The 144,179-nt window shown below is 39.7% G+C and overlaps 2 long non-coding RNA genes across 2 annotated transcripts; both read left to right on the forward strand.

Moving 5' to 3' along the window:
- Positions 1-47,082: 47,082 nt before the first annotated feature.
- LOC134472731 (uncharacterized) lies at positions 47,083-51,483 on the forward strand. The gene is made up of 3 exons (XR_010042667.1): positions 47,083-47,144; positions 48,099-48,191; positions 51,428-51,483. It is a non-coding gene; the product is annotated as an uncharacterized LOC134472731 (long non-coding RNA).
- Positions 51,484-75,846: 24,363 nt separating this feature from the next.
- LOC111754258 (uncharacterized) lies at positions 75,847-111,293 on the forward strand. The gene is made up of 11 exons (XR_002788950.2): positions 75,847-76,024; positions 77,725-78,231; positions 78,317-79,546; positions 87,757-88,164; positions 88,681-88,740; positions 90,931-90,967; positions 93,980-94,032; positions 95,846-95,914; positions 106,534-106,560; positions 107,123-107,309; positions 109,909-111,293. It is a non-coding gene; the product is annotated as an uncharacterized LOC111754258 (long non-coding RNA).
- The last annotated feature ends 32,886 nt before the right edge of the window (positions 111,294-144,179 follow it).

Genomic DNA, 144,179 nt, shown 5'->3' on the forward strand with positions numbered 1-144,179 from the left:
TCCTTTGTCAGATTGATTCCCAGGTATTTCTTTTTTTTTAATTAAAAAAAAAAGGTTTTTGTGATGCTGTTGTGAAAAGTGTTGTTACCCTAATTATTCTTTCAGTGAATTTGTTTTTTGTGTACAGGAAAACTATTGTTTTTTTTTTTTTTTTTGCTACTGATTATTGAGTGTTGACTTTGTGTCCAGTTATGCTACTGAATTTGATTATTAAATCTAGAAGTCTTTTGGTGGAGTTTTTGGTGTCTTCTATGTAGAATCTTGTTTCATCCACAAAATAATGATAACTCAGCTTCTTCCTTTCTATCTTTATTTCTTTTATTTCTTTCTCTAGTCTAATTGCTCTGGCCAAAGAAATATGTTAAACAGGATTGGTGATAGTGGGCATCCTCCTCTTGTTCCTGATTTTAGAGTGAAAACTTTCAGCCTTTGACCATTTAGTATGATGATGGCTATTGTTCTGTCACAGATAGTCTCTATCAGATTTGAGATAATGATGTTCTATTTCAACTTCTCATATGAATTTATCATAAACAAATGGATGTTGGACTTTGTTAAATGCTTTTTCTGCATCTATTGAGATGATTGTGTTTTGTCCTTGGCTCTGTTGATATGGCGTATTACATTTATTAATTTGTGTACGTTGAACCATACCTGCATCCCTTGGATGAATCCTACTTGGGCATGGAGTGGTAATCTTAATTGCTACATTCTATTTGTCAGTATCTTATTGGGATTTTGCTTCTATGTTCTTTAGGAAGATTGGCCTCTAGTTCTCTTTTTTGTTAGATCTTTCTCTGATTTTGGTATCAAGGTAATGCTTGCTTACAGGAATGAATTTGGGAGTTTTGCTTCCCTTTCAATTTCATTAAAGAGTTTGAAAAGTAACAGCATCATGTTATCTCTAAATTTCTTATAGAATTCAGCAGTGAATCTGTCGGGCCCTTTGCTTTTCTTTATTGGTAGGTTTTAAAGTACATTTCAATTTCATTGACTGATATGGGTTTATTTTGAATTTTTATATCTTCTTGATTTGGCTTGGTAATTCATATGTATTTAGGAGTCTGTTTCTTCTGTGTTTTCCATCTTATTAAAATACAGGCTCTCAAAGTAGATACAGATGACAGTCAGTATTTCTGCAGGATTTGTTGTGATTTCATCCTTTTCATTCCTAATTGTGTGGATTGGAGTCTTTTCTTTCCATTATTTGATAAGATTGGCTATGCGTTTGTCAATATTATTTAATCTGTTAAAGAATCAACTCTTTGATTCCTTGATTTGTTTGTATTGTTTTTTTAGTCTCAGTAGCATTAATTTCTGCTCTGATCTTTATAATTTCCTCCTTTGGATGAGCTTTGGGCATGACTTGCACTTGTTTTCTAGAAGGTTGGGGTTCAGTGTTAGATTATTTACTTGTACTTGCTCTGTTTTTCTGATTTGGGTATCACAGCTATAAATTTCCCTACTAAGACTGCTTTCATTGTGTCCCATAAATTTCAGTATGTTATACTGGCATTATCATTTAATTGTAGAAATTAATTTCTTCTTTAAGTTTATCTGTGACCCAAAGCTACCGTGATAAAAACAGCATGTTACTAGCAAATAAATAAATAAATAAATAAACTCAAGGATCAGTGAAACATATTAGAAGATGCAGAAATAAATCCAGACATATTGAGCCACCTTTACCTGGAAGAAAGATAACCTCTTTAATAAATAGTCATGGGAAAACTGACTTTCCACATGCCAAAAACTAAAATTAAACCCATACTTCTCACTGTGCCCAAAATTAAAATCTAAATGGATCATATATCTAAATATTAAAATAGAAACACTAAATATGTTGGATAATAGAACTCTTGAAGATGTAGATATAGGCAAAGACTTTATGAACACAGGACTATCACAAAGAATCAGTTTGGATCTCATTGTATTAAAATCTTTGCACAGCACAAGAAACTACCAACAGAGTGAAGACACAGCCCACAATGTGGGAAAAAAAGTTTTGCTAACTGTTTGTCATAGTCAGGGGTTGTGTGGAGAACAACTAGAATCAGGACATGGAGTTTATGATATTATTTTATAATGGTCACCCGGAGTAACACAAGAAAATGCAGGAAATCTATCTGCAACACGAAAGACATAGAATATTAGTCAAGGACCTAAATCCCATAGCAATGTCCCATATGGGAGTCCAGATGAAAACCCAGAGCTCATGACAATGCTTCCCACAAGTCCAGCTGGAGGTCCAGAGCCCACAAGAGGCACTCACACCAGTCTCTTTTATGGATCCATTCTGGGAAGGCCCAAAGGTCAGCGGTGGAAGCCAGAAAGTCCATGCCAGTGGGGTGAAGGAGCTGTGCTGATGGGATGAGGGTTTTATGCTGGAGCCAAGAAGTCACACTCACAACAAAGACCAGGGCTGTCCTGAAAAGCAGCACAGCCATCCTCAGCGACACTGGGGCCCCGAGCTCCTCTGACAATAAGCCCAGATGTGTACATGCCAGGAAGCCAGCATGAGGAGTTCATTCTGGAGACCAAACGGCTTCCTCTCTGGAGCCAGGAAGCAATGCTTGATGTGAGGACCAAAGCTTCTCCAGGAGAACCAATGGCTTAAACAGCAACTTATAGGAGAACCTACAATGGCTCAATGCAATAACACATTAATGCCTGAATGCCTTCCTTCTCCTTCTCCACTTCTCTATTTATGCTGGCAACTTTCCTCAGGTGGAGCATCTTCGCTCAGTGCCATGCTGATGTAATCCAGCTGGTGTTAAATTGACCATCAGTTCTTAATCCATAACACTGTTCCTCAGACAAATGATTAACATCTAGATTATACAAAGAACTAAAAAAAAAAAAGTCAGATTCCCCAAATTTAAAGACTCAGTCCAAAAATGGGCATCTGAAATAGATACTTCTCAAGTAGAAATGGAAAATAACATCATTTGAAAGATGCAAATTAAAGAAACACTGAGATTTCATCTCTATCCAGAAAGAATAGCTATTATCAATAAATCAACCAATAATAAATCTTGGTAAGGTCATAGTGAAAAAGAAACCCTACTTCACTGTTGAAAGTGTAGACTGGTGCAACCAATATGGAAATCAGTGTGGAGAATCCTCAAAAAAACAAAAACTAGAAGTTCCATTTGACCAAGCTCTTCCTCTTCTTATTATCTTCCTAAAAGTATTAAAAGCGTCATATCACAGCAATTCATGCACACCCATGTGTATAGCAAAACAGTTGGTAATAGCTAAATCTTGGAAAAAGCCCAAATGTTTTTCAACTGAAGAATGGATAAAGAAAATGTGGTTTTTAAAAAACACAATAGTATATTACTCTGTCATAAAGAAGGATAAACTTGAGACATTTCTAGCCAAATGGATGTACCTTGAGACCATACTTTTGTTTTATTTAAAGAAGATAAAATCAAGGAAAATAAAACATAATAAAGCCAAGCAAAATAAACCAATGTAAGCGATACATGGTTTCAAAACAACACAAAATCAACAATAGTTACCATAATGCCTCTTGTTGTCTTCAAAATAATTGTAGATACCTTCAGACATAGTGAAAATCAAACAGAACCGAATAGAACCAATAAAAACAAAACAAAGAATGTAATGAAGTACTTCAAAGCAAAACAATAGTAAATCCAAAATGGCTACCATAATATGTCTTGCTATCTTTGAAATAGCTGCTCCTACCATTTGATTTGACATAATCAAACAAAACAAAACAGAACAAAACCCGACCCAACAAAACAGTGAAAATGATACAGGACTTTGAAATAAAATAATAGGGAAATAACACTGACTACCACATTCAGAAGTAGATTCCCCCACCTACATGCCACACTGTTACTGCTATTCTCTGAATAAACATCAGACCACTGGCCCTAGATCTGCAAGGCCAGTGAAACACCAAAACACTACAAGCATCAAATTAATTACATTTCACCTCAATAGCTATCATTGCAGCCTGTGTTTCTCCATCCAGATCAGCTGATCCCTTACAGGGGTGGGTGTGGGTGTGTGGGGGTGGGGATTGGCTCTTGTTTGCCAGCCTGAGCACTGGAAGGGGTTGGGGTCTGGTTATCCCCCTGCCCGGGGCAGCCTGTGCATGGCTCTGGTTCACAGGGAAGGCTTGCTTCCTGGTGAGTCCTTGTTCTCTCCTTCCACAGTCCACGAATGGGAGACCATACTTTTGAAGATGTAGGTATAGGCAAAGACTTCATAAATCAGATACACATGTTCAAATATCATATGATTTATCTGGTGTAAGAAACAAAAATTATAAATAAGGATCAAAATGCATAATAGATACTGGGATATATGAAGAAAATATTCAAATGAAAATATTCAATGAGGTGGAGGGAGAAAAGACCAGAAAAAAAAAAAAAACCAAGAATAGAAGGGCAAGTTAAACTACATATATTCATGGTGTACAAATGACATTTTAAGATATGTACACTCTGTGAAATGATTAAATCAAGTTACTTATCAAATGTATCACTTCACATTTTTTGTATGTGTACAGTTGGAACTCTTAAAATTTACTCTTAGCATATTAAAGTACACAATATATTGTTATTAATTATAAACAAAAAGAAATATAGGGAGAGTTGTAAATCACCTTATGAAGAATGGGCTTTTTTTTCAGTACTGGAGATTGAACGCAGGAGCTTCAGATTATGCAGCATGTTCAAACTTTTTCGTTATTATTATTATTTTTATTATTTTATTTTGAGACAGAATCTTGCTAACTCAGTAAGTTTCCTGGGCTGGGCTAGGACTTGCAATCTCCCCGTCTCAGCCTCCCACAGTGGAGGAATTATAGACAGGCACTATCAGGCCAGGTGAAGAATGGGTGTTCATAGACTAGTGAAAATGTGGAAACACTTTTAGTATTGGAAACATACACTTGGAGTGCACCAAAGCATTTCTTAGCATAACAATATATCCAAACTTATAAGGGGCCTTCAGTCAGATAATAACACTTGTAAGGGGTGTGAGCACTGCTTTGTCAGAGGTAATGGGCAGAAACAGAGTTCACGGAAAAGAGGCTTTTGCTTTAGAAGATTTTAAAACCTTTTGTGTACACCATTTGCTTATTTGCAGGCCTGATTAAGGGCTGGTTCCTTTAGCCAGCTCCAGGGGTAGCTGAGCAGAGGGGTGACCCTGGTGTTTGCAGGGGTGGTTAGATGTGAAAAAAAAAAAGGCAATAAGAAAGAAGGGACAATAGTGCCTGAACTGACAAGGCTTAGGAGAGTGTAAATTGCTCACCTGTTTCCCCACAACTCTACTCCTGTTGCTGCTTTTCTTTTCTGCTACTTTGTTGCTGATAGAAAAGAAGGAACAAGGCCGAGAAAGCACTAGTGCTGCTCATGTTTCCTGCTCTGTCTTCATGTATGCACTCATGCATCCATTCAGCAACAGCACTTGCCCTGTGTTGTGTGCTATGAGTGCGGGGGAACATGGTGGACTTATAGAGATTGTAAGATTTACTTTTCCAACTCTTGGGCTTCAATGGCTTCTTTTCTTTGGGGTCCATGAATCCCAGCATGGCAAGGAATAGGTTTTTGTTTTGTTTTTAATGAATTTGTTCACCGCCCTATACTTCCCCTAAATGCAGTGTGTGTTGGTTACTTTTCGTTTGTTGCTGAGACAAAATACTCAACATCCAAAATTAAGGAAGGAAAGGTTTGTTTAGCTCAAAGTTGTGGAGATTTCAGTCCATAATCAGCTGGCTCCAAGGAGGGGTGGCATGGCACAGGAGCAACACTTCAAGGGGCAGAAGACAGCAAAAATAGCAAGAGCTAAAAGGGGGCAATAAGCCTTGTTTCCTCCTTCCTATAGTGTGCAGGAGGCTACATGCCCGGGGGAGGGTGTAACCATCACAGCATCGCCAGCCCTCTTCTTGCACAAGCTCAGGATGTTTACAAAGTGAGGACCCCTGTGCCCTGCAGAATCACTTTGTTAAGCTTTTAAATGTCTCAATTCTCAAGTTGACACAATGTATCAACCACTACACAGGGCATTCTTTAGCAGTGTGACAATAATTTCACTTAGCAAGTGTGATGAGTGTTGGCAGATTTTCACCACTGTGTTTTATTTAAGTAACATTTCTAAGAAACAAAATTAAATAATGAAGAATTGATTCATCTTTGGAAAGAGAGTTATTTGTATTATTAGACATTGTTGTAAACATCAGTGTTTGTATTCTACTTTTCAGATTGTCTTAGGTTCTGAGGATAGAGAAGCAACTCTGAAATCTAACTATTCAACACTGTTTTCAGTTTCTATCTCTTCTTTTTAGAGCAGCAGTGTGCACTGTGCTGAGTGGAGCCACTTGAGTTATAATGTGCAAATGAAGTCTACATTTGAATAAGTCCTAGGTGGTACCTTGTTATTTCTTTTTTGGTGACATTAAGGGTTGAACTTAGAGCTTCCATATTGAGCTATATGCTCAATACTTTTTAGAATTTTATTTTGAAAGATAGGGTCTAAATTGCCTAGGATGTATTCAATTTTGCAATCCTTTGCAAACATACTGGGATTATGGATATGGGCCATCACATCTGGCTTAGATGGTATCTTTACTCAACTCAGGTTTTAAAAAGAAAGGAAACAAAATGCATCATAATTTAAGAGGAAGTATAATGAATGTCTTTAATTATCAGTGTATTGTGAGACAACTCATCACACTGTGAGCCACTGCAAATCATAGAAGTTTTCAGAAAGGAGCCAATATAGGTCTTTTGCACACTATGTGTTCAAAACTTGATGACTACTTGATGCCAGGGAACTGAGGCTAAGCCCTGTGCAACCCAAAAATTCTGCACACCACTCTTACTCAGCAACCTTCCGGGCACAAAGGTTGGCTGGCTTACATTCATTTGTCATTTGTATGGGAAAGACTCTCAAAAATTCCAATAGGTAGGCATGGTGGTGCATGTCTGCAATCCCAGCACTCTGGAAGTCCGAGGCAGGAAGAGCTCAAGTTTGAGTCTAGCCTGGGCAACTTACTGACTTGATAATATTCTTTCTGAAAAAAAGTTTAAAAGAACTGGAGAAGTAACTCAATGCAACAGTCTTAGGTTCAAGCCCCAGGACACACACACACACACACACACACACACACACACACACACACACACGAGTGCAACAGGGGAGAAACCTGCTCACCAGTACTAGATTTTCTCCTTATGAGGCCATAAGGTCTCCTGGCTAGTGGAAGAGTGGCTTTATTGTTTTTCTTTTCAAAGAAGCACATAGTTATTTTTAATTTCAGAGTTTCTGTTGTTTCTGTCTAGACACCTCAGAGAGAAAAACAGATTTAGGTCACCAGTAAATTTCTGTTCTAAAATAAGAGGAGACTGCTGATAAATTACTTGTAAAGACATCAGCTATGATTTTCCCTCACCAGCCTCTGCAGATCTTCTGCAGGACCAGAAATAGTGGTTAGCACTCACATGCTGTTCTGCTTCAGCAGGCTTCATGTGGCCACCTGCAGAAATAGTTCTTGGTTTCTCTTCCTTATCTGGTGCCTGTCAAAGCAGCTTTCAGAAAAACACAGATTTTCATATTCCCATTCTCACGTGCAAAGCAAATTAAGAGTATCAATGAATTCCTAGATTATTCAATCTAGAGAAGACTTTGCCTCAATTACTTAGATATTTTATGTCAACACTGTTTCCCAGCTGAATTTTATATTAGCACCCTAGTAATTGAACAGTTATAAGGAAATTAGAAGATAGCAAAATGATATTCTAATATAAACCAAAAGAGCCTGTGTAATAACACACAGTTTGGGAAACAGTTTTATGCATCATATTGTTTGATACACATATTAATTTTTTAGAAGCTATGCTTATCCCATGTTTTATGTTGTGATCTATGATTTAAAATCGTAGGCCTGACTTGCAAAACTTGAAGTGTGTTTTATAGTTTAAACATCTGTAGATTTGTGTGTATTGGATTCATCTCTCTGTTTATTTTCTAAGGAATTTGATATAAGCTAATGTATTAAACTTGATACCAGAGTGTATGTAAATAAGTTTCTTGGATTGTACCATTCTGTCCTTGAAGGACTCTATAGAGACAAAAGCTGCCACCAAGTTATCTATGGCCTGCCTGTGAGGAGATGACTTTAATTTCTTGGATTTGGTGTCCTTTTTATACTTACCCAACATTTACAAAAAAAAAAAAAAGAAAAAAGCCTGTTATGACTTGTATCTGGATGCTCCCCATCAAAGCCTTCATGTGGTCATAAGTGGGACTTTTTTCAGAGGTGGCTGGATTTAGAGAGTGTGATTCTAGGATTAAGGATGTGACAGGAGTTAATTCATGATTGGATTCTAGAACTGAGTACTCTACACTAAGGGCTAGTAGCCTAGATAAAATGTAAGGGACAGAAAGAGGGCTACTGATGTCACCTATCACTTGTGCTGCTGGCTGCCTTGTTGGCTCTGCCTGTCATGAGCTGTTTCTCCTCTGTAACACCACTCTGCCACACCAATCTGCCATCGAGCCAGCTGATTATAGACTGAAATCTCTGCAAACTGTGAGCCAAAATAAATCTTTTCTCCTGTAACTTCGAGTGTTGGGTATTTTGTCTCAGCAATGAGAAAAGTAACTAAGACCAAGTGTTGAATATTCTCATAAAGGACACATTAAGTGATAATCAAGATACTAGAGTATTAGAACAAGGCCACAGCAGCAAGCAAGCACAGTCTGGGAACCAGCACCACGCGTGGGCCACCACTGGACCAGGAACAGCCAGACTCTAGCCCCTTCCGGAACATGGGCTGGCAAATAAGATGTACCACCCGCACTGCCGTTAAGTGATGGCTTATCCAAAACACAGGCTGACATGATATCTATTGAGGTGAAATGCAGTTGGATGCCTATAGTGCTTTGGTGTTTCACTAACATTGCAGGTCTAGGGCCAGTGGTCTGATCACAGGTTCAGAGGATAGTGGTACACAGTGTGACATCTAGGGGCATCCCCTTATGAGGGTTACAATCATTGTTGATTCCCTACCATCTTGTTTTGAAGTCCTATATCATTTCCATTGTTTTGTTGTGTTGTGTTTTATTTTCTTTTATTTTGTTTGATTATGTCAAATCCGATGGCAAAACAGCTATTTCAAGGATAGTAAGATACATTATGGTAGCAATTTTGGATTTACTATTGGCTTGTTTTGAAATTCTTTATTGCATTCATTGTTTTGTTTTTATTGTTTCTATTCTATTCTGTTCTGTTTGATTTTTACTATGTCTGAAGTTATCTGCATCGATCTTGAAGATATCAAAAGGCATTATGGTAACTATTGTTGGTTTTGTAATGTTTTGAAGTTCTGAATCTCTCACGCTGGTTTGTTTTGATTTGATTCTGTTTTATCTTCTTTAAAATAAAATAAAAAAATTTTAAAACATACTAGAGTATATATGGATAACTAGTGTTAAAATTTTCAAAACAGTTAACTACTAATGGCTTGGTAGGATTTTGTACACCTAAGTATATATATATATATCAGACTCTCCATTATAGAACTAAAAATTTCTCAGTCTTTCATTTTTCCCTCTCAGAAATGGAATGAATTAACTTACTAGTTCTTCCTTAAAGTGGAAATTTAGAATAAATATGTTAATTCAGTATAGTGTTAAACATTGTTGGAAAACCTAAAGTATTTTTACTTAAAGAATGGACAATAATTTGTTCTTTATTTTCAGCAGTACTGGTGATGGAATCCAGGGCTACTCTAGCACTGAGTTAGATCCTTGGTGTTTATATTTCTGTATTTTGAGACAGAATCTCATTAAATTGCCCATGCTGACCTCAAACTTGCAATTTTTCTGCCTCAGTCTTCCAAGTAGCTGAAATTACAGGAATGTACCAACTTTCCCAGCTGCTTTTTTTTTGATCTTTGGATAGGTGTTTATTGACTCACAGTTCTGAAGGTTGGGGTGTCCAATATCAAAATATTAGTATCTAGAAAGGGTCTTTTGTTCTATTATAACATGATAGGAGGAGAGAGGGAGGGAAAAAGAAAGGAAGGGAGGGAAGGAATGAGAAGGGGGAGAAAGAGAGAGAAGCAGATAGTTGTCATTTTGAAAGTCAAGCATGTGTTGGCCTGTAATCTCAGCACTTTGAGAGGCTTAGGCAGGAAGATCTTGAGTTTGAGGCCAGTCTTAGTTACACAAGACCTTTTCTAAAAAGAAGGAGAAATACATAATTATGTTAATTTTTATATGACTAGTGTCTGTTACAAGAAAAAATTCTTGCTACATAGTTTTTGAGCCATACATACAATACACCCATTGGGAATTTGGAGGAATCAAATAAACATTGAAGAAAAAATCATATGAGAGATGAATTTCACTTCAAAAAAAAAATGTTGTGATCAAGTGTTATGGTTTGTTCCCTTGAAGGCAGTTTCCTGGCTGCCTTTCATCAAGTTGAGACTGAGTTCTGGCACTGTCACTGATGTTGCTTGTGGTAACAGAGTTGTCCTCCATTTGAAATTGAGTGTCTGGGTTCATAAAGTAAGTTTACATTAGGCCTTGCATTTCATTATCAATCAAGAATGCACTGGCAACTGGCAGGAAACTTCTGTTTGCAGCAAAGTAATAGGAACATTTTATTATTGTTAAAAGTACTTATGCTTCATCCTTACTTTTATTTAAATCTGTGCAGAAGAAAAAGAGGACTTTGTATTCCACACAAAAGAAAGTTTTACACATCAAGGATTACTATAGCTTCTCTGTGAAATGGCCTATTCACGTTCTTGGTGTCTCACTCCATGAATTTCTCTGTAATTTGTAGAAAATCCTTGGCATTCACTCCTATCTCAGAGGCTGTAACATCCAAGCTAAAAAAATTGGTAGCATTGTTTCTCTTTCCCCAATTCATTCATTCATTCATTCATTCATTCATTCATTCATTCATTTACTTATTGGTAAGCATAAGGGTGAGCACAAACTGAGGGTGCAGCTTTGTTTCTCATATTTCTGGGCTGGCAGGGAGTCCCTGGGATTTGTGGCTGCCTCCTAGGATGAACACCATCCACATTTCATGGATTTTACCAGGATTCATTCACAGCTCAGTGCAGAGGCTCGCTTTTCACTCCACTTGTAAGAGAGTGAAGAGGCCCTGCCAAGGTTCAGAAAAGGATAACAAAGCCTGAGCTCTTTACTGGGACAAACTTACACAAAGGTAGAAGCACAGCCAGTCCTTTCCCACAAGTAGGACCTGCTGCATGGACTGGCACTCAGGCTGTGATCCTTTATGTCCTGGGAAGTAGTAGTATGGAGACACAGAGGTAATTATACCAAAATGAGCAAAGTTATGGGCTTTGGGGAAAAAAACCCCATCTCTTTAGTTTTGCTAAGATCCAGTGCTGTGTAATTGCTGGAGTGGTGGAGCACACCTCTAAACTCAGCTACTCAGGATGCTGAGGCAGGGGCACTGCGAGTTTGAGGCCAGTTTGGGCAATTTAGCCAAATCCTGTCTCAAAATATGCCCAGATCTCTAATTCAATTTTTAAAAATGAAAATTGTGTGTAGGCTAAATGTGAGACAATAGTAATAACAAATGATCGTAGGGTTCCTATTTTGACACCATATAAATTGGAACAAATGAGCTCTAAGACTTGAGCTACTTACCCTCATTAACATCTACCAGGCCCTTCGGTTACTGGACCTAAAAGCACATTAGGGTGTGTTAGGATGAGAGGTATAAGTGCATTTAAAATCACAGCCACATGGATTCAGAAGGGGGAGAGAAAGGGAAAGGGAGAGAGGAGAGGCTGTACACTGATTTGAGGGGTGTGCTCAGGACAGAGGATCTAGGATGTGTATTCCCATTGTCTGTCATGTTCTCCTTTGGGCTAAGTCAGAACAAGAGCATTTGCATGTGTTTGAAGTTTGCAGATGTAGGGCTCAATTAATAGGGCTGCTTCCTTACAGGTGGGAGTCTGTGGAACTCAGGAATGTGCAGTGTCTAAGCAGTAGGCTTCATTTATCTGTCAAAAGCACAGGCCCAGAGTACAGGTTTATTGTACCTTTAAGACTTTTGGGAATTTTTGGACCTGAGATTCTTGGAAAGGGAAAAAAGGAAATTGTAATCTTGAATAACTGGTTGTGCCTTGAAACTACAATTTTCTTAAAAGTACAGTTTTAAAATAACAAGTTTGTCTCTTTTGTACCTATCTTTATTTCTTCTGTCCTACCTCAAACCCAGATCTTTGAGGTTGGTAGGAGGATACTCTGCTACTAAACCACAACTCGAGTCCTTTCTTGTTTTTTATTTTGAGACAGGTTATCTTCAAACTTGTGAATCCTGCTTTGGCCTCCACTGAGGCTGGGATTATAGGTGTGCACCACCAGGGCAGGTGAGGGGGACCATCTGACCTGATCATCAGAAGCTAACACATATCTGCATGCAATAAATCTAGCTCTTGAATTTCCACCATCTGGTGGTAACGAACACGCAAATGATAGTATCCACACATTTCTAAAAGGTGTGCACTTATATGTGATGGAAAAATCAGATAGGCACAGGTGGTACCTACCAGGCATATTAGGAATGCTAGTCCTCTAGTTCATCTTCCTTTATTAATATCCTTTAAAAACTGAGCAGGAAAATCACAAGTTTGAACCCAGCTTGGTGAATTTAATTATTTAGTGAGACCCTGCCTCAAAAGTAAAAGGCAAAAAAGTGTTGGGAATGTAGCCCAAGGCACAGGCTCTGGGTTCAATTTTCAGTATAGAAAAATAAAATTCTTTTAAAAACTAAAAGCTGGCAAAGTACATTAGCAGGTCTGAGTTTCCTATATTTCAACAAGCTAAACACAATACTCCTATGACGTATATGTTACTTTCTGTCTGCTGAGCATAAACGATCTGAGGCTAATGAGGTTAAATAACTTCCCCTGAGCCCCATGACCACGGTGACCATAGAAGCTGGGCTTTGCTTTTTTCATTACACAGCGAGGCCAGGAAAATTTCCTTAGGCATACTCAGGCTTACGATAGTAGGTTCATCAAGCTAGAAGGGACCTTAGAGGATTACCATAGCCAGCTGTCTCATTTTACAGATAAGTGACTTATTCCTGACTCCTAATCATTTCCCTTTTCCTTGCACTATTGCAAAATCATAGTTACATTAGTGAGAGCAATGATCAAAAGCAAACCATTTGTCTTTGGGGTTATATTTCTACTTTATGCCTCCTGCTTCATTTCTTTTAAATTCAGATAGATTTTCTATGGACTCTTGAGGTATGGGCCCTTGCAAATTTTTATTTCTGCAATAAGTGGAATGCAAGTCTTTGAATTCATAATGATTTTGCTTCTGTAGCAGTGTGAATGTTTGCTGAATTTAGAGGAAAGCAGAGATCAAAGCAGAAGGGCACGGTAGATGTTAATGTAGGCGATGGTCTTTGACCAAACCCAGAGAGGGTAAAAAGAAGAAAAACAACAACAGTCTATAATTTAGATACATGGTGGAGCCTTTTGTGGTTTGTAATGTCACTGGAAATCCAAGAAGGGACTTATTTTTATGCAATTTGGCCCATTTTTAAAAATTTTGATTACACAAAGCTCAAGGGTTCTTTTGACATTAAAAATGCTTATTTCAGCTAAAGTACTGATTAGGGTAGTGATTTCCTTTTTTAAAATTTCCCGTTTTTCTGGAATTGCATTTTGATTTCTCGCAGTTTCTATTGTAGCTCCTATTTTCCTATGATTTCTTTCTACTTCATTTCAACATAAACATAGCAATTACCACCATATCAGTGTTAATTTCGTAGTGTGATCACCGTAGGAAGAATCAGTTGTGCGCTTGTAGTCTGGTCACCATGGTAAACATCAAGATATCAAGATATTTCCTTCCTCCCTTCTCTTCATCTTCCTCTTCCTCCTTCTTTCTTCTTCTCTCTTTTTGAGACAGAATTTTTCTGTGCAGGGCACACTGGCTTTAAACTTGTTATGTAACCCAAGCTGCATGTGGTACATGCTTGCAAGTCACAGTTATTTGGGAAGCTGAGGCAGGAGTATTGCTGGGAATGTAAATCAGTGGGAAGGCCTTGGGTTCGATTCTTAGTACTGCAAAAAGAAACAACTTTTTGCAATATTATTTGGACAGTGGAAATATTATTGGAATTTTTTCTGTACAAAGATTTTTCCTACTTGAAAAGAAGTACATTGAGAGATCACAGTTACCAATTTGGCCTGTGTTTAACTCCTGTAACTAGATTCTGAATTTCAAACATCTCCTTCCAGAGGTGATCTCTGGGTTCTTCTTGTCTTGGACAAAACAAACTCAAAAAATTGCAAGATTTTACATTTCCACAGGTAGAAAAAGAAACATACTGTGCAGGGCAAGTTTGGGCCAAGCAAAAGCAGGGAAAAATATATTCCAGAGCAGGGATAGTGAACCCATGGTACGTGTGTTATCTGTTTTTCTTTTAAGACAGAAGATGTTAAGTTATGAGCTGTTTTTTTCTAAACTAAAACCTCAGTCTTCAGGTTTGATTACAGTGCTAGCACTTTGTGATAAATAAATGAGTTTGGGGTAGCAGTGTGGGCACTTGTCTCTAAAAGGTTCGCTGTTCCTGCGTCTAGAGTGTGACAGAAGACTGCTTGGCAAAGAGAGAGCACAGGAGCCCAGAGCTGGCTGAGGTCTACCGTTTTGTATCTCCCAGCCCTCAGGCTGACCCCAGGCCCTCCTATTGAAAACTTGCTGGCAAGTTCTGACAAGAAGAATTGAACATGGCATTTTGGATGGCTGTTCCATAGGCAGGGCTTTGGGAATGATTCTGCATATCTCCTGACATTTTATAATTACCAGATTGAGCCTGAGCTGCCAGCTCCGTGATGCCCTGATTTCCTGCCTCAAGAGTGGAGAAGTTATTCTATCTGAATTAATGTCTTCATCTGTAAAATAGTGGTGATAATACCAACATCAAAGGCTATTGTGAGAATTAAATAGAATCATGGCTTTCAATGTCTGATGTGAGACAGATGCTCAACTCTTCATGCGCGTATTCATTTCACACATACTTAGGCTCCACTTACTATATTCCAGAACATCCCTGAATAACACTGATGAACCTCCTTACCATAACCAGTTCCCTTTCTTCTGTCTCCCCTTTCCTCTGACTTTCCTCATAAAGCTTAACCGTAAAAGATAAATATTCTCGCTGTTTCAAAGAATTCATTCCTTTGGAAGTTCTGCCAATCCACAATGGTGTTTTGTGCTTAGACTGCTTTTTTTGAATGAAAGCAAAGAAAGAATGCATGATGGAATTTCAAAATTGTACCTACATCACAACTTGGCAGTGCAGAAAAAAAGAACCTTTGTTGGCCTAAACTCTCCTGGCTTCCCTCTCAAGCCCTTGATTTTTGGTTTGAATGGGGTATAATTTGAATTGAACAACTGGTACAAAACATAGTCCTGGCTGGTGATGTAACTCAGTAGTAGAACATATGATGAATACAAGAAGGCCCTGAGTTCAATTTCCAGCACCCTCCACCAAGTAGTCCAGCCTAGCATTTGGATACTGTTCTGTCTCCACTGAACAATAATGCTTAGTCTCAGGCTCTTCCTCTGCTGGCCTTCAAGGTGGGGGAAGTGTGTCTTGTGCAGTGCCGTGGTGTTGGGGAGGAGTGACGTCCTCAGGCAGAGCTTCTTGCCTCCTGAGCTTTTGTTCTTTTCTGGCCGGGGTGTGCTTGGCCTGTGGGTGTTTGTGGCTGATGCTCCAGTGGGTTTGCTTGGTTGTTCTCACAGGGTTTGACAAAAATTGGGTAGAGTGCTCTGATGGACGTGCCCTCATTTTGGTTTCCCCTAGTGCTGGAGATCTCTTTGAAGTCTGCTTGGCCTCTCCTCCAGTGCTGGCTTCACCTGCCTTTGACAGAAAGAGAATTACACATTCTGGGGCTCTGCTACATCCCTTTGCTGACCACCTACTGCCTGGGGAAGGGGCTCCCTGGGGCCTTAGATTTGTATGAGAACCTATGTCAGGTAGGCTCCCTTGTTTCAGGCCCACAGGGAGTATTCTCAGTAGTGACCCTGCTCTGTGTTTCAAGAAAAAAAATTCTTCTACTTGGACCGAACTTGGAAAGGGAGGAAAAAAGCAGTTACATAACCTTTATACTTTTACACCATTCTATACCTTCACCCAAGACACATAACTCTCTTCCCAATTCCCTGAACTAACAAAAGGCAGGTGTTTGTTCCTAACTCTATCTGGATGAATCTTGGTAGCAAGATAGTTACTTTTTATTTTTACACTTTTATTTATTCTTTTCACATTATTTCAGTAGTACTCTATGACATGAAGCTTCTATGGTTAGTGGTGAAAATGCTAAGGCTGTTACTGGATTTGGGGGTGTTGGAGTCTCCTTCCAGGGGTAGTTTCTAGGTTCTTTCTGTTCTAAGCAAAGAATTGGTCGAGAGAAGTGTAAACTATAGCAAAGTTTATTAAAGGTAGGAAAAGAATCGGGTTCTGCAGAGAAACTCTGGGCAAAGTAAAAGTAGGAAGATAACTACATCTTACAGCATGAGGACAGGCCACCGTGGAAGAGGGAACAGTGTTCATCTGGTTTTCAGGCTGAAGTCAGGTCTAGGCCTTTCTATCAAAAATCTATTCTAGTTCTTATGAGAAGTCCACATGCGAGGCTTTGGGCACTGTGCTAAGCCTGTATCTTGAGGTTTTGTAATTAACGGGTCACACCTTTTTCCCTAGCCAGTTTTGCTACACCCCAGTGTCTGTCTCCTTTCCTCCTGAAAGACACATATCCCCATAATTCTTTATGGGGTGCTGAGGGAGTGGAGGTCTCTGCCTTCTATAGCTTCTTCCAGCTGGAAGGGATTGTAGGCCTCACCTACTGGGGAGTATGTGCTAACTACCTTAGGGTATTGTGACTCACTGGCCGGGCTGAAGACAAAAACAAAACAAACCCACACAAAACAAAAAACAGAAAATGTATCAGAAGACAGTGAGAAAAGAGCCAATGAGAAAAGAGCTCAATAGCTGTTGTTCAATGTGAGAAAGAAAGCAATTTCAATATTATGTTGGGGATGTAGAACCTAAATATGAGGAGCAGGTTAGATTTCCATGCTCCTTCTGGGGGACAAAGTATGGCAAATAGGAAAGTTAGATAAATTATTGAGTGCCTGAGAGCCACAGCTTTAGAAAGATCACCCACTAATGGATCTAATTAAAAATGGGAGCCTTGATTCAGGTGCCCACTTAAGCTGTGCTGAATTAGTCATTAGTGACCCTACTTATCTGCACCTGGAGCAGTACCAGGGTCTCTGAAGAGAAGCTTCAGGTCTCCCAGAGCTTTTCAGGAATAGCTGTCTTCTCACTCCTCTTCAGGGTCCTGGAGGAGCAGGTCACTGATGTCCTGCCTGCTTGACTAGGTTGGGATATCGTTTGTTGACAAAAATGGCAAACTTCTGGGCTCATGACATCCAGTATTACCTGGGATTCCTCATAGTGGATAGTAATACCCCTGGACAGGACATTGTGGATTCTCTTGAGAAACGAGAGTTTGGGCTGGCCTAGCCCTCTATAGGACCAGGGGCAGTCATCCTTCCAGTGCCATGAGTCAGGTACATTTGCTGCCTCATATTGAGAGGACAGCGCAGTGGTTGGCACAGGTGCCTACCCAGTGTCCAGGCTTCTTGCATTCAGTCATCCTTGGGTTTCCCTTAGACCATTTGGGTGAGTTTAAAGCACTGTGAATTGTGACAGCTATACTTTTAGCTTTTCTCTTTTGACCCTCCTCCAGAATCTGGCTGTTCTTTTATTCTACTCAGGACATCAGACATATGTTACTCAATTACTTGTGTTTTGTTAGAAGAAATAGGGAAGGGATGTGGCCTATTTCAAGAGAAAAGAAAGAGGAAGCCCATATATGTTTCTGTGTAATCAAAGGCTTATCTCCTATCTGCAAGGGCGAGGTTTTCTGGTGACCATGAGGAAAGGAACTCAAACATAGTGCAACCCACGTGGCTGATTCATGCAACAAACCATAATGGTGAAGAGGCAAACTGACTAGGATAAAATGATGCCCTGAGAAAGAACACTCCATCTGGGGTGAGAGTGAGATGAGACTTTGAGCACAAAAAGGAGTAAACTGGGGTAAGTGCCTACTCAGGCAGGCTACCAAGTTATCAACAGCTATTTCTCCCAGAAGAGTGAAAAAAGTGCGCAAAGTATCATGGAGAACAGAAATACGAGGTCAAAAAGGGGTAATAAGTTCTAGGTCGCACACATGGTACCTTAAATGATTCGTTCTGCAACTGGATAGTAACAGACTCTCTAGCTGTTCTTTATTGACAAAGTATCCATGAGTGACCAAAATTAGAAAAGAGAAGATAAAGTGAAAGAAGACATATGGTCCTCTTATCTACCAGGCAAAAGAGGTCATGTGCTTTCCACTCCCTTCTCACTTGGTGGAAAATGCAGAGAACCATCGCCATGAGAAGTCTCCTTGGTTCTGAAGCCTAAGGGAGAGAGATAGGGAGGGATGAAAAAATTTTCATGGCATTTTAGAGTGAAAGTGAAAAAAAAAGTGCTCTAAGGACCGTGCCTGCTCTCTTGGCTGGCTCACCAAATAAGTTACTGGATTTTGGAGTCTCCTTCTAGGGGTGGTTTCTGGGGTCTTTCTGTACTGAGCAAAGAATTGTGCAAAAGAAACACAAACAGCACCAAAGTTTTATTAAAGTTAGTAGAGGCGGAAAAAGGAACAGGTTCCATGGGGCAAGCTTGGGTCAAGTAAAAGTAGGAAAAGTAGTACAACCTGTACATGAGGATGGGTGATTGCAAGGAGGCTGGCAGTGTGTGCTTCACGGTAACTGTCTGTCTGTGTCACCCACTCCTAGGCTGAGGTCAGGTCGAGGCCGTCCTAGTGAAGACCTGCTTGAGTTCTCCTGAGCTGTTCATGTGCATGGTTTTGGGAACTGTTCTGTACATGTGTCCTGGGATTTTTATAATTATCAGGCCATACTTACTTCCCCAGCCCACTTTGCCTTGCTCTAATTTCCTGTCTCCATAGAACAGTTTAAATCTGGTGCCAGGTCAAGTCAGTTTTAGACAAGGCAAATACCCCAAGGTCTTGTTTGTGTGAAGAGTTTTTAGTTACTTTTTTTCATTGTTGGGACAAAATACTCAACACCCAAAGGAGGAAAGATTTATTTGGCTTGCAGTTAATAGAGGTTCTAGCCATAGCTGGCTGGTTCCAAGACAGGGTGGCTTGGCAGAGGGCTTTCACGGAGGAGAAACAGTCCAGACAAAGCAGTATAGGCAGAAAGCAGCAAGCAGCAAGCAATAAAAGACAAGCAAGCCTCTCTTTCTATCCTTTCTATCCCTTAGGACGGGTAGCACTCACACCCAGGGTGGAGCACGTTAATTCTCCCAGAACTGAATGAATAGGGACATTGTCTCTGCTTATGCAGATTCCAAGGAATCTTCACTCTGAATGATCTATGAGTCCAAGGGAGTTGAGTTTTTCCTCCAAGGGTTTTTTTTGACAAACCATCAAAAGAGAGGTAGATTCTGATCTTGAGCTAGAAGCATCACCAGTAGTTTAATGTCTGTCAAGCAAGAAGAAATAAATTTGACTAAGAGCTTAAGTATATAAGATCCAAAAAGGTCATGAAGAATTAATAAAGTCCCTATCCGGGACAGTAACCAAAATCTCTGACTCCAGATATTTGGTAAGAATATCCATGACTCAGATAGTTTTTTGCAGATCTGAGAAAGATGGTCAGCTTGTTTTTGTGTTGTATTTTTCGTTCTTTCATTTTGATTGACACAGGATCTACATTTTTTAAAGAGACAAACAAAGCCCTTCTGTTTCAGTGGTAAGGAGATCTAGCCCCCTATGATGCTGTATGGCTATCGTAGCAGGTGATTCTATTTGATCCAGAAGGATGGTCATACTCTGAAAGTTCAACTAGGCTGCCTGTCAAGTTCTTAGGTAACTATTGGTGATAAGAGAAAGATGTGATTAGCTGTAAGATCTTACATAAGTGATCACTATTTAGTATCTCTATTAGAGGCAATTTTTTAATCATCTGGTAGGATTCCAAAGGAAACAGAAAAAAGAAAAACCCAAAAGAAATCATGGTATAACTTGGGACAGAGATCTCAAGTATACTAAGCAACAGAGTAGCAAGATAAGTCACACAATTTACTTAGAGGGAGCCAAACATTTTATTTATTGGGTTCAACAAACTGGTGGGTGGTTTCTTTTCTGAAAAGAAACTTGAGTTTGTCTACTTGTTCACATGCAAGGTTGGTGGTCACTCTTCTTTGTTTTCATGTGTCTTGGGCAGCTTGGGTTTTGTGTTGGAGAAGTGAATTCACTATCTATTTCCTGTACCATTAACTGCAGAAGCAGTGATTGAAAGGGTTTATTAAAAAGAGTTGCTCCATTTGGACAATTATTGTTAGTCCCTAGGAGTGGAAGGAATTTTTTTCCATATTCCTAGAAGGCCCATTGTAAAGTTCCCAAATGGGCGACATGTTGGATAAGCCATGCTCAAAGGGCAGATGGTTCTGCTACTAATGGGTGAATAGTTACCACTGCCTCACTAATGTTTTTGAGGTCTTGTACTAGGAAATATTCTCCTGATTTCTTGACTACTGGTAAAATGGGTAGTGCACAGGGACTGACATGGGACCAGTAACTTCACAGCCAAAACTTACCAATTATGGGCTTTAAACCAAATACTGTTTTATTTGTGAGGATTTAGATGAAAGTCCTTTAGGTTGAATGACTAGTGGAATAACCGTGTCAGACTTCCCTGGTTGTCATATCGTATGTGAAAATAAATTTCAGAGACATTGAGTCCCATAGATTAGGCTGTCTGAGTTCCAGGCTAGTAGAACATGGATTGTTTGCAGTCTGAGTATAGAGTGGCCTGAGCAGGAAGGGTGTATCTCTTCTGATTACTGGTATGGGGAACTCCACTATCACCATAAAGGCAGCTTGAAAAAGGAAATCTTCCAAAGGGCAGTTCAGAGTGGGGGTAAAAACAACAACAAGAAAGCAAAACTATCTAGTTAACTCCTTCAAGGCTCACAACAACTTTAGAATCGGAAGAAACTTTACCCCAATAAAAAAATAGAATTGAATAAATGACCCCAAAGTCGCACAGAAAATCTAACTTGTTTGCCCTCTACTTTTAGAGTCACTAAGGCTTCTGTAAATCCATCAGAATATTCTTACGTGGGCTGCCCTGGGTACTGTCACTCACTGTCCAGGCCTTCCTCCCTGGCCTCCGTGGCGACCTCATCCCTCTCTGGGATGAGGGGTCCCTTTTCCAGTGGCAAGGATCTTCTTCTGTGTTCAGACAGGCCTGCAATCCTAGCTTAGGAACCTGACCGCTTATACTTGAAACACTGTGACTTATTTCTCCAACTCTTTAGCACCTCAGTTTCTCCTAGTGCTGTGAGCTTTTTCCTGAATAGCATGGAATGTAGCAAGCCCCTTTTCCTTATTCAAGTCTCGGTTGTCCTCTACATTACAGTTGTTAAAAACCAAACAAGCTCTATCAACCAATTGGTGTATTTCAGTTTGTGGGTCCAATAGGAGTTTCTGAGCATTTTCCTAATATCTGGAACTGACTGAGTAATAAATGGGATGATACGACCTTCTCTAAACTCAGAATCTAAATTAGCACCACTGAAAAAGAGAGTTGTTGAAAAGCCATTTAAACAGGGAGTTGAGAGCAGGGGCTAGACAGGGGGTACTGCAAAGTAGGTTTTATGGACAGGGATTGTGGGAAACATAATGGGCTTATCCCTGAGTTAGTCCCTGATCCTTTAGTAGGGGGATCTGACAGGCCATTTCTTGATCATTAGCTGTGGGATTTTAAAAGGCCTACCCCTGAGTCAGTTCCTGATCAATTAGTGGGGACCTAGGCATCTTGTGATAGTTCCAGAGCCTTTCAACCCCAAGGTTGTGAATTAGTAAGGCTTAATTCCTAGGGATTAGGTCATTTAAGCATTATACAGCCTTCCCTTGAGTTAATTCCTCTAGAATCCTATGACCAATTTCAGCTTTTATCATTGAGCCCCCTGATAAAGCTGAGCTCCCTGGTGGGCATCTCCAGCTTTGTGTGGACATGTGTCAATTTCCTGTCAAGCCTTAGAGTCTTCCTTGTGTTCCCAAAGGGTCCAGACACAAGGTCCAGAACTGGGATGTCTTACTGGCTGGATGCCTCTTAGCCCATGCTAAACCACTTAATATCCTTTTAAGGAAAGGCTAGCAATAGCCTTGCTCAATAGAACCCTAGAACCAGGACAATTCCCCCACAGATGTGGCTCTCTCTGCCTCTGGCTGAGAAATGGTGACTTCCACTATCTGGCAGTTTTAGAAAAGGCATAAGACATCTCCCTATAAAAAAAACCTTATCTCATTGCATCAAGCCACAAAGTATATACATCTGGTGAAAAAACCTCAAGATAAAGTTAGGCATGACATAAATTCAGTCAGCATGTGCAGGTCACACACCCTTTTGGATAGAGGCATAGAACTGAAGCCAAAGTTATAAAGAAAGAAAAATGTAAAGTGGAGAGGGAGGGAAAGAAATAGCACTAGAGAAATAACTTAGGAGGAGACAAGCTATAGGTGAGCTGTAGGACCTAGAAGAATTGATTCACTGACTATTGAACCCACCACAGCTATAGACAGAAGTAGCAGCTATTAAAAAATGGGAAAATTTTACTATTCCAGTGCAGGAAGGCAATGTAATCTTAACTTTCCCTCTGAATTGCTCAGCACTTAAAAGCCAAATACTTTGAAAACTCCAACAGATGAGAGTCTGGTGTGGGATCAATGACAAGGGGGAACTCAGAACTTTTGAACTTTAGAGAGAGAAGGAGGAGTCTGGGAAAAGCATTCATTCAGTGTGACCTGCAAGCTGCTTTGGCACTGTGCAAGTGGCCATCAAGGTCTGTACAGTGCAGGACACATTGCCAACTGCACTCTACAAAAAGAAGCAATCATTTCAGGTGGACTCAGCTCATGTTTCCTGGTCTCCTGCTGTAGGCGGCTATGCCAAAACAGTGACACTCGCCAGCCAGCTGCCTCCCTTCTCTTAACTCAAGTCCATCCCCACAGAGATGTGTGTTCAGCTTCTGAGGTGAAATTCCCACATTGTGTAGACCAACGAAACACAACCCCAGATCATCAGCGGGGACCTGCTGAAGCCTTTCGCCTCACAATCTGGTCATCTCCAAATAGCGACCAGGTCAGCTGCTTATCTTGGGAAGTGTTCCCATTTACAAACAAAAGGAGAAGGAGAGGGAGAGGGAGAGGGGGAGGGGAAGGGAGAGAGGGAGGGAGGGAAGGGAGAGGGGGAGGGGAAGGGAGAGGGGGAGGGAGGGAAGGGAGAGGGGGAGGGGAAGGGAGAGGGGGAAGGGAGGGGGAGGGGGAGGGAGAGGGGGAGGGGGAGGGAGAGAGAGACTCTTACTGAATGAGTGGGCAATTACCTTCCTTTCCTGCCTGGCTTCTTTTGGAGGCTGGCTGGTTGTGGTGAGGTCTGCTAATGTCTACTAGTATCTCCTGATGTCCATTAGTGTATCTCAATATCCATTAATCTCTCTTGGCTGGGTCTCCAAAAAATGTCACTGTGGAATGGGCAGGATAGTCCAGGCTCTCATGTGTGATGAACAATGAATTGTGAGTATACACCAGCTAGCAAGTGGCGAGCGGCTGTATTTATTGAAGATCACAGGAAGTGGTCTCAGAGAAAGTCTGTGCAGACGAAAGATAACACACAGACAGAAAAATGGTGTTGGGGTGACAGAAAAGTAAAAGCACTGCACACAAGTCACAGCGCACAGAGATAGCAACAGTAACTCCCAGTGAATCAGGCTTTCAGAATTTAGGTGCCCCTCAGCCTGAGTATCTCTCCCTGAATCTCTAAGTGTGTTAGGTAGGCGTGACTAACAGGGTGCTGAGTCATCTTAGGCTCTAGGCACATGTGCTTGCCCCAGAATTTACTCCAATCTTAATTAGATGTATGACATGAGGTACCTAACTATGAAGCCACAGTGGGGTTCAGTAGGGTGAAAGTGAATGAGGGTCAGACTAGGAGATCCAACACGCATGTGCTCTCCCTAGAGCATCAGAGATCTGGGTTTTTGTTATTTCGCATTCTACTTGTTTTAAGACAAAGAAGGAAGAATGCCCATAGGGTGCTGCTTAGGATTGAATGTGCGAAATAACTCTCATCTCCATTGTTTCTAACTGCAATAACCTTTTAATTGCAAATTATTCTATTTTACGAGATGAAGTGCTGCTGGATTCTAGAATTGAAAGTTAAGTCAATCAAGCTGGATGTATTGGCCCATATCTGTAACCCTAATACTCTGAGATGAGGCGGGATTATAAATTTGAGTCTGATCTGGACAATTTAGCACTTCAGTGAGACCTTGACTCAAAATAAAAAGCTAAAAAGGACCAGGGACATAGTTCAGTGCAAAACCTCTGGGTTCAGTCCCTCACTAGTGAAAAAAAAGTCAATCAAGACCTTTAAACTAACCTGCAGTAGTGACAAGTGTACACGATCCAGTGTTCAGAAGGCTGAGGCAGGAGAATCAAGAGTTCAAGGCCAACCTGGACTACATAGTAGGATCCTGTTTCAGATAGGTCAAGTAAATAAATATGACCTCTTAGCTAAGTTGTTATAATTCTGCCCTTTGACAATGCTTACATGGCCATGTGCAGGCATGTGCATAAACACAGACATACATGTCAGCCTTTTCTCTTTGTCCATAGGTACACGATTACCATCCTTTGCTCCTCTAGCTCTTTCTCCAGGATCTTTTTTATTTTGTCCTTTTATGTATGTGATCAGTGATTGTTTGATATGATAATTGTTGCTATAATTTATTGAGCATCTCTTATACCTGGAGATGAGGAAGTTTCTTTTACATTGGCTGCCTGCTTAAACCTGAGCATCCCCACTGTATGTAGAAAGAAAGTGAGGCTCAAAGAAATTTTAAACAAAGCTATTCAAGGATGAAGAACTATTAGCTGTGAGAGCTGATAATCATACACAAATTTCCTTGGATTCAAAGCTATTACATTAAAGAATACAGTATGTCTTCAGTTTATGAATGAGTACTATTCAGAGAATGTTCATAAATTGGGTTTGTCTCTAAGTCAGGTTTGTTTATAAGTCTGACAGAATGAATCTTACATACCTTTGACACAAATACACAATGTAAAGCATAAAAAATACACAATACTATAAATAAACTAGTTTTACTTTTACAGTTACCTTAAAATAGTGGTACAGTACAATTATAAATAAGCTATTTTTACCTTTATAGTTACCTTACAATGGTGGTCCAGTCAAGTCAAGTACAATAACTGGAGTATTTCATGTATGAACTGACAAGAAGAGAGTTACTAACTGGAGAGGGATGGCTTAATTACTTTTCTTTCATTTCAGGGACAAAATACCCAACAGCCAGAGTGAAAGAGGGAAAGGTTTATTTAGCTCACAGTTTGTAGAAGTTTCAGTACCTAATTGGTTGACTGTAAGGTAGAGTGGCACGTGGTAGAGGGGCAACAGTTCATGGAAACAGAAGATAGCAAAATCAATGAAGGACGGAGACGGGAAGGGGGGGGGGAGAGAGAGAGAGAGAGAGAGAGAACTCTTTCTGTCCATTATACCATATTGGCCTACCCATCCTTGGGCTACCTAGGGAAGGTGTGGCACTCACACAACTTAATCTCAGCACTAGATCATGAATCAGTCACAAACTGTAGGTTCAGCCATCTCCAAGACCTCTCCTCCATGACTACATGAGGATTTGGGAGGACATCCACAGACACAAACCACAACATCTTGCCCCCAGCCCCCCAAAGACTCATGTACCTTCCTTTATGAAAAAGATATTTAGTCCATCTCCAGGAGTTGCACCCTTACAGTTTCACCCTTGCTGGGAAGTACAAGTCCAAAGTCTCCTCTGAGATTTGAGGCAGACTCTTAGCTGTGAGTCCCTGCAGAAATGAAAAGAAAGTTAAACACTTCCCATAGTCAATGGCACAAAACAGACATTTCCATTCCAAAAGTTACAACAGGGGGATACAAAGGAATTAAGCAGAGAAAACATTAAGTCCTGTAATTTCATGTGTAGCATTCAGACAATTTATGACAAGATGTGAACTCCAAAGAGTTTGGGTGGCTCGGCCTCTGTATCACTTCCAGTGGTTGTAGCTCTCATGGCTTCTCTCTTGGGTCCGCTCTACTCCTTCTTAGAGTTTTCCTCAGGTGATCCACATTCCTGGTTTCTCCAAATTTCTGGGGTCTCCACTGCACCTTTGGCTTCACATTCACAACTTGACACGTTGCTTCTCAGATGCACACTCTCTGACCGCGTTTTAACTGGTAACATTTCCATCAGTGTGCTGATTTTCCAAGCTCTGACTGGAGTCTCCCATATAGTTACAGCATATGGAGGCTACCTCTTCAGCCAGTCTCTCAAATTCTTTCCAAATTAATTTCCAAGGCTCTTAAGCCACATGGCCAGGCAATGTCATAGTAATGACCCCCTCCCCTGGTACAAATTTTGTTGTAGTGAGTTTATAAGTGAAAAGATTTAATATAGGATTATAATTCATAATTCATAGGATTATTTTATAATATCCACCCAAAGAGTTAAATGCAAGAATGCTGGAGATCTGTCTATACACTAGAGCCCCAAAGAATCCAGGTGAGTACCTGGATCCCACAGAAATGCCCTCCATGGGTCCCCCTGAAGGACTGGAGCCCATGAAAATGTTTCATGCAAGTCTATATCAAGGATCTGCAGTGGGAAGGCCCAAGGCCAGTGATAGAAGTAGAAAATCTGCACCAGTGGGACGAAGGATCTGTGCCAGCAGACTGAGGGGTCTGCCCTGGTGCCAGCAGGCAATGATTTAAGGTAAGGACCAGAATTCCTCTTAAAAAACCACAGGCATCCTCAGTGACAGTGAGGGCCCAAGCACCTCTAATGATGAGAACAGCTGAGTTCATATTAGGAAAATCAGCATGACAAGCTTTTCCAGGATATTAAATAGCACACCATCTTCCTCTCTACTTCCCTTTTTATGCTGTTGGCAACAACACTGAGGTGGGCCTTCCACATCCAGCACCACACTGACTCAGTTCAGCTGGGTGTTACAAGTTGATCATTAGTTAATCTGCCCCAACGGGGGATAAGTGGGAGACGGTGAAGCTGAAGGATTACCAGCAATAGGAGAGGGAGGGCACGATGCACACACCTGTCACACTGTACAGGGAGCACACAGAAGCACAACTGTGGCAATGTCTGGCAGATATGTGAGCTACTTTCATAGTGTGTTTGCATCTGTGAATGTTCATAATGTGAGGTTCTTTCATATCTGGCACCAGGGCAGATCCTCTACCTCTGGTCCCACTGGTGCCGTGAAGGTTTACAACCCTAATGTTCAGAAGTCAGGGACTTACTGTATATCATGAACAAAAATTTACTGTTTTGGTGAAGATTTTATGTAAATTGAATTATCCTATAATAATTCTAAATGTCAAACTCCAAACTTCTTCTTCTGATTAGTTTAAAAACCATTCCTTTGATTTTAGATATTATCAGAGGCTGAGGCAGGAGGTTTGAGACCAGGCTGGGCAATTTAACAAACCAGGTCTCTGTTTTTGTCCCTGTCTCTCTCAAACCCCTCTCCTTTGTGACAGAGTCTTGTTTTGTACTTTAGGCTGCCCTTAAAGTCATTATGTAGCCCAGGCTGGCCTTTATCTCTGACAATCCTCCTGCCTCAGCCTTTTGAGTGCTGGGATTACAAGTGTTTGCCACCATGCTTGGCTTTTGCTTTTATGAGATGGAGATTGCTATGCAGTTAAGACTGCCCTTATATTTGCCGTGTAGACCAGGCTAGCCTAAAACTCATGGTGATCTTCCTGCCTCAGCCTCCAAAATACTGGTATTACCACATCAATCTACAAGATCATCTCAAAATAAAAGGTGTTGGGCACAGAGCTCAGAAGTAGAATGCCTCTGGGTTCAATCCTGTGCAATGAAAAAAATATTCTTTGAAGGAAAAATGGGGAACTCGACTTCAGAAATGGCAAATCCCTGATGAAAGTGTATCAGAGTGCTGACTAATTGTCTGGTGACTAATGTTTTTTTATCTCAGTGTTGTAAGGAGGAATTACAAGCCAAGAAGTGGCAAGACACACATTGACTTCAGTTACTCAAAAGTGCTAACATCAGAGTCTCTATATTATTTTGGTTCTAGTTCTTCCCCCCCCCCCCAGGCTAATTTAACCACTTCCTCTTGCATTCTGCATTTTTTTTTTTTTTTTTTTTTTGCAGGTCAAATTGTCTTTCCATTTTCTCTTTATTTTAAAATAATACTTAATTTCCCGTTTTAAAGCATCTTTTATCATCTGTCTTGGTTTTCTCCCATTCGTCCTCCTTCAAACCTTCATGCTGAACTACATTTCCATTCCTCCTTTTTTATTTTTTATTTTGCTAAGTGGTTAATTCACCAGGCTGGATCGGACTCTACCTTCTGGCTCAGGCTCCTCGGGCAGTGGGATTACAAGGCTGGCTTTTCTTCCTATTCTTGTTCGTATTTGTTCCTTCTTTTCTTACTTCGTTTTTTGCATTCTTCTTCACAGCTCTTTGCCCCATTAAATTACTGAAAATAAACTATAGAGGCATCTTAATCTCTAAAATCCTGACCCTCACAAATAGTGTTGTTTGAAGTTTGCGTTGAACCACTGTGCTATAGTAGTATTTGGAGGAGACTTGTAAAGTTACTAGTCCCCTAATCCTGTACTGTCTAGTAGAGCTAGCTGAGTTTCTATCTTGCCCTAATCTTATGTATTTTAGGGGATAGGGTACCTTTAGGTTAGAGTCCTCTTCAGGTGGCCCAGCCCAAACTTACTGGATCTAAGATTCCTGCCAGAAAGATCTAGATATTCTGTACCTTCCTTATAACTCTATCTGCATGCTAAATGACACACCCCTCCCGAGCCAGAGAGCTGACAATGGACCTGAGGAGGACTGGAAAGAACCATTAAACAGTAAAAGAAGGAGTGCTCAAATTGCCAGTCTCCTCCCATTCCTAGAAAAGCCATGAATATTCCTTTCCTTCATTAACCCATCCCTCCTCCTCGCTGTCTTCACCCCTCAGTGGTTTAAGAAGTGATTTTCTCACTTATCTCCCACTTCTTCTGTTCTTGGCCAAGAATAAAAATCTCTTTCCCAGCTCAATCACTGTTCAGTCTTATTGGTTTCATAATTTTGGGAAGGGAAAATGCAATCAATACAGGATAAAATTAATAACAGAGCCCTGCTGATGTATTTTTTATTCTGTCAAGTCTTAGTAAAAGATAATGAATAGGTCAAGGGAAAAACTAGATTCACTCTAGAAAAAAGGTAGCTGAGTATTTGGGAATTCTTTCTTTCTTTCTTTTTTCCTTTTGATTCTGGAGATTGAATTCACAACCTAGAGCCTGCCAGGCAGGCACTTATACCACTGAGCTAAATCCCCAGCTCTTATTTGAGCATTCTTCATGAGTGTGTGTGTGTGTGTGTGTGTGTGTGTGTGTGTGTGCACAAGTCTTTGGGGGCAGTAAAGAATATCACTAAGAAATGCACAGAATAACTACTAGGAAGACAATAATGTGCAATGTATCAGCTATTGTAACTATTCTACTGTATTGAAACTTGTTTTCATTGTTTGTTTACAGTTTTCTCTTTAAAATGAAAAAGAAAGCACAAGTATTTTGACAATCATTAGTTGAATATTTTATAATATCTAGGAGAGTTTTAAATGTATCCAACACAAAAAGTGGTAATGTCTGAGGTAATAGCTATGGCAGTACTCTGATCTGATCATTATACACTATGTGGATGTATTGAAGTGTCTCCTTGTTACCCCATACATAAATACTATTTTACACAAATTAAAAATCAAAATACATTTTAGAAATATAGTTATTCAATGTCAGTTACTTCTCAGTATCTTCGCAAATGAAAGTAGACTTTCCTATCAGATTAAAATAATGATTCAGATTAGTTATGGGACTATTTTTTTGTTTGAAATAATGTCTCATCACATAGTTTAGGCTGGGCTCAAATTCACTATGTAATCCAGGCAGCACTCAAAATTAAGATCTTCCTGCCTTAGCCTCCTACATGGTGGGATTACAGGAAAAGAATAATAGAAAGAAGTTGCTCAGGGGACTCATAAACAACACCTAAGTATTTTAACCTCTTTTCTCTCATTAACAGACCCTGCAGAGGCTACTTTGGTTGTGTTAGAGTTTTTTGGCACAATAAAGGAGCAGAATATAAAAAATGTAAAAGTGGCCTTTATTCCAAGGACATGGAGAGGAGCCCCCAACTGGCAGTGGTCTGGGATTTTCCTCTACCCTGGATATGGGGGAATGGTTGTATATGAAACCTTTGACCAGGGGTGGTGCTTAGGCGGGCATTGATGACACTCTAGGAGCTAATTGGAATTTTTTCACGTGCACTGGGAAAGGGAAAAGGAAGCTGTAATAGGGGAAGGAGGAAGTGATCTCAGGGTAAACATCCCAATTTGGCCTTCCATTGCCATAATGTCCTGTAATTTATTCTAGGGCAAAACTCTTGCAAAGACCAAAGCCAACCTGAGCCACATGAGAGGCTCAGGGTTAGCCTGAAACATAAGGACTCTGTTACAAACAGAGATCTACATAAATACAGACCTACTGAGTCACATATACAAAGCTATTGAATCACATAGCATTCAAATAGGTTACCATGGAAGATGGGATCCTGGATGAGTTTCCAAGTTCTTATGTGAGACCGACAAAGCATGGAATGTTGCACACAGTGGTATTGAAAAAAGTAGCTAAATTCAGTAAAATTTAAAGGGAGCAGGTACAGACAGAGTGAGTACAAATGGAGACAGAGGGGCATGAGCAGAAAGGAAAGATGGCACAGGGTGGTGGGGAGAGAAGAATAACACGGGAGAAAGTTAGACCGCAGGCTTTGAAAATGGGCACCTGCCAGGTCTCCTCTCATTGGGTCTCTTAAGCTATGGTTGACAGGGTGCTGAGTCATCTCAGTTGCTCTACTGTGCATGTTCTTTCTCATTCACTCGGTTATTTTATGCATGACACGCAGTTCATACACATGAACACTTAGAAAGCTCGGTGAGGAAAAGTCATTGTAATCATGCCTATATACCTAACATACATGTGGCCAGGCCTGGAACTTTGGGAATTTCCTGGGGCCTTTGTTATTCTTATTTCTGCCTCTCTTACAAAAAGGAAAGTGTTGGTTCCGGGGTGTTGCCCAAATTCAGCTGAGTGGAGGTAAAGTGGTGCTATTACCAGGTTGTCTCCAAAAAACACCAGGTTTTGGGTTGCTTGCCTCTCCTGGAGTTAGATTCCAGGTTCTTGTGTCCTGGGAGATGGTGTGTTGGGCCCAGGCCATTCTATTGAAAACCTACAAGAAATCAACACACAGAGCCTTGGGAAATGTTTTTCTCATGTGTTCCAGGTTCTTATGCTTAAAAGGTCATGCCAGCTTCCCATGCCCTAATCTCCTATCTCAGTCCCATATAGCCAACTATACTGTATGTATATATTGTTTGTCTTTTTTTTTTTTTTTCTTTTTTGCCTTTCTAAAACAGTGTCTTATGATGCATTTCAGGTGGGCCTTAAACTCATTATGTAGCTCAGGCTGGCCTCAAACCTGCAATACTCCTGCCTCACCCTCCCAAGTATAAGTGTGCACCACTATGCCTGGCTGTCTTATTTGTACACATGTTTTGCTGTAGGAAAATCATAACTTCAAATGTGCTTGATGTGCTGAGTTCATGTCCACTGACATCAAAGAATGAATTTCAAGGAATAATGGAGGTTAAGAATAGGAAAGATTTACTAAGAGATAGTTTCCAAGAGAAGGAGGAGTCCTGAATGGTTGGCACTGAGCCCATTTGTCAGGGGCAATTTATACAACAGTCACAATGTGAGCCCAATGTGGGTAAAATTACAATCAACCTATGGGGTTACAAGTATACCTGCTTAGCTAATATTGATCCAGTAAGGAAGAGAGGCATGCAGCAAGGTTGCATGGCTGGGACCATTACCCTCGGCCTAGCTATAAGTTGTAAAACAGGAACATTTTTTGGAATGGATGGGTCCAGATGTCTGATCACCCATCTGGGTGTCTGATACTTATCTGGTGACACTCCTTACAATATAATTTTAAGTTACTATTTATCCCTTAGGGAGGCATGTAGGCCTGCCCATTGCATCTTTATCTTGGGCCACGGCTTCTTCAGATAATCCTCCAGCTATAATTCTGATGTCTTTATTTTTTTCTGCTGACTTCCTTGAGACCTCATTCTATGTATGTATGTATTTATTTATTTTTATCTTACTTAGCTGTCTAGTTTGAGCCATAGGTCCCATAAAAATAATATGAATAAGTGATTCTTAAGATTTAGAGCAGTCAAAATTTCAGGCAGAAGTGACATCTATTTGACAGTATTTACTCTGAAGATCTATCAAATATTAGGGAGAAAACTGATATTCAGACACATCTGCTTCTGGCAACTTTTCTAAGTACTCTGATTTACTTTCTTTGGGACCCATGTTTTTTCCTCCTGCCAGAGTTGCTGGGCAAAAAAAGAAGAAAAAAGAAAAAAGAAAAAGTACGTGAGTACACCGACCTTTGCCGTCCGAGAAGTAGTCAGCAAATCCCTCGGAACCAGGCAGACATTCTGAGTCATTTTTCTACTGACAGTGAAGGGCTTAACCATTCAGCCTCCTATTCCCAGGCTTGGCCCTCCTACCTCTAACCAATAATAAGCATTTGGATAGAAGTTGAGGAACACCAATTAGCTGGTAGGAGTAATCAGATCCAAATAATGCCAGGGAAAATCAGTAATCAGCTACAAACATGAGTCCAAAGCAGATAAAAGCCAGGAAATAAAAAGAGTACAATTTAGCCTCTGATTCAGAGTCTTCTAGTTTATTTTTCTTTCTTTTTCATTCAAATTAGGGTCTTAGTCAAAGGGTTTAAGCAATAAGAAAATAGCTTTCTGAAAAAACGTTTAGAATTATAAAGGGTATTTCTTTCTTCTTGAGTAAAAATAAGCATAATCAGTTCAGAAAAATACCCCTGGAAAGAGCAGTAATTAGCAAGATCAACCAATAGGGTGGCCTCCATGAAGAAACCAGAATATGATGTTAGTTGTTCTTGAGCCTTTTTTGTTTGTTTGTTTGTTTTTTGTTCTTACAGGGATTACTATTTTTAAACCATCAGCTTCAGGGATGGATTGCTACGCCTCTTCGGTTTTGATCTCCAAGAGTAGCAGGGAAGTTTAATAGTAACTGTGGGATGCCAATGTTCTGATAATTTTCAACTTCAAGAGAGGGAAATCAGAATAAATAATTACATTAGTTTTAATGACATCCCTGTCATTGTAAAGAGGTTTAGTTGAATCCTATAACTTTCAGAATTTAGGAGGCAAGCTAAATTGATAAGGAATCTAAATTTATAGAAGACAAAGAATAGGGTTTAAAAAACAAAAAACCCAGTTATTTGATTGTCAAGGTAACTTTTCCTGATGGGAAAAAGACAGACATGTAATGTGAAGGCACGCTTGGTTCCTCTGAGCACACTTTCAGTGTCTGTCTTCTTTTGGTCAAGCTTTATCAGAGAAAAGCTGGAGGTCAAAGCTACAAACATGGAAGTAATGGAAAGCCATGAACAGTCTTTTCAAGGGCAAGAGAACTTCTTTTAGAAGTAGAAGAATATGAAGTAGATATATGTGTGGGCAAATCATGGAGCCCAATAAATAATCAGCTTCTGCTGGGCATTCCAGATTTGGGCCCAAAGTGTTAGCAAATGTTAAAATGAACAGGAAAAAAAGATTCTAGTCAGCAAAGAGCAAAATAAAAAGGAGGGGGAACCTCCCAAATCTCATGCGTGGTGCAATCATAGGCAAAGGGAAGGCAGGAAAATAAAATCTGAATGTAAATGGCAAAGCACACCAGTGACTTGATATTAGCTCTAAAATTAAATTTTATTAACTTTATTTTTTAAAAAAAGCAGATGATTTATTTAAATGTGGGAAAAAGAGAAAGGGGAGACCTACTCTAAATTTTAATTTTAATTCACAAAAGAAAAAAATAAAATTTAAAAATAAAAATTCAACCACACGTGATGGCACATGGTTGTAATCCCATCATTTGGAAACTCAAGGCAGGGGAATCTTGAGTCTGAAGTCAGATGGGGCTACGTGATGAGACCCTAACTCCAGTTAATTACTTAAGCCTTTATTTCCAAAACCCAGAGCTACCATTATAACTAGCATAATAATACTAAGAATGTTAACCATTAAAGTTCAGATGTGTGGGTACTTTATATCTGTATTTATGTTTTTAAAAATCTTTATTAATAAACAATATCTTGGGAGTTTTTTTCACATCAATTAATATCTTTTGATGTTTTATTTTACTTTGTTTTAGTACTTTCACATGTATGCTTTATAACAGAATATTGCCTTAATCTTGGCTTTGGTGTCATGCAATCAGTAAATTTATCTATCAATGCAAAGAAGTACCCTTTAGTCAGGAAAGAAATTTTAAAATAATAGAGTCTTTAAAGGGGAAAGATACAGACTGCATGTGCACATACTTATTGAAATAAATGCAAAGATATGAACTACAGAAATGAAGACCTGTTTAGAGCCCAGAAAGGGAAGCGAGGGAGCCCTTCCTTCCCAGCTACGCTACCCCCGCCCATGTTCTTGCCCATGTTTGCTCTCCAGCTGTGCTTGTCCTGGCTCCAGCTCTCCAGGATTTCCCTGTTACAATGAGGAAACTCAGGCATCAGGCCAGTGAATTCAGATTGTGTTCCTCACCTTTTGACCTTTTGCCCCACCCTCTGTTTACCAGTTGAATGCTGGCACACATGACTGTAAATGGAGAAAAAAGAAAGAAGGGGAAGAAGCAAAATGACATGTGCCACACAACTGGCGGCTCTGCAGAGCCCCACCTTGTTCTCTCTTCCTGTGTGAGGGCGAGAACCAGAGCCCTGGGCCCTTAGATTGCTGCACTGTGCACAGACCTGCTCAGGCAGCCCTATCACTGAGAGAAGCGAAGGCACCCTGATCCCAGCGGCACCTTCATCCTTTCTCCTGGCTCCCTTCTTACCAAGAGCTGCTCTCTTGGATTCTGTCTTCAGACCTACTGCCTTGGCCTGCTGAACACTGGCTCTATCTTCTTTCTTTCTCTTTCATCATTCATGTCTTATCTTAACTACAAGTATACTTTAATAGTTATCAAATCAAAACACAAGCACATATAAAAGAAATCACAAGTAATGAGGAGATCTGAAATCCCCTGACCCTTTGTCTCCCTTCAGCAATCATTTCTCTCTTTGTTGTTTTGAAGACAGGTCCTCACTGCATAGTTCAGACTGACCTCGAACTCACTGCAATCCTCCTGTCTACGGAGTACTAGAAATACAGGTGCATGCCACCAATGTGTGTGATGCTTCCCTTATTTTAAAAATAAATATATAAATTTATTTATTTATTTCTATGGTACTGGGGATTGAACTCAAAGCTTTCTCACTGGGCCACAGCTTCAGCTCATTTTTATTTTATATTTTAAAAATTTAAGATAGGATCTTAAGATGCTTATTTGCCTTGGCTGAGTTCAAAACTAATCCTCTTGCCTCAGCTTCTTTCTAGGGATTATCATCATAGGTGTTTTTCATTTGTTTATTTTTGGTTTTGTTTTGTTTTGAGATGGCTGTTTTTGTGTTTTGTTTTGTCTGGAAGATGGCTTTGCTGTGTTGCTCAGGCTGACGACCCCATTGTGGAGACCCTTGTGTGTCATCTAGATTACTCCCTTAAGGACCAAATCATTCATCTTCACTGCAGGCAGGATTGACCATTGGCAGCTCATATCGATTCCCTTTTCAAATATTGGCTTCCATCCATGATCACCCTGCCCCCAATGTGGCCTGCATCCAGTGCCTGTTGAAGCAAGGGTACAAAGGCCATTGGCTCAGGACGCCCTGAATTTCCAGAGCTCTTGGAAGCAGCTGAGGTCTCTGACAATGCCTCCTCTCCTCCCTTTTTAGGTATTATTTCCAAGGCATTGCTGTAGCAGACACCATGGTGCGCCACCCAAATGTCCCTCAGCCAGTGGAGAGGTAATTACTATGGCTTCATGGAAAAGAAACTAAAAAAGAGAAAGTTTCAGTTGATCCCTAGAAATCAAGTGTCATCAGTGTAACTCCCATTAAAGTAGAGTCTTGTGGAGGCCTGGAAACAAATAAATACCTGGGTAAATTCCAGCTCAGTGGCCCACTAAGTTCATAATCTCAGCCATGATTCTTTCTCAGATCTCCGATTATTAGCATTACTGATATATTAGTGGTTTGAGGACCCCTGCCAAACATACACACATTGTATTACTGACTTGTCAGAAAAGGGATCATAACAGAGAAGGTCAAGTGGAAACCTGTGAAATTGCTTCCTTTCTCCAATTAGTCAAGATAACAAAGAAAAATTTTCAGGATTTGGTGGGCATACCTAAATTCCAGCACTCTGAAATCTGAGGCAGGAGGATCACAAGTTTAAAGTTAACCTGGTTACATAGCAAGTTCAAGGCCAAACAGGACTACATAGTGAGACACTGTCTCAAAATACCAACAAAGTTCTTGGGAAAAGAGGGAAAGCAGAGTAAAAATACTATTGAAGACCTAAAGGATGCAGGAACAGGGTCATTACTCACTACTGTGTCTTCATTTAGTTCATCAGTCCTGCCCCTGAAGAAACTGGGTGGTCCTGGAGAATAATTTTCAGCTCAGCTGGGCATAGTGGTGCACACCTTAATCCCCGCACTTGGAAGTCTGAGGCAGAAAGATTATTGTGATTTTAAGGCCAATCTGTGTTACACAGTGAGTTCAAGACCAGCTTGAACTACATAGTGAGACCCCACCTCAAAACAACAGTAACCACAACACAAAAAAAACACTAACTCAAAGTGATATCCTTAATTATTTAGTGTTATTGCCGGATAAATAAGGCAAAACAAGGCAAAGAGTTTTCAAGTATATGGTCTGTGGATGCTGATTTTTGGGAATGTATTGTTTCTATTCCAATTACAAGGAAGATCAAGCCGGGCATGATGGCACACACCTGTAATACCAGCATTCAGGAGACTGAGGCAGGAGAATTGCCATGAGTTCAAGGCCAGCCTGAACTACAGAACAAGACTGTCTCAATAAAAACAAAAAACCAAAATAAACAAATAGAAGGAAGTTCACAGATAGTTTGATTTCATGTGAAATGAATAATATTCAGTGGCCTCTGTGACCCAGGACAGTGTTCATCCTCTACTCTTCTCAAAATCTCAAGATATTTGAATCATTTTGAAATCCCATTGGGTAGATTTTGATTTATTCCATCAATAACATCACATTGGTTGGCCATAATGACTTTAGAAGACTTTATAAGATACATAAGTATTAGGAATTTTCAGAGATTTAAAACTTTGATGTTTTCATGGATTCAGTATTCAAGAGTGTCCTGAGATATCCCCTCAAAATTAAAAGCTACATTCTGTACCCTGTACCAAAAGCAAGAAAGCACAGTGTTTGGTAGGCATCTTTAGGTTCTGGATGCAGCATATGCATCCAAGATTTTCCAGAATAGGAGACTGCACTAAATCAAGGCTTTGCTGCAAACAGTCCTGTCATTTGGATAGAATGGTTGACATTTAATTTGAAGGTATCTATGATGGGATCCACTAAATCCTAAATTCAGATGGGCTTAGCAGCAGAACATCGGAATGAAGCCCAGTATAACCAGAGATCATATCACTCTCTGTAGTTGCACAAGTGTCTTTCTGCTAGTTAGCACCTATGTCACACGAAGAGTCTCACGTTACCAGCTGAGCGAGTAGGAAAAAGCCTGATCTTCATCTTTCCTAGTTACAAATGGGAAGAAGTTGAATTACAGCAATCAGGGTTGAACCTGCTAGTAGAGACAGAAAATATTTCTGGGAAGTAGAGTAACAGGTACATTTTGACCCACTTTGTGTAAGGAGAAGTTGCCCAAGATGAAGATGTGTAAAAACCCCAGAGCACCAGCACATGGACTAGCTGTCTAGTAAGGGCATTGGAGGTAAAAAGACTGAAAAAAAGAAGCCTTGGATAGAAATATATAGAAAAATAATAGGGGGGAAAAATAGAAAGACTTTTGATTGACACATAACACAGGAAAAGATCCACTAATAAAGAAGCACTGAACAGCCATTATTAGGAAGGCTGAGGCTGGAGGATAAAAGTTTGAGGCCAGCCTGGGCTACATAGTGACTTCAAGGCTGCCCGAGGCTGTACATATGATCCCATCTTGAAAGAGCAAAGCAAAACGAAGCAAAAACCTCACAACCATTATTAAAACTTACTTGTCCAGTTGATGTGAGTTAGTCTTTGTCATTAGTCACCTGTAACTGGCAAAAGAGGTGCTGTAGGGACGGGGATGGAAGTTACATAAGGGTTAACAGCGTGGATCTTCATTTATTGTTTGTTACAGCTATTATTGCTTTGGACCAATGCTTGAGCTGGACATGGCAACACAGCACTGTTCTTCATGGTGAACAACTGACAATTTAATGAAAAGCCTACTATGTTAGACCCCTTCCATCCTGAAAAGGACAGCATTTTACTCTCTCAGGCATCTATAAGAATTCTGGAATGTGTAGCCTCAACTAGTACCATTATGAAGAGGTTTTTCAGAATTACTGATTCCTAAATGTGGGATCTCATGAAATAAAATATCTGATCAAGAGACCCACTTCAGAAAAGGAGCTGCTGGAGTGAAGCCATCTAAATAGCATCTAGGAGAACATATTTTCTCTTCTACAATCTCATCCAGAAGTAGGTGACCTCATAAGCCTGGAGAATTTCAATAGTGAATTCTATCAAATATATTTAAGATAGAAATAAAATAAATCTAAAAAAATTTAAAAAGGTGGGGGAAGGGAGCTCCCTCCAATTCTTTTCATGAGACCCACATTTTATATTGATATCAAAACCTGTCCACTAGGTGTGGTGACTGTTATCCCAGCTACTGGGAAACTGAGGCAGGAAGATCACACATTTGTGGGCAGCTCAGGCTACATAGCAAGTTCAAGGTTGGCTTGAATTAGATTGTAAGAGTCCATGTACTCTTCAAAAATCAAACCTGCAAAGAAATTTTTAAAAAATTATGACTAGAATCCCTCAAACACAGATGCAAAAGTTCTCAACAGAACATGAGCAAATCACATTTAGTAATTAATACCTAAAATGGACAGTATATTATTATCACATGAACCCTGGTTAGGGTTTACTTTGAATGAATCAATATAATTCCATGAATTAAAGAAAAAGAACAAACTGTGATAATCATTATCAAATATGCAGAAAAGACATTTGGCAAAAGAAAGCTCCCAGTTCATAATTAAAAATTCTCACTAAAGGAATAGAATCAAAAGGATTTATTTATTTATTCATTTTTCAACTCATTTATTCAAGAAGTAAAATTGTCTTCCTTTGGAGATTACATGATTATTTATGTAGAAACTATGTCCACAAAGACTTGTGGGATCTAAGTAAATCTATCCAGATCGCAGAATACAATATCAAAACACAAAATTAATTTTATTGCTACATACTTGCTGCAAATAAACACAAAATATATTAAACAACAATCCAATACAAATAATACTGTAAAGCCTAATATAACTGAGGACAAATTTAACAAGAGAAATGACAAGCTTATGTACTAAAAACTACCTATTTTTGAGAGCAATTAAATGTTATCTAAATAATTGAATCAGACTACTAAATATCATAAATATGTCAGTTCTACCTAAGGTGATTAACAGACTCCATGCAATTCCAGAAAAATTAAGCCCCCCCCTTTTTTTGCAGAAATTAATGTGTTGAGAGGACCAAAAGACGGAGGGAGCCATAAGGAAAGGGATGGGGAAAATCAAAAGAGAATTAAGATGCCTCCTGTACATGTACACAAGGAATGTAACCATTATGTGCTACACACACTGACCAATAAAAAATTAATATGTCCGTTTTAAAACTTATGTGGCAGGGGATGATGGTGCACACCTGTAACTCCAGGACACAGGATGCTGAGGTGGAAGGATTGCTGGAAGTTTAAGGCCAGCCTGGCCTACATAGGCAGTTTAAGACCAACCTGAATTACATAATGGACCATGTCTCAAAAGACAAACAAACAAAACATATGTGACAGCATTAACACATATTAGATAACCAAAATAATATCGATAAGAATAAATAACAAACACACATACTAGCTCAATTCAAGACTTCTTACACAATTATAGTAGAAAACACAGTGTGGAACTGGCATACAGATATACTAACAGATCACCGGAATAAAATGGGGAGTCCAGAAATATATGCATACATACATATTCAATTAAAAGTCAATAAAAAGCACTACATAGTTTTAATAGGAAAAACTATGTAAACACGTGGACAGAAGTGACTTTTAAATTTGCACTTCATGCCATACACAGACATTAATTCAGGTAGGTTAAAAACCTAAATGTAAAACAAAAGGCATAATGATAGTAAACATAGGAAGCATAGAAATGAATATATTTTTGTGACTTTGGAGCAGTAAAATACTTAAGTAAAAAGTACTAAACATAAAGGAAAAGCTTTGTTTTTTAAAAAATGCAAATAAAATGAAAACCAGCCCTCATAAGACAAGATATTTGTATATGTACACATAGTTGGGACTTAATCATTGAGTATAAAAAAAGTCAGACAACTCATTAAATACTGATGAGGATGTAGTGGCACATGCCTGTAACTCCAGCACTTTGAAAGGCTGAGGCATGAGGACTGTAAATTTGAGCCCAGCCTGGGTAAGTTAATAACTTACTGAGAACTTGTTTCAAAATAAAATATTTTTAAAAGGCTTATTCTGTTCTTTTGCCCAATCCATTTTACCTCAAGGAGAAAAAAAAAAGAAAAAAAACTAAAACAAAATTTCAAAACTCATCAATTGAGGGCAACAATGGTCCATATATTGTGCATTGTCATCCCCAAATCACTCACCCAGAACACAAGACATCTGCATTCAATTATCCAAACAGTACCAGCATAAATCGTTCTCTTCAGGGAACTCAGAGAAATCAGTAGTATAAGTATCTTAAGTACTTTTTTTTTTTGTCTTTTTCCTTTTTATCGGTACCGGGCATCGAACTCACGACTGCCTGCTTGCAAGGCAGGTGCTTATGCTGCTGAGCTAAATCCCCAGCCCCAAGTATCTTAAGTATTTTTATACATATTTTGCTTCAGCTTCTCACACTGAGACAATATGACGTTTACAGATGTGTGTCTTATTTATTTCACTAATGAGTATGGTCTCAATTTGCACCCATTTACTTATAAAACTCTCCAGTGTATCCTTCTTTATGGCTGAGCAGTACTCCATTACATAAAAATACTACATCTTTTTGTTATCCATTTCTCAGGCTATTGGCACTTAGATTGTTTCCAGATCTGGCTATTATGAATTGTGCTGCTGTAAACACGTTGCACATATATCACCGTGGAATGATGTTTTTAACTCTTATGGGAAGATACCCAGAAGGGGAATAGCTGTGTCCTATTTGACCACTTTGTGTTTCCACCACCAGTGGAGAAGGGTTCCTTTTCCCCCTAACCCCTCCAGCATTTGATATTGGTTGATTTCTTGATGTTAGCCATTCTTTCCATTGTGAGATGAACTCTCAGTGTTGTTTTAACTTGCATCTCTCGAATGACCAATGATGTTAAACATTTTTTTTCATGTATTTATTTGCTGTTTATATTTCTTCATCTGAGAAGTGTGTATCTCAGATGTCCCCTTTTTTTGGATTGGGTCTTTAAATCTGGGAGGACGGATATTTTTGAGTTCTTATATGTTCTTGATAGTAATGCTTCGTGTGAGGTGCAGCTGGCAAACATTGTCTCCTATGTTGTGGGTTGTCTCTTCGCTCTGTTGGTGGTTTCGCACCCTGCGCAAAAGCTTTTTAATAGAAAGAGATCCCAGTTGTTTCTCTGTCATAGTTCCTGTGCGATCAGGGTTTTGCTCATAAAGTCTTTGCCTACACAGATGTCTTCATGAGTTTTAACTACTCTATCTTCCAGCAGATTTAATGTTTCTGTTTGAATAGTAAGATCTTTCATCTATTCTGATTTTAGCATGGTACCTGATGAAAGATATGGATCCAGTTTTAATCTTCAGCATGTGTAGAGCCAGTTTTTCCAGCAACATTTATTAAAAAGGCTATCTTCGATGTGTTTGGCACCTTTGTCAAAGATAAGGTCATTTAGTGTGTCTGCAGTTGTTTCTGCATCTTCTAATCTGTTCCATTGATCTTCAGGTCTGTTTTCTGCCAGTACCACAGAGCTTTTATCACAGTAGCTTTACAGTATAATTTTAAGTCAGGGGTTGATGTCCCTTGTCTTGTTGCCCAAGACTGCCTTTGCTATTTTAGGTCTCTTCTTTTTCTGGATGAAATTTAGGATAATTCTGTGGGATATGCTATGGAAATTTTGATTGGGATTGCATTAAATTTGTATGATGGTTTTGGAAGTATGGCCATTTTCACTACATTGGTCCTTCCTATCCAAGAGCACAGCATGTCTCTCCATTTTCTAACATCCTCTTCAATTGCCTTTTTCAGAATACTGTAGTTTTCAGTGTAGAGGTCTTTTACATCCTTTGTTAGATTGATTCGTAGGTATTGGCTTACTCTTTTTTAAGGGAAGAAGTACTGTGGGGTTCTAGAATTGAAAATTAAGTCAATCAAGCTGGATGTGGTGATATGTACCAGTGATCCCACCACTGGAGAAGTTGAGGCAGGAGGATCTCGAGTTTGAGTCTCACGTGGGTAATTTAGTGAATTAGCGAGACCTTGTCTCAAAAAAACAAAAATAAAAATAAAAAAGTGTTGGATATGTAGCTTGGTGCAAATCCTCAAGAACACACACATTTTGTGGTGACTGAAGACAGAGATAAGGTGTATATGTGCTATGACTCCATGCATATGAATCTCTATAACATGCAAAAAAAAGGGATAATAAAAATTGGATAAATTCTTTCTCTAAATAAAGTAAAATGGAATAAGAATAAATTTTAAAAGGGCAGAAGGGCCTGAGATTATGAACTGTTTTACATGGTAATTATATGGATACATACAGTTGTAAGAACTCATCATAATATGAAATCTGGTCATTTTATTGTATTTAAATTATAACTAAACCTCTTTAGTTAACCCAAACTGGCCTGGAACTCACTATGGCCTGGAACTCACTCTCTTCCTGCCTCAGTCTCCAAGGGTTAGAACCATAGTTGTGTAACATCGTGTTATAACCTCCATACTATTGATGATCTACCAATTCTCTACTAGTACATGAAGCAACATGGATGAGCCTCAGAAATATTTTGAACCAAAGATGCCAGATACTAAAAAAACCCATTATATATTTCTATTTAATGCACTTTATTTACACATGGAATTAATTGGTAGTGATAGAAATCAAAAGAGTGGTTGTCAATGAAGGGTGTGGTTTAGTCAGAAAGGTTTTCTAGGGTGATAAAAATTTCCTGTCTTGATCATGGTTTTGGTAACATGGTAAAACATTTATCAAAACTCTTCAGGTTATGTAAATGTAATCTATACATTTTATTGCATGTAAATGTTTACCAACTCTAAAAAATTTTTTAAGGAAAAAAGTAACATCAGTTTCTATCCATCCAAAATAACTTGTGGCAAAGATGCAGGCAAATGGGGTCGCACACAGGAAACTTCTCTAGGAGATGGGACCTGGGTCCCTTTTAAACAAGCAAGATGTCATCTGTATCTGTTTAAAAAATAACAGATACATTTCCCAGTCTAGCAACCCCTTTCCCAGAAGCTTACCTTACACAGGAGAGAGAACAACTATGCAAGCATACTTCAGTTCAACTTTTACCGAGACAATGCTAGTGATGGCAGAAGATCTGGGAACAATGTCAGAGTGCAGCAGCCAAATAACTGACAGATCTGCCCCCAAGGGAAGGACATATTTATCTAAAAGATAAAGTAGTTATACCGGTTGTCATGAAGAGAATCCCACAAGTTAATGCCCAGTGCAAAAGAAAGCACATACAATGACTTAATTTTTGCAAAATAAAGACAAAAGGATGTCACCTGTATAAATCTTTTGTCCACCTATTTAGGATTGTGTGGTAGGAAACATATTGAATTCCTGACATGGGTTTCCTTAGGGATGAGCAGAGGTGGAGAAAGAGGAAGAAAGAAACAGAACAAAGCTAAAACACTTCACTAAAATAAAGCATGCTTTTAATATCATGATATCACTTTTTTGTATAGTTATATAAAATATATTTCAGAGATATAGGTGCAAAGACATTTATTAAACTATTCACTTTTGATTTTACGTTTTTAACATTTATTTATTTATTTATGTTTGAGAAAGGATCTTGCTGTGTATCCCTGGGTAGCCCTCAACTTGTGATTCTCCTTGCTCAGCTTCCCAGATGCTGAGGTTATATCACTATGTCTAGCTAGTCACTTACTTTAAAGCATATATCTTACTATGTACCAAGCACTATTCTAAGTGTTTTCAAATAATAACTGATTTGATCTTTGTAACAGTCGTCTGAGGCAGGTATTGTTAGTTCCTGCATTTGAAAGATAAGGAAAACGAGGCTCAGAAAGGTTTTCCCATGACATAGCTAGCAAGCAGTAAATCAGGGATTTAAATGCAGGCATCTGAGCTCCAAAGTCTATACTATGAGCTATCGTTACCTCTTGTTAATAAAAAGTAAATTTGCCATCTGTACCTTGCTTAACGCACTAATGTTTCCTTAAGACAATTCTAACTCCTGCGATGGCTTTTAAGGTCTTGCATGAGCCGTCCCCTGCTGAACTGTAGATACACTGAACCTCCCTGTCAACTTTTATAGGTTTCTTTTCTGTCTTGTTGCTCACTCACCTTTGCCTCAGTCACCTGATGGTTGGCTCTGTCACATTCTTCAGATCTCAGGATAATATTCTTTCCTTCAGGGGACATTCCCTGACTCCCTTAAGCAGGTCCCTCCTACACTACTCCAGCATAACACGCAGCAAACAATGTGAAATGTCCTATTTGTGCTGATGATTTGTTGACTGTTTATGTCTCTCGTGTAGATTTCCACAGGAAAATCTTGGCCTCTGTTGCATCTCTACCATTTTGCACAGTGCTTGATTAAGAGCAGGTACTTAGAAACACTTTTTGAATGACTGAATACAAGTGGATAAATAAAAGCAGTACTGCCATGTGAGGCAAGGCTTGGTTCTAGACTCACATAGAACAGGGTTTGACTCAATCCTTTGACTTTTGGAGCCTGTGATGTTTCTTGAACTATGTTCCATCAGCTGTAGGGAGGTAATAATAGTATCTACCAGGCCCAGTATACATCCTCAAGGTAGCTTGGCTATTATTACATCACTGCTATCTTCACTCTTTGGCTACATCAGAAATTACTGTGCACCCTGTGGGGTGAGAGCATTTGGATAAATCCTATCACTTCTCCACTCAGCTCCAGTGTGGCCTGACTCAGTGTCTTATGTTCATAATTTTGCTCAAAGCCAAGAATGCTTCCATACAACTGCTCTCTGTTTCCCCCGTGTTTTTCTCAGCCTTTGTCCAGTCCCCCTTCCCTGCTTTGTATTGTTCTGAATGCTGCCTGAATCAAGCCAGGCCTCTTCTTTGCCACTGGAAAGCACCTGTAGGGATGTAAGTGACACATCTACCACCTAACAGGGCAGGCTTAGCACCGGCAGGTATTTGATGCAGTAAGATAGGTTAACCTGACTTCTACGGAAACACACAGTGGCATTTCAGAGTACAGAGCTGACAGATTCATGTTTTCTCTTCTTCCTGGGTCACCGGAAACAATGACTGCTCCACCCTTCCCAGGGGTTTCTGGGGGAAACATTGATATGGACCAGTTCAGTACAGGTACCAAAGACAGCAAAGAAAATGCAAATAGGGTTAAAGGATTTTCATCAGTGGAAAAGCCCTGGAAACTAGAAAATAAAAAAGAGCCCTAGGAAGTCTTCCTAGACTGTGCTGTTTACTAAACAGGGCAGAAGCGATTGATTCTCCAGAGATCAGTCAGAGAAGATATCCTGGAAAAGTACCGAATTCTCCAGGCTTATGTCTGCCAACTCCTAAAATTCTTCCTGCCTCCAACATTTTGAACTAATTTGTAGTTGTCCGAGTATATTTTCCTGTTCATGTGATGCTGCCCTATCTTTCCAGAATGGCTTTTCTACCCTTCTCCCCTCTCTTCTACCTTAAGAACTCTTTGGGGGCTGCATCTGCTCCACCACTAATCTCAGTACCCAGTGCAGGCCTGACACATTACAGGTATTTCAGAAGCTTCCTGGTGCACATGGGAAATGTGAACAGTTTAAAGGTTAAATCTGGAGATATATATATATATATATATATATATATATATATATATATACAGCCTGTTCTACAACAGAATTGAGCCTTTAGAATTAATTGTCTCCAAAGATGATATCATTTAATGTCAAAAGGAAGGTTGAGCACAGTCTTAGAATATGGTGACAGAGGGGAGCTGCAGCTGTCAGAACACAGGTGGGCAGTGGACTAGCAGCAGGGCGTGTGCTCAAAGGGTCCTGTGTCAGCTCTGAGGAGGGGACATTTTTGGTAGAGTGGTCTCCTCAGAGCATATACATTTTTTTGTGATTTTTTTTCAAAAATGCTCCAGGCTATGGTCAGACCTGGAGGTGTCATGTTTTGACAGTTTTTGTACAGATTTTATACAGAAATTCTTGCTGTTTTCCAGAAAAGTGTCACTACTGTGAACTGTGTGAAACCACAAAGTCTTTCTAGAGTAGTAGTGCTTATAGTTTCTGTCTCTGTCTTTTTGTCTCTGTCTACCTGTCTGTCTGTCTGTCTGTCTGTCTCTCTCTCTCTAAGGATGCACACCTACTTGGTAAGTGAGGGAAAACAAAACAATTTTCTCTGCTGAGCTCGGTAGCCACCCTCCACAGATCCTTTTCTCATTCTCCATCCTTGATGGTAAAACCACCACAGAAGAAGCCCACTGGCTCCTCCTTATCTGGGTCTTCGGCAGATGCGCTGAGCGCATCTTTTCTGAGACGGCTTCTGAGGTGGCTGAATTTAAGAAGAGGTATTCACCACTGTATGTCTCTCTCAATCCGTACTGTTATCTGACAGTGGGATTTAAAATTTGCATCTACTGAATATTCATTTATCCAGTGAGCCTTTGATTATTTCGGAGCAGAGTATGTGTGTTGATGGGGTTAGTGGCCCATTCACAACCACTTTTGATTTCAGATTCTTGTTACCATAATCACAGACTCTCTTTAATTAATGCTTTTGTTGAAATTATTACTAAGGGTGTTTATTTCTACATTGGAATTAATGCAAGGATGCTTTTCTCATGCAAAGAAGTGTTCCCCCTTTCCTTTCCCCTGATTGCTATGTCAGGAAGGAAGAAGACAAATAAGACCTTTGTGTATTATTCCAAAAAGGAGGCCATTTATGAGAGGTGTATCATGTAGCGGAAAGATGATCATTATTTGACTAATACTTATAGAGTCCAACTACTGTTGAGCTGGTTAGGTGTTCTGCATTCAAGTCTTAGCCCAGTCACTTACTGCCTATGTAACCAAGAGTTTCTAGTTTGGCCAGGACTGTCCTGGATTTAGTATTGAAAGTCCTGCAGTCCTAAGAAAACTTCAATCCTGGAGAAATTTGACATTTTGCACTGATTTATAAAATAAGTCATTTGCACTGATTTATAAAATACAGAAGTTGATTTTTTATGAGTTTGGTGTGGTGTCAAATTAGATAATGCAAAATAACGTAATAAATTATAAACTTCCATATAAACATAGTACTGTTTATTTTACTTTCTTGGCAGGTATGTTGGCCAAGGTCTAGCGATAGAACTGAACTTCTTTACTAGTGGCAGATCTCTGGAGGAGTGGAACTCCAAGATTCCACAGGCTGTCAGGTAAGTTTCCTTTTCTCCATAGGTGGTGGAACTCAAACCCAAGGCCTTTCCTTTTATAAGAAAATAGTCTGTCACTCAGCTACACACCCAGGGTTAAGTTTCAGTGAGACTGTCAAGTGCTCAAGAAAGGTGGCAAGATTACATCTAAGTTCTGAAGGCAAGTAAGTAGTAAAGAAGTCCAAATGAGGAGGCTCTGGTCTGCTGGTGTGTTCTCTGTCCCACAAGTAGGTACCAGCAGGGAGCCCCCAGGACAGAGAATTCCACTCTGTCTGGGTGTGGACTGGGGAGAGGCTAGCATATGATATGAACATCCAGACACATAAGCAGGTGTGTAGTGTCGTCTGTGGTGTGAACAGGACTTAAAGTCACACATCATGGTGAACAGGGGCAGTGCCAACCCAGAAACTCCTGTGGGTGTCTTGGAAGTGGTTCTTGGATAAAGAACCTCCCGTTTGGGTTGTTCAGTACTCATGACTCTGAAACAGCATTCCCAGGCAAGGAATAGCTCCTGTTAGACCAAGAGAATGGTGGTGAACTTGGAAGGTAGCTAAGTGCTATCCACTCTCTCCTCAAACACACAGTGTGGAGGCTGTGGGCAGCCGGGATCTCAGGGACCGCCAGGCAGCAGTCTGGGAGAGGCAGCTTCTGGTTCTCCCTTTTCCACTACAGGGCAGGCAGACTGCAGGTAACAGTTTTCCATTTTTCCTCTGCTAAGTGAGGCTTCTGCAGGAAGAAATCAGTCTACTATTTTACTTAATCAGATATAGCGAAGTATGTATCGTTTTCCCATTTCTAGGGAGCTAAGATTTATCAAAATTGCAAATTGCCTTTTTCAAATAAACTTTATCTAAATAGGTTGTACCTTCCTAGCAAGTATTTAGTCTGTGGGTGAGTTCTAAAAAGAGATGAATAGGAGTTTGTCCATTTTATGTTATTAAATGCTCCAAAAGATTAACTCATTAATTCTCGCTGCCTCCTTGAGAGGATTGTTATCCGTATTCTTCAGCTGTGGAATCGGGACAGAGTGCTGCACAGAGGAGCCTTGCCCAAGGCTATGCAGCTGGTCAGGGCGAAATCGGGCGCTGCTGGCCAGCTCCCAGGCAGGCTTTCCCTCTGAGGTAAGGAGGTGCCTTGGGCCTGTGTCAAGGTGGCTGCCAGAGACTGAAGAGAAGTGTTCAAAAGCCATAAGCCTCTGAGAAAGACAAAAAAAAAAAAAAAAAAAAACCAAGCAAATCGCACTGATTATGGATGCCAATCACTGAGGCAGTGTGATAACACAGACAGCCACCAGCTTGAAGCTGGCCTTCCAGGGTTCTGTGACAGCTATGAAATGAAAGCCAAATGAAAGGTGCTAATAGCATTGTGAGGGAATGCTTAAGCAGTTTGTATAAACATCCTGGGGATGGTTGTCAAGAGTTACAGTGATATTTTTTGTCCTGTTGCTTTATATATGTACAGTGCTTTCCAATTCTGAAAGCATTCTCACATGTATAATCATTTCTCAACAATAATTCTTCAGATATAGTAGACGTGGCTGAATGTGCCCTTGGGTCTGAAGTTGAAGTGTGAACTTCCACTGCTTCAGAATGTGACTGCGTTTGGAGATAGGACTTTAAAAAGGGGATTAAAATGAAGCCCTTAGGGTGAGCCCTGATCCAATCTGACAGGCCCATAAAAGAGGAAGAAAACTAGGATACAAAAGGAAAACACTGTGTGAGGACACAGCCGGAAGGTGCCCATCTGCAGCCACAGAGAGCGTCTCAGGAGAAAGGAAACCTGCCCACACCTTGATCTTGAACTGTGAGAAAATAAATTTCCGTTGTGCAAGCCACCTACTTTATGGTCTTTTGTTGTGCAGCTCTTGCAAATTAATACAGTAGACCATTTTGGAATATCTTTAAGCACGTTAGTTATGCTCATTTCTTATCAGAAATATATTTGTAATATAACCTTCACAGATTCATTAATAATGATAACACTTATGAAGACCACCATGCACTGTGGACTGGTGTAAACATTTTTCTTTAATCCTCATAAAAGCCCTGCAAATGAGTCAGTGGAGGAGAAACTGATTTCCAATCAGTAAATGCAGAAGAATGAGAGAAAAGAAAAAAAATTGCCATGGGGCAAACATTGATGTACACTAAAATTAGTTGGTGAAAATATGAGAAATAGGATATTTGCATAGTCTCAAACTATCTCCTTGTAAGGTATTTATTAATATCAAAGGTAAACAATATTAAGTTCACAGTGGGGAAACCCACCATGCATCAATTTAATCTGATCATCAAGGTTAACTTCACTATGACAATGTTGACTGTCAATTTGATTAGCTGGAGTGGTACCTCAAACCCATCTGGGTATGTATGGGTGGGTCATGGATATAATCTTTGGGGTTCTATTTAGTCCATGATATCTTTCCCTCTGGCTCTCTTCCTGCTCTCTCTTCTTGGTTGCCATGAGTCAAGCAGGTTTTCTCTGCCACAATGTTTCTGTCTTGTAGCTGGACAGCCACAGATTGGAACTGTGAGCCAAAATAACCTCTCCTCCTTTAAGCTGTACATGTCAGTAAATGACAGGTGACTAATACAGAAGTTGGTTCTGAGGAGGAGGTTGGGGCTATGACTACATTTGACCATGTGGTTCAGAATCCTTTGGAAGTAGCTTGCAGGAAGAGTTGGAAAGGTAGCTAATATAATCACCAATAATAAGGCATATTGCCATTATATACCCCCAAGGGGAAGGGCAAAACTGTTATTCTAGCAAAAATGTACAAGCTTGATCTGCTCGTCAAAAAATAAAGGACATTTTGATAACACTTGTTTTGGACTTTCTATAAGTATCACAGATTAAAGAAGACAAAGAATTATGTTTATAATTATCATTTATGATTGGTAAGTGCAGTATGGGATCCTGGACTGAATCCTAGAAAAGAGTATCAATGGGGAAGCTGGTGCAAATTCAAATGAAGCTTGTAGTTTCAATTAGTGGTTTTGTGCTGATGTCCATCTTGCTTTTTGTAATTGTACTATGTTTATATAAGATGTTAACAGTAGGGAAAGCTGTATAATTTTTACAACTTTCCTGCAAGTCTAAAATTATTTCAAAGTGGAATGTCTTTCTTTTCAAAAAACATCCCACTCAATGGATATCAGGTTTCAGTGATGCAAAATGAATAAGTTCTGGGGATCTGCTGAACCGTATCCTGCTTCACAGTGGTCTTCTCTTCTTCGCAGGGGGATTTTCCAAAATCCCTAGTGGATTTATGAAATTATGGATTCGCTGAATATGGTAATGTACTATATATTTTCCCTCTGTCCACTGCAGGGTTGCGCATAGTATCGGAATTAAGCTGTCACCCTATGTTTTATGTTCTCCTGTTTCCTTTGACTCACATTTCTTATGCTTTCAGGCTATTACTCGTAAGATAAGGATGCTTGAAAGTAAGTACTGCTATACCTGACGGTTGATGTGAAAATCAGATGTCTACTCAATGAGTAGCAGGCAGGTGGAATAAACTGCATGAACATAGCAGAGGGAGGGAAGACAGGGTTAGAGGAAAGGAGTGAGATTTTATCACACTGCTAAGGATGGTGTGCAATATAAAGCTTTTGAATTGTTTATTTTTGGAATTTGCCACTTAATGCTTCAGACTGCAGTTGATTGCAGATGACTAAAACCTTAGAAAGCGAATCCATAGATAAGGGACGAACACCGTAGTTAATAAACTGTTTTAGGGGCAGAAAGATATGCTCGTCTTCCTTGCCCATGATAAGGGTCACACGTAGCATTCCTATAACAAAAGATAAGTTACCAAAAGAAGCAGAACAGACTTGTTTAATCAAAGTCTTACATGATGTGGGAGCCTTTAGAAATTAATTCCCAGGGGAACTTGCCTATCTTTTTGCTTAGATTTGATGAAGAATGGACAGTTATGTGGAAATGAGAATGGACAAAGGACATGTTCTTATGCAGTGGACCACAATAGTTTTGGCACCAAAGACCAGTTCCATGGAAATAGCTTTCTCACAGAGTGGGAGTGCTTTGGCAATTTTCAAGCACATTACACTTATTGTGCTTCTTATTTCTATTATTATTAAATTGAACTATATAATGAAATAATTATGTAACTTGCCATAATGCAGAATCAGTGGAGAGTCATGAGCTTGTTTTCGAGCAACTACTCAGTCCCATCTGGGGCTGAAAGGAGCTGGTGACACCTGAAATGTGTTGCTTATGTGCAGCCTGCTTACTTTGTAACCTCACTTTGGTTACTGGGACTGCAGAATCCACACTTCAGACAGACAGTTAACAATGCAGCACAGAAAAATAAAGAAAATACACAACTGCTCTGCAGTGGAGGCTCTGAGTTCTCTGGAATGTCGGGGGAGAGACCTCAGATTTCAGAGTGGTGCAACAGGGAGAAAGGAGGTGGGGACATTGCCTGGAGAGGCCTGAAAACCAAGGGAAACGTCCCGGAGGAAGACAATTATAGATGGAAGCTGAGGAATGCCTTGGGCAAAGAAGAATGGATGTGGAAAAGCCCAGGAGACGTGACTAAAACAGTAAGAATGCAATGTGGAAATGTGGAGTCATTGTGTGGTTAAGAAAAAGAAAAAGATATTTCATCAGAAATTCTCAATCCGGTGCCTTTAGGAGCCATTCACACTGATAGTCTCAAGAGTAAGACAGGAAAGAGGCATGGGAGTTCTAGCAAACGGGGGAGGACTGGCCCACAAAAGGCATCTGAAATGAAAATAAAACAACACCAAACCACACACCACAGTAGGCAAACACTTACTGCTGACCACTTTCTGCCCTGGAGCTCTGGGTTGAGCTTATTTTGTGACATAAGTGAAAACATTCTTGGCTGTTAGAATAGAGGGTATAGCTAATGAAGAATTATTTGAGCTTTGAGTAAAAGATGTGCAGCCAGGTAGGCAGCTGTGAGACAGGCATTATTTCACTAGGAGCACTAGACCTGTGGCTTTCTGTATTGTTGTTAGATTACTACTGCCACCTGGTGGTCACTGAGGCTGTGCAGGCACCAAAAACAAAACAAAACAACAAAACAAAACAACAACAACAACAAAAAGCAAGTTGCTGTCTATGTATGTAGGCTGTCTATGTATGTCTATGTCAAGTTGCTTTCACTTCCAAATATTTGTCTTGTGACTCATGCTGCAAAATATCCTAACAAGCTGCTGGATGCTGTATAGAACTGATTGTGAATAGCTTAACTTTTCATGTATCGTGAGGGTTGTTACTGTTATGGCTTGGTTGTTCGGTCAGTACATTGCTCTGCCACTGCTGGGTGTCTACAGTCATAGCATCCCTTTGGCGTACCTGCAGAAATTCAGCTGGCATTTGAGATGCTGTGTTGAAGAGATTAATGTCTGATTGGGCATGGAAACTAAAACCTGGAAAGACTGTCAAGAAATTTGGACTTACTCATTAGTTTTTTGCCTTTGATCAGGCCATTTGTGTATCTGTTTATTCATTGTGGGGCTGAAAAGGTTCAACATTTCTCCACTGGATCATTTTTAGGGGAAGAGGCGAGGTTTCCTTTGAGGAACTTTATGAGATTATTAATCTTGTAAACTTTGTCTGGGTATGGCAGCTTGGGCTAAGGAGGAGAGGAGGTAAGTAAAGTCTGGCTTGCTCTGTTGAGACCAGTTCTAATAGAAAAAAAATTAATTTAAAAAATTATTCATGCATGGGATTCTACATACAACAGGTAGACAGAGGTGAACATCAGTCTTCTTCCTAATTTATCTCCAGTTCCCTACTCTAGAAAAAACCAGTGTCACACAATGTCTTGTCTGGCTTTCTGGGGTTCTTACTCCATATTCTCTTTTTATTAACAGAAAAAGCAATGTATCATACACACTGCTCTACGGGGTCTTTTTTAAAGACCAATTTATACATAAGTGTTTCATGTCAAATCCCATACACTTTAGCACAGTGAGACAATATGTATATTTAGGAAACTTGACTAGATGGTGTATAAGTCTCCTGTGCAAGAGCATTTCATGACTCTTAAACTCATATTTTCAATCTGATTAAAGCAAATGACCCATAGACTTCTAGCTACACAGAGACCAAAAGCATTTGAGCTTAGTCTTGGTGTAAGGCCTTTGACAGACACAGAGAATGTAACCCCCCAAGAAGAAGACCTCAATTAGTGTTTCCAGCTATGATGCTTGTTTGGCTGCTGTTAGCCATAGTCTATAACCATGGGCCAGTTAGAGTAGCACAGTGGTAGCACAGCAAAGGAACAGCTCATGTAGACCTCTGGGTACATTACCATCAATGACCGAACTTAAAGGACTAAGAGGAAAAGGGCAAGAACTTGTTAAATTTTAAGTTATGGGAGATAGCTTTCTCATCTTATAGAACACTTTTGAAAATAATTTTCCTCCTTTAGACAGAATCAGATTTCCGTAAGACCCATATCTTTCAGGCCTAATTATTTGTATAATTTAAGAGCTCTAAAAAAATTTCACTGTCTGTGTTCTGATTTGTCTGTAGAGGATTCTGATTTGTCTGTAGAGGATTCTGACTTGTCTGGGGATGGGACACAGGACCGGTATTTTCAAAGGCTCGCTGGATGACTCTAGAGGCAGCCAGAAAGCAGTAGACTTTCAGTCACTAGCTAGGGATCCAGTTCTTTCTCCAATGGATGGTTGTGTCTGGATGAATGGAGAGTTCTTTTTGACTTCTTTCCTTTAATTGTCAATTTTTCTTTCCTTCTTTCTGCTGTATTATCTAAAAGAATCTTGCCCTAGGCCAGACACTGTAGCCAGTAAAGCCTTGGAGGCGAAACCAAGGAGCTCCATCTTCCCCATCCCTAGGAATTTACCTGTGGCTCTATCTTCCCCACCCCTAGGAATTTGCCTCTGGTGCGAAATGAATACCAATGGGCTACCTGTGCATCCCTAATGCTCCTCAGGCACCACCCCAAACCTAAGCTACATGTGTGCCCCCACTCCACGCGTCTGATGGAGAGATCACCACCCCCAGGGAGAGATTGCCAGACCCCAGTGACAGTGCTAGCCCTGGGGTACTATGCTGGACCCTGGAGGGTCGGGGGCTCTCTCATCACATTCTTAAAATAAAGGTCATTCATATTTCATACTTCTTATCTTTTCAGCCGTGCCACAATTCTATCATTATCACTGTCTTGGGTTGTTGCATTTAGTTGTTATTTTTGTTTCTGTTTTCATGTTTACTATGTGGTCCAGGCTGTGTAACCCAGACTGGACTTAATCTTGCAATCCTTCTGCTTCATTTTCCTTAGTGCTGGGATTACAACCTCCTGTTTCTTGTTTTGATGCTAATCAGTCCTCTTCCGTAGTCTGTAAACTGTCAACTCCTATTCTTTCCAGTCCCTCTCAGATTTAGCTACTGAGCATGTTACCTGAGAGTAGTGGCCAACAAATTCTAGGTCAGTGGATCTCAGACCTACATTATCACTCCCACCAGGGAAGTCTTTAAAATATCCAGTTCTTAGCCCATCTCAGAGCTATTGAGTCGTAAATTTTGATACAGGTTTAAGTTGTCTATTTTAACAAACCCTCCAGCTCACTCTGGTGGACCCTGATTTGAATGAAATCCACTGTTCCCAGACTAATGCAAGATCAGGAGAGGGAACTGTATTAGTAGTCTTGGACCAGCAGCGGGTAGTGCTGAGTTAATTGTGCTGCTTTGAATGCTTTTCCTTAGTTGCCTGTTATACAACTCAGGCACCCACAGGCTGAGCAGGCTGCAGTCTTTTCATCAGAGTGCCTCTGTTTCTATCCTATCTTGGTATTAGAGAAAGAACTGAGCTTCTTGATTTCTCTGCCTCATGCACCAGTGCTCCAATCTGTAGTGCTTTTCCTACACCCCATCCCTGTCTCTTCACCCCTGTGACTCCTGACTCTGAGAGAGGACTCTCCAGTTCTCCCAAGCTAGAAACAGATTTTCCCTAAGGGGGCTTCCAGGAAGAGTTTGTCTTTATACTTAGCAATCTCATCTGACCAGCCATTCAGCATGGCTGGGCCTTCTTCTGCATGAGGGACTGCTGGTGACTCCCTCTGCGGTCAGAAGCTAATTTCTTATTTGATTGGTGCCAACTTTTCCTCTACGGAGACACTACAGAATCAGTGGAGATTGTAAAGTGATGGGAATGGATTAGGTTTCAAGCGGTTCTAGAATTTAAGAATCCCAGTGGGCATTATCCTTCAAGATCCTCCTCTCAGAAGACTGTCTCTTTATTCTGACAACATTGTCATTGTTCAAAATAAGACCGGAAGAGGTCTTCTTGGTCTGCTGCCATCCCGAGTTTGATGTTTGTGCTCTTCCATAATCTGGTTTCATCTTCCTCCACTATCTCTCCATTGCCCACTCCTCCAACTACAGAAGTATTTGCTGTTTCTTGAACTTACCCTGTACTTTCACATCTTCTTGAATTTGTCATTCTTATTGTCTAGAATTTTTAAAAAAACATCTCTTTGCTTATTAAAATTCTATTTATCTTCCAATTGCCAGCTAAAATGCTACTGTTCCTATGAACCCTTTTTTAGTCCTCAGAATCATTACTTTCTCTTTCTTCACATGCTTCTCACTTTTGCTGGTATTAAACATATTTAAATACATGCATCCGTCAGAGGTAAACTTCTTGGCTACAGGAAGCTCCCTTCATAGCACTCAATGTATAGAAATCTGTAGTAAGCTCCCATGGCGTGGGCCAGGAGAAGAACCAGAGCTCCCAAGATCCAGCCATGACGGGACTCAAGTAGCTTATTCTTCTGCCCTCTTGGTAAGCACCCGTGGTGTGGGCCAGGAAGAGAACCATTACCTGTGAGCCTACTGCCACATGGGCTGCAAATCATACACCCCCCACCATAGCTACTGGGGATAGATATCTCAGAATCTATTGGGAGGATGACCATATGTAGTATAGTAAATATGGGGGATTTCCTTCTATCTTCTGTTTGAAGGCAAAGGTTATTTTCACTGTTTTGTTTTGTTATGTTTCTTTTGCTCTATTCAGTATTCTCAATTCGTTTTATAATGTTCTATTTTTTGTTTGATTTTGCTATGCCTAATTGACTGGACAACTATTGTGAAGTTAAGGAGATATAACATAGTGCATATTACTACTATCCAGTATCCTACTGTGAAATCCTGTACCAATTTCACTGCATTGTCTCGATTAGCTTTGTTCTGTTGTGTGCTGTTGCATTTTTACTACTTTCAAAATTAAAAAAAAAAAATCTCTGTAGTATGCTATACTCCATAGAAAGCCACATAAGAAAATCAATCTAGTCCACTATACACAAATGGTATTATACTCAGTTTGATCACACATCTGAATTATCAGAGCTAGAACCAAAGAACTTGTACCTATTCACACAGTCAATCACCTCAAAGGACATAGTTTCAACAAACTTTAGGAATGAGAAAGAGATGCATGCGTGAATCTCAGTAGTTGGAATTAAGTGTGGGACCTCTCAGTAAAACACTTGAAAGGAAACATTGTTCCTTTTTGTGTTAAGGTCCTTCCTGCTGCTAGGAGCTCAGTCTGTGATGTTTATGTTCTGTTTGTGGTTTTTTGTTTGTTTGTTTGTTTGTTTTGAGAGTTTTGAATCCTTGAAAAGTGTTACAGAAAAGTGTTGCAAAGTTTAGCCCTATCTCAGAAAATTGGGACAGATGACCTCAAATTTTTCTACGTCAGAGGGGTCTGTGGTTGCACATTTTTGACCATTAAGAGAAGGAATTGAATTTGGTGAACCCAGGAATTGAAGCAGTTCTAGAGAAGCAATCGGTTCAAAATTTTATGCTTCAGTTGGAAAGGAGAGCCAATACCGCAGTCGGGATTATTCACTGTGGTATTTCATCTTTTTTTCCTTTTTTGTGGATCTTTGTTTATTAATGCTTCATGAAAGTATTTTCTTTTCCTGATTTCTTTTCCCAGAATCTAAACTGGCCTTGAGTCATGGCTGATGTTCTCAGATTTCCAAGAGAGTCCACCACACCAGAGGTTTGCCTTCTGCACTGCTGAAGGGCCCAGATGACTGCGGTCTCCCGCTTCATGCCTCCTCCCTCTTCGCCCCGCATCTGACTCACCATTTCCTGACTTACTGCTCTCCCCATTTCCCTGTGACAGGCCCAGGACAAAACCACCTTTCCTCTGCTGCAAAGTTTCTATCTCTGCCATTTCCAGGCTTGTTTTAAAACCCACTTTTTCCGGGAACATTTCTCTGGTAAAGGCTTTCCTGATGGATCAATTCTTAGTTTTGTGATATTGTCTAAAAATGTAAACATTCAGATTAGAAGCTTTACTGTGCAAAGTCTTTTGTTAGAATTATTATCATTATTATTGTTATTATTTTTGGTACCGGAGATTGAACTCACGACTCAGTGCCTGCCACACAGGTACTTAAGCCACTGATTAGCCCTGGCTTGCTAGAATTATTTTGAATGTTTTGTTTTCTTTTTTGCTCTCTCTGTCTGTCTGTCTGTGTGTCTGTCTCTCTCTTTCTTTTTTTTATACTGGGGACTGAATCCAGAACTTTTTCCTGAGCCCTTTTTATTTTTTTATTTTAAACCCGAGTCCTACTAAGTCACTAAATTGCCCAGACTGGGCTTGAACTGTTGATCCTCTTGCCTCATCCTCCCAGAATGCTGGGATTACAAACACGCTCACTATGCCCAGTTTGTTTTGTGTTTTACATTGGTAAAGACAGGAAGTAAGATCTGATTCCTTATATCTCATGAAGCATTCTTTTGTACACATTTACAATTCATGCTGAAATAACAACTCTGGAGTGATTCAGGTCATTGACAAGGAAGGGCTACAGGCTGTCCCTCCTTACAGATTTGACCCTATAGTGTGTGAGCTTTCCCCATATGTGAAGAGGATAGTTGGTGGTAGGAATTTCTGAAACGGACCTGTGTTAGAATTCCTGTCATGGACCTGTGTCACATCCTTACTGCAATCAGGTGTTAGTAGAACTCTGATGGGGACACATAGAAACCAGGGCTGGGAATGTTGTAAATTGTAAGTAGTGATCTTGAGGATCACAGTAGTTGACCCTGTACTTGGTTCAGAGGGAATGAAATAAATTTCTTTAGAAAGAGAAAAAATATAGCATTCTTGCATCTGAATAAAGTGGAATAAATAATGCATATCACATGTAAACTCAGGATGTCAACCATACCTTTTCCCACCTGGTCTATAGTGGTCAGATTATAAGCTAAGGGATAACTAACCATCTATTGCAGAAACTAACACTGCACTATGTGTACAAATCACTATGAAAGCAGATTGCTGATCAGATGACAGTAGGAAAAGAATAGGAGAATGTGCTTTGATAATCACAGTTTTTGTCCAACCATTAACAACAACAAACCATAAATTGTAGTTGAATTTGCATAACAACAGATCTCTTTTAAATTAATAAGCCCAGGAAATTTGATAATGTTGGGGGATTTTAAGTGAGGTGGTTTGTTAAGCATCATTGGGAAGACGACATATGAGTACAGACTTCAAGGAATAGAGTTACCATGAGGATTTCTGCCATGAGAACATTCCTGGTTGATGCAAAAGCCAGTGCAAAGGCTAGAGATCAGTGTATGGATGATGTGCTTCAGAAGCTTTGGGGGGGCCAGTGTGCTGGCTCAGAGTGAGAGACAGGATGAGACAGGAGGCAGGAATGGCCCAGTCATCAGAGGTTTCATAGGCTGCTGTAAAGACTGATTTTCCTCTGAGAGACATGGACCAACTGGAGAGTTTTGAAAAGGCAGATGTCATGATCTGATTAATGTTGAAAAGGACAGCTCTGGCTAATCCATTGGGAATAGTGGTAGTGAAGCACATAGGCAAGAAGGTGGATTATTGGAGACCTGAGACACAGAAGCCTTTAGAGAAAAAGGCTAGTATCAGGCAGGTGACAGAGGTGGGTTGGAATTTCAGGGGTATGGACACGGACAGGTGATGCCAGTGTTTTAGTTACATAATTATTTAGATCGATCTGCGAACATTTGCTTGTCTGATATTCATATATACTTGGTGAAAATCCACAAGGTTCTAAATATTTACTACTTTCTGAGCCTTTGGGCAGGCTGTAAGTACATTCTCAGGGACAGAGCTGAGAGACAGAGAGAGAGAGAGACAAACAGAGAGAGAGAGACAGAGAGAGAGAGAGAGAGAGAGAGAGAGAGAGAGAGAGAGACAGAGACAGAGAGAGACAGAGACAGAGAGAGACAGAGAGAGACAGAGAGAGAAATACTCCAGCTATGGGTTCTGTGGATTCCTACCTGGGAGATTCAAATAGGCAAAACTCTGTCCAGTAGAAGTAGCCCTTAACAGGCTTTCCAAAGAGAAGGTATGATTTATATGTATAAGGATTATAAAGTAATATATTCGATTATTTGTTAGTGCATTTATCCACAGAGACTTAGTTAATATCATAGTTGAGGCCTATATCATACTTATCTTGGTGTTTTCATACCTCTGAATTATATTTTCTTGTTTCTCTGACTCCCTTCCCCTATGTCCTCATTATTTTCTGGTTTTCTCACCCAGTTATTATTTATTTTCCTTGAATTGACTACTTTTTTCATATTTATCTCTCCCTGTGTCGTGCAGGTCTCAATGAGTTCCCTTTAGGATTTAACAAAAGTGGATACTTAAGTAATTCCTCAGCAGAGGTTCAGTATTCCTTAGATGGGATTGTTTGCCATGACAGATAAAATAAAAGCATCTGCAAAGCCCGAGGCTGAACGATCCTGATGTTTGCTGCTCACAAGCCTTCAGTGACTCCCTGTTGGCCTTTGTGTGGTCTGTCATCCTTTGCGTGGTCTATCACAGAAGAGTTGTCCTCGTGCCTTTCTGTACAAGGAACTGTGGGTCTTGGGTAGAGATGGACAGTGTCATTCATTTGTGTACCTGTGTTTCCACTGTGCCATGTATGCAGTAGGCACCTGATAATGGCTGCAGAGCATAATGTGAATAGAGCGGGACAGTTTGCCCCCTTCAGCTAATATGGGTTTAAAATTGTAGTTGGGAAGCCAGCAGACTACCCTTAAGAAAAGAAAACATCCTTTTATCTTACAAAGCTCTAGGCAGCTGCTGATGCACACAGAGGAAGCCATGATTAAGGTTCAGGAAGCAGAAAAGGAAGATAAGACATATTTCACTTGATGAATCCGGATGGGTGGGCCTGATGTTGAAGGCTTCTGATGTCAAGACCAATTTGACTCACATACTACTCTTCTGAGTAACATCCTTTTATAGTTTGGTCTCTATCCTCAAAAACATGTTACCTTGGTGTCCTGTGTCTCACACCTGGAGTTGGTGGTGTTTGGTGAGAATTTATAGAAAGATTTGCTCCTGACATTGCTCAAAACTGGCTGTAAGATGTCCTCTCATAGCTCCAGAAGAGATTTACGTCATTCTGGATGCCATCTCCAAGTGGCAAATGGCTACCAATCATATTTAAGAAGGGTATGGATAAAAATGAAGTTTTGACACTGTATACAGAGGTTTCACATTCACAGATTCAACCATCTGTGGGTCAAAACTATTCAGATAAAATTGTATCTGTACCAAGCATGTTAAAAACATTTCTTTTTTATGACTTCTCAAAACTATGATGCAATAACTAATTACCTAGCTTGTAAAATATAAGATGTTACAAGTAATCTAGAGGTGACTTAAAGTATATGAAAAGATTTGCTTAGGCTGTCTATAAATGTTATATGCAAATGTTAATCTGTTTTGTATTAGGATCCACAGCTTTTGGTATCAGCGGGGGATCCTAGAACCAATTCTTAATGGACAGTGAAGGATGGTTATAATTCAGTCGGCTTATAAATAAGAAAAGGAGTCAAACATTTGTGTGTTTCCTATTTCAGATTCCCTGCCCAGGATGGTACCAGATTTGCTTGGCATCATAAATAAAGTTTTCTGCTCATCAGAGAGCTGCCATTTCCTTGGCTTCATCTGTCTGAAGTGATCAGTTCCTGCTAGCTTTGCAAAAGCATGAGCCTACACACTCAGAATTATTTGTAGATGTTTTTGGGAAAGAGTGGTAAAATGTATGCATCATTATTTCTTCATGTGACTGGAAACAGAGTTCATTCATTCACTCAGCAAATGAATGCTCCCACTGATGCATATGTGAACTTTATTCACAGGGAGTTTCTTAGCACCAGTAAATATTAATGAATAAAACAACAATGAAATTCCCTGGCCTCCTGGAACTTGCACTGTAGTGGGAAGTTTCTTCCACCAACTGTTTGTTTATCCCTTGTGATAAGAGACTAACTTGACAGATGAACTTGAGAAAGGAAGAGAAGATTTATCCTCATCTTCATCTCTCCTTTTGTGATCCTTTCCTCTCTATTCATGTGTTCCAAGGTCCCAAAATTTTCATAAAAAACACTTCCATAAATAAAGAGCTGACAATGCAATTTCACTATTTGCAGCTTCATAGACAGATGCTCCGAAATGACTGTTTCTTAGGAGTAAACCCAAATCGTCATTTCTTGACAGATTCAGAATTCCCCCCACCCCGCTTCTGCAGGGAATGTGTTTCTGGGTTCTTGCAGCAGGTTGGTAAAGGACTGAGGCTTAGCCTTGATTTCTTTTCTTTTTTTAAACCTCTAAATCCAGTCATCGGTCAAGATCTGTGGACACCCCATTCCATGTCTCCCATTCCACTCCCACTGATAGCTTCATTTCTCACTAGTTGTGGGAGTCTCCTACTCCCCTAAAATACCATTCAAGAGCCAGTTTTCTCCATGCCACTTTCTCAGCTTGCAATAACCTTCACTAGCTTCCAGCTTTATGGATATTTAGATGCTTGCCCCTAAATATTTAAAATTTAATCTTTAATTCTGACTTCTCTCTCTCTCTCTCTCTCTCTCTCTCTCTCTCTCTCTCTCTCTCTCTTTTTCTAGCAATGCTGAGGATTGAACTCAAGGCCTTGAGTATCCTAAACACACTCTATCCAGCTACACCCGTAGCCCTAATTCTTTTGATTTATCCTAAACTCCCACTCGGGAAGATGATATATCTTTCTTGGCATATACCACATGGTTTCCAGAAGCTAACTCTTTGCTCCCATTCTTCCTTCCTTCTGGAATTCCCCGTTCACATCTCTGTCATTTGAATTTCTGCTCAATAGTTATGAAAATGTCTAAATTCACTTCCTTCTTGAAGTCTTTTCTAAGTTGCTTACTGAATCCAAATTCCCTTTGTGCTCTTAGTTGCTCCCTCACTGTGGTTATCACTCCCCGTCTTCTGTTTCTCCTTCCCACTACTAGCTATTAGGTCCCTGAAGCAAAGCCCAGGAACTCCTCTCTGTGTTCCTCTTACAGCTTTACATGTGTTGTGGATTCATATGTTCATGCTGCATTACAGAACCCCAGAGATTTGAAGCACATGAGAGGTCAGGAAGGTGGGGGCATAGCTTTTGGTTAGGGCCAGGTGGGTTGAGTAGATGTATATTTGTTTGCCAAGAGAGCTTTAGAGGTTACTTTTGTTAGATTGGGGTCAGTCACATCTGAAATATGTCACTGGGAAATGAAGAAAACTTGTCTGGGGCTATGGAGACAAGGGAAAAATCTGTGGGCGTATTCCTGATATATAGAAGAGCCTAGCAAATAATAGGTACTGAGTTATGCTGCTTCATGTTCCTCCTGGACAGTGCTAAAAAAATAGAGAGGGAACTCGTGTTTACTGAGTGTGCAGAATGTGTAGAACAGGCACTATGTGTGATTGTATATAATAATAACAACAGCAAACACTTCGGGAGTTTTTAATACGTGGCGGCTTGTTCTAAGCAATTTGCTTGTGCTAACTCATTTCATTGTCATAACAGGGATGTGAGTAGGCATTATTATGATCAGGAAGTTGAAGCACAGTGAAGGCAATGAACTCGTCCAAAATCACCTCGCTGGTAGAGAAATATTCTAGACACAGAGAGCCTGGGACCTATGAGCAGCGACTAATCCCACTGTAAGCCAAATTTCCTGTAGTCCTTGCAACTTCCAGTAAGGCAGATAATATTACTTCCATTTTACAGATGAGAAAGCTGAGTCTTCAAGAGGTTAAACAATGTTTCCACAGAAGCATATGTAGTAAATGGCTGACCTGGGAGTCCAGTTCTATTTTAGCAGTTTCCAGCAGAGTACTTGGAATCTCCTCACCTCCCCGAGTGACACCAGTATCAAATCATTAACCTCTTTTGAGAGGTTATACAGACTAGAAATGTTGCAGGCAAACAACTCTCAAGAATCAGGCAAAAAGTTTCATCCCAGAGAGATCCTTGTGCCCTTTTCATCATGCTTATTATGGTGACAACTATTTAAGCTCAATGAATTTCCTGGAAATGAGTGTCCGCTTGTGAGCTGAAGTCATGACATCCGTAATTGGCTCAGAGCCGCTTCACTGGCTGTGAATTCCCAGGAAATACCCTGTGAGCTGATCACAGTTACTCAGAGAAAGATGTTCTCTTTCCCAGGTTTTTATGCATGTTACCAGAGGACTTCAGAAAGTCAATTTGATTCATTTATCAAACTGGGAAATGTTTTATAACCACTACCACATTATGTCCTTATCTCTGTTAATGTGTCCCGGATGAGATTACCAGGCTATGTGTAGCATTGTCTTGAGTCCCTGATTGCTGCAGGCAGCACAGCCAATGGTGATGACATTTATGTGCACAAATGTCCCTGCTCATCAAATAACTAATGAAATGGTTTTTTTTATTCATTCAGTGTCCTGAGAATTATTCCTTAGTATAGATTATCCTCTGTTGGGAAGCCTTAAGCTTGGCCCTGGTTTAAGATGGTAGATGAACTCACTGCCTGGTATCTACCCTCTGATATACAGAGTTCTATAAAAACCTACAGGCAAGGAAAATGGACCTGATTCTAAACTGTCTTTGAGAGTGAGACCTAAAATAAGGTTACTGTCTAGTCCAGTGTGTGTGCCTATGCCTATTCTGACTGAGACATGTGTCTTTGAGACTCAGACAAGACAATACATGATAATGGTGGAGCAAAATTGGGCTTTGCTTTTATTTTTGACAGTCCTGCTCTGTAGTCTTAGGCTGGTCTTGAATTCAGTAAGCAGACTAAGCTGTTTTCACACTTAAGATCCTCCTGCCTCAACCTTCTGTGTTTATAGGTTTATATCACCATCTTATCTCAAGGCTGGGCTTTCAATTTAATAATTTTATTTTACTCCCAGGGATCAGGGGAGAGATTGGGATTTTGATGTGTATTTGAGGATATAAGAAAGTCTAGGCAGCAAATGTCTTTTCCTGAATCATTTAGCACCTAAGAGATCTCCCAGGAAGCACCAGTATTGAGCTTAGAATTATGTTTACAGTTGGGGTTCTGACAAGGACATTTCCTCAGATCTTTAGCTTTACATAAAGAGGTGTGAGGGATATATACACATGTCTTTGAAAGAAGATGGGTTGGGACTGTTTGGGAGAAATAAGTGGGTCTGACATCAAAAGTTTGTTGCTATGTTAGACTACCAACTGAGAGTTTGATTATCTCTAAATGGAGTCTTTTTACTAAAGTTCTTTGGAAGACACTTTGAATGGTGCAATGCTGAGTAAGGACTCATCTAAAAAGAAGCTTGTCGCTGGGCTTGGTGACACACACACATGTAATCCCAGCATTTGGGAAGCTGAGGCAGGAGGGCCAACCTGGGCTACATAGCAAGATCTTGTCTCAAAACATCAAAAACTAAAATAATAACAACAACAATAATGAAAAGAAGCATGCATCTGAAATTTGAGCTGGCTCAACAAATTGGATTCAAAATTAATTTGCAATAATTAGGGAAATCTATAAAGTCTGAAGTGTGGTGGGTTTATGCAGCTGATGTTTTAGTTAACATTCAAGGGCTCTTCTTTTTAACAAGATGAACTACTTCATGGTCTCAACTGGAAGTGAAATGCTCTTCTTTCCCCAGAATCTTGAAGGGATTTAGGTCTGTGAGGCTGGGGTTGTAAAAAAATATTTTCCAGGTATATTTGACAGTTCTAAGGTGTTCCAGGCATCATAAGTGGCTTGCTGATGGACAAGGCTTTGTAAAATATTGGAGGGCCATCTTCTAAGATTCCTCATTTTATTTTATTTTTTTCTCATTTTATTTCCTCATCTCATCTCATCTCATCTCATCTAATCACATCTCATCTCATTTGGATTTTTAGACTAATAGGTTCTAAGACATTGATAGAATTTTCAGCATGGCTAAAAAGATAAGAAATATGAAATAAAAGTGGCCCTTATTTTAAGAATGTGGAGAGAGATTCCATGACCTCCAGGATCTGACATTCTCTGTCCGACACATGGTGTGAGGGCATACATATAGCTTAGGTTTGGGGTGGTGCCTAAGGGGCATTACTGATGCACAGGTAGCCCATTGGAATTCATTTCATGCCACAGGTAAATTGCGTAGGGGCAGGAAGATGACCTCAAGATAGAGCCTCTTGTTTCCACCTCCCAGTTGCAGCTTCCCATCCAGGGAAAAATCCTTTCATTCCTGTCTTTTTATTATTAAGATAAAGGGTGATTTTTTTCTTTTACTGATTGCTGCTGAAAGGGGGTGCTGTCCTGGGGTTTAGGAAGGTCAACAGGATGACGGTGGATGCCCATGTAGAAGCTGGTGCCAGGTGTTTTAACCAGGACAACTTTATCATTGATGAATGCCTGCATGTTAGACTTACAAAACAAAGAGACCAGGTGTCATGAGGAGACATGCCACTATCATATTTAAGGACCAGGCGAGGTAGAAGGAAAGGTGCCTTTGATTTAGATATGTCATTTTATCAGTACCGTGTTGAGGTAGAATCATTGCCATGGTAAGGTAGAATTCTGAAAAATAAATGTGGGGTTATGAGGGGTGATTATTTCCCTCATCTGAAAGGGTAAAAGTTAAGAGGGTAAGTAAGAGTAAGACTTGTCTCTGGTGTGCATGATGTGGGAGTCTTTAGGAAATACTGTTGAGAGTCTTGCTGTAAAAAGGATAATTAATAGAATATAAGAAATTAGGAACCAAATTGGATAACAAAACATGAGAAAAGGATGGTTAGATCTGTGCCTGGGAGGGCACCACTTAGCCTGAGTCATGTGAAACCAGGATGGCAGTCTAGCAACTTTGACTGCTGTTGAGGTTGCCAAGAAGGCCAGGTATGGGTCACTCCACCTTGGCTGTTAGTCCTTGCAATGGTTTTATGTAACAGGACTTTAGTAAGTATATCAGCAGTCTCCCTAGTTGTGGGAAAGGCTTTTATGTATCCTGAAAAAGTATAAACAAAGGTGAGAAGATAAAATTTATCTGTCAGTCTTGACCAGGGTTGTGTCTGAGAAATTGGTAAATAGGAAAGGAAGGGGGTGCTATGTATCCCTGAGGGGTGGTTTTACTAGAGATAACAGGGGTAAGCTGTTGAGACCTCAGAGTGTCTGGGTTAGTCTGCATAAACACAAAGGAATAAAAAGGCATTTTTAAGATTTAGGACTGTAAAGTGAGTGGTGGAGGGAGGGTTGGGCACCACTGGGTGGATTGGGGTAACAGCACTATTGAGTATCTTAACGTCTTATACTAGAGGGTAAGACCCATCAGGCTTGAGTACCAGGAGAATAGAAGTATTATAGAGTGAATGGGTAGGCTTAAGAAAACCATCATCTAAAAGGCACTTAATTATAGGTTTAAGTCCCTGTAAATGTTTGGGAGCCATGGGATATTGGGAAACACAAGGAAGAATTGAAGGATCCCTGAGACGAATTAATAATAGGCGTGGCATGGCAGTGCAGGTGGGATTGGAGGTATCTCAAACTATGGGGTTTACCAGAGAAGAAGCAGTCTGGAACCTGCACAAAATAGGCCCTGTCTGTAAAGGCTGCATAGGTTGGCCATCAATACCCCTATAGACTAAGGACTTCATATAGCAGCCTGAAAACTCAGAAAGAACATGACCTCTATGTCCACAAGTATAGAGAATGTCTTACCTGAGACCTCTAGTAGGACTTGGGACTCGGAGAAGGACACCTTACTGGGGGCTGTGGACGGCATTATCTGTCAGTCTTGACCAGGGTTGTGTCTGAGAAATTGGTAAATAGGAAAGAAAGGGGGTGCTATGTATCCCTGAGGGGCGGTTTTACTAGAGATAACAGGTGTAAGCCCCACCAGTCTTCAGCAGCAAGTCCAAGCAGATCTGTCAGCGATGAATCTGGCAGTGTTAGCATTTCCTGTGAGGGCTAGAAGTTCCTCTGGTGGCTAGGACAGTCCAGTAGCCCTGGGGTAGAGCCCCAAAGGAATGCCAGGATGGGGCACTCTCTTGCCCAGTGCCCTTCTGTTGCATTTGAGGTATGGTCTGGGAGGGGCTCAGGCAGCTCCACCTTGTGTCAGTTTACCTATCTCAGAGCTCCAAGTTTCACTGCTAAAAGATCAGATTGTTATTTTTTATCTCTGTTGTTGAAAACACAAAAAGCCATATTAAGGTCTCCCTGTGGGGCTTAAGGGCCAAGTTTAGCCTTCTACTGGTCCACAGTAGAAGGTATCTGTAGAATCAATTAAGTATGCAGGAATCAAATAATACAATCAACAGGGTATTTATGATTATAACTTTAGTATTGGCTTCCCATAAGGAGGAATTTTAGGGACTGACATGTCATTTATTTGTCATATATAAGTATCTCTTTATGCTGTAAAATGTCTAATGCCATCTGATTTTTGGAGGATGGCCTGTTTTATTAATTTTACCTTTTTATTTAGGAGAGAAATCAGCTATGGTGTCATTTAATGTTAGTTGAGTATGGTTAATTATGGCTTGGCGGAGGGCTGAGCCAGGGCAGGCGGACGGGCTGGGAAAGGCTCAAGCCTGGCCTCTGCCCCAGTGTTGGTCTTGTTATTTTGCATGCATCATATAACTTTTCTTCTGGAAAAGATCTAGTGGATCCTAGCAAAAGAAATCAAAAAAGAATTTATAATTATCTCTTAATTTCAGTTGTTAAACATCTAGAAGATTGATAACAGTACAGTACAATATAGGCAGTAAGCTTACCATAGAACATTAAATGGCTATCAACCATGAACATTTTAACATTTGAATGCTGAAGAAATTTGTGAAACATCTCTAAACGTATGTCTGGATCTGATAGAAAACATTTTTTGGGGGCTGGGGATTTAGCTCAGTGGCATAAGTGCCTGCCTTGCAAGCACATGGCCATGAGTTTGATCACTGGTACTGATAAAAAAAAAAGGAAAACATTTGTCATCATACATTACATAAATTTTTGTTTAAAAATTATTATTCATCTGGTTTACTCATGTTGGTCTGATTTGTATCTCTTGGCTGGAACACAAGAAAAAGGCAGCAGAAACAATCTCAATTTTATATTTGAAAGCATTAATATACCATCAGATCAGCAACAATGAACTGTCTTAGTCATATGAACTTTAGTTTAGGTGTTTCACATAAGGCTATGGAGATTTTTGAAGGCTTTAATTGATAAACAAGGCTGGTAAAATTATCAGGTGGCCACTTCCCCATTTATCAGATGAAGTCTTGTCTATTGTCTCCTCGCCCCAGTTTTAACCAGTTTTAGCAACATTTTGACCAGCTGGCAAACTAGGTGGAAGCATGTTTTTTAATCTATAACCCAAATAAACCTTGATTAAATGGTTTGAGAATGCAAAAAGGAAAAAATGTTGAGCTCAAACAAGAAGGAACAGCTGTTCACAGTGCAGGCAAATGGACAAACATGGACAGATATCTGTACAGTATAAATGGACTGAACAAACAACAGATATATTTTATAAAATCAGAGTGCACGCAAATATATTTGGCCAATTTGAATTATATTAAATAAGGCTGGTGTGAACCCTTTTGTAAATCAATTAAAGAGATCTCTTGAAATAAGAATTGGCCCCTTTTCTTCCCCACCGTGGACCAGAGCCTAGCTTGCTCTTGGGGGGGGGGGGGCTGGGACTGCTCAAGAGATGCTCGGATCACGCAGGGAGGGTGGGTGCTCAGGGTGGGGGCAGGGTGCACAGGGTAGATGGGGCACAGAGCTGGGGCACAGCATGAGAGCCCAGAGAAGTCTACACAGGCCAGGCTGTTGGTGTGCACCATGTATGCCCCATCTGAGCTGCCAGCGCGCAGCCCAATGCTGTCCGTGCCCACCTCCCCCAATGCTGTCCTTGCTGGCTTCCCCCACCCCGTGGGAAAAGTGGGGCATGTGCGGCATGGGGAGGGACTGAGAAATGGGTGAAGCAGGGAGGAAAGGAGGATGTTGAGAAAGCTTTGGGGTTTGTTGTGTGAGAGATAGGGGAAAGGCGGTAAAGAAAGAAGTTTTCTCCTAAGTGTGTGGAGGGGAGGGATCATGGAAGAACAGAGGGAGAGAAGGACACATTCTTAAAATAAAGGCCTAAAGATGGAGAGTTTTTGCAAACTTGTCAGTGTGATAAGCTATAAATAAAAGTCAGCTTTTGGTTTTAGATATGTTTTTGGGGGGACAGGAAGTGGTCCCCAAGATCAAATCACAGTCAGGTGAGCCTACGGACTGTAATCTAACCAGATAAGGCCATCACCTGACCTCTTAGACTGATGGTAATTGGTTCCAAAACTCGTGTTCTTGGTGGTCACCAAAAAAGGCACAAGTGGATTTTCCATGGATTAGTAATGGCTTTGCCTTGGGGATGCCCCAAGGGACATGAGAGCCCTACCCCAGTCCAAGGAATGGGAAGAAAATCTGGCATGGAGCCCAGCCCCACTATGGAGTAATCTTTGGACAGGTCTGGCTCACCTGCAGTAAATGAATTAGACTGGTGTTGTTTGCAAACCAGCAGTGATAAGTTTAGCAGCTCCCGAGTGTTGAGAAGTGAGGAATTAATCCAGTATGCAGTCCAGTCTGTGAACCAGCAGGGAACTCAGACTGGGAGGTCCCAGGAGTCTCTCGTCTGCCATTTCCAATCAGGGAACCATCTGATAGGATTTTCAGCGTGGCTAAAAAGATAAGAAATACAAACTAAAAGTGGCCTTTATTTTAAGAATGTGGAGAGAGACTCCATGACCTCCAGGGTCTGGCATTCTCTCTGCCCGACACATGGTATGGCGGCATACATATAGCTTAGGTTTGGGATGGTGCCTACCAGGCATTACTGATGTACAGGTAGCCCATTGGAATTCATTTCATGCCACCGGTAAATTGCCTAGGGGCAGGAAGATGACCTCAAGATAGAGCCTCTTGGTTCTGCCTCCCAGCCTTCCACTGCTGCAGCTTCCCATCCAGGGCAAAATCCTTTCAGACATTAGAAAGTTTGAATTTGTCAATATCTTTAAGACATTCTTTTGAGTCTCTTCATATATCCCACCATTAAATTATATACCCAGCACTCTTCTTAATTTTACTTTGGGACAAGGACTCGTTACCCAGCCTAGCCTGGAACTTGGCCTCTCTGCCTTAATCTCTGTGGTAGCTTGGATTACTGGTGCCCACCACCATAACCAGCTCTCCTACCATGTTTGGGGAAATTTCACCCAAGAGGAAACTCTGATGCAACAGTTGGTTTGAAAAGGATATATGGGAGCCACTTTTTGTTATGAGATGGGAAGATCTTTCTAGAATGTTTCACCTTATGCACTGGGGATGTTATTGGTAAGTGCCAGGAATATGACCTTGTATGATGACAGGTTACAGTGTAAAATTTGGAACTAAAGAAGCTTGTTTTTAAAAATAAAATGATGATGATCTTCCTTTTGGAGCCCCTGATTTTCTCTGTCACCTAACTTTTCCTCAGGTGGGCTGGAGGTGTAGGCAAGTGCCAGAGTGCTTGTCTAGCATGCACAAGGTCTCTCACGAAAGAGAAAAAAAGATCCCTTCATATATAGAGAAAAAGTTTTAGAAATTCTTCCAATGTAAGAAGCCAAACAAGGTGCTAATGACATTGTTACACTATTAGGTTTAGCAATGAAAAACAATGCCTAATCCTGAAGGACACAAAAGGTGGTTCTAATGGTTCCTGTTATCTCCAAGAGAGGCCACATTTGGGCCCACTGATTGGTCCTCTGGGTTTGCTGTTCATTCCTGTAAGTCCCCATCCCACACACCTTCAAGCTGTAAACTCTTGCAGTTACGAAAGGACCTCGCATTACAAAAATTCATAGATGTGAACAAATCACAGAAGTAGCTCACATGTCTGCTGGATGTTGTCACCGTTGTGTTCTGTGTGCTCACTGTGCGGTACAGAGTAGCACAGAGCTCCATCAGAGCCCAGGATGCTTGGAAGCAAGAGGAACAACAGTGGTGATGTGGAGGTGACTGCTAGGAAGCATGGCACAAGAACCATAGAAACAAAAGTGAAAATATTTGAGAGGCTGGACTGCAGTGAACAGGTGCTCCACCATCTCCCACGCACTCTCTCTCCTCCAGTTAGTAGCTATTCACTGCAGGCATCCCCGCGATGCCAGTTGTACTGTGCTGTAGTGTGTCACCATTGCAAAGTAACTGTAAATGCAAAACTATTTCATTTACAATATTTGCGTGTGTTTTATGTTTTATATTGTGTATTTGGATCAAAGGTATACAAGACTTATATTGTCAGACTCATGAACAAATCTGTCTTACCTCAGCATCCTAGAGGGTTAGAATTACAGGAGTGCATGTACCACAATTCTTCTCCACAGTTTAAAACCTTTATTTTTGAGACAGGATCTCTCTAAGTTGCCCATGCTGGCTTCAAACTCATAATTCTTCCTCCTCAGCCTTTGAGTAGCTAGGATTACAGGGATATGCCACCATGACCAGCATTGTATTTATATTTATTGGGTACATATTAATTATACCTATCTGTGGGGTAGAGTATGATCATTCACTATGTATACAAATGGATAATGAGACCAGATCAGCATTTTCGTCTCCACAGACATTTATCATTGTGTAGGTTTGTGTGCGAGTGTGTGTTGGGAAGTTTTAAATTTCCTTCTGCTAATTCTTTTCAATGAACTGTTGAGAACTGTTATCACAGCGTGTGCTATAAACTGTATTTTGGTATGTATTATCCAATCTCCATTCATTCCCCTTGCCTCTCTTTATAACTTCTAGTGACCACAGTTATACACTATACTTACATGAAGTCATCATCTTAGCTGCCACATATGGGTGAGAACACATGGTGTTGATTTGTATGTGCTTGGCTTATTTAACATGACGTATTCTCCAGTCCCATTCACATTGCCACAATGACAGGAGCTCATTCTTTTTTGTCAATGGATAGATAATATTTCATTATGCATATGAGCTACATTTTATTTATGCCTTTTTCTATTGATGGACACGAGTTGATTCTGTATCTAGGCGATGTGAAAAACATTGAGTGCACACATCTCTTTGACATACTGGTTTTAATTCCTTTGGATGTGCTCTGTATTTTGATTGCTGGATTGTGTGGTAATTTTTAGGCAGGGAATCATTATATAGCTTAGGTCAGCCTTGACCTTGTGATCCTTCTGCTTCATATCTCATTTGCTGGGATAACAGGCATGCGCCACACTACTGATTATTTCTAGTTTTTTGAGGACCCTCCATACTGCTCTCTAGAGTGCAATGCTAACTTACATTGCTACCAACAGTACATAGGCATTCCTCTGTGCCCCCACATCTTAGCCAGCATCTTTAATTTTTCTTCTTGATAATAGCCGTTGTAATATGGTGGTGTGATAGTGTATTGTGGCTTTGATTTCCATTTCCATGATTAGTAAGGTTAAGCACTTTTTTCCATTATTTGTTGGCTATTTCTATATCCCTTTTTAAGATACATGTGTTCGGATAATTTACTCAGTTTTAAATCAGAGATTTTTCTTCTGTTGTGTAATTGTTTGAGTTTCATGCATATCCTGGATATTAATCCCTTATTAAATGAATAGTTGGTGAACATTTTCTCTCATGCTGGAGGTTTCCTCTCTTCATTTTGTTTAGTGTTTCCTTTCCCATGCAGAAGCTTCTTAATTTGCTATAATTCACTTTGTAAAATTTTGCTTTTGTTGTTTGCCTTTAGGGGGTTTTGCAAAAAAACTATTACTTATACCCAAATGTTTCTCCTATGTTTTCTTTGAGTAGTTTCATGGCCTTCCACTTAAGTTTTTGACTAATTTTGAGTTGATCTTTTGTGATGTGATGATACAGGCATCCAATTCCATTCTTTTACATATAGATATTCAATTTTCCCATCATTATCTGTTGAAAAGACTGTGGTTCCTTCTATATGCTTTTTGGCATTTTTGGTGAAGATCAACAAAGCTGTAAATTTGTGTTTACTCTTAGTTTTTCTTTTCTGTTGCCTAGGTCTATGGTGTTTTCTGAAGGGACATGTAAGCGCTGTAGTCCATGGGCCCACGGCTGATGCCACTGTGGGGAGCCCCTCTTGTTTTTAGCTCCATCTTTCTGTTGTTGGGCTTAGCCAGTGTCTTAAACATGTGTGGTGAAAATATCATTGCATAATGAGACCAAAGACTGGAGAAACACTTATTACTGTTTTTGCTAAAAATGCACAGCCCAGGCAATTCATACCTCCTTTCAGTGCCTTATTGAAATCTCTAAGGTCCCACCAGCCATGACACTTGAAAGTTTGTGATTTGTCCCAGGACTTCCAGGATGCAGCATCACATGCCTTTGGTGTGTGGGATCAGAGTGGGGCTTGAATATGGCTGTGTTTTATGACCTTCAGATACTTTTTGAACTCACCATTATGGGTTGGATTTTTTTTTTAATTTTATTTTGAAAGTAGTAAAATACAACAGAACAAGACAGAATAAAGCCAACTAAGATCATACAGTGAAATTGGTACAGAATTTCACAGCAGGTTACTGGGATAACAGTAATAGGTATCACAGTATATTTCGTTATCTTTACAATAATTGTTCTTTCAATCACGTATATCAAAATAAAATGAACTACAGAACATTATAGAACTTATCAAAACAGAATATTGAATACAGCAGTACCATTAATCAGAATAGAGCAAAACAGTAATAAAAATATTTGCCTTCAAAGAGATGGTAGAAGGAAATCCCCTTTATTTGCTATGGTCAGCCTCCCAGGAGATGCTCAGATTTCTGGTTCTCATTTGGTAACGCGGGGACAGGAGAATAGGGGTAGGGGAAGTGGAATGGTTGACTCTAGGCCGTGCGCCAGTAGGTTCACTATTGCTTAGCAGGGAGGCCAGCTGGTTGCTTGGTTTCCTAGGGTCCTAAGTTCTAACATGGCGCGGATCTCAGGAAACACTGGTGGTTCTCCCCGTGGAAGGGCCACAGTCTGCCACACTGCCCTATAGGTTGGATTTAAAGTGTCCCCTAAGGTCTCCTGTGTTTGGAAGGTGACTAGACGACAGGGTGCCACATCAGTGAACCAGTCCACTGGTGAGTTCTCAGCTGCCTTGCTATTCTAAAGCGGAGCCTGTTTGCACACGGGGCACAGTGGGAGTGCTGCATGACCTGAAAAGTGTAGTTTTGTGCCCGACCCTGCGTTTCCTCTTCCTCTCCTCTCCCTCTCTCTGTCTCCCTCACTCTTCTTGGCTGTCATGGGTTGAGCATGGAATCAGTCAATCATGAACCGAATGTCCCTAAAACTGTGAGTCACAATAAACCTCAGCTCCTCTAATTTGCTGGTGTTGGTTACTGCGTCCAGCAATGGGAAAACTGACTAATACACCATTGTTTGTTTCCTTTCAGCTCTTGTGGACCTCTGATGGAGAAACTGTCTACTCCAACTCTCTGTGACTACATCTAGTCCACGTGTTGTGGGCCCACTATGTTCTGGTCAGTATATCTAAATCTGAAGGGACAAATGTATTTTTCCTTGAGGAGTCTAATGAGAAGAATCACCATAAATCTGCAGTTGCCACAGTGAGTGTTAGGGATCATGTTCTACTTGGGTGCTGTGGGACACAGGATCCCAAAGCGCAGTCCCTTGGCACTCAAGGGAACAACAGAAGCAGACTGTATTCTAGAAAGAACAATGCTCACCCTTTGTCTGCTGAAGTGGACCATAAAAGCTAACTGATTTTCCCCTGAAATAGTCCATAAAACCCTCCATTCCAGAGAGTTCCTTCCTCTATCCAGTGAATGGAGGAGCCTCATCTCTGAAGACACAGGGACACAGACCAAAATCTGAGCAAACAGGCCTTGCTAAATCTGCTCCCACTTACTACCATTAGATCATATTCTTTTGTCTTCTGATTATGCTTCTGCACAACTCTTCATAAAAATACCCATTTCCCCCATTCCTTTGAGTCTTCATTTTGGAAGGCTCCCATGCCATGTAAAACATTAAATACGTGTATATGCTGTTCTCTTATTAACCTATCTCTTGTTATATGGGTCTGAGTTGTAAAACTTATCACTTAGGTGGAGGACAAACTCTTTCCTCCCCTCCACATCACTTTCATATGGGCTCCTGTTCAGGCTTGGAGGAGGGTGCTGAAGAGTCTATCCAAACACAAAAGCATCAGTGGAATCCTGACAGATAAGTAGAAGTCACTCAGCCAAGTGACGGTTCAGAAAAGGTAAAGCTGGGCAGCTGAGCAGAGAACTTTCTAGGGAAAACACAAACCCACAGGTGTGGAAGGTCAGCAGGCAGAGAAGAGAAAGCAGAATCAGAATGCAAAGCATGCAGTGAGAAGAAAGGGGAAGTGGGCAGGGAAGGGGCAGGGGTGAGAGTGCAGAGCCCCACTAAAGAGCTTTTCCCCCTCAGGGCAGGGAGAAGCCAGGAAACTGGTCAAAGCGGCAACAAGACACATTTGCCTTTCTCACATCTGCTTTTGTACAGAGACCTAAGGAGGAATTTACGACCACAGTGGGCGCTGCCTGTGATTTTTGTCACTGTGCTCTTGGGCCCAGCAGTCTGGGGGAGTGAGAGTGTGGTCACATGGGTGTGATGAGGAGGAGGCTGGCAGGTGACTGTGGGAGATTTGCCTCTGTCAGCCAGTTTGGAAATGTTTTCCTCCGGGGGCAGGTGGAGACATCACTTCTCTCACCTGCATTAGGCCTGAAGCTTGGCAAGTTGCCGGGGACAGCAACTGGCTAAAGGGTCTGGGTTCTCATTCAGGTGGCAACATTTACTCCCTGCATGACAGTCATGACATGCTACCCCCAAATGTGGCACCACAGCATTTGAGAAAACAGCAGAAGGGGGAAGGAAGGTCACTCTCCCCTCTTACCTGTCTCCCCAAGCAGGCCACGAAACCCGGAAAGAATTCTGTAGTGTTCTCTGTTTCTGAATTCTCTGAATTCTGAGTTTTCAGCACGATGAAGGAGAGAAAATAAAAATAGCCTTTATTCCAAGGACCTGAACAGAAGTCCATGACCACTGGCGGCCTGGCTTTCTCTACTGGAAAGTGGGGTTTGGGATATACATATAACGTCTGGGCGGGGGGGGGGGGGGGGGGGACGACGACGACTTAGGACGGGCATTGATGAGGCGCTAAGAGCTGACTGGAATCTTCTTTTCCTGCAAACAGGAAGGGGAGCTGCAATTAAGGCTGAGCAAGAAGCAGGAAGTGGGAGGCAGTCCTGCTTTGACCTTCTGCCACGTTAGACCACCGCCATAATTTCTACTAAAGCAAGAACCTTTCACCTTTACCTGGAGGAAAGACACAGGACTGCCCTATAAAATCTCAGACAGCCCTCGCCAAGGACCCCAATTATTCTCACTGGGTCAAACCCCTGTGTCTAGTCGCAGTTCCCTGTGACAGTCTACTCTTCATAAAACCTAAGCACAATTACACAGGGCCAGGCATGGTAGCCCACACCTCTAATCTCAGCATCTTGGGAGGCTGAGACAGGAGGATCATAAGTGTGAGCTCACCCTGGGTACGTAAGCAACTCAGCAAAATTCTTTCTCGAAATGAAAAATAAGGGCTGAACTTGCAGGTCATCATGGAGGCCCGGGTTCTATCTCCAGGACAGCAAAACAAACAACAACAAAACCACAGGTTTCTCACTTCTTCTGGGTCTTCATTTCGAAGGTACACATGTCAGAAGTTTTTTATTCTATTAAATGATTTTGTGTAATTTTTTTTCACTAATCTATCTTTGTTTTATGGCCCTCAGCCATCAACCCAGTGGTGGCCATGAAAAGATACTTCATCTTCTACAACGTCGTGGCAAATAGCAACCCTTTCCAGCTTTCTGATCTCGGGCTCCTTCCTGCTACAGAATTAGGCCCACTGATGGCTGTAAAGCGCCCTCCCACCTGGCCCAGGGAACCTGTGTGTAAGGCAGCTGTTGGTGGAGGATGCCCTGTCTCCATCCTCTAGAAACTTGCTAGAAATGCAAATTACTGGGGCCCACTTTAGACTCATTTTATCAGAAACTCTGAGGGGGCGGAGCCCACAAATCTTGTTTTAACGAACCCTCCAGGAGATTCTGGCGAATGCTTAAGTCTGATAACTACACACGCGGTAAACTTTAATAAAAAGAATGCAGCAACCTAAAACGAGCTTTCTTTTCTTAGCTTGTTTGCTGCAGCTTCTCGAAGTCGCCGGCAGAGGGCGATGGTGGACCTGCCTTCGCCTTGCGGAACCGCAGAGCTCAAACACTGTAGAGGGTACTCCGCAGTCTCAAGCTTGGTCGGCTGCAAAAGTGAATTACAAATACGGATAGAAAAGGGACTTCAGAACGCTGCGGTAGCACCCTGGCGGTTAAAGAGAAGGCAACATTCGGAGTCGCAGCTGCAGCGGCGGCTGCATCAGCATCGTCTCTTGCAAAGGCATTCAGAGCTGAAGCGTCCCTTTGCAGCATTTCTCGGAGCCCTTTGCCTTTGATGTACTCGAGCCTTCCGATTTCCTTTGTTCTTTTTTTCCCCACACGTCAGGCTTTAGCGCTGACAAGCTTCCGCGTTAAAGGCGTGGGACCTCCGGGCTGCGCCAGCTGGAGGTGTTGCTCGCTTCTCGGCCCTGGGCGAGCAGGGAAAGCCCCTCCTCCCCAACTTCCTCTTGGGGTCCCGACCACCTTTTGATCTCTCGGGTTGCATTTGCGCCCCGCCTCTTTCTCGGGTGTCCCGCTGGTTCCCCTGGGGGATCCTCGCCCTGCAACCGCTCCTGGTCTCGGCTTCTGCACCGAGGGCTCCCTGCAGGTGCGGCCGGCGCTTGACCCCGGCTGCACTACGCGGGGGCGGGGCTCGGAGGAGCAGCCCTGCAGGCGGGCCCTTCTTCCCGTCCAGGCCCTGCACCCCGGTCCTCTCCCCCGCCACACCCACGGCAGGAAGCCCGGCTGGGGAGGGGCCCGCAGGATGACTTGGAATTTTTGCCTTTGTTTTAGCCACCCTGAAGGAGAGGTTAGGTAAGCTTTCAAAAACTCAGCGTGCCAGGCGCCTTGGGATGAGTCCCCGCTGTTTAGAAACCTTTGTGCGGTTAGGTTCTGCGAATTTCATCCCATCTCAGTTTGTGATGGCGCAGGCGGGTCATCCCAGCGCCGGGGAGGCTAAGACAGAAGGATCGCTGGGAGCTGGACGTTGGCCTTGGGCTCCATGGTGAGTTCAAGGCCGGCCCGCACTGCAGAGCAAGAGCCTTTCTTAAAATTAAAAAAAAGAAAAAGTCAAAAAATATAATCCAAATGAGGCTTTGTTTGTTTTTTAAATGTTAAGAACATTTCCTACTCTTGAGGGCCATCTGAGTGCGCATCTGGGCTAGGAAATAAATACCTACATATAAAGGAGACACTGATTCTAAGACTATCCAGGAGGCAGTGTCTTGGGTTACAGGCTGTGATACTCCTCTTTTCCGCACAACACCTGAAGTCATGTAAAGCCTGGTTTTGTGCTGAGGGATTCCAGGCATAAGCGCTGGGAGTGTTCACTCCTGGGGCCTGGTTGTCTCCAGTTTGTAGTGCATTTGCGTGATGGTTTGTAACTGCAGAGCTTCTTGACTTTAATCAGTAAGGAAATAACAGGGTACAGGGAAGGGCCGCTGGACAGCTGTCCTGGTCTCTCACTGTGCTACAGTGGGGCTTCTCAGTTTTTGTTTTGTTTTTTCCCAGTACTGGGACCTGAACTCAGCCTTTCCTGCATGCCAGGCAAGCTCTGCCACTGAGCTACGTCCCCAGCCTTCCACCAGGTTTTCTTGTTTGTTTTTTGCTCATTTCTTGTAATGGTCTAAAATTCTGAAGCTGCTTTGTTGTTTTCCGGCTAATAGGAAATTTCGTCTACCTCCATTTTATTGTTATTTCCAAAAACTGAGAATTAAAAAGGAAGTGACTTTTCTTCCATTTCATGCCAGTTTCCTATCATATCCCTTGAAGAGTGCCTGACTTGTACTAAGAGCTCAAGAAGTGTTTGCTGAAAAAACAAACCACCCCAGTGCCTGTGCTCTGGCTCCTGTAACACCTAACGTCATCTTGATGGCCTTCTCAGGGTGAGAAAAGCACCCTGATAGGGGTAAGGCCTGCCCCTTACTGGTCACTGAGAGCTTGGGAGTCGGAGGACTCTGCTGCCACTGGATAAATATCAGTGGTTTGATTATGGAGCTCTCAGGAGTGTCTGCTATGCTTTCTGTCAAAGCTCTGGGCTGTGTTAGCTGTCCATTCTCAGCTTCTTTCCATGCCTGTCCCTTCATGAGGTGAATTTCTGGGATCTCATAGACCCCATTAAATTGGAGAAAACACTCAGCTCTTCCAGTGGGTTCTACGAGAAGAATGAGACAGAGATGGCAGTAATATAGGAACAAGGCCTTTCCCCCCTTGTGTTCAAGCACCAGGATGAAGCTTTTAGGGGACAGAAATCCCAGGCTGATCCAAACATAAGGGTGGGAGGGTTGGTTTTATAGTATTCCTAGGGAAGTCAAGGATCTGGTCTCTGATGTCATTGCACAACTGTCATTGCAGTTGTACTCACGTACTCTTCCTCATCATGCCCTAAACCAGGGCAAAACCTCTGGCTCTGGGGTCCCAACATACTGGGCTCAGCCATCGTCCTGAACTGCCGGGACATGAGCTGTGATGACGGGTAGGAAAGGACCTTTAATCATCATGGCTACCCTGAAAGGACAGATAAAGAGTCTAAAATTTGCCTTTGAGAATCTGGCCCATTCTATCATTATCTCAAGACCCGAAGTTCTGGGAAAGATGAGATTGCTAGAGGATTTGAGTGAGGGCAACCTTTTATTTTTCCCTCTGTCGTGGGTTCTTATTCTTTTAGGGGGTGACTTTATCCATGGGTGACCTGCAAGGCTCTGCTTTTCCTGGAATCAGAGATGACAGCAGGTTTAGGACAATGCTTGGAGTCTGCTAGGCGTTGCTCCAGGGGGTCTGGAGCAAGGTGTAATAAAAACTGGCCGTTGATTATTTCTGAAAATCATGATAATTCTTTTAGTTACTGCTATCTCAGTGTCTTGAGTCATGAAGGGTGATGAGATAGTCTAGATAAATTGACAGCTATCTGTATTACTGGTGTTAGATAGGTATTCCTTTTGATTAATATACCCACTTACAGAACTGAGCAGCTATCTACTCCAACTGACTTGGTAATAAAAGAAACTGTCACACAAACGAAGGCAGAGATGCCAGATTTTACCCTGCTTTAGTTAGTCAGGGACATCTGCTGTCCCGCCTCTAGGTCCCTGTTACAGTGCCTGTTTATGCATGTGTGTCTCATTATCATTTTAAGTCTCTATCAGGATTTGTGTTCTACAAGATACCAAAGCAGAGGTAACCAGGTACTTCAGTAACTGTGCTACCCATGGCTTTGCTGCTCATCATTTGAGGAAAACCCCAAGGTTTCTCTGAAGTAAGGTGGCTATTTTCCTGTTTCAGTGAGTCTGCCATTGAGAGTCAGGATAACTACAGTGGTACCATGATTTATGCACTTCATTTGTTTTACAATCTTGGGAAAGATGGTTGCATTTGTGTTTGTGTGGGGAAGATGCTGTGGTACTGTTTATCACCTGATACAGAGTTTGAGAAGAGAAGCAAATTTTTTCCAAACATTTCTGCTTTTGAGCCAAATATATTTGTAAACAGAAACATTCATGAATCAAGGTATTTTATTTTATTTTCTTTGAACTTCATCCTAACTTCCTGTTGATCTCAGTGCTAAAAATTTAACTGATTCCTCAGTCCCAGTGTTCTGGTGTTTTAAGTAACCTCATAGCCCTGCAAGTGTTAGTTCTGCTCTAAAAAGCTGAGTAAAGTGTCCGTAGTCAAAACAGATCTGGGAAAGGCTGCTCGACATGGTCACTTCTAAAAGATCTTTGTGGGCCTTCAGTTCTTTGATGGTTACTTTTAGTTGTCAGCTTGCTGGGGTAAGGGGTGCCCTAAGAGGTGACCAACAATATTTCTCTGTGTGCCAGTGAGGGTGTTTCCAGAAGCAATTTGCATTTGAATCAATAGATTGAGTAAAGAAGATAGATCCTCACTGATTCAGGCCTGACTAAAACAAATAAATAGGAAGGCTGGATTTTCTCTGTGCCCAAGCTGGGGACTCCATCCTTTCCTGCCTGTTGAGTTATCGAAGACAGTTCTTGGACCTTCAGAAGTAGGTCTCCTGATTTTGAGGATTTGGGGGTTGGAAATATTTTCTTTAACTTTCCTAGGTCTTCAGCTCACTGTAGGTCTCTCGGGATTCCATAATCCCGAGGGCCAATTCCCCTTTAACTAGAAGGTAGCGATTTTGATTCTTTGCAGAACTCTGATTAATACAAACAAGGTCTTTGGGCTGAGACCTTTGAAGGTTCCCAGTGGTGTTGCGCACATTACTTTTACAATTTAATTAAACCATTTTGTGCCAGGCATCGTGGCCCTGTGGTGAAAGCATCCAGGCCTGGGGGTGTCAGCCGACTTAGGTTTATGACTGTGCCCGGGATCCGGGCTGACATGCTGTTTGGTTTATTTCCCCTGTAGCCCAGGCAAGGCCAGAGAGCCCCCTCCTGATCCAGTAGTTCAGCCTGACTGGGAGTCCTGGTCCAGTGGCATAGACCAGAGGGAGCTTTGAGCCCAGAGCGTGTTACAGCACAGAGTCACACTCTACTGACTTTCTTTCACTTGGTAAGGCTCCAAGACGTGGTTCTAGCACCAGGGTTCTTGCTCATTCTTTGTTTTAAACTCTGTTCAGGCTGCTGCTCTGGTGGCTGAGTCCTTTGTCCTGCTCACCACTCACAGAATTAAAAAGGAATTGTTTTTGATTACTTTCTCTCAACTACCTCACAATGATCCCGAGATCAGAATCTCACTCCTAATACTGCACTCTTGAGTCCTCTGGGTGCTGACTTCTGCTCTTCCTGATGCAATCTCTGCTCTGCCTCCTTGGTCCTCTGGGATGAAGCTCCAGATGCCATCTGCTCTGTCCAGCTGCTGGACTTGGGGATGCTGATCTAGTCTGGTTTCTGCTCCAGCAGAGACACCAGCCAGAAGGGTGTGTGTGCCACCAGGTCCCATCTGTCCTAGGTCTGGCATAGTGTTCTGGTGTTGCTCGCTCTGACTTGCTCTGCATACCTCTAGGGAGATTTTCTAAAGGCAAGTATCTGTTCCTGTTGTCATTCAGCACAATACCCTCCAAATGTTCCTCATCGCCTCTGATGCAGAGTTTGGATTCTCAGGTGTATTGTCTTTCGCCATTCTGTAGGATGGGACAGCATATGTATAGATTAAAAATAGATTCTGAAAAAAATCAGACCCCTGAAATTCAAAGACCCAATCCAAAAATGGGCATCTGAGATGAATACACAGTTCTCAGATAAAGAAGTACAAATGGCAAATAAATACATGAAAAATGTTCATCATCATTAGTCATTAGAGAAATGCAAATTAAAACCACACTGAGATTCCATCTCACTCCAGGAAGAATGGCCAGGATCAAGAAAACCAATAACAAATGCTGGAGAGGATCTGGAGAAAAAGGAACTCTCCTACACTGCTGGTGGGAGTGTAGACTGGTGCAACCATTGTGGAGGTCAGTCTGGAGATTTCTCAAAAAGCTGGGGTTGGAAGTCCCATTTGATCCAGCTATTCTGCTTCTAGGCATATTCCCAGAAGAATTGAAAACATCATACCACTTGATATATGTGGACCCAGGTTTATAGCAGCACAATTTGTAATAGCCAGATCTTGGAAACAACCTAAGTGTTCATCAACTGAGCAATGGATAAAAAGGTTGTGGTATTTATACACAATGGAGTACTACTTAGCTATAAAGAATGATCACATTGAGATATTTATACATAAATGGATACAACTTGAGACCATACTCATAAGTAAAATAAATCAAACTCACATGTATAAATACTGTATAGTCTCCCTAGTGTAAGAAATGGTAAGAGTACATAAGATTTTATGGTAATCATGATTCCCCATTACATTGCTTTGAAGCTTTATAATGTTTCCATTCATTAGTTGGAATGGTTTTATACTAGGTTGTTTGATTATATATGTGTGATGGTATGAACAGCTATTTTGAAGAAAACAAGACATTATTATAGCCAGTGCTGATTTAATATCATCTTGTTTTGAAGTCCTACCATACTTCTGTTTTTCTGTTTCCATTGGTTCTATCATGTTGTATCTTATTGGATTTTATTATGTGTGATAGTATAGACAAATTTTTATAGACAATGAGATAATATAGTAACCATTGTTCATTTTCTGTTATTTGGTTCTGAATGCCCTGTAATAGTTTCATTCTCTTTGATGGTTTTATATTATTTTGTTATGTTTGGTACTACTGTGTATGAAGTATGCTCAACTATTTCAAGGAAAGAGACATTATGGTAGCTGCTGTTATATTGGGTTGTCTTGTGGTCAAATACTGTGTTGCTTAACTTGTTCTGCTCTGACCTGATTTGTTATGTCCTCTTTTATCTTAATGTCTTTAAAATAAAAAAAATTGAAAAAAATAGGCCTCAGACACCTGAATTTAAACACTGGCTCTGGTACACACTGACTCTGTGACCTCCCTTTCTGGGCCTTTTTATCTATAAAATGGCAGTCATTATAAGGATTAAACAAATTAACGTGAATAAAGCATTTAGGGCATATTTGGGACATAGTAGGCATGACTTAAGTGTTTGCTTTGGTTAGTCTTCAAGAGTGAGTCTCTTTCTCTCCTTCTTTTTTTTTTTTTGATACCTGCAATTGAACGCAGGACCTTGCACTTGCCAGGCAGGCCCTGTGCTGTTGAGTAACAACCTCAGCCCAAGACTGAGTCTCCAGCCCTACCTTTCTGCCATATGCTCCATCCAGATTGCACCACTAGGACTCCCATGCCCCGCAACACCACCAACTTTAGGTTTACATTCCTGTATGTGCTGCTCCCGCTGCCTGAAATACTTTTCCTTTTTCTTCTTCAAGCCCAACGTTTATTTAACATTCAAATCCCAGCAGTGTGTTTTACCTTAGGGTAACACACTTCCATTGCCTCCCCTGTGATTTAGAGGAATCTACTATATAATGTGCCAGAAACATCTATCATCACACTGATTTTCAACTGTGATTTACCTATGATTCCATCTGCAGTGCAGGAGCATCTTCAGAGGAAGGGGTGCTTATTGTTTGAGTCTCCGGGGCATAGGACATGCAGTGAACAGAGGTCATCAGCCTTGATGGTTTCTATGGCTATGAGAAGCATGAGTCTCAGGTGGTGTGAGCTAGAGTGGTTCGACTCAGGAGCTGCCATGACGCCTACCAAAGCCCTGTGTGGTGGTGGTTCCTTGCTGGTGCTTTATTTTCCAGAGACTCTGCTAGACAGGGGCTCCTAAAACACCTTCCTTGCTTCCCATTGGATCTGTGATTCCAGGGCTGCCCTGTGTGAATCATGGGGAAGGCATTTGACCCTGGGGACAGAGAGCCAGACAAAGACTTCCTTGATGCTGAATGTGTGAAAATGGCTAACACTTTCTCTGGGTTCAGTAAAAGAAATCCGCGAAGAAATGCCTTGGTTGGCGGACTTCTGGTTACCTATAAGTATCTCTTGTTCTGTTAGTTATTAACAGTAACTTATTCAGATAGCAAGAAATACAACCCAATGGTCCATTTTCCATGTGCCTTACAGGCTGGTATGGCCATATAAATAGATTCTGGCTGTGATTTTTATTTGGAAGTGTTCATTGATGCTTTCAACAAGCCAATGTAGGAAAGGAAGTGTGCACCTGTACTTCTTCCTCCGTCTTGCTGTTTGGAGTGAGGTTGTGATGGCTGCTACTGTAAGAGCCATTGTGGAGGTGAGGGGCCTCCACCCAGATGTGAAATAGGAAGCTGAAAGGAGCTTAGGTCTCTGCCTTCCGGAGGGCCGCCTGAGCAGCTGGCCTCCCAACTTTTGGCATTTATACGACTCTTTATGATTTACTCTCTTATGTGGTAAAACTTAATCCAATGGATCCAGTGTACATTTATCCTAGCAAGCCACATGGAAAGCTTCTGGGTGAGGTTAGGCACTGTCTCAGAATCAAGCCTTTATCATCTCTCTTGCCTGTGTGTAATTCTGTGCTTTTCCCACCGGAGGAAACCTTGTCGTCCCTCTATGTGTCCTTCTGCCTCCTGCCCCGTTCCCATGGAATTACCAACTTCATTGCCCAGTTCTTTGGTTTCTTTTGCCCTTCATTTGGATTTGACTTTCTGCTTGGGGGACAGGCCCAGTACCAGCTGGTGGCACTTCACCAGCAAAGCTCAAGTACCTAATCTGGAATTTGGCTCCCCTGTGTGTATCTATCACCCAGGTACTCTCGACCTCGGGACTAACGAGTAGAAAACAGTGTAAGGAGTGCGAATGAGACCTCCAATAGGTTCCCACTCATAAATTTCTTCTTCTTTTGCACCCAGGGGGCCTGGACTTTTTACATGAATTTAATATAATCAGCGTTATTGTGTCCCGTCTCTCAGGCTGAGTTGGATGAGCCTCCAGGGACTGTGGACCATTGAGGATCTGTTGTTGGAGGCTGAGGGTTTCTGATTTGTGACAGAAGCTATTTTGCAGCCTTGCTAAAGAAGCCATCAACTGCAGCCAAGCCACAGCCACCTGGCTTTGCCCTCAGTCGTACTTCATCAGTGTGCTCCCCGGCAGCTCAGCCTTGCCCTTGGGATGTTCCCTTCCCCAATGCTACCCTTAATCACCAGCTTAATTATAGTTTCCTAGAGATGATTATAGCATCCTTTGATGAGAACAGATCCAATCAGGCTGAGGGCTAAACATGTGTGCCCTGCCACTCACTGGAGGACGACCCTGGGGCACAAAAGTCACAGTTGCCTCATTAGACCTCAGAGAGGGAAATGGGGGCGGTGAGTAATCTGCTTTTCTTCAAAGTTCTCTCATATCTAGGGTTGTATTTTAATTAACTCTCAATTCCAGGCAAGTATTTGACAGCCCACTTGAGGGGTATAGATTTGCTTGCTTGGCAGAAACTCTGGGGCTCCCTTTTCACTTGATGGCCCTCAGTCTGGGTCCTTGGACAATGACCAAACAGCAGCAGCAAGCCTCTCCTATCTGGCTGCATGGAAGGTGGCACAAATTGCTATTGTTTCCATGACAACTGATGCCTTTTATTTATCTATGTTTTTTAATTTCCTAACAGCCACCTGTATGATGGGCAGCAGTATGTGGAAGAAATTTGCGAGACCATGAAGAGCTGGTGGATCGCCCAAGCAAATGCACACAACAAATTCATTGTCTTTGCAGTCCTGGCTTTTCATCTCTGTGCTCTGTTCCATCATTTGCCATGCAAGTCACATAGAAGTAAGAATGATAGCAGCTAGGCTGGAGGAACAGAGACCCTGGCAATTTGGATGCAATCTCATCTGAATTTTTGGATTTGGGAAGGCAGAATTGCTTCTCCCCACATCGTTTTTTTAAATTGCTGCTCAGCTTCTTGTGCTTAATGAAGCTTTTCAGAAAGGGAAACTAGCAAACAGCAAAGCCTGCATTCTGCCCTTTAACCAATTGTTTTCTGCATTGTTTATCAGAACACTACTGCATCGTGAAGGTGAGTTGAAGAATCTTTGTGTTTCCTTCCAATCCAGAATGCCCACATCAAACAAGTCACACTGTAACAGCAGCCACATTAAACATCCCATTTCATTACATGAAGAAACTACTGGCAAAATAACTTTTCTCAAGATAATAATTACTCAGTGAAACATCTCTGGTCAGTGGTTCTCGATCGATCTGAAGGCTGAATGTCTTCTGAAGGGCCTCTGCATCAGTGCAGGCTGAGATGAATCTGTGACAATCAGTGCTGTCCACGGCCTGAATAAACACAATGGACCCTGAAGATCAGGAGTACTATTTCCAACTTTGTTTGGGTGCCGCTTCAAATAGTAAAGTGCAAATGTATTGTCATAAGTAGATAAATCATTAGGTGCTTTTGATCATTGTTTTTTTTTTTTTCAATCAACATGTACAAAACAAAGATTTGTCCAAATAGGGACAGAGCCTCTGTCTCTGTTTCTGCCTCTAGCTTTATCTGTCTCTCTTTCTCTTTTTTTCCTCTATCTCTCAGTAATGGCACTGGGGATCAAACCAAGGGTCTTCACACATGCTGGATGAGAGCTCTACTCAGGTACACACCTGCCATTTTTACTTATATGTTCGTATGTGTGCACGTATGCATGATTTATTTATTTAATGGTACTGGGGATTGAACCCAGGAGCACTTCTCTCTTAATTTTATGTTTTAGAGATAGGGCTTCTTTAAGATGCCTAGATGGGATTTGAACTTATGATACCCCTGCCTCAGCCTCCCAAAGTATTATATTATGGTTGTATGCCACTGTGCCTGACTTCTTTATTTTTATTTGAAACAATCTTGCTAAATTTCCCAGGCTGTGCTTAAAATTGAGATACTCATGGCTCAGCCTCCTGAGTAGCTGGAATTAGAGACATCCAACTCATTTTTTAAAAATGTTACTGAGGTTCCTTCTGGGCAAAAGTTTTTGAGAAGTGCTCTATAAAGTAAACACTGTAAAGAAACTCCAAGAATATTTTTTGGGCAGGCAGCGGGGAGTATCAGACATCTGAAGAGATGTTAGAGATAGCACAAACTGTTCAGTAGCAATTACAGAGATCATTCTATACAGAGAAAGATTTGGGTATAGAAAGATTAAATCCCAGATTCAAGGTCACATGGCCAGAAAGGGGCAGTGTGGGGACCAGTCTTGCACCACGTTCTTGGTCCTTGATAGGTAATGTAAAGGTTTGCATAAGACAGAGAAAAGCCAGACAGCAAAGACTCTTGACTTGGAGGACGTGCCTGAGTCTTTCTAAACTCTGATAGTCCAAGATTTTGCATCCTAGAGCAAGGACCTTGGAACTGTCCAAGCGGACAGCCTTCGGAGTGGTGAGTCTGGTGGAGGGCACAGAACATGCATAAGGGCACACTGCGTATTCATGCTAAAGGGAATTGAGAAACCTAGGAAGCAGGTAGGGTATACTGTGATGTCTGCTGGCTTTTTCTCCTGAAGTAAGTCATGAAAGAATTCCCTGCCATCTCCTCCCAGAGAGCAGATTCCAAAAAGGCCTGGCCTAGACTCAGAGGACAGGAAGAATCTGACATTGGCATCTGAGCCCACCACCCGTTGTCACCATTAGGTTGTGCCTTTTGTCCTCCCGTCACATCTGGATTCACAGCAGTAGGAGTAACAGTTCTCCTGTTTCTTTTGATCCTTATTTCCAAAGGCTCTGGTGCCAGGTAGAATTTTTATTACTAAATTTGTTATGCTTTCCTTTGATAATCTATCTTTTGGTAGAGAGGTGTCAGCTGTGAACCTTATGATGGGCAAGGAAAAGATATTACCTTCTTTCTGCTGCAGCAGGAATAATTTTAAAGTGACCCTGGCTAAGCAGTACCTGCGCTCTGGTGGAGAATTTATGTCTTGGGAACTCTCCCAGGGGATTCATTCATTACTGTGCATTGAGGGTCTGCTTGGAAGGAACTCTCAACCCTGATCCCTCTTTACTTATAATTATATTTGTAGTAGCAAGTATTGTTTGAAGGCTTAGGCCTGGAGAAAATCCTCAGGTCCAAGAACGTGCAGTAGGCTCTACAAAGAAAGGTACAAAGCTGCGCTTAAAAATCCAGAGTGAATTATCAAATGGCCTTTGTGTGTTTAAATAAAATGGGATTGAAACCAGAGCCCAATTTTTTTGGTTATTGTTGGTGAATAGCATCCAATGACTTAAAAGCATTTCAGCCAATAAATGATTGTGTTCAAATTTAGGAGGTTTATGTTTGTGAAGCAAGCTTGATATAAATGATGTAATAAGTAAGATAGTTTAAAACAACAAATTTCATCTGGACATTGTGGTACACATCTTTAATCCCAGTGTTCAGGAAGCTGAAGTGGGAGAATCCCAAGTTTCAGGATAGACTGGGCTACCAAAGAGTTCAAACAAGTCTGGACAGTATTGCAAGATCGAGTCACAAAGCAAAACAAAACAACTTCCACTTTTGTTGGCTTTTTAAAATTCACAGTAGTTCCATTAATACTAAACTTGTTACTTATAAATGTTTATATAAAAATTATTGTTCGGTCATCTAGGGAATTGTTAAAACCTCTAGCTTATCCAGTTTCTGCCTTGCCATTTCCTTTAGCTGGCAAACATTTGTAAAGTACAGTAGTACATAGTTACTGCTTCCAATTTAGATTCAGTGAGGTCTTATCAGTGTTTATGCATATATAATTTTTTAGAATATCCTACAGAGATATTTAAATATTTTAGTTTCCTGACTAATTATTATAATCTCATTTAGATCCTCAACTGAAGAAATGCTGTGATCTCTTTGAAAGGTATGGTACCAATATCTTTGTCAAGGATGCTTTTTGGGACAATACTGTGATTTGAACCTAGGATCTTGTACTTGCTGGAGAGATGCTCTACCACTGTCCTACATCCCAGCCTGATTTTACTTTTTTATTTTTGGGACAAGGTCTTGCTAAGTTTTCGGGGCTGGGCTTGAATTAGTGATTATTCTCTATCAGCTTCCTGAGTGGCTGGGATTCCAGGCATCATGGGAGGCATCAAACAGCCTTTTCTAATTTGCTAGTTTATGACCACAAGTCCCATTTTCAGTTTTACTGTCTGAATGTCCTAAGGTCAAGTCTTCCCTCTTCACTTCATTTCTAATCCAAAGAAAGCTCTTGGAAGAACTTAAGTTGCACACAGGTATTAAAGAAAGCCTTGGCTTTTCTTGTAGGAAATAACTAGGCTGTAGTGACCCTCATTCTAAATCTTCCTACTTCTGCATGCAATTCAATCCTTTTAAAATGCATAGTCTTACTTCTATTATGTAAATTCTGTATGTAGCTCCTGCTCCTTTCCCAGCATGCAATCACCTGTTCTTAAAGCTCTCCTCATGCATCACTCAAGAAATTTACTGAAATTTCCACCCACACTTTTGCCTCTACAGGCTCTGTGTGATTGCATCCTCTTCTCCCCACACCTTTGGTACTCAGTGGCTTCTAAGTGTTAACTAGCATCTTTTGCAGTAACTCTCAAATAGTCATATCCATCCTTGCCATATCTTCCCTCTACCTTCTACCATGAGCTACAAGATAGATCTTTCAACTTGGCAATTCCACTATTGTCTCCCTTTTGGGAAGTTTTAATTTTAAGTGAACATTGTCAATTAATTCTCCCATTGATTTATCTCTTGCCAACTGTCTATTAAAAATGACCATTCTCAACATTGAAGTAAAAATGATCATAAATGGTCATGAAATAAAAATGATAATAATTCTTATTTAATTGTACCTCTAAGACATTTGATCTTTTGCTGTATTAGATAGAACAATGTTAATTTGATAAAAAAAATAAATAAGAACATGGAGAATAGCTCATGATAGCAGAACCTTTCTTAATTATATGAAGTCCTGGATAACTGTTCCTGGTCAGTGGGGCAGCTCTCCTTTGAACAGGAAGAAAGGACTCAAGTTCCTTCCATTCTTTGGTTCTGCATCTCATAGATTCTACCATTGCTGTAGGAAAAGATGAAACATGGGACAGTCTTGGCTTAGACCAGGAAATGGTTCACTTAGTCTCACTTAGTCTTATACTCCTTTGACTGGAACTTGGGCAACTTGACTGATGTAGCTGCAAGGGTGCCTGGGAATTGTTGATTATCTGTGTGACTTGGAAGAGTACCTGCAGAAATGAAAAATCTCTGCCAATTGCCAAATTTTTCTGATTTATCTTTTACGGTATTTTTCAAACCCATATCTTTTCTGTTTCCACTGATCTAGTATAAACCATTTTTGTTTGTTGAATTATTTTTTCTCATCTTCCTATTTTCAGTCTTTTTTTCTCTAGTAGATTTCAACCCAACAACCAAAATACACTTTCTAAATGAAACAGTGACTTCACACTGCATGGCTTTCAGAGCCCTCCAAAGTCCATCCTGGAGATCATAATGTTCAGTGAAATACATCAGATATGCAACTTTACCTATTGCATGGTTTATCTTACATGAGAGAAATATAAATGGCCAAAATATAAATAGAAAAACAAAAGACAAACAATAGGAAGTAGAGAAATAGATCCTTTGCAAAAAGGAAGGGGACCAAGCCATGGTGGGAGGGGAAAAGGAGGGGAGGGAGGGAATGAAAAAGGAATCAAGTTACGTTATGTACATGTACCAACTCCTCACGAGGAGTGCAGTCACTATGTACTGCAAACATGCTTTAATAAGAAAATGAAAATTTAAAAAAGATGAAGTCTACTCTTGTACCCTGTTCTACAAGAAAATGTACCTACTTCAGGTTCTTTCTCAGTTTCCTCCATCCAGACTGGGAACACTCACTTGGGGTCAGAGTGTGTCCAAATTAGGATTCTGCCACTACAAACTGTAGATTCTCTATTCCTATTTTCTTTTGAAAAGAAAAAAAATCGATATACAAAACCAATCAGTTGCAAGTTTTTAAATCTAAATAAATTAGTGTAAATAATGGCCCAAGTTGATGTCTCACATAATCTGCACTCAGTAAATGCCCTGGTCTATCTGTAACTGCTTCATATCCTCCCTTTCTTCCACTCTGCTTAAGCATCTTTAAAATTGTGGAGGCTGCTCAGCTTATTCTAGCTCAAAGTGATTTCTTACTGCTCTGATCTGCTCAATCTACTTATGTGACAATTAATCTTGTAATGGTTTATGATATTTTTGTGTGCACAGAACTCTTAATTATATCTTTAGTTAGAAATGACTTTCCTGCAGTGTTTCCACTGCTTCCCTGTGAGATTTGGAAACACGTGACTGGCTTATATATCCTTTAATCTCCAGTCTTTAACAGTGATTGACGTTTCTTTCAATTAGAGCTGTTTGATCTAATAAATGCATTTTTAGTGTTAACTGTTGTATTTCTAGCCACAGTTGAAGGAATCCTGCTTGGGACATATACCTATTTTTTGGCAGGGTTTACAGTACGAGTTAGAAGGCATTGTTACTCATAATCCAAGCTCATGGTTATGAAGGAATTGACGAAAGTGTGAATCCTGAGCCTGCTGGAATCCTTACCCCACACTGGGATCATTTGAACATTTCACACTACTAATAATTTTCTTGCAGGGGAGTGTAAGCTCCTCATGAACAGTTAATTAGGGGGAGCAGGTTCATTACTGCAAAGTGGTTGAGTTTAGAACAAGCTAAATAAGAAGACTGAAATCACTTCAGAAGAAGCATTTTATGGGATATTAATAAATTGGCTGCAAATAATGCAAGAAAATAAAGAGCATTAAATTCTAGCAACAATATATTAACTGCAAGGGAAATAATTTTTAATTGTATGTTTTGCTTCTCTCTGATATAGATTTCTATTTACTGAAAAGAAAGCTGAGAATGGCCACCAAGGAGACACCAATGGTAAGATGTGAATGTAGTTCTTAACAGCGGAGTGGTCTTGTGTTCATTGTAACGTTTGGTGTGGATTCTTGACCAGTGAAAAATAAATCTGGAAGAGGACAAAGAGATGTTTTTGTTTGAAAAACAATCCCTTCCTAAAGATAAAAGATTTCAGTTGATTCTTTTTGACAGAATAATTTTATGTCATGTCCAGGGATGGATTCGAAGTGCAAACCATTTCCCTGGCTGGGTGTGGACAGAGTGGTGCGAGACCGCAGGGCTAGCTCACCCTTCCTACGTCAAGGTGAAACTAAGTGTAGGACACACTTTTAGGACTGAAGCTGGGAGGGAGGCGGATGTGACACCAGTGTCTTTTCCCTTGCTTTTAATTTTCTTTTAAAATTATCCTACTTTCAAGGTGAGTGGAAGGGAGCAGGAAGCCAGAAGTGGGAATGGAGAGAGGTGAAATAATTACTATTGCTCTGTGTGCTGGGCTTTGAGAACACTTTCTAAGAAAAGGCTGGCCTCTCGAGGCTATCTAGTGAACAGTGTTTGTGAAATCTTACTGATGGTTAAGGGGGGTGTGAGGTTTCACTGACACTTACCTATCTATGTCTTTTTACTTTTTTTTTTTTAGACAGGCTCTTGCTAAGTAGTTCAGGCTGGCCTTGAGGTCACTACATAGCCCAGGCTGGATTTGAACCTGCAGTGATCCTCTTGCCTCAGTATTTTTCGAGTGCTGGGATTACATGTGTGCACCACCATGCCTGGCCCTGTTTCTTTTTTGATTGTTATGAATTTAATTATAGTTTATGGTGATTGCCTATAAGCTAATATCACTTAATCCATATTGTTGCTCTTTGTTTCTTAACAGCCCATAACACTTGCTTTAATTTTGTGAAGAGACATAGAATCATGAAGGTACATTAATAATTTTATAGGGTAATAAATTAGTAGCAGAACAAAGAATAGGATACAAAAATAGAGAAAAGCAGTTACTTGCTTTAACCACTATATGCTCTTTGTTACCTGTGAAGACCCTATTATGTTGCTAGGATACCTTGTAGTCAGTGTTCAGGTGTATTGTTCTATGTCTAACAAAGACTTGGTTTGATTCATTGCTCTGGGGCCTCAATAATTATATTATTTCTTTTTCCAACTCGCAACATTTTATAATTCATCTTGGTGTTTTAGTCAATTAGGTACAAATTAGAAAAGTCCTGTAGGCTACAGAATTGATTTGTGCAGGACCCTGTTTAATAATTACAAATCTAGTTTTATGAAAACCTGACAAAGATAAAACAATTAAGTTCATGGAAGAACTCACATTTCTCTCATTTTTTTCTGCATTTTTTTGGTAAATGAAGAATTATTTGAGTGTCAAGTTATATCTTTAAAATTATACATTCCCAATATACATGGATAAACAAGAGGGACGTAGCTTATTTACTGTAAACCTTTTCTTCATTTCTTCAACATTCAGGCAACATGAACTGGTCAAACACTTTCTTTTCTCCCCTCCCCTCCCCTCCCCTGCCCTTCCCTCCCCTCCCCTTCCCTCCCCTCTCTTCCCTTCCCTTCCCCTCCCCTCTTCTTTTCTTTTTTCTTGTCCTACTGTGGATTGACCTCCTGACCTTGCACTTGTCAGACAGGCCCTGTACCACTGAACTATATCACTGGCCTCTCAAAGAACTTTTAAAACCAACATCAAAGATTTTTTTCTTGGAAAGAAATTCTAATGCAGATCTATTCTGTAAACAGGTTTTGTTGAAGTAGAATACAGTTTGATTTATAATATTTTCAAAAAAATGAATTGTTTCTGTTTTTTTATCAGATCATTTAAGAACAGAAGGTATACTTTTTAAATTCTGTCCAGCATAAGGATAGCATGTTCCAAGACTCTGTAAGTATTAGTATCATTTAGAATCCCAAATGTGAAAAGTTAAACATAATTAACCCAGAGTAACAGTTTGCTTCACAACATTTTGAAACTGACATGTCATAGACAGTTGTACTAAGTCTGTTTGTTAACATTAATAAACAAGTGATTGTAATTTGAGAGTAATTATGAATTCATCCATGTGTGATTTTCTAATGAAGTCAAATAAACAAATCAGCAGTTGGGAGACATTTTAAATTCTTAATTAGGAAACCAGATCAAGTTTAACATCTTAACTGAAGGCTTCCCATAGTACTGCTCTTCTGAAATGATATGATAAAGTGGTAGTATTTGGAGATTGCTGACTTTGACAGCACAGTTCTCAAAGCTATGAAATCCTTTTTTCTGCCACTTTCGGAAGTGATGCTATTAATCATGTATATTTCCATTTGGCAGAAATAAACTTCTTTGAGATTCTTGGGGAAAAAAAAGTGCTATAGAAATCTCTGTAGGACACTCCATTCTTCCAAGGACTTTATGAGGAAGACAAGACACGTGGAGAGTATTATTGGGCTCAGTTTACCTCTAGGGACATTTGACATCATAATTGACTCACCCCAAACCACACCGTAACGTGAAAAAGAACGTAAGTTTGGCGTTTAGCATCCTCAAAAGACAACTAGAATATTCCCTTCATCAAAGAAGCTGTGTCCTATATTCCTGGCATCTCCAACTCCCTGTGGTCTTTACGGCAATTTCCATTTTACTCTCACAGTTTCAAACACTTTCCCCTCTGGTTTTCCTGATGTGCAATCTCTTCCAATTAATTCACCTTGAGCTTTTCTGCTCTATAGACTTTTGCAAACTCCTGTAGAGTTTTCTGAGTGTTTACAACGCCTCTGCCATTGTGATAGATTACTCACACAAACATCCTGGCTAGTTCACTTTAAGGATTTTTCTTTCTTTTCTGCACACAATTTCCTTACCTCTGCTGTTTCTTTATTAGGACTTTGCCCAGCATTAGAGCTAGGTTAAGATCCGTTCAGCAACACACAACGTCTTGGTATCTAGGTCTACTCAACGGCAGTGTTAATATATTCTGTAGCTCTCAACATGATGCAAAGCTATTGGAAAACAAATTTATAGGATTAAGTTGTGTGCTAGCTAATGCTATGTGTCTACTGGATTGGGTCATAGCACCCCAGATTATCTGTTCAAACATTATTTTGAGTGTGTCTATGGGTCTAAGGTTTGTGTCTAAGGTTTTACTTGATAAACTAACATGACTGCTTTCCCTAATATGAGTGAACCTCAAACAGTATAAGGCTTGAATATGACAAAACTGCCCTATAACAGAGAATTCTTTCTGCCTGACTGCCTCTGAGCTGGAACACTTTTTTTCCTGCATTTAAATTTGAACTAAAGCACTAGCTGTTTCTGGGTCTCAAACTTGAAGATCACTCCTGGGTCTCCATCACGCCAAATTCAAATCTTTGGATTAATCAGCTTCCATAATTATGTGAGATGAGCCAATTCCTTACATTCTACCCTTTTCCTTCTCTCTGTTTCACATGTACATCTTATTTACATTGTGCCTGTAGAGTTCCGTGATTTATACATCTCATTACTATTTCATATTGTATGCATCTGAAATACATATTATGTATGCATAATTTTTAAACATTTTATGTTGCTATAAGTAGCAGGCTATTTTAGAATTTGCATATTAGCTATTTCTTTTCTTTTCTTCCCTTTTTTGAGCCAGCGTCCCCATATGTAGTTGAGGACAGATTGAAACTTTCTGTTTAGGTCAGGCTGGACTTGCATTTGTTATTTTCTTGTATAAGGTTCATGAGTGCTGGGATTACAGGCATGTGCTATCACTCCTGGCCATTTGGCTTTAAACTAGTACATTTTTTGTTTTTGACTAATAAAAACTCAACCAGTAAAGATAAATCTACTGGCTCATGAAATTCAAGAAAGAACTGAACAATTTTTGTGTAGACTGACTCTGTACAATGGGAAAATGGCTGCAGATGCGTTTTATACATCATGACGTCTATCTTCAGTGAGGAACTCCTGTAAATTGCCAATACTATTTTGACTGGGTTATACACCTGGAAGTTTTGAGACACACAAGTAATTAGAATTCTAGGCAAGTTACCCCATCACAGAAGGTTAAAGACTTTACCAACACACAGTGCTGAGATATTTTATATTTGAAATTACTCAGTTTCCTGTTCTCCTAATTCTCTTTGTTCCTTCCCAAATGCACACATGCTTTTGATCAAGTTGTGTGTTAATTGGCTTCTTTATATATACATATATATAAATTCTGAAAAATGTATACACATCTTTCTTATTATATATACTTTTCTTTTTTTAAATTTTATTTAAGGAGAAAAAGAAAAAAAGCAGAGAAAGGGTACAAGTTATACAGATTTACAGAAAAAAAAACCAGTAGGAAATCACTAGTTAATGGATTACATATTGTTCAAGTTACAAAATTAAAGCTTATAAAGTGGACATTCCAACAGTGAGACTACAAACAGTTCTGTTCAATGATCCAACAAAACTCAGTAATATCATTATCTATCTTATACACTTAAATATACATGCAGTTATATCGTTTAGAGCACTTTCTTTTCCTATCTTTTGTGACAATTGACAATTATACATTTTGGATTTTGTTCTTATTACTTTTTTGGAAGAGAGTAGAACCAAATGTGACATAACAGAACAGAGTCAGTCAAATCAAAAGGGTGGACATAATAGATAATGTAAAAGCATAATACAAGGTGATCAACAATGGTTACCATAATGCCTCCAGCTATCTCTAATAGAATTGCCTATATCATCAGTTATAATAAAATTGAACAAAACAGTAAAGAACAAAACCAACAAAACCAAAACATTGGAGACATTATAGGTCTTCAAAAGTAGATAACAGTCAACCAGAATGGGCATCATAATTAATCCCACTATCTTCACAGCTGTTGCCTAAACTTTCAAACCTGGTACTATCAAGCAAAACAGAATAGAGGAACATCAGTCAAAACAAGATGGTGAGAGCAATACAGGAGCTCCCTAATTCCGGCTGAGGCTTTTCCTGGCTAAAGTGTCCGGTCCGGCCCTTTCACTTAGTATCTTTCAAGCTGTTATGACAGTTTTCGATAGAGTTTTTAGTTTCCTGGTAATCTCTTTGAACCTGCTTCACGTGTTCTATGCTTTCTGTATTTTCTCCATCAAACAATTCTCCCCTCTTTTTTTGTTCGTCCATTCCACCATCTGTTTTTTCTTGGGCAGTGCTTAGCATTTCTCTAACTATTCTGCTTATGTCTAGCTTCAGGTCATTAATAACTTCATTCCTGAACTTGTCTATGAGGCTCTGGAGATAGCGCTTTATATCTATTGGTGCTGTGTCTGCTGTTGTCTCTTTCTCAGGATTGGGGGCTGAGGAGACTTTCTTGTTGCTGCCTCTTCCCATATTCTTTGTTCCTTATATATGCAAGCGTATATAGGAGGCCCAGCTTCCTTCCCTGTCGGCCACAGTCTGATTGAATTGCGTCGGCTAGGTGTTCCCACCCACCACAGCACACCAGCTCTCAACTCTGTTCACCAATTCCCGTTCTCAGAGCTTTCGTGTGTCTCTCTCCCTGCTGAGCCAATGTAGACGCAGCAGCAGTGGTGGGAAACCCAAATCGCGGCTTCCAATGGTGCGGGCTCCAGCTTCCACACTGAGGCTTTTCTGTTCCTGTTATAGCACCAAGATTGCATTCCCAGTTGGTTTCTCTCAGCCCAGTTCGTTCTTGGGTCAGCAGGGCATATCTCCTCTTGCTTATGATTCCTTACTCTGCACCATTCCTGAATTCTAAGCTGCGTCTCTCAGAGAGCCTCTGTAGCTGCTGCTATCTGTCCGCCATGTTCACCCAAGATCCTGTATATACTTTTCAAAACAGTAAAATGTATTTTGTTTAAAAGGTTAATTTTGAGGTGTGAAGCAATTCACCTCAGTCCTTTATAAAAGGCCATGAGTGAGAATTTGAATGAAGGAAACTGTTAATGAAGCTATTGAGAATAAAAAAGGTTATGGAAAATTTAAAGATATTGTGAGTGTTCTTTAAAATAGTAAGAAATAATAAAGCTCTCAAAGATGTATCCTATCATGCCTCAGGTCTTAGTTTATGTCAGTCTTGTCCAGAAATCTAATACACTGTAATTTATCATTTTTGTGAGAAAGTGCATGATAATATTAAGAGGTTAATTCCTAGTGCCCCAGCTTTACTGTTTCTCTCAGGTTCTTTGACTTCGTTCTTTGGAAATCCAGATGCACAGACCAGATTCTATTTGTATGTGAACCTTCAATTCAACTCTGTAACTTAATTGAAACCTGGTTGGTTTACTTCTGACAACGTTTCCCATGGAAATCTCTCCCTTGAGTGCTCTTTGCTTTCTTCTTCCTTTTCTTTTCTCTCATGTCCCATGAGAAATTGTAAATGCCCCCTTCACTTCTTATCAAATTTAAATCATTCCTTATCTTATTTCATTCAAGCTCCATTATGGTGTTCATTTCTTTCCGCAATTCATTCTCAAACAATTTTCTATTCACCTGATCCATCTTTTGAAAACTTTAGACTCCATGCAACTCTGTTTCTTTTCCTTCATGCCATTTACCTTACTAAACCACACTGCAAAAACATTTACTTCTTCACCTTCACTATCACGTCCTAACCCAACTCACCAGTGAATCTTGCCTAGAAGCAGTAAGTTTCGTAAATAATCACTTGAATTCTTTTTTTAAATAGCTGACCTTTCACAAATGAAAAAACAATCATGGCATCTCACCATTCTGTCCCCATCTAATATACCTACAAAATTTACATTGCTATTCATAGCTCTTGAACAAAGGACAGTCTTTCCCTCAAAGCTCTGGGTGGTTTAACACCTGTCAATCTGACCAGTACGCTACCATTTGATGCATGTACTTCTCATCAGCTCCCAGCCACAACTGTCATACTTCCTTGAGGCAGACCACGCTTTTTTATTCTTCACAAGCTAAATGCAGGTAACTTAGCCTGGAATTTTCTTTCTGCTGGAGTTACTCTGCATTTATTACACAGAGTTGGCTGCTTCTCATCCTTTATGTCTAAACTCTATTGTTGTTCTTTAGTGAGGTCTACTTTAACCAGTCTCCTTAAATTGGTGGCTCTTTACTCTCCTGAAACTGCCACCTGTAACCTCTCCTTATTGATGAATCTTATAACAATTTGAATGATATTTATTTTAATTAGTGTAAGATCCACGAGGGAAAATATGTCTATCTTGTTTTCACCTCAGTATTTTGTATCAGGTCTCCTAAAATAGAATATGATAGATATCTATCATATTCTTTTTAATTGTCATGACTCCTCATAATAGAATCCAATATTTGTTGCACAAAGAAAGATACACATATAGCGGTGCTATTGAGTGGCATATTATAGGAACTTGGAACAAATCTCTTTATTTTTCTGGAACACATCTGCTTTCTCAGTTGAGACGATTAGACTTAAGACTGTTAGCTTTCAGTTAGTCACCATATTTATATTCACAGCACATTTCTGTTAGTAACTTCTCTCATTAGCAGATTGGCTCTTGGGGGAGAATTGATTAGTGGATTCACAATATCTTTTTCTTAAATAACTGGAGTCTTGTTACTTCCCACAGTTTTCAGAACACTTATGCTATGTTTATAATACCTATCCTCACACAAAATAGTTATATGAGTTATCCAACCACCATCCTGGCATATTTTATCACAAATTTAATGACATAAAGATGATATACAGGTAAATACTTTAAAACAGATTATCATATTAAGTATGTGTAGTAGACATTCTTCAATAAAAGATGCTCAGTAAACACACATTTATTAAGTGGTCTTTATGTACTGGATACCTGTTAGGCTCCTTATAAACTATGGTGAGCAATAGCATATCTCCTTAACCACATGTCTTTTGCATTCTCCATTTCAGCAAAACTAGTATGACATGGACAATGCCAAAGTCCTCTGTCAGAGGCAGCAGTAGTCAGGCCCTTTTGGACCATGACTAGAGTTGCCTCTGCGTGCCTAGATGAGTGATCACAGTGAAATGAAAACTGGGGACCAATTCTTTGGGAGAATCTTTCTGAGCAAGGATTCCAATGGCTCTATTATCCAAAGAAAGGTTGGAACTTTTTCCTTAAACCTGAAATGGGTGATGTTTTGCTGATTGCTGAGATGCCCTTAATAAATCATTCTTCTTCTTGTACAAAGTACTTAATTCATTTGAGTGGTGCTAATTTCTGTAGCAGTCACACCTTCTTTGCCTTAACTTTACACGTGGGTCTTTCTGGATAAAATTTAAAGTTTTCAAATTTTTATGCTCTGCCTTTTGCCCTTGATTCTTACCACAAATCTGGTGAAAAGCAGCTAGCATTACCCATGCCACAGCCTGAATGATGACAGTCATGAAATTTCCTCCACCAGACTAATTCGCCCATCCTCTTAGTTCCAGTTTATTTCAAAGTCTCAGGACATGGGCTAAATGAAGACAAATTTACTTTCAGGGTGTAATACACATGACTTGCAGCTGCTGATGGAATCCTTATTCCCAAACTGAAGCCTCCTGAACCTGCCCTGTCAGCATTCTGGTATTAATCTTCAATCAAAAATACCCATCAAGCTCTGCTCATAGCATTCTAGGAATACTCCACCTGGCATCACCACATCTTTTCAAACTCCTCCTGCAAAGACTTTTAAACCACAAGGTCAGCTTTATTTACAACAACAACCCCACTTCTCCTGAACCAGTTTTTATATTAGTTAGCTTTCCTATTGCTGGGACACAACGCACAGCTTAAAGTAGAGGTTTAATTTGCTCATGGTTCAGTCCATAATCAGCTGGCTCCAACAGAGACATCATGGAGGAAGGATGTTGCAAAGCAAAGGTGCTTAGTTCACACTGGCAGAAAACAAGAGGAGGGGAAGAGTAACATCAAAATGAACAAGAGACCAGTCGTAAACCACCACGGTCATGCCTCCATGATCTTCCAGACATATATAATGGTGTGTTACATCAAGCCCAGAGCAGATTTCCAAGCCAGTCAAGTTGATAGTGCATTTTCCTAGCCACAATCTCAAATATACGTTTTGGAACTTAACGCTGAAGGTAATGGTATTAACAGGCTTTGGGAGATGATTAGGCTGCGAAGGGTACGTCTAATGGATGGGATTCATGACTATAAAAAATTCGAGAAACTAGCTAGCTCTTTCCATCCCTTATATTGTGTGAAGATGTAGCATTCGTTCCCTTTGGAGGGCATGACAAGAAGGCATGACCACTTTATTTATGTATTTATTGAGTCAGAGTTTTGTGTATAAAATTCAGGTTGACTTAATGTTGTCTCAGCCTCTGGGATGCTGGGATTACCAGGATATACCACCATATCTGACACAAGATATCATTTTAAAATCCAAAAAGGAGACTGATCAGACACCAAATTTACTGATGCCTTCATCTTAAACTTCTCAGACTCCAGAACTATGAGAAATATATTTTCAGTTATGAAGTAACTAGTCTAAAATAGTTGCTGTAGAAGCATTAATAAACTAGACAGAATCCAAAAGAAAGAGTATATTTTGAGTTAGAGAGTAAGTATTACATCTGTTAGGCAGCCCTAACATTGCAATATGTCTGAGTATAATGATATATAATTGAAATGTGATCTCAAAGTCACATTTGTTATAGAGGCCATACAGGTGTGAATTTTTAGTGAGTGGGAGGTGAGAAACCGTGGGTTCAGAAAACACTTTAACAGAGTGTCTGAAGAAGGGAGCAGAAAATTTGAGTGTTGTAGAGGGATAAGAGAATGTTTTTAAGATGAATAATATGCAGCACCTATAATTGTGGATAGAAAAGATCCAATGGAAAGGAAGAGTTTTATTTTTACAGGAGAGAAGATACTTCAGAGACCCAGGAAATGAAATACCTAAAGCATAGGTGCAGAAATTAGCTCAGGAAAGGTGTTATTTCTAAAGTAGTAGGAAAGATGCGACAATATGGTATACATTCTTGGAAGTTCATTGGTTATTTCTTTCTCAAAATTATTTAGTCAATGTAGGATTTTTCAGTCTTAGGTTAGGGGAATGTTTCCTTCAGATATTTTGCTTTCTTTATTATTTCTTCCTATTTTAAAGAACATTCATAATGCCCTTAATCTTCCATGACCTTATTTTTGATTCTTAATAGCTTCATTAACAGTTTCCTACATTCAAATTCTCACTCATGGCCTTTTACAAAGGACTGGGATGAATTGCTTCAAATCTCAAAATTAACCTTTTAAACAAAATACTTTTTACTATTTTAAAAAGTGTATACAGTAAGAAAGATGTGTATACTTGTGATGGATATATATATGATTACAATGTTTGTAATAATTACCTTTAGTTCCTATGTTATAATGAGTAATCTTATTATAAAGAAACCAATTAAACACACAATTTTATCAAAAGCAATTGTGCATTTGGGAAAGAACAAAGCAAATAGGAGAACAGGAAACTATTTTCAAATATAAAATATCTCAGTACTTTGTGTTGGTAAAGTCTTTTTAACCTTCTGTGATAGGGAAACTTGCCTTGAATTCTAGTTAGTTTTGTGTCTCAAAACTTTCAGGTCAAAGAATTATTTGCAATTTGATTGGTGAATAATTGTTCAGCTTCATTCAGGGGTGAGCTATTCTGTTTCTAAAACAACATGGAGTTGGATTTTAAAGTTGATCCATATGGTTTGGTTACCTTAATGGCGAAATGTGATTGACAGTCCAGTATTTGACATGGGTTTGGAGATTCCTTATTAGACTTGGCCTTTCTCATTTCTCCTTTCTCCTTTAGTACACACCTTTAAAAGTTTCTAGTCAAGATAAATCCTTTTTTGTTAATCATCTTTATGGAGAGAGCATTTTAATTTAAAAATAATTTCCTTTCTCCAAGTTCTGAATCTGAAAAATAGGCTTTAGGGAGTGGAAATGTTCTGCTTTTCATCATCAGTTCCCATAAGTCTCATTTCAAAAAATTACCTGATTGCAAAAAACGATTATTCAAGCACACACCTGAGTCCATCTCTTTTCTACTCTTGGTCAATCATGTGATGTATTTTCAAAGTGTTCATCCGGTCACAGGTTTTTTTCCTTGAATGTTCCCTCAAGGATCCAATATTTTGCACCAGGTTAAGTGCCACGTTCTTCACTTGTTCTTATACTTGGGGCTTACAGTGACATAGAGCATTTTTCTTGACTATTTATTGCATTAGATAATTATTGTAGCTCCTCGATTTCTCTTAAGATATATATATATATATATATATATATATATATATATAACAATAAATGAGTCTATCATCTGAGAAAAGGAAGAGCAGAGCTGATCAAGCTGAGAAGGTACGGTTTCTAGCAGCAAATCTAATTATGTTTTATTTAATAGTGATACTGTTAATAGGATGAGGAGAAGAAATGATGATAAAAATTTGGATACATATGAATTTGTTCATAACAAAAGCCTGATATGATTACCTAAAAATCACACTTGCACCTTAATGTAGTATACTCAATAAAAAGAGCATAATTTTATGTAATTTAGGTTTTCCTGAAAAAGCTAGACTAGTTTTTAAGGTTGTAGTGAGTCTAATTTATTTCATTTCAATTCTGCAAACATTTCTTGAGAACTAACCTGCACCTGGAACTGTGACAGGTGTTGTGAATGTAAATCTCAGCCCTCAAGGGACTCACTGCCCCCTTAGGATGAGAGACAATTAAACAGCTACATGACAATGTGATATTTACTCTAATAGAGGAGAGCACAGGATGTCTTGGGAGCTGTGGAAAGAATATTCCTAATTGAGAAGAAGATATTTGTCAGACTTCAAAGAGCATAGCGCATGACTTTAGAACTTAATCTTGAAGGGCAAGTGAGAATTGCAGGGTCAAAATGGAAAGGAAGAGATTTCAAGGCTAAGAAAAACAAAGGCAAAGACACAGAAACACTGAAGAGTATGTTTGGAAAGCAGCAAATCATTAGGGATGATTTTAGACCTCTGAAATTTATGGTTGGGACGAGTCACATAATGTCAGTTTCTAGGGGATTTCATGGAGGAAATTTGATTTGAATTAGAATTTAAAAATGACCACAAGGAGGGGAAAAAAGTGAAGCAGGAAGGCATGCTGGCTACCCTACTATCACCAACACAGTCTGATGATGACACAAAGCTTGTTTTTATTGTTTGCTACCTGAAGTGAATTTAGGTTGTGTATTGGAAGGGAAAAAGCAAGGTCAGAATTTATTGAGAATTTTAATTTTGATTTAAGGCAATGACTTCAAAGTGGTCATTTGATTAGAATTTGTTGTGGATCACGATACAAAAATCTAGGATAGGGAAAATAGCAAGGCAAGGATTTTAAGGTAAGATTCATGGTTGGCTGCAATTCAAAGAATTTTACCACACAGACTCTTGATGTTTCCCATGAAATAGTTGATGAGTCATTTGGAAAGGTGATGCTAACTTAGTGGAACAGTAAAATTTTCTTTTCTCTTCCCTCCACCCGTTCTTTCTTTCTTCTTTTCTTCCTAGAGATTGAACCCAAGACTCCCACAGATGGTAAGTGCTCTATTACTGAGCTGCAATCCTAGCCCATTTTATTTTATTTTGAGACAGGATCTCACTAAGTTACCCAGGCTGACCTTGAACTTGAGATCCTTTTACCTTAACCCCATAAGTAGCTAGGGTTACAGATTTGCATTGCAACATCTGGGCTTTCCTTTTCTTGAGCTAGGATGTCCATTTTCTTTTCTTTTCTTTTTTTTTTTTTTTTTTTTCTGCTTATAGATAGCAGAACTTCTGTTTCTTGGGACTTTGGAGCCTGGGGCTTCCATCACCAGCCTATCCAGCTCTCAGTTCTTAAGATTTAGACTAAGAGTGACACCAGTGTTTCCTTTTGGACATGGAATGGATTATTCCACTTGTTTTTCTGAGTCTCCGGTGGTATAGTTTGCAGCAGTTCATGGAATTCGGTGATCTCCATAATCATGAGAGCCAATCTTATAATCTTTCTCTTTATCTCTCTCTCTCTCCCTTTCTGCCTTCTATCTATACATATCTGTCATCTATTATTTATCAATCTATCATCTTTCTCTCTCTCTCTCCTCTTCTTTGCTTCTAGGCCCATCAGTCTGTTTTTTAACTTCTACCAGTGAAAAACCTGAAACTAGGTATTTAAAAAAGAAAACAGGTTCATTTTGCTCACCATTTTGAAGCTGGAAAGCCAGACGCATGGCTCTGATAAGTACCCTTGGCTGTATCACCTTGTATGGATGGCGTCACGATGTCTGGAAGGGGAGGAGCACATGGTAAGTCCTGCAGAAAATTATTATCACCTTATGAGTATATTTGTGTGTGTGAGGGTAAGAAATAAATTCAACTGTAAGTGAGGCAACTTCTTTCTCTGTGAAATTTCTAGGGCCCTAGTGGTATGGAAGCATGACTAGGTATTCCATCTAAGGTGAAGAATAAATTTTTGTATCTGGCATCTTCTACAACCAAGAAAGGGTACAACACTTATTTGGGGGGATTTTAATTTTAGAGGGAGCACATTCCTTACTTGGGTGTGTTATTCTGGTGGCCCAAAGGTCTTCTACTTTTGAGTGAGACTCAGAACAAAAGAAGGATCTGCAACAGTTCTGGGTTGCAGTGCAAACTGCTCTGTTATCTGGGCCACGTCATGCCACAGATCTGATGGTGCTTCAAGTGTCAGTGGCAGATGGTGATTCAATTTGAAGCCTTTGGCAGGTCCCCATAAGTGAACTTTTAGGATTTTGTAGTAAGGTCCTGCCATCATTCACAGATTACTACCTTGCCTTTGAGTGGCAGCTCTTTGCCTGGTACTGGGTCTTCTCTAGTATGTGAATTGAAATTTATGGACTACCAAGTTATTGTATGCTCTGGGATGTTTATCATGAACTGGGTAATACATATGCATCAAGCCATAAAGCTGGGCATGTACAGAAGCATTCCATCTTCAAATAGAAGTGATATATATGTCGTTGGGTCCAAGTAGCTATAAATATTAGCTGCAATCATGTGGCAAATTAGAGAAATGAGGACCATTAATTGTTGTATTTCCTCTCTATTCTGTTGGAAACAGGGTCTAACTACGTAGACCCTGTGTCCCAAGAGGAGTATTAAAATTTACATTAATATTTAAGTGTCTGGAAACTTTACGTCATCGTGCTTAAGACTGATAAACATTTTTTAAAGACTTTATTTCCTTTTTTGGGGCAAGAATTAGTGTGTCTGGTTGTCTGCAGGACAGTGAAAGTGCGTTAAGTACAATTATTACTTTATTATTGTTTTTATTTAGAGATGATGGTTTAAGGAGATGTATAACACTATCAAATTAAGAATGAATATAGTTACTGTGTTTAATTTTATGTTAATGTGACTGAAGAATGACCGGAAAGCTGGTAAAACATTATTTCTGCATGTGTCAGTGGGGGTAGTGCTTAAATTGATAAACTGAGTAAATATCTGCCTCACTAACATGGGTTAGCATCTTCCACTCTTCCAAGGACAAAACAGCAGAGGGAGGGCCTTTCTGAGCCAGCATCCTTCTCTCTTCTTTCTTCTCAGGGTGTCACATCCATCTTTTCCTGCCTGTGAATGTTGGCGCTTTTTCTTCTTGGGCCTTCAGATTCTGGGATGTATGCCATCAGGTTCCCTGGTTTTTAGGCCATTTGACTTGAACTGAATTAAACTGCCAGCTTTTTGGGGTTTTTGGCTAGCAGACATAGGGTTGAGAAACTTCTTGTTTCTATGATTCCATGAGCCAATCCTAGTAGTAATACAGATGTCTGATGTATGTTATCGCCTACTGATTCTGTTTCTTTGGAGAATCCTGACCAGTGCAGCATACTTGTGAGCAAGTGTGTTTGTGTGTGTGTGCACATGCATGCGTGCACATATATGTATTCTTTGGACCTAGGTAGAGGAAGCACATCTGTGGTGATTCATTCAACACTGTTTCTAGGCTCTCAGAACAGGATTTCTGCGCACAACTGTCTCCTACAAAGGTTCAGAGTGATATCACTCTGTTACCCATTTTCTGTTTGCCCCTAGAGTACTCACAGGTAGCATTTGTGGGTGTAGCATTTATCCCAGATAATTTGTAGATTATCATCCTCATTTACCTGAAGTTTGCCATGAAATATCTTGCTTTAATTATTATTTTCATATCGCCTTAGTATAATGGTAGTTTCTGGAAATGAAAGACATTGTTGTATATATAGCATTCTAGTTTTGGTAGTGTATTTCTTTGTACAAAACACAGTAATTCTCAATAGCGGAAAATTAAACAAATGCTGGTAGCGAGTTGCACTTTTCCCATCTAAACAGGCGATGGGTAAATTACCATTCTAGCTGGGCGCGGTGGCACACATTTGCAACAAGGCTGAGAAAGGGGAATTGCAAGCTTGAGGTCAGTATAGGGACTGTCTCAAAATAAGATTTAAAAATATAAAAAAGGGCTGGAGGTGTAACTCAGGGCAGAGTATTTCTGGATTCAATCAGCAGTAATGCAAACATAACAAGCAAACACTGAGGAAAGAGTTGAGGAGAGATTAGGATAGAAGGGAGATTAGAATCCCCTATATGAGCTAAACACATCAATTAATTGTTGTGTGTAAATTGAGTGCTCTAATTTGCCTGGAGTTAGTGATTGACTAACAACTTCTAAGCCAGAAATCAGGTTACAGTAATCACAGTCAAGCTGTAAATATAACATTTAAATAATAAGCATGAATAAATCCCTGGGATACATTGAAGTTTTCACTTAAATGTTCAGTAGAAATGCCTGCTGGAATCCTATTGATTTTTAAAATAAATTTGGTAGTGTTTATCAATGCTATTTTAGTGCAATTAATCTACCATTTAACTTTCTACATCATAACAAAGGGAGAAGAAAGAAAAGATCCTGCAGAAATTGGCTTGGATCCTGATTTGACCTGTAACCAGTGGAGCTGAAGCTCCTGCAAACTCCAGGTGATTGACAACACACGAAGAAATTAACTATTTTCAGTATCTCTACTCTGCAATTACCTTAAAATTTGAAAATGGATAATTTGTTCCTAGTTCTTTAGTGAATATCAAAAAACTTCAACTTTTGAGTAGGCTGAGCCCAGCTGTGTTATTCTGAACCTTTCTGCTGTTTCATTTAACCTTCCAAATTCCACATGGCTTAGCCCAAATAAGTATAAAGTATTTTTCACAGTGTTACTAAAGATCTGCATTTTAAATGGGGCTTTTATTTTTAAAATCAATCAACTAGTTTTAATCTGTTGGTTTGTTTTTTGAGCTTCTAGGGATTGAACCCAGGGTCTTTCCACTGAATTATCTCCTTAGCTCTTTTTTATTTTGAAACAGGGTCTCACTAAGTTCTTAAATTGCGCAGTCTAGGCTTAAATTTTTTCTCCTTTTACCATAGCTATCCAGAGTGCTGGGATTACAGTAGTGAGCTGCCATGTCTGGCTAATCTAACAAAATTTTGAAAGCTGTGCATTAAATTATTGTTGGAATTCCACTGGTGTTTATCTCAGATGGATTTGAGTCCATGTGTATTTGGTCTACAAAGTACAACAAATTTTTATTTGAACTCAACTTAACTGAGCCCCAGTGTTATACACCATGAGTTTATGACCCAAAATATCCACAAATACATCTTTGAGACAGAAAATGCCAGGATCATCAGAAGTCACAGCCATACTTTTCATAGATGGCTTGAATTCAGGAAAATATGACACATGCAAAGTCCTGTTTCCCACTTAGTTTCTGCAACCCATAATGACTGGTAGAGAAGTTTTACGGAGTGTGTGTGTGGGAGGTGGGGAGAGGATGATCTTCACAGTTTGAATTGTACCACACTTAAGGCAATTTTATAAAAAGTTAACTATTAAATAAGGGTTATCAATTAAAAGCAGCCATGAAGTGAGGATATTTTCTTTAGTGATTTTTTTTTTAAAGCAGTTTGGTGTTAGAGGGAGTCTCACTATATTGTATAACACATGTTAGAAGCATTTAGCATCGATTAACAACTGACAGCAACGTTGTGTGCAGAAAGCTTGAAATCCCTAAGCAAAGAATGGTACAATTCATTTGGAAGAAAATGCGTCACTACTGTGATATTGATTACTAATTTCCAAGTTCCAATTTTTAACATATGGACACCTATCAGCGCAAGTCCTTAATTTCCTGGTTGCTTAATGTAGCACCAATAATTTCAAACCTAAAATAAAGAAGTTCTTGTGGTTTTTATCTTAAATAAAGTATTTGAGTACAAATTACTTCTTTTTACTGTTTATTAAAATTCTGAATTTTACATACTTCTTCCTCCTGTCCCATCCCTTAAATCTTTCATTTTTTTCTTTCAGTTTTATGACTAAACCTTTGACCAGAAAATAAATTTTTATTTTCAACAGGTACTCAACTCTTCAATGAACAGTTGGGTAAGAGATGGGTGTGCCTAAGGGTGACAACTAGGAATTTGCCTCTACACAGTTCTCCGTATTGTGAAAGACTCAGTGCCAGTGTGAATTTAACATGTCCCCAAAGGCCCATTTGCTAGACACTTGGTCAACAGTGTGTGGCACTACTGGCAGGTGGTTGCAACCTTTGGGAGACTGGGCCTGGTGGAAGAAGTTAGGTCACAGAGGTTGTGTCCTTAGGGTAGTGTTGGAACCCTGGCCCTTTCCTATCTGTCTGCTTACCATGAGTTAAGAGGATCTAACCTACAAGCAGTTCCTGCCTCAAAGGCATCAAGGCCAAAGGATCATTGACTGAAACCTTTAAAGTTGCAAGTCAAAGGAAAGCTTTCTCCACTGTGGATTGATTTTCTCCCTAATTTGTCACAGCGATAGACAATATACCTGGTGTTATGGTTTGGATCTATAATGTCCCCCTACAAAGCCTCCCGTGATTGGACGTTGGTCAGATCGTGGAGGCTCTGTACTCATTGGTGGACTCATTCAATGATAAGCCCAGTAGTTGGATGTGCTGTTAGCACGCTGGGCCTGGTTACTTGGGGGATTCTGGGGTCATGAGATGCAAGATGTCTCGCTCCCAAACTTCTCTCTGCTTTCTCTCCACCGTGTTTGTGGTGAGTTAAGTACCTTTTTCTCTTCCATGCCCCTCTGCCTACTTACCCTGCTTTAAAGCAGGTACCTATGGGCTGAAACCAAGAAACCTCTTCTTTAAACTTGCAGTGTTTGGGTATCTTAATCTAGTGATAGGAAAGTGACTAGGAAACCTTGATAATGGCTGATATCTCCTCATCCTGGTTCTGAATTTGATCTGACTTATACAAAATTTAATTTTTCTGTAATGTCATTTATTAGAGGTTATTTTCCTAAGTTTTATATCACCCCAAACAAAGCCTAATTTTATCTAAGGACTTATAATTTGCCCCTCTTTATTAATAATGTAATCTAAAAATTGATACTGAAAACAATATTAACAGATGATACAAGAAACAACTTCTGTTGACAGTGTGTTTCGCCCTTATGTTTTCTGGAACTCTTTTAGTGAATGCTAATGTTATGTTTAGATCAGAAAATGTGAGTCAAATAAGCAAAACAGTGGGTGGCCTTTCATTTATTTTTTCTAAATAGGAGAAATATAATCAGCTTTCTTTGGTTACACAGTCTCTAAATCTTTGGATTTTAATATATATTTAACTAAGTCTTTAAAGAGGGAAATCAGAAAAAAAATTAGGACACTTCTTATTTATTAGTGCAGAGAAGTCAGTTTGTATCAGAAATGGGTTTCCTCTGGCCTTTCATAAATTTTGTAATCATTTATAATCTTGCATTTTAAATAGAATGCACTATATACACAGGATTTAAAAATTTAGATTTAAAAATATCACAATTAAGAGAACTGTATCTGGAATATGCAAAAGAAGCCGCTACAATAGAAGTTTTATGTACAAATGGAAATTCTACAGTGAATTATCTAGTTCCCAGGATGATTCTTTAAAAATAATTTTATTCATTAAACCAGCATTTTCTAGACAACTTGATGATGAGCGTGGGTCAAAGTTTAATTTCAAATTTCTCTAGGGAAGAGGTTTCTGCAAAATCCAATTCTAAATTCCTTTTTAGTGGAGATAGTTTTTATGAATGTGTAAGATACACAATCAGTTAGGTGAGTGGTAGTTAATTTCTTTTCCAGAGGAATTCTTAATTTCAATAAAGTCTATCTGAAAATTCCTTAAACATTTTATTATACATGCTGTGTATTTCTTAGAGTTGTAAATTATAGTTCATAAAATCCTAAAAGTACAATTTTCTTTCTCAAAGTTCATTACTTGTAACCTGAAAATTGCCTCCCGTAACACTTAGAATAAAATCCAATTCCTTGCATGACCCCATACCTCTAAAGCAACATTGCCCACCACTTAGCTTCTAAGAATTCCCTCTGCTTTACTCTGGGCTTTCTTTCTACTTCTTAAATATGCCATTCACGCTCTTGCCTCAGGTCCGTGCACTTGCTGTTCCATCAGCCTGAAGTGTACGTCTTCTGTACAGATAGGTGGCTTCTTCCTCTCTTTGCTCATGCCTCCCTTCTACTGTGACACATGGAGAGCCGCAGCCCTTCAACTCCGCCTAGGGCCTGGCATCCTCTGTTCTTTGCCTTGTTTAGATTCCATACCATCAGTTGGCCTCACAACATATACTGACAATTTATTGTCCATCAGCCTCAGTCCTTACTAGGCTGTGGAGTCAGGGATTTTGTCCTGTTCCCTGCTGTATTCCCAGGAACAGGAGAGGGACCTGGCTCACAGCACCTGTGTGCATAAGCACCTTAGGCAAATTATTTCCAGTTCATAGGTTACATTCTAACCCTGAGACCTAAAGTGACTACATTTGGAATAGGGTCTTTACAGAGATAATTAAATTAAAATTAATTCACTAGGTGGGAGTCTAATCCCATTGGACTGGTATCCTCATAAATAGAGCAATCTGGTACACAGACATAGAGAGGGGAAAAGCGACATGACGACACAGGAAGGTGACAATCATCTATGAGCTAACAAGGGGCCTGGGCTAGATTCATCCCTCAGCACCCTCACAAGAAAGCAGCCCTAATGCTTTGACATTTGAACTGTGAGAAAATAGATTTTTTCTTATTAAGCAGCCCCAGCCTGGTACTTCAGTGTGGTAGTCTTATGACACGTACATAAACTGACACATACTTATGCGATATTAATAAATACATGATGTGAAGTGTTTTACAGCAATAAAAGACAGTGGCATGGTAGAACACTTATCCATAAAAGAAGCAGCGATGGTTTCTTAATAAGAGGAATTTCAAAGTTGACATGGACACGAGATACGACTTGGTGGTGTGTTGAGGACAATTCAGCCACCGTTCAGCCCTTGGGATTTTAATACCACAGAAACCACACACAGTAAGTTGATGTGAGGAGAGACAAAAAATAAAGGCAGACAGAAAGAAAGGGAAATATAATTCTAAAATTATACTGTAGATTCAGAACACACAAGTAAGAGTATTCTAGGAAACTCACTGGAAACTATATATCCTAAGGGTTTTAAAGTTAACAGTAAGCCTTGTTCTCATGCTTTTTAACCTGTAAATGAGTCATCATCCTTCACCAGTAGAAAGGACCTTTTAACTATAAAAGGAACCTGAACTTTCTAAAGATTCACAAATTCCAAAGACATAACCACTCCTCCTCAAGAAACACTATTAAGTTGTACTGTGTACCTCAACTTCAGACCCGTATGAAGGACTGCCGCTCTAACATGGTCTACCACATGGGTAAATCTGACAGACTGGAATACACATCCTATACATCAACCACCTTCAGGACACCTCTAATACCATAAAAATACATCTACTTCCAGGCCTCAAGATGCTTCTCTCTTGAGGGCCTATACTCTATTTTGGACATGAACCTTTTAAATTCTGCCAATAAACCTCTTTATGTTCTTACTGACACTCATTGAGAATTCATTTTCTGGAATGGAAGTCAGTGAATCTGTAGCCATCACTATAGGTGGGTGTGTTAGGGTCCCCATCTCTGTTTTGGGGGATTTCCTTTGATCCCATCCAGTGACAGTGTTTTAGAGATAATTACATCTTTTGACAATTCCGTATACTGGTACTTGGAATTAACTAAGGATCTAATGATTTAAGAAGAAAGTAATGGTGATGTGAAATTTAAAGGAAAATGACCTAGTCATGCTGGGCTTTGTGGTGGTTAAAGATGCTGGTTGTCAGACTTGTACACTGAACTTGGGAAATCAGACCAATAAGGGTGAGGAGAAAAGATAGATAATAGTTCCATTATTGAAAACACTAATGGGGCAAGAAACACAGGTGGACATAAAAAATAAAGAAACATAATCCAGACATTGTAATTACAACTGACTTCAAGGAAGATGTGAAGTGTAGCTTGCATAAAGGATCCACAGGCAGCATATTCACAGAACACGGAGGGAGGGACACATGGCTAAGAATGAATACAAAAGCATAGCATAAATCAATAACCAGTGTTCGCAAACCTGCGGGCAAGAACCAGTGGGACTCCGCAAGAGTCCCTCAAATGCCAAGTGTCAGCGCATTTTGATTTTGACTTAGCACGTTGGAGACACAAAAACAAGAAATGCTTCTGAGCAGCTTGAGACCTGCCTCTTGAAACAGATGGTGTCATGCTGGCTGCTGATGACAAGGAAAAAGCAAACTGCTCAAGTTCTGTTTTGTTTTCATATTTTTTTGTCCATGAACATAATTTAAAAATTGGCAAGCCCAAACAAGCAACACTAAAACTGAATTGCAACCCTTACCAAGTAAGGGTACTAAAAGTTAGACTAATTGTTTTTAATAAGGTCGAATCCCAGCCCTAGATGGAGCATATCCCTGGGCCAGGATAGAATATGCAGGAGGAAAGCCAGATTGTCATCATTCATCTTTGGGGAACAGTAGCAAGTTTCCAGATGAACACATTTAGAGGTGCACAGTGTTCTACCAATTTTTCCACAAAGCCCAACGGATAACTTTTTTGCTCTCTTGAGCTAACCATGGATTTTTATTATAAGTAGATGGCTTGCAAATAGTGAAGAAAGAATGTGGTGGCCATTTGTTGTCATCCACTGTGACCACCCACTGTTGCATCCATTTTAGTGACAACTAGAATTTGCTGATAGCAAACCAAGTTTATCTTCTTCAGTGAAAACTTACCAACTAGAGAATGAAAGTGCAACAGAAGCATAGCCTGGTTGTGAATTTACTGCAGTCTACTATACTGTACACATCATTGTTCTACACAGAGCATGACTTGAGCTGTATTTATAAACCTCTCTCATTGAAAATTTTCTTCTTTTTGTCCTAGTGAGAGTATCAAATTGACAATTTCCTGGAGTACAATCTTTCTAGTTATCTTGGGTGCTTTTCTTGTCTTTTCCTCCTAGACTTGTGAAAATATCTTGCCTTTCTCTCATTGCTCTGGGTTTGTGTTGCTGCCTGTGATCTAAAAATCTACCTGCTGTGTTTGGAACTTTGTGGGCTCTTTGACACCCATAGGTATCCCAGCTCTGTAATTGAAACTTCCAAGTCCTTTATGGTCTGTTCCTGGCTTTCGTAGCCAAAGGGCTGCTTTTCCAAAGCACTGTGTATACTTCTCATTTTGCCACACTAAACTTTGCATTAGTCTTGTTTCAATGTATCACTTATTTAATATTTACCTTTACAAATATGTGCCTTTTTCCCTATTGACCACATCCTGCCCTGTTTTCTTACCCAAGCGCCTCCTTATACGTCAAAGCCACACCAATATCATCTCTGAGAGAAGCCTTGCCTGACTTTGTCAGGTAGAGGTAGCCTTTCCCTTCTCGGTCCACAACTCATCTTATTCATATCTTTACTACTGTAATTATCAAATATTATAGAATTTATTCATCTACTCTTACCTTTTCTCTAGCCTTTGAGATTTTTCAAGAGCAATTTCAAGAGCAATTATATTTTCATATGCAATTTCTTCTCTTACCACTGTTACAAACTTGTTAGAACACGTGCCTAATTTATGTAAAAAAGAGACAAAAAATAAAAAGCATGAATGATTCTTCTTGCTAGTAAATAAAGACAGATTCAAAGCTGATCAGTAACATTTAGAGTGTGTGATGCAACCCCGATATCTGATCTCCTCACTTTACTTTTTTTCCATCTCAAGCTTGCTATATATCTTCATCTATTCTGTCCAGAACTCTTTTAATTCAAGGTGAAATGCTTATTACTTCCTCTCTTACAGTTAACCTTTGTGGTTGCACTTTTATTCTGTGTTTCGTTTCCTTTTGGGATCATGCACAGATTAACATTTCCCCTCCTAGTCCTTTCCTGGTGCCACTCTACAACTCCTCTGCCATCACTGAGAAGTTAAACAGGGGAGAATGTTTTCTGTCAGTGTTAAGGTGATAACAGAGATCATCACAATGCAAGTGAGAGCCTAAATACTGGGAAAATCATTTAGAAATTATGCTACCAGGCAAGCCAGGATCTGATAAGAAACAGTAAGCTCTTACATTTTTTAGGACAGTATGGGCTGTGTATTGTTAGTAGTATTAAGTTACTTAGGGAGAAGAAAGTACGATCACTACTCTACCTTGGGGCACCTTTTCATTCATGAAATACCAAAAATAGTTCTTGGAGAGAATAGTTGTGTCAACCCATGACAGACCTGAACACATTTGCAAGATTAGCATTTTTGTCAGGGGAAAATATAGGAGCTTTGAAATTGGAGGATAAGAGAGGATTCTAAGCAACAAAGAAAACAGCCTAAAGGACCTTCTCCCAGCCTGGGAGAAGAAAGGTTATGTGCAGAGAACAGGGACAGAAGTTCTAGTGGACGTCTCAGAGCTCGCTGAACCAGGATCTGTCAGGGGCTTCTTAAGAACCTGGTTGTTGGGGGCTGGGGATTTAGCTCAGTGGCATAAGCACCTGCCTTGCAAAGCAGGCGGTCATGAGTTCAATCCCCGGTACCGATAAAAATGAAAAAGACAAAAAAAAAAAAAAAAAAAAAAAAGAACCTGGTTGTTGGTACAAGTGATAAACTAGTTAGATTAGGAATGCAACACAAAATTTACAAATAAAAACATTTTTTTTTGCAGTCAATATATGAAGATAGGAGCACCTTCATATAATGTTATTTTAAATAAATCAGTGGAATTAACTACTTTTGCAATGTTATAAGGTCATCACCATTATTTCTAAAACTTTTTTATTACTCCATCTCTACAACCAATAATCAGTGGTTTTCCCATTTCTCCTCGAGTTGCTGGTAATCTTGAGTCTTTCTGTCTCTATGAATTTTCCTAATATACATATTTCATAAAAATAGAATCACAATATTTTTCCTCTTGTGTTTGACTTTTAAAAAAATTGTTTAGAGACACAATGTCGAAATAAGTTGCCCTGGCTTCACGCTTGTGATCCTCCTGCCTCTGCTTCCTGAAAAGCAGGGAATTATGGTTAGGTACTGTCATAACCAGCTCAGGATGCCATCTTGGTCTTCACTGTTTTTATTCTGACTAGAGCTTGAGGCATCATTTACACCAACTCTTGAGGTCTTATCCTTTCTTTGTTTTCTGCGTATTCCAACCAAGCTATGATCATCAAAAATAAATACTTGAGTTTAATGGCTTATCTATAAAAATACTAGTTTGAGTTTTCTTTCACAATACTCTCTGGAAGCTTTGAGGCAATTCTTTTGTTTCACAGCTTTTATGCTGGTGGTCACGAGTCACATCAACTGGCCAACCTACAGGACACTCTTGGATTGCTCTCAGCACAGCCTCTCTTGCCATTTCAAGCTCAGTTACTCCACATTGTGGCGGTTCTTTACATGTTACTGCCTTTTCTTGTTGCCATACAGATTTCTGCAATGCCAGGGGCCTTAGTGAGATTCAAACTTTCTTGGACGTCATTGTCCTGTGCAGGAGACTGGTGCTTGTTTATTCCCACAATCTCACGGGGAAATGTTTTTAGAACTTCATAGAACTGTGAGCTAAAATATTTATTTTCCAGGGTTGGTGACTAGACTTGGGAGTTCTGTGCTGTTACTCAAGCACTTTACCACTGAGCCTCACCTGAAACATGCTTACTCTTTTTAAACTGATCATTTCACATTGCTATAGTAGTGGACAGCTGACTGACAGATCTCGTACCACAGCCACATGGTTTTGTTCTTCTTTCCTCCTTCCTCCTCTTTCCCTCCCTCTGTCCCTTCTTTTCTTTTTATCTCTCCCCTCCTTCTTTCCTTCTCCTTCCTTTTTTTCTTCTTCCTTCTTTCCATTTATTTATTTATTCATTTATAAAACTGTTCTTTATTTTCCTCCTTTTCTGGCTTTCTAGTCTTTCATCCTGCAGAAACAAGATTCTTCCGTCGCTTCTCTTTTATATTTTTCTGCTCTTCTATCTGACTACTTCAAATGTAAGCTCTGGGCATCTTGTCAATATAACTATCTTATCTTATCTTATCCTTATCTTCCAGATACATATTAACCTCTGCTCACATGTCTCATTGGTCCTTTCAACTCAGAATCACCTGGAGCTACTAATTTCAGGTATAGACAGTTTTGGCTTTAGGTAAACTCTTGAGATTTCCAAATTGCGTTGCAGGAACAATTCTTTTTTTTTTTTTTTTTAAATCAAATTTACCTCTAGACCTAAGCGAATGACACCTCTTGCCCTTCACCATGTCTCTTGTGATCGGGAATTTTGCACACTGGACTTGCTCATGTGTTTGTATCCTGAGGGCAGGTTCTGAAACTTTTCCTTTATTAGTCCTCACCTTTTGCCTTTTGCACATCTTTCAGTGACTGGATCTTCAGTTGCCATGACCTGAAACTATTCAGGCAGAGGGGGGATCATTTCATCCAGAATTACTGTAGAAGGAATTCTTGAATTCAGATTCCTATCAGCTGATTTTATGGGATACAATGTTTAATGTTTTCTTTTATAACAATATTCTTTTTATGTAGCTGAGTCTTTGTCATTCATAGATATATTTTGGGCTGGCATTAAATTTTCTTTGTGCATTTCTTTGAAACAAATAGATTGTTACATGCAGCTCAAATAAGCTTCAGTGTACATGAATTATCCTGGCTTTGAAGTTTGTCTGAGTAGAAAAGACTCTGGATTAGTACTGTGGCAGAAATCACTGATTTGGGGGATGCTGTTCTCATTCCTTCAGAGTAATAGCGTTTTCTGCTACATATATAGTAGCATCGCTGGTCTCCCAGCTTACTTGGAGCTGGGTGTGACTGAGTTCTGAACAGAGGACAGTGTGACCCCTGGCACTTCAGTGTGTCCTTAATAAGGGAAAATGGCTTACTCTTCTTTGCTTTGCTTTTCTCTAGTGACTGTAATAGACATGATGGGAGGCACCTCAGACCATTGAAAATAAGTGAAATACTCTGAGAATGGAGAAATGACAACCTGCAATATGCTTGGGGCTTACAAATGGTGTTGCTACTGTAGAAGCCCGTCTGTGAAAGGAAACACTATAATTCTGTTTAAGCCACTATTTCAGATAATGATAGGTTTGAATATTTAAAATTATATCTTTGAATATTTACAAGTTAACCTTTTTTCATAATGCTGAGATTGTTATTTGAATAGGCAAGCAAATAGAGCTATATAATGACAATAGTTTAGATGGCTGAGTCCTAGAACCTGGACAAATTTATAATAAAGGAATCAGCTGTGGACAAAGATATGAGACGATGTAGTTATCATTGCTTGACATCAAGTACCTTATGGGGAGCTTTGCCTCAGACTCCTCATTCAGTTCCTGAGATAAGGATTGCCATTGTTGCTTTCTAGCTGAGAACAATGGGACTTGTTTGGCCGGTAGTCAACAAGGACACAGTGAGACTTTCGCTGCAGATCTGTTTCAAGCCTCTTGCCAGGGATGACATGGTATCTATGTGACCAACTGCTGGAGCGGGGAGAGCCCAGTAGCCACCTGGGTCCTATTTATCTGAGGGCTTCCTGGGGAAAATAGAACAAATTATTTTTAACTAAAAGATGCAATAGGGTACTAGCATGGATTCTCCTAAGCAGTCAACAGGCAGCTGACCTGAAGTCAAGAAAGTCAAGCAGCCTGGGTCTGCCAGGCGGTGCAGTGCGACCTTTAGTGTGCCTTGGGGGCGGGGCAGTTCTAAGAGCAACGCTGGCGCCAGTATCTGTTTGTTTTTGTTTTTAATTCAGATCAAGAAAAGGGGAAAATAAAAACAGAAAAGGTTGCAGTTGGAAGTGTAATACAGAGCATATTCATTCCAAATCCAAACGGAGGGAAAACTAGTAGTGTAGAGGACTCCAATGAAAGCTTCATTTTCAAATCCAGGAGCCAGGGAAACAAGCTGCCAGAGAACAGTGCCATCATGTGGTAGAGGAAAGAGTAGCAAAAACTGGTAAGAGACAAGAGGCACTGGGGGAGGGGACAGAAAAGAAAGCGGGGCAGCAGACGCTTGCTGTAGTACCACAATACGCATGAGGGTTCCGTATAGTCTGGGAAAATAAGGATTATTTTGAAACAGTCACTTAAGCCTTCTATTATTTCCAAGCCTAGAGAGGAAAAGTTAGTTTAGACGCTAGAGATTGTAGGAACTCATTCTTTAGACAACCAGAAAACAGTTGAAATGACTGTTTTTCTTTGATTGAGGCTGATAGACCATAACTAGCAATCTCTAATGGCTCAACAAGATTAGGAAAGCTTTACTTTGAATTTAGGGAAGAGAAAGAAGAAAGGTAAAGACCAACAACAGAGGACTGGGCCGTCAAAGGCATGATAGGAATCTGATCTAATATTGGAATCTAGAGCCTAACATCTATAAATAAACCACGTCGTTCAAAACTAGACTCTTATACTCTGTGGCTGTAACCGCAGGTATGGGCCTGGTTTATAACCTTTGACAACTTCACGCTGCAGGAAAGTAGTCTTGTGATTTTATTACAGGCCCAATGAATATTTTGCTCTCAATACTTTGTACTGGAGGAGCTGAGAACCGGGACATAGCATTAGAGGTGTCAGTCATGGAGCCTGTCAGCCATTGGTCCTTTCTCAGGAAAGCAGCCCGGCCTGGGGCCACTGCTGAGCAGGATTCCCTGTGCAGCCAGGTGGTTTGTTCTCCTCCATCCCTATTTTGTAACTATTGTTTGGATAGGTGTGAACATTTGATCCAGAATTGTCTAGTGATATATTTGACTATTGACGCAAGATTAACCAAGGCTTACTATGCTAAATGTACTTCTTGTTTCAGCTCAACAGGTGCATAGGGTTAGGAAGGCAGCTGTTTATAGGAAGTTGGTGAGGATCCATGTGTGATTACAAGGATGAGGACAAGGAGAGGCTAGCAAAGACTTTCTGTCAGAGAGACCATGTGGCCTGGGAGAGCATGCTGGAGGCAGTTGATTTTCCCTGGAGTTGTTTTTAGTTCTGATGGCTTCCTAGTTCTAGATTCCCATTTCGCTTTTATGTCTGTGTTTATAATAAGCCCTCCCCCCCTTTGTGGTGCTAGGGATTGAACCCAGGGCCCTGTGTACGCTAGGTGAGTGCTAGACCACTGAGCTACACCCTCACTTTCTGCACATCTGTATTTATAAATACATTTCCTGCAGAAAACAGAATGGATCTTTTCCTACAATGGAAAGAGCTGAAATCAAGGAAGATAAAGCAAAGTCAGGAGATCCTGAGCTCACAGTTTAGGCAAGCCTCTGAGTCCTTGGGCAGTGAGAGCATATGTCCTCAGGTGCAACACATCTGGACCCAGCTACAGCACATTAAGGGCTGTAGATGTTGCATCTCTGTCACATTATTTGGTTATAATGATCTTAAAGAAAAGCAGAACAGATGTAATTGTTATTCTCATGGTTCCCACGAGAAAAGTTGTGCTCAGAGGCTTAATGAGTTACTCTGAGCCATGTAAAGATAATTGGTGGAGATGTGACTTGAACTTCAATATCCCAACTCAAGGCACCTAAATTTTCCCAGGTCTTTCATTCAGGGCTTTGTATCAGAATCACATGTGGTCCTTGTTGTTCTTGTGCTCAGGCCTTGATCTTTGAGATTCTAATTAGTAAATTTTGGAGATGGCCTGCAAAACCCATAGGTGAGAGCGAGAAGCATACCTCACTGAGATGCCGACATTAGGTGACCAGGCTCAGCAGCAGCTCTACTGTGGTGACACCCATGGGCTGACCTGCATCCTTCCACCTGAGGAAATGCTATAGGATGGCGAGAGAAATTATGAAATTTTTTTTTTTTTTTTTTTTTTACTAGCACATTCAGACCCTAGGAAAGAAAAACTATGGTGGTGTCAAGGGTTCTTTAGTCTTTTGCTCCTAAAGTCTCCAGGGACTACCCATTCATTAATGAGGAGAATTAAATCAATGTAATATATCATATAGAGTATATCTTTAGAAACTATGACCCCATGTATGTGTATGTGAATGTGTATGTGTATGTTTCTGGGAATCAAACTTGGGGTGTTGCTCATGCTAGGCCAGCACTCTATCCTTGAGCTATACCCCCAGCCCAAATATGCTATGCTAAAAATTTATTTGGAGCAGAAACTATAACCCCAAACACATACTGACTATGGAAATATAACTTCCAGGTTACTTCTTTAGTTCTTTTTTTCAAATTGATTGCTACAACTAATCCCCTTTTATATATAAATTCAAATTCTATTAGCAAAGTTTATATGTAGTGCTGAAAAAGGGAATTATTTCAGTGGCAGGAAAATAATATTAGAAGGAACTAATGTGACTACAGGGCCTTTTTGTTGTTGCTTCATGTTGGAGCTCCAAAGACCTGGGGATCTGCCTGGGAAGAGACTGTACTTGTACTGGGAATAACTCAGGACAATGTTTCCTGAGTTCCTTCTAAAAGGATGAAGGACAGAGCAATCTGATGCTGAAATTCAGCATAAACAAAAGAGGACTCTGTCTAAATGATGAAGAATATCAGAGTAAAGAGGGGAAGGGGGTGTCCAGGAGATCATCATTCATTTGGATTTTTCCCCAGAGAGCTTCCCTAATGTCACCACTGTATTGTCATTTGATCCTTGCTACTTTGCAGGCAGGATTACAAATATAAAAAGCTTGCAAGAGGAAAGGACAGAAGGTACAGGAGCAGGGTAAGAACTCTAAGTCCTTCTACATTTAAGAATTTTGTTTGCTTGGATCTAGCAGGTGTGTAATGAAATTGAAAGGAACTTTCCTGCATAGGAAATAGGACAAACAAAAGTGGTGATGTTAGAGAAGGAAGCACATCCTGAGGAGAGAGCTTGGAGAGATGCCCAGGGGACACCAGAACATACAAACCAGAAGAAGGATGTTACTTTTAGAAGACAGGAATTCACTGAGACAAAAAGAAGCTATTAGCCTTGGGTGTGTGCTCATAGAGAAACTAAGAGGAAATGGCAGAACATCAAAGCTACAGTGGAACCCCCAGTTGCCATGAGCCTGAGCCCAGAAACCCAGTTTTGAAAAGAAGTAACTTTGTGCTGGGTGTCTTGAATTTGAAGACTAGCCTCTGAGTTTTACTTTACTTTCCATAGAACTACACTTTTCAGCCTGCTATGAAGACAAAAAAAAAAAAAAAAAAAAAAAAAGGATAAAAGAAAACAACATCTCACCACTGATTTCGAGAACTTTTTAGTTCTCATCAAGTAAAGAGCTTGATGAATCTTGCAACATGAAACACTACATGTAGGTGAGTGTCTTAGTCACTTTTCTGTTACTGGACAATACCTGACACCCACAATTTAAAGGAAAGGAGTTTTATTTTGGCTTATGATTTCTAGAGGATTTAGTCCATAGTTGGCTTCCAAAAGATTTAGTCTACAGTTGGCTTCTAGAGGATTTGGTCCATGATTGTCTTCCTCCAAGCAGAAAGGGTGTGGTGGGAAGGGTTGGTGAAGAAAAATTGCTCATGTCATGGTGGCTGGGAAGCAGAGAGAGAAGGGAGGAGCTTGTGTATGAGATATTCCCTTTCAAGTTAAAACCCTACCCAGTGGCTCACCTCTTCTGACCAGAATTTGCTTCCTAATAGCACATTTAGCTATGGATTCCTCAGTGGATTAATCCATTAATGAGAATGGCATCCCTATGGTCCAATCAGCTTCTGAAAGACCAGCCTCTGAACACCTGAGCCTTTTGGGGGATGTTCTAGATCTAAACCATAACAGGGTTTAATTAGAATATTAAAACACATGAAATGTTGCTTCTTGTGGGGTATCGTTTACACCTAATGTCCCCATTGATATACATGCTGAAATTAATCTCCATTTGAGGATACCAAGATGTAGACCTTTGGAGAAGTGATTCAGTCACACAGACTCTGCCCTTGTCAGAGAATTTAAGGCTTCGATAGGAGTGCTCCTTTTTCCTCTTATTTTCTAACATAAGGCACCATTTTGGAACCAAGAGCAACCCTCACTAGATACACATCCTGCAGGTGCATTGACCTTGAACTTCTGAAACTCTAAAACTGTGAGAAGTACATTTCTATTGCTTATAGATTACCTACTATAAGGCATTTTGTCATAGGTGTCTTTATTGCTTTCCTCATTGCTGAGACAAAATACCCAACACTCAAAGTTAAAAGAGGAAAATTTGTAGAGGTTTCAGCTCCTAGTTATCTGGCTCCAAGGCAAGGTGGCTTGGCAGAGGGGCATCACAGAGGAGAAAGAGTTCATGCTGTGTCAGGCAGGAAACAGCAGCGGTGGCGGTGGGTAAAGCAGCAGCAGCAGCAGCAGCAGCAAGTGAAACAGTTTTCCTTCCTCCCTTTATATTCTATCCAAGCTGTAAGCCTATTGACTCATGCCACGTGCACCCGGGGTGGGGCACCCTGAATCACAACATCATACCCTTGACTGTAGCATAGGAAACCCTAGATTTAGCCACTTCCAAAAACTCCACCAATGATTGCATGAAGCTTTGGGCAGACACTCATGTATAAGTCATAATAGTAGCACATACCTACTAATAAACTTAGAGACTTAACTGATTTACATTAAACTTTCGAGTGACCAAACCTGCTTGCTGGGGTTTATGTATGTTTATTCTTATGTATGTTATTATCCACAAAGTAACAGAGTGATAAACAAAAAATATAGTTTTAATCCTGGAACATGTTTTTAATTCTCTAGTGAGTGTTTTATCACTGCTATTGAATGTTCATTTTAATAAATAGGAGGTAGGCACTTATCATCTCTTTAGGAATGAGAAGATTAGACTTCTTCGTTAGTCACTGCATTGAGAGTTGAGTAGTTAATTTAAACTTTTTGTGAATAATTACATAGTGAGATTTTAGGAGATTTATATGTAGCTTAAATGTGTTTAGCAACTTACTCAGAGATAAGTTATATAGGTCAGGTGGGAGGATTCTCTTACTGTGATTTTTTAAGGTTAGTGTTTGCTTAACCTAGCTGAGTTATTATGCAGTCTAGGAACAGAATAAATTATTTGATCTCAAAAGGTCAGAATGTATGAACCAGAGAGCAAACCCTAGGGTCCTAAACTAGGCAAACAGCTGAATTTCATATTTGCTGATGACTTACATATAAAGTAGAAGTCACACATATGTCAGGGCTCTCCTAGATAGGTGTGACAGAAGCATAGGCTGTGCAGAAGGCAGGCATCACAGAAATCAAATATGCCAGTATATTTATATTTTTGACTGTTTTTGGAAAGGTCTATTTTCAGTTATATTGGGGAACGTGGGGCTCAAAGACAACATGCATTACTGGTAGTTTGCATGAGAGCAATTGTTACAGTTTTAAATATCAGATTTTAGATTTTTTCATAGAAAAGCCTTGCTGGCATTTATTGGAGGGAAAGTTAATTTTATATAATTTTCCTGTGCAGAAAAAAATGACCAAGGGCAGATGGAAATTTGGCAATAAGACAGTTTGGTTCTGTCTAACCAACTATTAGCTCTTTAAATAAGCATTTATGATTTGCTCACTTTAGGGCTTTGAAAGTGAGGGAGGTACTGAGAGGTGTGATATGCCATTTATTAGGCTACTAAAATAATAAAGAAATGTTCTGGGAAATAAAAGTACTGCCAGGAATGGAAGGGTTTAGCACCCTAAGTTACTTGGGATATTATGGTAGGTGCTCATCATTATGTACTGTAGAAGTACCGGAGACTGAAATTCTGAGTTTGATTTTTTACATCTTCTTTGTTTTGGCAGTGCCAGAGACTGAACCTAGGGTCTTTTGAATATTATGCAAGTGCTCTATTGCTGAGCACTTTACAGTCCTGGAATGTGATTTTAAAAAGTTTTGAAGAGGCAGGTGCATCCATTCCAAAGGTGAGGGACGCTTTTCCTCTTGCCACATGACCAGGGGGCTAGCACTACTTAATGTGCTTTGTAATTAAGTTCATAAAGTAGGCAATAGTTAGTTAATATTTAATGTTTACAATGTGCTAAAATCTATGGCAATATAAAGTCAATTAGATAAATGTTCTGGCATGTAGCGTACTTAAAGACATACAGCCAGTAAACAGTAGAGCTGAAATTAGTTCACACATACTAACACTCAACTAACAATCAATAAGAAGTTTCTATAACTCTTTCACATTCTCCTAAGCATTTTATCTCTGGTGCCGCTCTAAGAAGAATCAATACCAGAAGTGAGAAAGAAAAGTGATAATTTGTTTTTGGAGAGGTCCAAACACAGAACAGAATGAGTATTAAAAAGGTCATAACAAGAAGAGCCAGACAGAGGAAACGTGTTGGGGACAGCTGGCAGCACATCTTGACATTTGAAGAGGTAGTTCTGTGGGGCTTCTTTTGCTGTCTTGGCTTCCGACTTTCTGTGTTGTATGGCTTGACTTTGGTATCTGATGAAACCCAGTATTTACAATGGAAATTAAATACAAGGATATGGCACAGATGTTCCTTCTTGCCTCAAAGGAAGGTAAGCATGTAGTTTAATAGATCCAAACATATGCATTAAAGTCTTCAGAAGTTAAGTATATGGACACTTCCCACCCAAAAAGATATTATTTACCTAAAGCCTCATTTGTACTTTCAATAATTTCATTAATTTCCATTAATTACCTCTACTTTCTCAGCCCTGGTAAGTGGCAGCAGGTATGGTGGCTTTTTAGCCTGAAGTTTACACTGGTCTAGGGCCTGGAATTGGATCTGATATGGGATCTGATAAATCAGGAAGTAGTCTTGCTGGAAGCAACTCATCAACTTTGTTTATTAAAAAATTTTTATCAGCATGTTTGTGATACACAGTAAGTGCATTTATTAGGGAATATATATGTGTGTGTGTTTGTAAAAAGGATCAAAATATATATGATACCTCCTTTTTACTTCCCTCCCCCTTCCCTTCCTTCTGCCTCCCCATCTTCAGATCACTTTCCTGTCCTTTACAAAAACCAACTCTTTGATTCACTGATATTTTAAATTTTTTGTCTCAATTTTATTAGTTTCTATTCTGATCTTTATAATTTCTTTCTTTGTATGAGTTTCAGATTTGGATTGTTCTTATCTTTCCAAGACTTGAGATGCATCAATAGATTATTTATTTCTAATCACTTTATTCTTCTTGTATGTGTATTCTTACTTATAAACTTCCCTTTCGCTGTGTCCCATAGGTTTTGATATATTTTGTTTCCACTGATTCTAGAAACATTTTATTTTTTGCCTGTTTTCTTTCATGATCCATTGATTTGTCAATAATGCATTATTTAATGTCCATATATTTGTGTAGTTTTGTGGCTTTTTCTGCTGTTTCACTAGTTTCTAGTTTCACTTCACAATGATCTGATAGTATGCAAGGATTTATTTATATTCTTTTTATGTATTTAATGTGCATTATATCCTGAAATATGGTGTTTTTTTAAATGGTTCCATGTGTTGCTGAGAAAAATGTGTATTTTGTTGTTTGATGAAACACTGTGTAGGTATTGGTTTAGTCCTCTTGTTCAATGGTGTGGTTAACTCTGTGTTTTAGTTACTTTTTACTTATTTCAGAGACAAAATACCTGATACCCAAAGTTGGGAAAGGAAAAGTTTATTTCTTACAGTTTTTGGAGGTTTCAGTCCATACTCAGTTGGCTCCAAGGCAGGCTGGTATGGCGGGGCCGCAGTTCATGTCAGCTGCAAACAGCAAGGCGGAAATCACCAGGAGAGAGAGACATATCTTCTTCCTTCCATTACATTATATGCTGGCTCCACTCCTAGATGGGTGTAGCACTGACACCATCAATCCAAGCACTAGACAATGAACCAATCACAAATGTACAATGCAAATGCATGAGGCCGAGGGCCATAGACATAAACCATGGCACTCTGATATTTCTTTGATGACTTTTTTGATCTGGCTGACATGTCTAATTGTAAGACTGGGATAGTAATGCCCTTGCTGTGATTGTTTTGGTGCCTATCTGCTTTTTAAATACAGTAGGTTTTATTTTATGAAGTTGGTGCATTGAGATTTGGTGCATAGATATTTGTAATTATTATTATTATATTTTTATATTATTATTATATTATATTAATATATTATTATTGTAATTATTATTTTATAAAGTTGGTGCATTGAGATTTGGTGCATAGATATTTGTAATTATTATTGTTCCCTTTATCATTATGTAGTGGTCATCTCTGTTTCTTCTGATAATTTTGCTTGCAGTCTGTTGTGTCTGAAAATAAGATAGCTACTCCTCTTTTCTTTTGGTCTCTGGTTAAATTGAGAATCATTTCCCATTCTTTCACTTTCAGTGTATATATTTCTCTTTGGATGAGGTGTGTTTCATTTAGGCAATATATGGTCTCATTTTTCTGCCCTATTTAATCTGCCAGTTTGTGCCTTTTAATTGGAGAGTTAAGGCCACTGACATTGAGAGTTCTCACTGTGAGATGTTTATTGAATTTGCCATTGTATCATTTTCCAGTGTTTATTCCTTTATGTTTTCCTTTTTAAACTACTTTCTCAATTATTTGTAAACTTTCCTTTTGACTTTTGATGCTTGTGACCTCCTTGTCTCTGTCTGGAATTCCCTTAAGTATTTTTTGCAATGCTGGTTTAGTGGCCATGGATTTCTTTAGGTTTTCTTCATCATGGAAATTCATTCCTTCTGTATTAATTTTGAAGTGTGATTTTCAAGAAATGAAAGCTTAGGCTGATAGTTGTTTTCTTTTAGGGTTTGAAAACTTCACAACAAGCTCTCCTGTCCTTTAATCTTTCTGCTGTTCTTAGAAATTCACCATTATTCTGATGAGATAGCCTTTGTAGATTACTTGCTGTTTTTCTCTAATGGCTTTTAGTATTCTCTTTTTGTTGACTATCTGGAATTTTGATTAAGATGTGTCATGGAGAGCTCCTTTTCTGGTCGTGGCTATTTTGGGTTCTACAGATCTTCTATACTTGGATATTGAATTCTTTTCCTATATTTGGAATGTTTTATACTATAATTTCAGTGAACACATCTTTTGAAATTTCTTTTAAATTTTCCTCCTTTTCTATAATTCTGTTATTATCTTGACTCATCTAGCAACTTGGGTCCAGCTGTATGCTGTCTTGTCATTTCTATGCTCTACTACACTCATCTTGTTTAATATTTCGGATATACTATCCTCACATAGGTCAAGTCTGCTATCCATGCTTTCTGTTTTTTTTTTTTTTTTTTTTTTTGTATCACATGCTTGCTTGCTTTCTTTCATACTTTCTAATTCTTTTCCAAACAGTCATTTCTGCCTTATCCTGTCTTATTTAACTCAGTTTATTATTTGGTCTTTAAATTTCATTGAACATTTCACTCATAAAGTCTTTTATCTGTAATTAAATTTTAAGGTATAAAGGATAAAAAAGTTTTGATCATTCCTCGCTTGCTTGTTTTTGCTGTCTTCTGCTCACCATAAGTTGTTTTGTCTTCTGTGACACCTCTCTGCCAAGCCACTCTACTTTGGAGCCAACTGACTGTGCAAAAGTGTGAGCTAAGTAAACCTTTTCTCCTTTAACTTTGTGTGTTTGGTATGAGAAAAGTAACTAAGGCAGAATTTGGTCTCCAGTGGGGTTATTATTGGGATTATACATAACCACTTAAGAGTGTTCAGAGGTGACTTGTGAGAAGGAGAAGAATTAGAAAAGATTTGGAGATTCTGGCTAAAAAAGGAGAGCTAAAATGTCTGAGACAGCAGTTGGTGAGAAATTCTGGGCAGGCCTCAGAAGACTAGAATGCTAATAGAAACTCTGCCAGTGAAGACCAGGCTCAACACGTTTCTGCTGGGAAGAAACCTGTTGGTTCTTAGGCTCAAGATGATGTGTGTAGTTATGCACTAGCAAAAAGTATGTGTGTCTTTCGCTTGTGTACAAAAAGTCTTTGCCTAAGACTGTGATTAAGAGTGATGAACTAATTAATGTAACAGAAGAAATTTCAAGGCAGTCTGATGTTAAGGCAGTGATATGGCTACTGTTTGGGACTTTTAGCCAGATTTATGTTGAGAATCAAGAGTAAACAGCCCAGCAGAATGATTTAAATTATTTTGAGTTTGGCCCAAAAAGAAAACTCCAGTAAAATTGCAGCTGACATAGATGGAACAGAGGAGGAATTGCTCTCTGAAAAGACTAATCAAAAAGAAAATTAAACAACAACCACAGCCACAGCAAAGATGGCCTCAAGACATCATAAGAATCAACAGGATTCCAGTCTCTTCAGCCTTAGAATTACAAAAGTAAAAGACTTTACTTTTTTGAAGTAAAGTTACTATGTTCCAAAATGGCAACAGCCTGAAAAAGTTGTTCCTCAAGATATAGTTTATAGGCACTGAACCCTTGCAACCATAAAAAAAGCTTGACTATTGCTCCAGCTGATGACAGATCTTGACACTGTCCACATAGAGCTATTTTAGGAAAATGAAAATACAAGAGTTGTAGAGTCATAAAGGCTTCCACCCAGATTTCAGAAAGTCTGGGAAATCAGGCAGGATGCCCCTGAGAGGGAAGTGTGTAAAGCAGCAAATGTAAAGTCCAAGATGTAGTAGGGACTGCAGATGTTTAAAGGATACAAAACATGGATCATCTGAGGAAAACTGCAAAGAGAAAGCAGAGCTAGCCCCAGAAAAGAGCCATGAGAGCTACAACCACCAGCAGTACGTATGGACAGGGCCACCCAAACCCTTTAGAGTCTTCTCAGATTGCCAATGATGCTAAAAATAAAACTGTGAGACTTAAATTTTTGCCCTGGTAGATTTTAGACTTTCTTTGGTCATGTTCCTTTGTATCTTTTTATTTATACCTTTTAGAATAGAAATATCTAAACCTGTGCCATTAAATGTTGAAAGCTCATTTTTTTTTTCATTTATACACAGGTTTACAGTTAAGAGTTTGCCTTCAATTTCAGAGGAGATTTTAGATTTAGACTTTTCAACAATGCTAACTGTTAAGACTTTGGCAACCCTAAAATTTAAAGTGTCAGCACTTTTGGGCCATCTCCATCAGGAAATCAAATGTCTAGCCTGACTTCTTTCCACTAATGGTGGTATCACTGTATCTCTCACAACCATAGCTCATTGCTGCTTAAACTTCTCAAGGGATCTGCAACTAACTTGATCCCTTGTTTGTGAATGTCTCTTTTTTATTTATTTTAATTCAATATCTGTGACTATTAAAGAACTATAAAATGTACTCTTCTTAGTCTAATTAAAAACATTTGAAAATAAAATAGAGAATGACAACAGTTAAATCATCTTCCGTATGGCTTCCGTAGTTGGAGAAGAAACATATAGCAGCATCCTCTATGTTTGTGAGTGATATAATCAGAAGTCCTTTTGGTAAGGGGTTTATTGTTTAAGAGTGAGCTACTCAGGGAATAAGAACTCACAGTCAGAAATCATGCATGTATCATAATTTTAAAAGAATGGCCAAAGTGTTACTTGGAGTACAAGTCATGAACAAAAAGACTCTCTTACAAAAAAGAAACATATTAGTATAATGAACTATGAGAAACTAGTATAAATTAAATAAAGTAGCATATATATTGAAATATCTTTGAAACAGCAGATAAAGGATATGGGGAATTATTTGAACGTCTCCCTATTTTTCTATCTTGTATGGTATATATTTTGTATTTTTCATAGAACAGAAATTATGCTTCTGGACATCAAAGGAAACAACCAACAGAGTGAAAAGACAACCTACAGAATTTTTAAAAATTGCCAATTATTTCTGTTAGAAGATCTAGAAAATATAAAGAACTAAAGAAAATTAGACTTTCCAAAAAATCCAATAAAAAACAAGCAACAAGAATGGACACTTCCCAGAAAAAAAAGTACAGATGATCAGTAATTATGTGTGACTGTATCTTGTGTCTGTCCCCATTCAATCAATGTGGAGGGGAATAATTATTGTTTAAGAGTAAGCTTCTCTGGAATCACAAATCACAGAACAACTACACTTCTTCATGATCCCTGGGGTTCCCTTCCAATTCTAGAAGTCATATGGAAGGAGCCAGTTTCAAAGTAAAAGCCTACACTCTGTGCTTACAACTGTAGGTTTTGAAACCACAAGAGATACCATTGAAATCCTGCTTATAGCAAGTACTTCAAAAACTGTACTCTGTTAAACCACAGAGAACAGAAAAAAGGCACAAATTTTCAGAAACATATGAACTACCAAAAATAAATCAAGATGATATAAAAACTCTGAAAAATCACATTAACAAGCAATCACATTGAGGCAAAAATGAAAAGCCTATCCACTAAGAAAATCTTAGGAACTCATGGATTCACCCCTGAATTTTTCAAGAACTTCAGAGAAGATTTAATGCCAATAAACTTCAAACATTTTAATGAAAGGGAAAGGCAAGAAGTATTGACAAATTCATTCTTAGAAGCTGCTATTATCTTGATTCCAAAACCAGATGAAAGTTCAACTGAAAAAGAAAACTGTATGCCCATCTATAATAAACATAGATGAAAAATCCTCAAGAAGTCACTGACAAACAGAATGCAACAAATCATTGAAAAGATCAAACATCCTGATCAAGTATGACTCATTTTCCAATCCGAGGTGTTTCAACATAGATGATATAATACATATTATACAACACATAAACAGAATATCACAATATAATCTTAGTAGGTGCAGAATATCACAATATCATCTTAGTAGGTACATAAAAAGCCTTTGACAAAATCTAACATTCATCCATGATAAAAAACAATGATAAAAATAGGTACCAAAAATCTTATCTGAATTTGATAAAAGCCATTTATGAGAAACATAATGATAACATCATATTAAGTAGGAGAAAATGAATTAATTTTCTCTAAAATCAGGTATAAGCTAAGAATGTCCACTATCATCACTCCTGTTGAATATAATATATCTCAGACTTATAAACATTTGAATTGTAAACTTTCATAGATGTACTGTGTAAGACTCACTTTGTTAGTATATAAATGAATCTGATCTATGGACAATTTTCTCAAAATGGAACTTATTCATAAATTGGGGGCATACTGTTACAGTACTTGAAACTTTAGCCAGAGCAATCAAGTAAGTGAAAGAAAAAAAAGTGCTACACATAAGAAAGGAAGAAGTCAACCTATTCTTGTTTTCAGAAAACACGATCTTCTCCATAGAATATCCAAAAAATTCCACCAAAAGACTCCTAGAAGTAATAACATTCAGTAGTGTAGCAGGATGCAAAATCACCACACAAAACTCAACAGCATTTCTGTCCACCAATAGTGAACTCATTGAGAAAGAATTTAGGAAAACAACACTATTCACAGGATAATATCAGGATAAATGAAATACTTAGAAATTAACCTAACAACAGAAATGAGCGACCTCCACCATAATGAAAACTATAGAACTCTGAAAAGGAAGATCTAAAAGAACACCAGAAAATAGAAAGATATTCTGTTTCTGGATAGGCAGAATCAATAGAGTCAAATGGTCATACTTGTGGAACTGATATATAGATTTAATGAAATCCAATCAAAATACCAACACCATTTCTCATACAAGTAGTGAAATCAATCTTAAATTCATAGAGAATAGGAAAAAACCCAGAATAACCCAAAAGCAATCTTGGGCAACAAGAACAAAGAAGGAGGTATCATAATCCCAGACCTTAAGTTATACTACAAAGCTACAGTGACTAAAACAGTATGAGGATGGCATGAAAAAAGATATATCAATCAATGGAATAGAAGAGAGGAAGCAGAAACAACCCCAGATATGTTCAGTTACCTATTCTTTGACAGAGGGGCTGCAGCTACATGCTGGAGGAATGATGGTCTCTCTAATAAGCAGTGCTGGGAAAACTGGATATCCATATCCAGAAGATTGAATCTAAACCCATATCTCTTACCATATATTATGGATCAAAGACTTACATATTAAAATTGAAACATTTGATCTGGTGGAAGATAAAATAAGTAAAACTTTTGAAGACATAGGCATAGGCGAGGACTTTCTGAAAAGAGCCCCATTTGCAGAAAAAACAACATTGGGAATCAACAAATGGGATTCTATCAAATTAAAAATTCTTCAAGCAAAGGAAATATCCAAGGGAGGAGCAACATACTGCATAGAAATGTTTTTGCCAGTTATTCTCAGAGAGAGGACTCAAATCTAGAACATATGGAACAGACTGAAAAAACCCTGAGACCCCCTCAACACCCAATCAAAAGTGAGTAACTGGAATAAATAGACAATAAATACATGAAAAAAGTTCCAAATTTCTAGCAATTAAAGAAATAAAGATTATAACAACACTGCTAGTACATCTTACTCCATAAGAGCTATCTTCAAGAAGTTAAATAATAACCAGTGGTGGTGAGGATGCAGGGAAAAGGGAAACTTTTCTACATCATTGGGAATGTAAACTAATACCACTACTATAGAAATTAGTATGGAGATTCCTCCAAATCGAAAAATAGAAATTCCATTTGACCCTCATGTTCCCTTTCTAGGTATCTTATGCATACTCATGTGGATAGCAGCACAACTCATAATAGCTTAAATTTGGAAGTGGTCTATATATCCATCAACAGATGAATGGATAAAGCAAAGTGGTTTTTATATGCAATGGAGTACAAATCTGCCATAAAGGAGAATACATTTGAGTCACTGGAAGTAAATGGATGTACTTTGAGACAATAATGATAATGAACTAAATCATTTGCATCAGCTTGACTATGACATATGAGAAACTCAAAGTATCAGTAATTTAAAATAAGACAGATAATAATAAACACGGAGATATGCCTTAGGGAAATGTGAAGGGGATGAAGAGATGGAGGGAGGGGAAAGAAGAGGGAAGGGGAAGTAAAAAGAAATAAGATGTGTTATGCACATGGACCAACTTTCCCTGGTGAGCGTAATCAACTTGCACTGAAAACATTTACTAGTATAAATATAACAAAAAGAATCCAAATCAGCAAAATTCTTTTTTTCTTATAGTTGAAAGAATATTTACTTGAAAGTTATTCTATAATTGCCCATTTTGACAGTTTTATGGATCTGGTCAGATTCTATTTACCATATCACATAAAATGAATATTATAACTTATGGCATTTAGCAGATAGATCTTTTATCTCTATAAGTTACTTTAATAATAGTTTGGGAAGAATATTTAAGATATTAAAAACTTCATGTTGTGAAAAAAGAAACTGTGGGCTTCTCCTGGGACTACTGATGCGGGTTCACTTCTTCTTGGGGATGCCAATCCTCTCCAGGATTACCTTGTGTTTGTGGAGACCAGAACTTCTCTCTAGGAACCAGGGTCAGTATTCCAGACTGCTTCATTATTTTGTGTGCATTGTCTTCCATTTTTCCTGTTTCTGTGTGATTTCTAGTTTTCCCTTGGATCTTTCTTGATTCCTAGAACTCTACTCTTCTTCCTCTTGGCTCAGTTGTTTTCCAAGTGTTTGATTCCAGGTCCCAGAAGGGCTATGTTCTGTTGTCAGCTTTCACTCTGTCACCTAAAATCTCTCATTGTTTCTGGAATAATAATAGGGTACCTGTGAATCCTTAAACCTCTGATTCTTTCTTTTTCCCTGAGCATGTGGCCTGTCCCTTTATTACATGCCAGTGCCTCTGAAGGGGCTGACATTGAACATCTAAGAGTCTGGACTTATCTACTGTATTGGCAAATTCTTGCTAGGTCTTGTTTTAGAACCTAACAAGTCAACTAGAAAGAGTATTTTTCTGATACTTAGACTCTGCTCTATCCACCCATCAAATCAAAACCTTTTGGGCTCTGAGCTTGATTTGTTGAATGGCTTTGAAGTCTTTGATATGGATTACTAATCACCTTTGCCTCGAGTGGTCAGCTCAGTATTTTGCTTCACTCTCTTTTTTTTTTTTTTTAAATTTTTTTTTTGTCTTTTTCGTTTTTATCGGTACCAGGGATCGAACCCACGACTGCCTGCTTGCAAGGCAGGCGTTTATGCCGCTGAGCTAAATCCCCAGCCCCTTCACTCTCTTTTATATATATTCTTTTCCCTATTCTTTATGCTTAATGTTCTATTCTGGTCAAACTTGGGTGATTTATTCATTCATCAGCTATTTTTGAGAACTCCAATTTCCATGTGTCAAGGGATGTGCTAGACCTTGACAAATCAAAGTTAAGCAAGCTAGAGTTCCTCACAAGCCACTAACAGTTCAAGGGAGCAATTAGTTTACTAAATAGTTAATTAGCATACAATGTGGTGAGAACAAAGATAGATGTATGTATGAACAGATTATAGGTGAAAAGGGACACTTAATTCACTAATGTGTAATGTGAGAGAATTTGATATTAAAGAATGGATTTTATATAATGTAAAAGAAAGTCCAGATAGAGTGAAAATATGAGCAATGGCCTGGAAGTAAAAATAGCATTTTTTATGTTAAAATTATAAGCAATTTTGTTATTCTAGAGAATAAAAAGGAGTCAGGGGATAATGAATGAACTTGGTTAAGTAGGTAGGAGCAATATCATGAAGGAAGTGGGTGACAGCATAATTTTTTCCAAACTCAGGCACTTTTGCAAGCAAAAGAGATATCAATAATACTTTTTCCAGTACAAAAATAAAAGACTGGGGGTTGTCTCAGAAAAAAACTAGGACACATTTTCATCTTAATTTTATGCCAAGATAAGGAGCTTCAACTTTACGTGAATTTTGGAGTTTGTGGCTGCTTAACATCTCCATTCTTTCCTGTATAGGGAGGTAAATGTTCCTTCCTGAAGAGAGAGATGTTTTCTCCTACTTTCATCAGGCAGATGGGGCAGATGTGTGACCCAGGCTCTGTTAAATGGATGGGACTTTTCATCCTCAACATGGAAAGTGGATCTGGCCAGAGATGCTGGTGCCTGGAGCAGGGTTGTAAGTGGTTCAATCCTGGAATGGGCTTTGCTCTCTGGATTCACACCTATGTTCTAAATCTGGGTCTGGGAGGTAAACACTGATTTTTCTGATCTCTCTGTGGTCATTCTGGTACACTTTTTCCTTCCCTTAAAGCAGAGTTGATGTTGGTGTCCATTTCATGAAATCAAGAGCCTTGGTTTGTAAGATGAAGTCACAGCTCCAGTTTATTTCACTGGAATCACCTGGCAACTGTGGTTGGGCTGAAACTGAGGGGAATGATTGAACACACTGTGTCTTATTGTGGGACAGTCCTGCTGCCATGTTCTGAGAGGAGCTGGGAAGGCCATTCATAATCACCTCCCCTAGCAGCAAAAGAAAGATAATAAGGCCCTCCTTAGTGTCCAGCCTGGAGGCTTTGAGTAACCACAAAGAATGATAATGGGCAGGAGGTGATCCCATCTAGCCCGTATTGCTGCTGTTGGGCAAGTTGGAAAACACAGGGCAGGGAATCTGACAGAGGCTGGGTTGGCAGCATGGGTTGTTTATCTTGAACTTTTCAGAGCCCAATTATGCTGGCTGTAAAGAAAAGCCACAACAGCCCTGCAGTCTCCAGGGCTGTTTCTCATGTGAGCAGTAAATTTTCTTCAGGAGAAAGAGATGGAGAGCCTCATCAGATGAGTATACATAAAGATGCCATTTTGATCTCTTAAAGATTTAGCTTAAAAATGCGATGTATGTTTCTCAATTTGCCTTAATTAAGAGAATCTCAGAAGCTGTGGTTCCCATTGTTTTCCTTGGGGTTTGTGTGCTCCCTTTGTAAGCTATTAAATTTTATGGCATTAGTGGGGATTTGAAGCACCAGATTTAATCAATAGTCATTTCACCTGCCTCAGCACTTTTGCACAGTGCTCTGTTTATTAAGCAGTATTTAGTGTGCTGTTTGACCTTCACCTCTTAAACTGCATCTCCTAATTATCATTTCTTCTGGTTTTCTCATGTTATACAACTAAAGTCAAAGGCTATTAATAGTGATTGTGAATTTTCCCCAAAGGATCACAAAAAATGTTTGAATATATAGAAATCAGGATTGTCCTTGTGTTTGGTTTGGGCAGAATTCAGGCCAGCAGTCTGTATTTTCTGATGTTATATATCCTTTTCTTTTAAATAATTTAAATCTTTAAAGGTCCCATATATGCTATTTAGGATTCTGGCTAATCCCTGAGTATAATCTAAGTTTTGGACAGATAAGGCTGTTAGAGCTAAGAAAAAGTTTTTGATTTCTCTGCGTACTGAGATTTTCTTACTAAAAAGCTATGCTAATAACCCATGCTGTCCATCTCACTGATAAACTATCTTCTAGTGGCAGAAACCTAATCCTGAGAGACCTGCTTCAGATGTTACTTATGGAAAGGGCTCCTTTCATTGCTCAGGATGCTTACCAGTTTTGCCAGTGGTTAAGCCCTGTGCTGCTGGACAGTAGATCTGCACTTGAGAGAACATTAAGAGGTTCATATATGTAGCCTTTCCCTCAATTTTTGTCAAATTGGAAAGAAATGAAAGGCTAACAAATTTGGCAACTGATAAGCTTTGTTTATTTCCAGAGCAGCTTCTCAGTGAATCATGTCTAGGAGTTTGATAGGCTGCTATATTTTCAGCTCTGACGCAAGAATATTGCTTTGCGTGTACCTCAAGCCCTCATCAAACTAGTTAGTAGCTGAGCTGTAGTAGTAGCCTTGCAAGTTGGATTCTGGCTCCTCTTCTTGCATCTAAAACTAGCCCAATCTGTTCCTAATGACAGTAGAATCATTTTCTAGAATGTGACTCTTCCCAACCCTCTTCTGCTTCCACTATTGATTTTATTGAATCTCACACCGCAAGGTTGGTCACAGAGATGAAGATTACTCATTTGTGAGTGAAGGTCTCACTGCTTCACTGTCTGGCCTGCTGCCTCCAGGACTTTAGTCTAAGTATTCTCTCAGAGGCATTTTTCACTCTTCGCTTTTGGATTTTTATACTTCTGGGGTATCAGAATACTCATTATGAACTTTTAAAGAAGTATTTTGAAGTGGGAAAGAAGATTAGCTGAGTTAATTTGAATAGACGTTCTACCATCTCTAAGACTGGGAATCTGTACTAAAAGTGGAGTGACACGAATGAATTGCTGAGAATGTTTAGTGAAACCACATACGTAAAATACAGCAGAAGCATGATGAATGAGGCTTTTCCTATAAGCTGATGGGTTAGTCTGCTATGGTTTCATGCATTCTGGCACGAAACACAATTTGCATCAGACTGAGGACTTTATTACTCACCGCTGTAGCAATAGTCAGAAGGTTGACAATTAGGCTGCACCCTTCCCACAGGTGAAGGCACAAGGACCTGTGATACCCAGACATGTGGTAGCCTCCGTTACACAGAGTCTCTACTTTTAGAAAATCCCTAATTACAAAAAGTAATAGGCATTAAGAAAACTTTCTCCTTTATTTTGGAAGATGATTACCTCCCAAGGCTGTTAGATGTAAAAACATTATTAAAAGGGAAACCTGATAAAAGGCAACCAGAATCGTGGAAGATGTGCAGGAAAGAAAAAAGACCCACTGAGACTTGTCTCAGTAGCTGGCATCTAATAAGCCACTGAATTTTGGCTACCTATAGTTAGTAAATTGCTTCATATAAAACTTTGAATATAGTAAGTATTGAGTAGAATGATAACTGGTAAGAGCTGGACATTCACTTGATGGTAATGGAACTCAGTTTTGCCAGTGAGCAATTAATGTACATTCAAAATTTAGAGCCTGATAAACAGTAGGCATGAAACATAAAGGAGTAAGTAATGCATCATTTCCAAGTGATAAAACTTGGATAACTATGTCAACCAAATATATAATAATTATCAATCTGCATATATGTATTTTCCTCAGCTATAGCAAGAGCTGAGGAAATCATACGTATTTCTTGTACAGTATCTTTCATGTACTAGACTTTTAACAAGTAATGGCTGAAGATAATAGCAAACAAAATGCACAGAAAAACTTTAAATTTTATTTGTAGCAGTGATTTATTGCTTTCCTAGCCATATATAGCATCAACTTGATAATAAATGAAATAATAATTAAGATTTCAAATTTGTCTTCATACTCTGGTGGAGTATAAAATGGTGAGATCTGTTCCTTGACATGTGCTTGTAAAAGATCTGAGAACACTAAAGTGGTTGAAGATGTATATAGCTAAAGAAAGGAGAGTTAAAAATATAAATAACACACAAGCCAGGTAAATAGCTCTAAAATAAATTGAAAACTGAGGTAAGCTAGGAATAGAATTCCCATTTTCTCATGGCAATTTTCCAAAATTCATATGTATTTCACAATAAAAAAATGTCTAGTAAGTCAATTCTAGTTGTACCTCTTCTGAACTTCTGAAATAGACTATCCATGGGAAACTCAGAAGTCACTTTAAGTCAGTGAATGTCTGTGCTGGTCACTACCTCCAATTTATTAAGACTGAGAGAGGGATACATTTGGCAGGGGTCAGCGAAGAGTTGGATAGTGATGGAGACTTGGGTTATTTTAAGGAGGTCAGGGTAATCCAAGTCTATTTCTTTTCACAGACCTCTCCTGCACCCTGGGAATTTCTTTGTCTCTGATGCTCTAGTCTCGTATCTACAAATCAGGGTGACCTGCTGTGTGCTTAAGGAATATGACAACTTGGTGGTACAAAGCACGGAAGGTCAGACTGACATGATTATTATACAGATTTGGTACTATACAGGTTTGGAGTTTGCTTTCAGTTTGAGTATTTTTCTTGGCATCTCTTAGGCAAGCAATGAATAAAAAAGTAATAATGTGCTGTGCACCACCTACTGTTCTTTAAATGATAGTTAAATTTCCCCTGATAATTTCTTGTCCATTAATCCTTTTTTCTCTCCAAAGATTCTCTAATCTTTGGAAAATTGCTGACTTGGCAGCAGAAAATATTTTCTTGGCAAGCCCTTTGAAATTGTAATTGTATTAGTGCCCTTTTCTTATCTTTGCCTTTGAAAAACCATTTTTCTTTCTTTTCTTTCCTTTTTTTGGTGATTTTCTGCTAGAGAAAGAATAAAGTAAATATTACATCTTTGTGCTTAACGTTATCATTTATTTTGAACCTTGGGAGACTAACGAAATTCTCCGTTGTGAGAGATTTTAGCCTTAAATCAATAGCATGTCAGGAGGCATTAGCCGTGGAGTAGCATCCATGCATATGTCATGAGAAGTGGCTCAGCTGGTCATCAGGCATAAATTACCTGCCAGAAAACCATGAGAACCTGGAGTTCTTAATTTCCATTCCTCTGCCCTCACTCAGTCAGGCTTTGGGGATAAATTCAATATGCCAGTTATGACAGTGCTTTCTGATATCAACTTCATAAGAAATATAGAATTTGATTTCCAATATTTTGTAAGATACGATTTCAAACTTGATTTTTTAGGCACTTGTTCCTTATGATTCTTTTTGCCTCTGCTATAAATTTGGGATTAGGAAGAGCAGTGTATTTCTCTTGGTGTCGCTCTGAGATAAGTAAAAAGAAAATAGAAGGTCATTTTCTTATTGGCCTTTATGCTTCTCTCAGGTGTTAGGACTCATTTTGTCCCACCTCTCCAGGGCCTGTGCTTGGTCTAGCAATCTTGGAGGACAGAATCACAGAACCAGAGAATTGGAGAGCTGAAAGCAGCCTGCCCTCATTTGTAAGTTATTCTTGATTCAGGCCAAGGGGTTTCAACTCTAGATGGAGCCTATGAAAATGACTCTGGTGTTTTTTCAGCCGGAGGCTCAGTGTCCCCACAGAGAAGCAATTTTTCTAACCTGCAGCCTGTGCTTGGTGAGAGGGCTGACAAACTAGTACCAGAGCAGGAGCCGGAGGAAAACTCAGTAGATCCTACATTTTTTACAAAATACTGAATTGCTAACGCTAAATGAGATTTCTTCCATTTCCTGCTCTCTGCCTTACAGCAAACAAATGCATTCTCAAATAGCTGGTGGAATTAGAATTAGGAGTTGTAATGAGTGGGCAGTTGGACACTGCACAAAAAAGTGTGGGGCCAATCCTGGGGCTGTGGAAACTCACGGTGCATTGCACAGGGAAATGGTGGAGGTTTTTCATTCTACCCTCTGTGCTTGAGTAGCTGTTAACTGGCTAAAAAGTATGCTGCAGAGACCCCGAGTTCAGGTCTCAGCACTGCTGTATTATTTGTCGGGTAGCCTTTGGCAAGTTATTTGATCAATTAGTTTCTTCATCTAAAACAGGAAAATGATGCTCTGTGAGGCCATTTGAAGAGGAAGCGTGTGTTTCTGGAGTGTGGTGATGTGCAGTTAGTGTCCTCATCCTTTCCTCACTCCTGACACTGGTTCTCTAGAAGACCATATCTTACCCCACTTCCAGTGGATCAGCCAAGTTCTTGCTCTTGTTTCATAGGTAGCTTCTGTGTTGTATTTCCAGCTGCTTCAAGTCCTGGGAATAGATGGAAGATAGATTCTTGGGATTGGAGGGGTTATTTTAGGCCCGGAGTGGGGAATGAGTCCTTGTATTAAAGAAGGTTGGATACAAGGGTACTTAGTGGAACAGATCTACTTGAAGTGATTGAACACATTACAGGTTTTGGGGGCCAAAGCAAGGTGAAGAAAGGAGGAAGGAGAGCAGTTAGGAAATGTGGTTGACACTTTCTGTTTGAGTATCAGCCTATCTTCCATTGTTGTAACAAAATGCCCAAGACTGGGTACCTTATAAGGTAAAGAGATTTATTTAGCTCAGAATTTGGAGGCTAACAGTCTAATACTGGGCG

Source organism: Cavia porcellus, unplaced genomic scaffold (assembly GCF_034190915.1).
Source record: "Cavia porcellus strain 051 isolate PalLab524CR breed Dunkin Hartley unplaced genomic scaffold, mCavPor4.1 scaffold_1, whole genome shotgun sequence".
Taxonomy (NCBI): Eukaryota; Metazoa; Chordata; class Mammalia; order Rodentia; family Caviidae; genus Cavia; species Cavia porcellus.